The sequence below is a fragment of the Chroicocephalus ridibundus genome, chromosome 1, assembly GCF_963924245.1.
Source record: "Chroicocephalus ridibundus chromosome 1, bChrRid1.1, whole genome shotgun sequence".
Lineage (NCBI taxonomy): Eukaryota > Metazoa > Chordata > Aves > Charadriiformes > Laridae > Chroicocephalus > Chroicocephalus ridibundus.
In genome coordinates this window covers 136,525,578-136,661,569 of record NC_086284.1, presented here as the reverse complement: position 1 = coordinate 136,661,569, position 135,992 = coordinate 136,525,578, and the positions used below count along the sequence as shown (strand labels likewise).

Genomic DNA, 135,992 nt, shown 5'->3' with positions numbered 1-135,992 from the left:
CAGAAAAGAGGAGCCAGGAGTTTGCGTCTCACTATCAATTACCATATATTTCCTTATTTTGCAGCACAGGGTGGTTTTGATCTGTGCGGCATTCTCCATACTTATACCTCTGATAAAGAAAACCAACGCGCTTTCAGGTAGCTTTAGGAAGTGGTTTAACTTACCTCTGAATTTTCTGCAGAAATTTTCTACTCTAAAAGGATGGGGTCAGGTTTTAAAAAGATTTACTGAGGCTTTACAAACCAGGAGGTTCACAACACGACAGGAATTTTTTTAATTTTTTTTTTTTTTTTAAGAACTTATTAACCCCTAGGATGCAATAAAACATTACCAGCTGCTTCACTTCTATAGATGGGATTTCCTAACCGCCACCCCCTAGAAAAAGTTTTATGGCTTGGGACAGACAGATCCAAAAGGAAAAAGGTGCCAGACCTCACCCAGACTATGGAAAAGGGGTCGGCTGTATTTCCTGCAATGTCAAGCAGGTTCTAGCCACCAGTTGATAAAAGGTCCACATTTCGAATTGCACAATGAATGTAACTGCACATGGGACTGTGGAGGAAGGCTGCTTGCTTTGAGGCCAAAATTTGGACAAAAGAATTATAATCACTACAAGTATAGGCACATGAAACTGTGTGTACCTTATTTCTATGGTAAACTGAAGGTAATTTTTTTTCATTTCTTATACCCTTGTTCTGTTGTTAATAGCTGCTTTGTTGTGCTTATGTGATCTTTTAAGGTAATGACCTATATACTGGATTGCAGCTGGGTTAAAATACCTTCCACAGAAAAGCAGTGATTTCTTTAATACAGACCATATATTAAAATTTAAAAGACCTGGTTTTCAAAGCACACAAGCGCTTAAAGAGTTGCATCAGCCATAGTGATAGGAAAGCGAAGCGCCATGCAGGGATTGAAAAGACTGCTGAGGAACAGAAGAAACTCAAACTGGCTTTCAGAAGGAAACCTCTCACAGGGTATATAACCCCTCCGAATATTATGGAGCTGCTCTCTCAGACCTGGTTTGAGCCACCAGAACATCCGATCCCCTGATGAGTATGGAAAAGTCCGAGCTTGGCCAACAGCGACACTAGCTGTTTGTGTCCATATCAGATGTAGATCTATACTGCATCATGTGTGCGCACAGAGGCTTTCCACCCAGTGGCAGATTAAAAGTTTCAGTGTGAGCCAGTAAGGGATTTTTTCCCCCGTTGTTTGGTGGGATGCTGAGATTTGGACTGACCAGATTTGTTTTGATAAGAAGCATCTGGGTTCTGAGGGAATCACAGTTCTGTGTAAAAACATGAATGCCCAGTCCTCAAAATATTGAGACTGAAGTAGCAATGTTCAGTTTCCGGTACTCTACCACAACATCATTGAGACAACAGAGTTTGTGTCCTTTCCCATCATGAACCACTTCCCAATTTTGGGGGAAGGCTTGTTATTGCGAGACTGGTAGAAGGACCTCAGCTATTCTGGAAGAAGGAATATCCAGTTTCTCTCTCCCTGGGGAACCACAATGTCATTTCCAAAGAGATATATTTCAAACAAAACTCATTCAAAACCTGAATCATTGAAATCAATTATTTGAATTATTAAATTTGAAAATCTAAAGCCTTTTAAAGAAAGAAGTGATGAACTCAAGAATTGTTATAACGTGATAGATCAGAGGTCTGTCTTGCTCCATTACCCCATCTCTGGCAGCAGCCAATACTGGGTACTTGGGGCAAGCACGTAGTGATTCTTCCAAAGGACACTTTCTAATCCTCCAGCAATTCACAGCTCAGAGTTCCCGACACACAGGAAAAGTCTTTGAAGAAAATATCCCTCCATTAATTTCACTTCTGAGAATCTGCAGCCACTGTTGTAGCCTTGTGAAGTTTTAGCGTCTACAATATTCTGTAGCAAGGAACCCCGCAGCTTACCCATTGTGTGAAGAACCACCTCCTCGTTTATTTTCAGTCTAACCTCTGCTAATTATGCACCTACTAAATAAACATCATCTAATCTTTGCTTGCATATTGTCAAGTTAATGCTGAAATAAAATATGCTATCACATCTACTATCATTATCATAGTAGCTAAACAGGCCACACATAAATGAATCTCGTATGGCAATATCCCTATGAGACAGCAAAAGGTTCATCTGCACCTTAGTGCACTTCTGAAATTAATCTCCTGGTTGTACCCCACCTTCTGTGCTTTGTTTAGACTGTGGAGAGGTTGGAGAGCAACAGCTGGATTCACCCTGGATGAAACTAAATCAAGATGCGTACCAAGAGGGCTCCTAAGGTGCTCCAGCGTCATGGATGTTCGGTACTAAAGATCAGACTAGACATTTTTTGGAAAAACTCCCCTGTAGGGTTTGTGTGTTTGCAGTGTGAACATCACCTCCTTACCTTCAACCTTTTCAGTGTCCAGATCTGATCCTTTTATGCTTCACTGCTTGCTAGTGTAGACAAAGCCTATATGCTCAAGGCAGTAGAGAACATCACGGGCAGAGTGAAGATAAAGCTCAGCCATCCTGAGCTGCTTCTGACCTCTTCGAGACGTGTAACACAATTAAGTGTGCAGTTATAACCTATTGCTTCTGAACATCTCAGGCTACATATAACCTCATACCGGGATGCGCATCTGATCTCTCACCAGCTGCAGTCAGACAAGATGCTCCCCCCATTCCATGGGCCTGTCCCTCTCTGCTGGCTTGCTTTCCCACAGAAAAGTGCTTTTATTTCCATCAGTGAGCTCCACAACGACCTGGGACAATTCCACCCACCAGCTTCTGACAAACCAACTTAGACATGGGTGATGATATAACTTGACTAATAATAGGTCAGCGGTGCAAATACCGTGAGGCCAGAAATAGTATGGCATGGTGATGACAGTCTGCTGGTGCTGAAAGGCTAAGCGGGCAGTATTGCTTTTCAAATAAGATTTATTGACCGTAAACTGAAGGTGAAGTGGCTGCAAGTCATTCCATCAGTAGACTTTCTTCCACTGTTTAACAAGTGATTATTTGCTCTGCTGCGTAGGTGGTTTACCGTCAGTGGTATCTTACAGAATACCAGCATTGCTGTTCCTCAGTCTCAGTTGAAGGGCCAACACCATTGTCAATCTTATGTATATAATCTCTGGTTTAAATTTAAGGGTGGGCAGTGGGAAAGTGCCACGTGACTTTCCAGCAAGTCCACTATGTTTTATTTTCATGTTCTAGTCAGGAAAGAATGGTATTTTAAAAAAATGCCTTTCTATGAATACCTTAGCACATACTTTCTAATTTGTTATACAGCCAAATATTGAGGAGATTAAGGACTAGATTTAAAAAGCATTGACATACCTAAATATCACAGATAGCTAATCTGTCTTGACTCTTATGACAATCTCAGTAGGGATCTGCAGATCTTCAGAAATCTGACCACGTGGAAAATGGGTTTGGATCCACAGAGCCTATCAAATATTTATTGGGGACTTTTCCCCCTGCCAAGAGTTTCCGTTCTGGTAAATAAAATAAGATTCATGTGTTATAGAGGGCATAATGCATTTAGGTAGAAGAATCAAACAAAAAGAAAACAGGGGTCGGGGAGAGAGAGACAGAGAAAGAGGTTCAATGAGTAATGAAATTCTCTGGTCAAAACCAATGGCAATTGACTTCAGGAAAACAAATTCAGGCCATGAACTCTAATCCGAAGAAGAGAATAAAAGCATGTTGCCTGAACAAGACATATGTGTAGTGTAAGTTCAGAGACGGATGCTACTCAGTTATTTTGGCATGTTGCATTTATGAGCCAAAGCCTAAGCGCTCCTTATTCGAGTGCGAATTCAGGTTTATATAGCTTTTACTAGCTGCAGAGCAGAGCAGGGCTTGTTTACATTGACGCCGTAGCTTAGACGATATTCCAAAGAAATACCAAAGAGCGTGGCAGGTACTAAAGAGCCGTGGAAGGCAAGGAGGAAGGCGACTTGTGTATGCAATTAGACTTGCAGAGGAAATTAAGTAAGCAGAACATAATTGCCAGGTTGGTATTTAGCCTGTAAACAGGCTATAATATACCTGCTTTTACAAACTCCTCCTTCAAAAAAATCTGATGTAAACTCTTTAACATACTGCAAATAATTGCACTCTTGGATTTCCTTTAATCTCACATGTGTGGGACTTAAAACTTTGAGTGAGGCATCTGTGGTTTGAAGCTGATCTGTTGAACTTATCTGTATCTGATAGTCACTGACACAGCGTTGTAAATTAGTCGTGGCTAATTTTGTTATAACTATGTTTTATCTCTTTTTTTTTTTCATTATGACATCCTCCGTCTCAGAATGAGCACTATCCTCATTGCACTTACCTCATCTGTGTTTACTTTTCCAAGAGTTCATGATCTAGAGCAGAAGTGAACCCTGTTCCCTTCACCTGAGCTGTGAGCACAGAGAACCATTTAGACTTCCAGCCATTTCCCAACCACTATTAACAACGACAAGAAAACAGGTATTTTTAACTCTTCCCCCCCCCCCCCACCACCCTGTCAAATCAAGCCTGCAGCCTCCCTCCCAGTCTGGGGATCCGTCAATAGAATAACATTATTTTTTCAGAATGAAGTCCTCAAATTCCAGCCAAATGGAGCAGAATAGGGTATTTTAAAGTCTTGCATTTAGAGATCACACCAGTTTTTGCAAGGACACTTTGATATTGAAGTGAATTCAGTTCAACAGCCTTTTTAAGAGGATTCAGTTACAGACCCTTGCTGGCCCTCTGGTAAGATGCACTGGACAACAGAGATTAGAGATAGAGTTGAGATTCTTCAATGACAATTTCCTCTGACAAGACATTGATGGTCTTTATTTATTTACGGCATACAGTTTATGTGGTTTCCTATATGGTTCTATTCATTATACCTTATTTTCGTAAAATGTACCTATGTTATTTTTTATGCATATTTAAAATAATGTTATTTTAATGAAGACGTGCAGGTTAATTGAGACTAATAGAGAATGACTTAAAAGAAGATGGAGATTTGTTTAATTCCGGCTTCATCGATAAATCGTCCCGAACCATAATCTCTCTGTGCTTTCTGTGTAATGGTGGTGGGAAAATATAGTAACTTAACTCTGCTTTTTCATACATAACAGAAAAACAATAGGATTTAAACTTCCTAGCCTGCTGTTAGTAGTTCCTACTGATAGATCCACAAAGATGGATCCCACGAGACCCTCAGAGGTACTTTAGACAGAGGTCTCCCTGGGTACAGCTCTTTGCAGACCAGGAGGTCTCTCTGGTTTTTTTATGACAAGAATCAGCCAAGTGATAGCACCTCTCATTCATACACTGGAGTTTGTGGTCTATAAATAACTCGTTATCTGATTTACATACAGGTAGCTATCAAATGCTCTTCTCTCATCCGAGCAGTGCACTGATATTATCTGGCAGCCACTGAACCACTTCGATGTAAACCCACTGGGCTGAAATTACTTTAATCAGATGAAAAAGGGAAAAGTAAACCCATAGACTCCCATCTCTTCCCAGCTCCTTGTTCAATCTTTCTTTCTGCCTATGTTGTTCTTCCATTTTGGACAGTTCTTGGTTGAACATTTTCCACTTCTTTGCCCAGTCACTTCACGGTCTGCAGTTTTCATCCTCCAGCTAAGTAAGATAATACTGAAAAATCTTCCCCTCCAGATTTGCTCCATTGCTTATAGACACCTTCCTCTACTAGTAGCATATGCTTTTGCTTATCCTCTCTGAAGAGCATGGTGAGATGACGGAAAACAGATTATTATTTTTTTTTGTCTACACAATTCTGTATTCTCATGTTATCTCTGTCAGATTAAACCTCATTTTCCCTTTTACAGTGGCTTGTAAACAAATGGTTATGAAAGCCCATCAGCATGAAGCTGTGCTGGCTTTTATTCTGCTGAATTCAGTGGTGAAATTCCTGTTGACACAAACGACTGGATCCAGTCCTGCATAAGTAAAGCCAGCTCTTGCCTATTGGAGACTGAGAAGAGCACCACCAGTTTAGATGTGGCCATACCAGCTGTGCCCACCTTGTGTCTCCCCACCAGGGCAGGCCCCAGGAAGGCTCAGTGCTTTAGGATGCCCTGGACCTGGCACTGGGGGGGTTCAGGTGCTGAAATCCAGGCAGTTAGTGACAGCCTTGGTGCCCCCTGGTCTCCATCCTCTTCCAGAAGGGTGCAGGTCTCCTGGAAGTCCTCTGTCGTATCCCAAGCCACACACAGATGTCTTGGACGCTATGAGACATCTAAAAATAGCACTAGGAGCCCATGATGAAAGCAACTGAATCCCACCTGTCAGGTCTTTGCTGACAGTGGTATTTCTGACTGGACATCCACCTTCACAACATGTGGCCTTGTAGCAGGACAAATGCAAACAAGACTCTCTTGCTTACCGGTGTGCCTGGGGTCATCATGACAGAACTGGGTGGGCTAGCTGAAGGCCACAGGGGGCTAATGTACAGGGACTGGTATGTTGGGGAAGAGCCTCTGCAGCTGGGCACCATGAGTGACCAACTCACCAAATTGTCTAGAGACCCCAGACCACTCCTTACAGATTAACAGCCCTGTCTTACTTTTACTTCAGACAGTTGCATTTCAGGTAGACCTGCACCTTCATCAGTAGGTGTTTTCAGACTGAAGAGAGGTGGCTGTTCCAGGGAGCCGTTGTTTCTTTAGGAGGTGATTTGACAACATGCTCTCTGGTCTCCCAGGCTGTCGCTGCCTCTCCTCCCTCCTGCCTTCACACTCCACCAAACCAGCTCTGCTGCTTGGTAGACCTTTGCTTCACAACCTGTTCACAAGAAGAAAACTACCTCTCCCACCCCAAAAGCAGGTGTTTATGTCATTTTAAAAGCTTCAGTCAGTTCCAGGAAAGAGGGACCAAGAGCACAACACTACAGGGCATTGTGCCATTAGATGGGCTCTGCAGGATCAAACCACCCCCTCGGGACCCTTCCAGCTCAGCATGTCCCACTGCAGACCACAGGAGCCCACATCAGCCACCCATTAGCACATGTTGATGAGCACCCCTCAGCAACATGAGTGCAGAGCTGTGGTCTCTACACAGAGCTCAGAACTGCAGAAGATACTTCTCTTTTTGGCCTCCCCAATTACTGTTACCACCTTGCAGTGGTCCCAGGCAGCCTTTCCACTGTTTCTGCGAAGTTTCCGCTTATGAATTTAAAATATTTCCACAAGCTGTCTTAAGGTTCCTTTTTTTTATATATAGCTAAAGCTACATATTAAGATAAACCAATTAATAAAATTTTCTTGTTCTGTGGAGTCTCTGCCACCCAAGGGTTCAGTACCACTTGCATTTATTAAAAAGACAACGAAATGTGGATTTTTTGAGGTACCCATCTACATAGTCTCCACAGACAGAAGAAGTGGGTGAAACATGGTGCAGGACAGCGTCAAATGCTTTGCGTAAGTCCAGGTAGATGACAACAGTTGCTCTTCCCTTCTCCACCAATGCTGTAACACTGTCATAGCAGGCCACCAAATTTGTCAGGCATGATTTGCCCTTAGTGAAGCCATGTTGGCTGTCGCCAGTCATCTCCTTATTTTCCACGGGCCTCAGCATAGTTTCCAGGAGGATCTGCTCCATGATCTTGCTGGGCACAGGGGTATAGTTCCCCAGGTCTTCCTTTTTAGAAACGGGAGTTATGTTTCCCCTTTTCCAGTCAGTGTGAATTTCACTGGACTGCCACAACTTCTCAAACATGGTGAATAGTGGCTTAGCGACTTCATCCACCAGTTCCTTCAGGACCTGTGGATGAATCTCAGCAGGTCCCCTGGACTTGTGTCCAGGGTTTCCTTAGATGGTCTCAAACCTGGTCTTCTCCAACAGTGGGCAGTTTGTCATTCTCCCAGTCCCTGTCTTTGCCTTCTGTGACTTGGGTGGAGTGGCTGGAGCACTTGCCAGTGAAGACTGAGGCAAAAAATGTCATTGAGTACCCCAGCCTTCTCCATAGCCCAGGTGTCCAGGTTTCCTTACAGAGCGGGCTCACATTTTCCCTAGTCCTTCTTTTAACACCAACATACCCGTAGAAGCTATTCTTGTTGCCCTTTTTCCTCCTCCTTTCTTCAGTAGGAGTGTTTTCCCATTTCACTAGAACACAACTGACTACCATGCAAGAGAGGCTGAAGCAGGTGCTTCCCAGTCTGTCTTGCCAACCCAATGCCTCCATGTTTCAGAGGAGACGGGGGGCGAGTTTTACTGCAGAGATATTGGAGATAACCTGCTGACCAAACTGCTCTTTGGACTGCTCATTTTCCCTCCTGTATCCTTACAGAAAGGCTCCTGCAGAAGCAGCCTCTAGACCAAGCATCAAGGACAAAGCCACCAGTGAAGCGCAGATATTTGGATCCAACCTCAGTTGACGTGTTGTGCCAGTTCAGAGTCCTTCTACTGCTGCCTAGGTAAGCCCACCTCCAGCCTAGACATGGACCTCTGCTTTAGCTCCTTTCTAATGCTGTCTCAGTAAGCTGTTCATCTGCAAATCTGGGAAATCTTGTGGGTTTAGAAAAAAAAAACAAACTCATTTTGTCAGTGCCCTTCAATGAGAGCAATCTTTCAGCCACCCACGCCTATCAGCTAACTGTGCTTGGCCAGACATCAAAAACACAGTCAAGCCTGAACCACCAATGATTTCAGTCTAACCTTCGCCTTAGGAGGAGTTCAGGGAAGCCCACATGTTTTCAGACTGCATTAATACCCACTTCTTGGCTTGCTAAGATGGATGCTTTCCTGTGTCTATCTGCTGGTCTCATCCACGTAACCTTCTTCCCTGGGTCTCTGTCTGACACACAGCCAGAAGCTCTACAAACACATTGGCTTATGGGGGCAGAACATCTCGTTTCAGTTTTACCAACACAGACATTGGCAGCTGAAATACTCTTTCCATGTTCCCAGCTGTTCCACATCTGAGAAACCTAAGGAGAGGGAGGTGGAATAAGGAGGAAGGTGGGAAGCTTACTCTGGGTAGGGGTAAAAAGGAATTATAGTCATAAACATTTATAAAGAGATCAGTAGCCAAAAGTATGAATTGGAAAGAAGGGAGTTGCCTGCATGAAGAGACATCACCAAAATAAGCCTCACAAGTATAATTCAAGACAAAATGAATCTCACTGTCATTAAAGAAAGTGAAGTTTACCATGACCTGTGAACTGATGGGGTCTGATTAAAAAAAATGTATGAAATTTAGTAGCTGCAAATGAGGCCTCTAATCCATAAGAAGTGAAGCACATAAATTGAAGGCTACAAAGTCCATTTTTCCTTAGGTTTTGTGCAGTTGTTTTACACAGAACTTTGCCATCTGTCAATACCACAGATAACCTGATGCTTCCTGGTAGAGCTGGACGAATGGTCACCAGCTCAATATGTACAAATGTACAGCAATTTTTCCACTTTGGAAGGGAAAAAACATTCTTTTCTAATTTCTAAATACTAGACAGCTGGCCACAGTTAAAGCACCATCTAGTACTTTCTGGTTAGCTTACTTAAACACATATTTGTAATTTTCAAAACCTAAACTGTAGTTACGGAGTTATGATGGTATCCATTACACTGGTGCTTTTTTATCATTATTACAACTTCTGCCCAAAATGTTGGCAGTATTAAGACGATTCGGCAGCATGTAATTTAACTTACCTCGCATCCAGAGTTGAGGGTGGTCCCTCTGATCAGGTCCGAGGTCACTGATGGGGCAGGTTCAGAGAAAGTGGCTCCTGCCTTTGCCAGGGTCAGTCTGAGCAGGGGAACCCAAAAGCATTTCTCTTTCATCAGCTCTCTCCCACCACCACTGTGTGACCTGCACCGCACCTCGCTCATGTGAGAGCCATCAGCTAACGGCAAAACAAAAGAGCTAATCACCATCTCCGTCAGCAACCTGCAAAGGTCATTCTCCGAGAAGTGCCAGGCCAAGATATTTGTCACCCATGGTGTCGGACACAACCGCTTTTCTTTCTTTTTTTTTTTTTTTTTTATTAAATTTAAATGGGGTGAGGGAGTCCATTTCCATCAGAGCAGTACCAACGCCAGACTTAAGCTGTCTTAAGTCTAAAATAAAATAACAGCGTGTTGCCCTCATGGGATCCCAAACACTTTGCGTACTGTTAAAGCCCACATTGCACCTTGGTGCCACGTGAATCGTCACGTGCTGGACTGGTGACCTGCTCCTCTCACCGCAGAGCGGAGGAACTCCTCTAGCCCAGTCACCACTGATGAAGCAAAGGGGAGCGAGTTGTGACTCCTGTCTCCTTGCTCCTCGTGGTCGGTGGCCCAGTGAAGTTACGAGCTTACTTGAGCCACTAGCAGTGAAGGCATGGAGGGGCTGGATATGATATACCCAGTTACCAGAAGAGCATCAAACAGCCCAGAACCTTAATCCTCACTTTTTATCACTGCCAAACATCTCTTCAGCATGAGACGGGGCATAACTTAATGATATAATCATAAAAATTCCAAGTGGTTCATAGTTACCTCCACGACGTTAGTTAACCCAGTTCAGTGATGAAGTGCAGTTCCAGAGAAGAGCCATCCCTGTGCTTCTGGACCCCTGTCTACCCAGCGAGCGATCAGCACGGGTTGCAGGAGGGGAGGGAACGTCCCGCCTTGCTGTTGTTCAAAGTCCCAGGCCTTCTGATGGGACAAGCCAGCTCTGCCAGTTGTCTTTTAACACAGGCAGACCCTGAATGTTTTCTAAGAACCCGATCGTAGCGTGAGTTAATGGAGAGGCCATGCCATTTGGTGGCAAGTAAGAACACGCTATCAGTCGGACATGGGAATTAGTGCAGGGAACCTGTGTCGGCAAGTGGTCCAGCCTCCATGGGGTGGCTCCCCACACCCCTGACCCACTGCCTCTTGCTGCAATTCATTACTCTGGGCCCAGTCTCCTCTGTTGCCCCATGCTTCACATTGGCTCTTGCACCTTGAAGTAATGAGGTACATGGACTTAACTGTTAGAAGTAAATTTAAAAGCGGGTGGCCATTAACTGTCCCATGCAGGTGTCCACCTGGGCATAATCTAGATGTGGTACAGAGTGCCACGGTAAAACATCTTGGGTACGAAAGCACGGCGTGCCTGCCTCTGTCTGCAGTGACCCCAGGAAAGGTCTTCTTTCTGTAGCTCTTCAAGATCTCCCTTCGGGGTCTGGTGGACATGTTTAACTTCGGTTGCTCAGTTACAAGTAAACACTCAGTGCTAGAAGAAAAAGAGGAAGATGGATGCAGGGAGTGAAAATACGGAGAGGGAGAAGAGAACCCAATAAAGGGAAATGGAGAGGAAAAAAAAAGATGAAATAGGATAAGGTGAAAGCAAAAAAAAAGGCTCATTACAGAACAGATAGCGCATTCTTAGCTGCAGCAAGAATGAAAAATCTTTCATCAGATCAATGACTTTGGAGACTTGGTGGGTGTACTTTATGCCTCTCTTGTCTAGCAGCAGCAATTTCCACGCAGCCTCACACCTCCTGCGCTCACCGCAGGCAGCAGGGAACAAAAGGCGCTCAGAAAGCAGAAGTGATGTTGGGAAGGGCTCTGGCATTCCTTGCCGTTGCAGAGCCGGGAGGACGGTCCAGCATCAGACCAGACGGGTAATTTGAGGGAAGGGCGTCCTCCACAGGCACGCGGGGCCGCCCGGGGAGCCCCGGCCATGACCATGGGCAGGAGCTGAGGTGGGCAGGGGGCAAGGGAGGGTGCGGGGCTGCCGGCAGGCAGGTTCGAAACCTCAGCCAACCTCGGGACCCCGAGATATAAATCAGGTTGTGGTCCATCTCGTTCTTTCTCCTTAGGAGAAAGGGTGTTTCTTAACTCATGGCTAAGCGCATGCTGGCCAACCAGAAGTGGCTCTGGCACTTTTCTCAAAACTGTGCTCGCTTCAGACTCGGCCAAGAGAGAACAATCAAGCGCTATTTTCGAGGGTGACTGACTGCACGCCCTTGGAATGAGCATCTTTGCGAGACCTCAGCTGACATCTTTTAAAGAGCTAGCAAAAATCCCAGCTTAGGGGAAGAGAAGGATTTTTATATTATTTTTTTTCCCTTTCAGAGAGAATGGCCTTTTCCACAAATCTAAAGAAGTATGTTTAATTAGTTCTGACTGGGTGTTAAATGTACTAAAAAACAAAAGCAAAGCAGCAGCCAATGGACCCAAACTCGAACCTTGCTATGGAAAACAAATAGAGAAGACATAATATCAAGACAGTAGGTATGGCCACAGTAGAAAAAAATTGCAGAATGCTTTTATAAGCAGTTTTTGATTTTCTCAAAAAGACAAAAGAAAATAATATTAAGGAGCACATTTATTTATTTTGATTCTACTGAATTCCAACAGCTATGTCTTAAATTCTGCTTGGAACTACCTCGGATCCATTTTGAACCCCCAAAAATAAATTCCTCTGCTGTCCTTAGCATCGTTTACTTATTTTGAGATGCACTACATCGTTATACACAAAGTAGACAAAAGTACAGTTTTTCCACTGCATGAATATTTTTCCTGCCGTTCTTAAAAATAGTATCCTCAAAATTCACTAGCAAAAAAAGTTACATGAAACGGATTGGGGCAGGGTGGGGGGGGAAGGAGGCGGGGGGAGCAACTAAACAATTTCCTACATTAATTCTTACTTTTGTACTGATCTAATGCAGCACACGGATCATATACGAAAGCCGAGATAATTTTCCAGATGCTTTACAATCTCATGTAGACAAAGACACAATGCAGACAAGGCACGCGCTTGCAGCATCCCGCGGCCATTTGGCCATTTCCGTAGAGGAAGAGCGAGCCGTATTTAACATTCACAAAAGCTCCCTGAAAGAAGTCACGGGGACATGACGGCAGGGGAATTACTACTTGAGAGGATGCGGAGGAATCTGTGCTCACCTGACATGCGTGGCAAGGTGGGGCCCCGAGCCCCGGGACATACACGGGCTGTTGCGGGCCGTGGGTTGCGAGCCCTGGGGACTTCCCACAGAGGCAGCCTGCGGAGAGCTGGTCCTCCCCACCGCCTGGGCTCGGCCTTGGCGCTTCCAACAGCAGCAATACGGGGTTTTCCAGGCCAGGCTTTAATGTCTTGGATTCCGCTGGCCAGTAAATGCATCAAGCTGTCAACTAAGATTATTGTCATGTTCAAAAAAAGATAATAATCTGGCAGTATATTTAACAGGGACAGCACTAAGTGTGCCACGCTCACTTCTGATGAAAGGAATTTTTATGTAAGTGCCTCTAAGCCTGGAATGTAACAGGAAAAACTCAGAATGAGCTTCCCCCAGCTCATCTGTTAATAGCAGTTACTCCCGACTGGACACAACCTAGACTTTGCTGTAATTTCATGGGAAGTTTGGGATATACACGACATCATTAAAACGGCTCTGTATGTAACACACCTGATTGCAAAGGGAGCCGATCCTTTGTTTAACTTCCATGAAGGACTACCTACATAGCCCACAGGCAGCATCCCTGGGGTGGGTTTCTCCTCCCGGGGCGTTAGTGATCTCAGTAGTGTCAAGAACAAGAGACCTGGGAGATGAGCCGTCAAGCTCAAACAGGTAATACAAAGCCAATGTGGTCACGGCACGAACATCTTCTCCGTTCCAGCAGCTGTGAATTGCTCTTCAGGCGTCAGGATTTCTTGTTCTAAAGAGCCTATCTAGCAAGCTACACCTAATATATATACATATACGCAATTTTCCTATGCAATATGGATTAACACCACCACAAAATACAGAAAAGTCATATGTCAGCATCCCTGTAAAAGTCTGTTATGGAATACTAAATCCAAGCTGCTGAAACATTGCAAGAGAATCGCTAGAGGCTATCGTTCACAGAAAATGTTTCTAAGAACCCATGCTCTTTTTTTTTCTGCCACAGCTGGCACCTACTATTTTCTGCATCGATAAAATTTTCACAAACAGGGCAAAAATACAAATGCTCATTTAAAAAATAAAGGTAGCAAGATCACATTAACTGATGAGCAGAGCACGTTCTCTGTGTTCGGCGAAACAAACAGTGTATTTAAACATCTTCTGACACTCGCTGCTGGAAGGAGTTGTCTTCACAGCAGTACCTACGTACTACCTGCTATAAGGCAGCTGGTGTTGAATTGGTGGCCTTGTGCCACTCTTCAGAATTACATTTTAAATAATAATTGCATTCACTTCAGTTACCAGTATGCATGTTTTTAAGTGCCTTGAAATATGGGCTGTCATCCACATCCACTTGCTAATTCAACTACAGATCGTTACAAAGAGTTATTGTATTTAATCTGGCAGCTCCCTCTGTTTTAATTCCTTTACACCAGCACGGATGTAAGAACACAGCTGCATCGAACCTGCTTCCGTAAAAGGCGCAGTCTGTCATGTGTTGGTCACGCTGGCTGGTGTAACTCGCTCTGCTCCAGAAGTCACCTTGTGCCACGCTTTTCACGCCACCCGGCGTTGCACGAGGCAGGAGACTTCACCAGGGCCACGTTGGCAGCACGGATTGACTGCGTGTGTGGAGGCACCGACGCGGTCACGAACTGGATGGGCGAAGCGGAGACCATAATATTTCTCGTGGGCCAAACTCAGGCGCAGTGTGATTTTGTGGTGGAGACAAGAACACATTAATGCTGCACGAGCTCCAAATAATGGGGGTATCCACAGTGCTGAGAAGCAATTTGCCGTGTTGGAGCGCTGCAGTCAGTCAGCGGCGGCTTCCAAGAGTTACTTGGAAGTTAAGTCACTGTAGTTAGGACAGCTACCCTGGAAAGGCACACGGTATTTCTCTCCACGAAATAACTTTTGTCATCGCTGCACAAGCTTACCCAGCTATCAAATGTGGAAGGTACTGATTTGAAGACTGTTACGAAACTTGTTTGTTCTTCATTGCCATTGTCCTTGGCTGTCGTGCCCTTCTTCTGTAACAGGAGTAACTACGCTAGGATTACCTGCACTATGCTATTTTGCCTTCTCTATCTGCTGATAAATTACAGATCCATCAGGAAGCGATTTTTAAACTGAAGAGGAAGAAAGTAGATCAGTCTATCAGCAAATTTATCTGAAATATTCCTGGCGTGTTATTATTTTATTTGACTAAGGCTATGGCCCCAATTACTCAGAACCGTCTACGTACACTGAATGCTTACTCAGGCAAAACTGTGCTAATCCCACTAGAAATCACTCTTGAGGCAATTTTTCCTGCCATAAGGCTCATCCTAGCAGCAGTCCCTGTAGCATACAAGAAGTCGTGCAATCTATGGAGGATGCCTCACTCAGCAGAACAACCCGAGCCCGGCTGCTCCTCCCGTCGGGAATCTGGCTGGCACCTGTGAGCCTTCGCTCATTCAAGTGATTTTTGCCTCTCCGTACTCATCTAGTGTCAAATGAGATAGTTTATCAGGTAATTTGATCCTGTGTAGTATCCGTAATTGCCTGTTATCATTACTCATTCTTTTAATGGTGTGTGATTGTTTTTCCGAGGCACGTGACATCATTCTGTGTGTGACTGAGCAGATGACTTAAAAAAAGCAGACTAATGGGCACTCGGCAGTCTGTACTCGTTCTCGTCGTTTTCTTCTAAATGCTCATTTACTTGTGATTCTGTTTCCCCACAATTAAAATGACTTGAACTTAGATCTAATCATTCCAAAGAAAGCACAGCAAAAGCAAAGCCCGCAAAGTGAGCGGATCTCGGCGACAATTTCAGCAGCACATTCTCCCACTTGAACAGCTTTAATGATTTGCCAGTAAAAATTACAAATAGTTTTACTTTGCCCCATTTGCAACAAATGAAACTTCATTGTCACAGGTTTGGATGAGAGAAATATTTAATCTTTCCTATCATTACTGAATTATCTAGTTTTTCTATGCTGATCTATTAAAAGTTAAGACACGTCACAGTGACCATGGCATTAAGCGCTCTTTAATTTTATTATACACAAAACATAAAATCATCTACTGGATCAACGTTCTCATATGACATCAGGACTATTTAAAAAGCTGCTTGCAATTTTCGAAGATTATTTGGGACAATGTAGGAAAACAGTTTTCCAGGAAGTAGTGGTAATCCTTCTTCTGTCCTATTTTTACTCAAAAATGCAGACAGAAGAAGGGGACAGGGGTGTGTGTGTGGTGGTGTGTGGTTTCTCCTTTACAGAAAAAAAGTTTGTAAATTAGTTTGTTCATCAGTTTGATCCTAAAATTAGATTTCTGCTGTCCCAACGTTCTTTCCAGTGCAACTAAATGCCACTTACAGAGGAAATAAAAGATCAAAAATGACAGTCTAGAAAATCAGATGGAAACAGTTTTTGTATTTTTGGTACTAAGGCTAATTACTTTTCCTACACTGGCAAGGAAAAGAACTTGACGTTTAAGTAGAGTCTTCTGTCCTCCTTTTCTTGGACTTTGTTGACATAATAAAATGTTTTACTTTCCAATCTGAATCGGAGTTACATAGGCCAGTAATCCCTGAAGTCAACAGTATCTCTTGTACTTTCGAGTTTTCCAACATCTCCGTTAGTTGAATGACGAAGGTCACCTGCTATAAGTATTACCTGCTTGATAGCATTTTTCTACGCCAATATGTAAATATTTATTGAAAAGATAAAGACCATAGAGGCAGCCACTGACAACACTGAACATGTTTTAAGCTGATGGCATCCTGAAAACCTGGCTACGTACGGTGTTGGGATGCTCTGTGCGGGGGGAACAAACACCGACAAGAGGCTATCCTTTAGTCAAATTCTAGTCATGAGAATATCATAAAACTTTCATTTAAGGAGTGAGAATGCTGCAGGCAGAGAAGCTTCCCTGCCACAGAGAATGGAATGAAGACTTCTGTATGTACCCAGTAAAGTTGTTATGGTCTTTTATTTGCAAGGAGCAGAGAGGCGGATCTTTATTAGTCTTATTCAAAGATCGTTCAGGTCAATGGAAAGATTTCCTTAAGCTTCAGCGGCTTTTGTGTAAAAGGAAGCAACAAATGCCTAGCGCCAATAATGACCAACGAAACAGCAGGCTGTTTTGAGTGGGGAATGTGTGATATATCCATAGAATTAATTTGCTTGCAGGAGACGTATTTTTGTATATTATACAATTTTTCTGGTAAGCAGAAACCATAGCATGTGTTTGAGTATTTCCCATCTGACTTTCTTTATTTCCTCACATCTTAACAAACACAACAAACTGAAACATGGAGCTAGTTATTTTCCGTTCCGTAATAAAAAAGATAGGTTACTTTGATGCCCAGAAGATACATTAAAACATTCATTTATTTGTGAGAGTTTTTGTGATATTATTACATATACCTTGGTTTGGTGCATAGGAAGCGTGCAGTTTAACATGCTGATTTTATTACCCATTTTAAAAAGGTACGGAGCTTTACTCTGTTACAGAGAGGTGATACAGGTCTGAGTTTCCTGTATATCGCTGAGTAGGGATGAGACTGGAATTTAAGCAATATGCCTTATCCTTGTACGAGGTTAATTTCAATGAGAGGTATTTATTTAATTAGAATCAAACATAATCTTACAATCAAATAATAAGTACAAAAAAGGAGTATTTTCTTAATGTGTGCAATAGCTTGCTGCTCTCTTACTATTTCTAATTCCTTTTGCACTTCCTCTTGGAGCCGTAGCTGAATGGTGCTTTTTAAATACCTAGGCTAAACTTCTCAGAAATGATTAGCAATTCTGGGCGCCTATTCAGAGTTACGCTACTGGGGCCCGAAAGCAAATATTTGGCACTTTCTGACACTCTGACTCCTTCAAGGTAGTTAATATTGAGGTGAAATTACTAATTCTTACCAAACTTCTTCCATCCAAAGATACCATATATTCATCCCAATCAACTCCGACATCTACTTTGTTCCACATCCTCAGTCGCTCTGGTTATCTGGCCAAGGAGCAATAGTTAAGATCTGCCTAAACATTTAGAAAAGTTTTAAATTTCACTAGGCAGCTGAGCACTTTTACACGCTACTTATTTATACAGACAACTACTACATCAGGCTCACTTAATTTGCTCCACCCTATGTCTCTAATCAACATAATAGCTTGTTATTTGTCTTAAACTATAAACCAAATATTTAAAAATAAAACAAACAAACAAAAAAACACTATTGGGTTTTACAAACAAGTATATGACATAATAGCTTGTGGTAATGATTTAGGTTGGAGTGGCTCGCTTGCCTGGGATTTTAAACACTTTCTCAGAACCAGTACTCAGAGACAAAGATGTGAACGTTGACAATGTTACGATGAGATACCACTCCACCCATGACGTAGTTCATCTCCAGTTTCAGGATGGCATGGAAAGGTCCAACGATGGGCCTCACCTGGCGAACTACACCTGTTGGGGTAGAAATAGGTTGCTGAGACTAATAGGGGAATCAGAAGGGCTTGGATGCACTCCACCCTGCTCCACCTCAGCAAGAGAAAAATTGCCCTTCATTTTCAGTATTGCTGATGGAAAGTTATTTCATCTACTGGACCTGTAAATGGCATAAAGAAAGTTCACAGAATAAGAATAAAATAAAACTTTTGAATCAAAATATTTTGCGGAAGATCTAGAAAGAGCACTAAAATGTTGCCAATGGCAGAAAAGATATATATTCTGAAACGAGAAATTTTTTTTTTACCTTGTATTCAGAGCGATAAACTCTTCTAGGCCTGCGACATTGCTTTTTACATAGGACGTAAGGAGACTTTGCCTAGCTAAGCCAGCACACACACTGCCCTGAGGAGTACATAAGCACGCGCACCTGGGAATGCCATGCAATTTCTGGTACCGTGTTGAAAACCACTTTTCATTTGGAACAGTAGAAACTATTTGTAACAGCAATTACGATGCAGCAATAAAATCAGCACCTTCCCTATAAATATCTCGTAACACTAATTTGTAAATTGACAGTGTGTTGCATCGTGGGCGGATAACCCCACTAAAAGCAATCGGAATAAAAGCAGGCGAGTTTAACGAGGGAAGGGGGACTATCACACTGTCTGTCCCTGTGTCATTCCTCACACGGGTGGTGGCCATTCCCTCCCCACCAGCAGGGGCTGATAATGAGGAAAGAAGAGGTAAAGGCAAAGCGAGCCGTGTCTTTTAGGGCTCCGGTCCTTCAGTTTGTTTTACACAGAGGAGACCCAGTGCTGGGGCGCAGCAGGACGGGGACTGCTGGGGGCTGAGTGGTGAGGTCCTCAGGGGGGCTGCAGGGCAGGGCTTCTTCAGCCAGGGCATGTCCCACCACCCCAGCCAGGCAGCAGGGCAGGCCAGGGGACAGCCGGGTTCAAGCAAGGGTCCAGATCACTGGGCAAGTTCATGGTGATGACACAGGGATGAAGTCAAACTAGGAAGGCGGCATATGGGCCAGGTCCAGAATAAGAGGACCCACAGCTGTGATGGAGCCAGAGACCAGCTCTCTTCCAGCACAGCTCAGGCAGCGACTGCAGCTGACTGAAATGGGGCTCGTGGCCGCTGGGCAGAGTGTGGGGGAGGACCCTGGGGAAGCCCATCTGGGCCATATAGGTTTTGTCGGCACCTTGACACGATGTGGCTAAACCAAATAGTGTTACAGCTTCAGACCTACACAAAAGAAAGTCAACGGGAGCTTTGCCGCTGACTCCAAAGGCTTGGGATCAGCCCATAAATGTGTTCTCGCTTCACAGTTATTTCCTAGGCCCGGTGTAATTAGAGTAGGGGGCTACCAAATGGCTGACATCTGAAAGGATGTATCCAAAAGGTCAAAATCACGTAAACCTGGGGTCAGCCAGCAGGCATCGGGGGTCTGGCAGAGACCCCTCCTCAGACCCCTCCTTCTGACAACTGACTTATCTGGCAAGGCGTTTGATTCGGAGGGAAATACTCAGTTTAAGAAAGGATTCTTTAAGACGTATCCCTTCTGCATGCTGGGGGTTATGTTTCACAAGCAGGCAGCACACCAGCGCCTTCCCAGAGCTCCAGCCGAACTCCTACAGCAGTCCCCTACGAACACGTTGGCTTGAGATCTGATGGGAGAGATAAACGTTTGCTTATGCAGGCTGTCAGCACCTTTTTCTAGGGCAGTGATGACATTACAGTTTTGTTCTGTTTAAATACCAACTAATATCTTCAGCATGCACTAAAATTGCAAACTTTTCACCACATTCACTTTGCTTGCCATATTTGATGAATACACTTTTTAAGCATCCTTCCCCCTACAATTTATATGTACATACATACATATATATATATATATACACACACACACACATATTTTTTTTTTAGTTTTCTTGGCTACTCTCCTGCACCTTGTAAAAATGACTGGGCTTGGCAGATGATATATTGAAAAAGAAAAGCCTTGCTAAAATTGCCCTCCCTTTAGGGTAGCATTTAAAGCATTTTGGGAACAACACATCACATTATTGCAGGCAGTGCTTTAACTGACAACCACGGAAACACGCAGCATTGGAATCATTCAGTATTGGCAAGCTGTTTAACCCACCCTGTTAGCGGCTCCTGCAGCGATCACCAAGCCTCAGATGGCAAAGGTTCCTGTTTCCATTTAGCAACCTTTCACAGTGTTCTACGCTTTCTTCCTCTGCTCCAGTGGAGTCTGCTCTAGTCTAGAAGTGGGGTTGCAAATTGTGTTTTTTTCTGACGTGACGCAATTCCCCTCAAGATGGCTTATGCCACAGTATGGCGTCTAACCATACATTATTGATGTCGCATTCAAAGCAATTAGTGACTTTCTCATTCTTGTTTGGATGCATTCTGCTAATAGGCAGAAAAAATGGAACACTTACTTATTTTCAAGGTGGAACGGGCGAATACACTGCGATCCATGTGGCAGTACTTTTCCACACAGTTCTTTTGCTGCAGTTTTAAAATCAAGCCTAATAATGGTCTGAGAAGCGAAAGCTGCACACGTTAAGACAGCTACACTGAAGCAAGAAATTGCAGGAATGTGCAAAGAAACACAATACTCCCACAACATTTCTTTATCCAGTTTGTTGTGGCAATGTCCTAGATGGTCCTGAAATGACCACCAGTGCAAAAGAACTATTTCCCTTCCTCTCCTATTAAATAAACAGGATGTTGCAGCCAGATGGGTTCGCACTACAGCATGCGTATAAGGATGCAGTCATTCTAAATGGGCAGAAGAAAAAAAAAAAGAAAAAAAAGACAAAACCCTTGAAATGTTCTACTGGACAAAAGCACAGGACAGGTTTTCAGCTCTTGGCAGACATACTCATCGAGAGCTCTCCCATTTTTTTTGTGAAAAGTGCTAAAATGGAAAACCTGAGCATTTTTATCCACCAGCCTCAGGGACAAATGTTGGTGGAAACCATGCAATAGCAAAGCTGCTCAGACCCTGAAACCTGGCTACACATTTACTCACTTCCCAGTGATGCTGTTGCAGTGGTCCTAGGACTTGTCTCAGAAATGCTGTCAAAGACTACCTGCTATAACCTGTCACTGCCTTCTGACGCTACCTGTGCCTGATTCTCTAATGTCTTGTGCCTGTCATGTCAGGTACGCGGGAGGCACAGCTATTCTGTACCCAAACAAGGCCAGCAGTGCCTTGTGCCTACTCTCACAAATGGATGTCTACAGAAAAAGCTTCAGATTTGGGCCTGGCACGTGTAATTCACATACACGGCTCAACGAATCAGGCGGCATCTTGAGAGCCTTTAGCACAGGACACATTTGAAGATGCCATGTGTGATAATTCTGGATGTTTTTAAGCGACGTGGCTTTATCAGTTACTGCAACATTTGCATAAACATGTTGTTCCACTATGCCTTTTGGCAGACTGGCTGGGTCCAGATTTGTGGTCTGGCATCCTTCAGCACTTATAGATGAATATTGAGTACAAAAATGTACTTTTATAGTAACAGGAAGGTTACAATTTTTAAATGTACTTAAAAGTCAGGAAATGTAGAAATTAGGCAGCTGCTTTTTGATCTCTTTTTTACCAGTCTAAATCCAAAGTAGCTGGATGGAGCCACTCCAATTTGACACGGGGGTAAGTGAAGCCTGGGACTTGGTCCTGGATCACTGTAGCAGTACACACTGTCCTGTGAGTTACCCTCCAGAGGATGCCAGAAGAACAATGGTGTTGCTCATTAAGTGACCTGAAAACGGAGTGCTCTCCAATACCACCATCAACTGGTGCTCTCTGGGACCAAAGCTGCAGACTCTACAGTTGGTAGGTGGGGTGAGTTTATTTAAGCAAGTTCATCCAAACCCTTTTCCAACAAAATTAGATTTCAGCTAGGTTAGCACAAACAAATAAGCCAGGAGAATATTTGCCTATACTAAAACAGGGTGAATCACCGATAAAGGACATTTGCGCTGCTGCTGAATCCCATGTGCCAGGCAATCTCGAGCATCTGTGTTGTCTTGCCTACAGGCACACCTATGCAAGCGCGCGATACTACCCTCCACTCCGATGTGCTGCTGTTGCTGCTGTTTGTACTCTTCAGTTCACAATCTGTGACCCAAACACAGACTCAACCTACATAAAACCCTACATGTCACAGGCCAGGCAGACTACTTTCCATCAGCTCGCCTTTGTTTGGTTTTGCTTTGTTGTTAACTGAGCAGAGATGTTATGGCAGGTCCCAAATCTGCTTGGGTATCTTCATGGTTTGCTGACCTTCTCCTTTTAGAAAACATTTATAAGACTTCTTGCACACTTTGCCCTTATTGTAAACAGGATCTACGCCAATCCTTTCCACCTGCTGATCTGTGTAAGCAAACAGCCCTGGCTTGAGAGGCAGTAAGTTTTTGGATGTCACAGTTATTTCTGCAGTGATTGTCTGACCATGGCCCAGAACTTTTAAAGCTCTGTAATTAATACACTAAGCTGCTCCCTTGCCCTCTTTCTTCTTCTTTTGTGTTTCGTATTTCCATTTTGTCTAAGGTAAAAGTATGTCACCATGTGAAGGCATTAACCTAAATAATATAGAACGCATATTTTCAAGAATAAGAATAATGACAACAAGCAGTATTTTAGAGCCACTGTCATTGGATTACTGATGCTTTGCTTATCAAAGAAGATGGGATAAATAAGACAGCAAGGTTAATATTGTTAATCTTCCTAAGCCTTTCAGCAGAATTTCTATTATTGTAATCAGATGCCACAGGTATTCCTTGGCTTGTCTATACCTCTTTAAGATATCATTACATTTCTCTGCTTTGAAATATGTGAGACCCTCAGGCAATTCACCTCTGTGTCTGGTTTCTGCTTGTATTTTTGCATTATGCAGCTGATTTGCTAAGAAGCTCCATTTCGAACTTAGGAGAAACACTGCTGTTTTGTCAGCACGTTAACCCATTCTGGATGACAAGTCCCCATGCTATCGTGTATTAACATTTTGTCTCCAGAAATCCAGACTCCTCATTCTGACTTCTGTGCTAAGCTCACTGCCCGGTATGCCGAAAAAGCACTTGCAAAACTCTTTAAACCACTTTTTTTAAAAAAAACCCCTTCTCTTCTTTTTTTTCCACTACTAACTACAAAATCTGCAGCAATTACACTTGCAATGAATCTGGGTTATTGCGCTCCTTACACCTGTTGCTGAACACGGCATTTGCATTTTCTCTAGAGAGAGTTCCTCTAACAGAGACCTCCACAGTTTGCCAGAAAGCAGAACCAACAAAGCTTATTTTCACACTGCCATTAGAAATGGCTGGTTTGGGTTGGTGGAGACATGCATTATGTTATGTTTTCTGTTCCAGAGGTGAAGGTCGCAAGATTTTCCACAGGGATTGATTCTGGAGTCTAGACAAATGTTTAAATCTATATCATCGTAAGAACTCGGCGCAGACGTAAGTTGCACCCATGCCTCAAAAAGAGAGCCGCAGATAACCTAAACTTTTGAGGACCCCCCCAAAATCGAGCTGGGAAGTGTTAGTGGAGCAGGCAAGGAATCAGGGGCTGAAGGGAGAGGCAAGAGGGACTGCTGATTACTGGGGAGCTGTATCTGCTGACTGCTGGAAGAAGAGGGGATGTGCTGAAGTAAACCTCCTCTTGCCTTACCTGCATATGCATACGCAGGCATATGTGTTTGTGTATATATAAACAACCAAAACTACTGCCAAATCAAGAGTTGTTCTTCCAAATAACCTGTGGGCTATGCTCAGGAAAATACAATAAACACAGTTATCAAAAACGTGATCAATCCCCTCAACCGCATTTCAAGCTCTGTGTTAAGTAACAAGCAGAAGAGCTCTTTTCCTCTTACCACTTTCCCATCTTTTCCCCCGTGCACGGGGTTACAGCTGTATTGTTTTGTTCTGGTCACCACATGCCAAAGGATAGTAACAAAACTACCTTGGGGTTTTTTTTCCCCTTTGGGCTCACAGCGAGCACACTGTCTCCTTTCTGTGATTCTCCTCAGGTGGCAAGTTAACAGAGAGACATGTGGCTTTTTACTCTCAGTCGAATCCAACAGTATTGCCCCTTTTTCATTAGTGCAAGACATAACCCTTGACAATATGGGCAGGCACCAATTTAGCCCCTTTTTTCTGGGAACAAACGATTTATTTAGGAAAATTTGCTGAATTTTTTTTTTTTTTACATTGTTTAATTGTATGATCTGTGGTCAGCTCAAAACTGACCACAAACTGGCTAAACTTGGGACGGATGGTGTGGAGTTACTGGGAGAGCATGAAGTGGTAAAAAGAAGAACAATCCACTTTTCCGAATCATTAATCTATAGTAAACGTATTAATCCGGTCCTAAATAGAACAAAACACACCTTTTTATTCATTCTGAGATCTATTTTAAATTTAATACTCTGTAAAAAGTACCTAAAATAATAAGAATGGGATATACATTCGAAATACCAAAGGCAGTCAGACAAGTCTGAGCATAGCTCATTGTTTGCTTTTCCTTCAAAATATGCACACACTGCTATTAATTATTTTTCTTTCGTGTTTGCGTCCTGGTCATGCATTATTAAAATTAACTTTCACAAATCAGAAACTAACAGGACAACTGAGAATTAGTTTTCATTCACTTGACTGCAAGTGGAACTACCGACCATATAAATATATATATATATATAAAAAGAATATTTTCCACTAGCTAGAATTAACAGAAACTTGCTATAAGAAATATGATTTGAATTATTGTGTGGAATAAGGCTCCGTAAGAATGTTATTATCAGGTCCATTGGGAAATACAGTCATAGACAGCAAAAAGTCTGGGAATGAGGAGAACTTAAGAATCTCCTGGGATCTTCTTGGTAGTTCTTATGTGTGATGATGTTTCTTTGCCCCCGATGCACAGCCTGTTCCACTGGCTGCCTAGCTCTGTTGCCCCAGGCAACTTCTGATCAAGTACACGCCAGCAAGGCAGGCAGGAGAGCAGGGCCGAAAAGCTGAGGAGGGTATGAGGCTTAGCAGGTGAGAGGCAGGAATACATACTAGGGCTGAAAAATGCGGACTGTTTTCATGCAGCATGTATGACATATTGGTAGCAATACACTCATTTCTGTTCCTTATGAGATAAATAAAATCCCATGCGAGATGCGTAAGAGCGCAAGCAAATGCGTTTTCCCCCTCAGTTTCCTAATCCTCAATCTATGAGTCTAGCTGTAAGTGAAAGCTAAAATCCATCGTTAAACGTGCCCCCTTTGAAAAGGATCACAGGAAGGCTCGCCCAGAGGATGTGCTGTTACACAGTGAGAGGCAGTGCTGTCTGTTTTCACAGACAGGGAATTTTTGGGATGAGCTGCTAGTGACACCTACAAGAAAGAGATTTCAATGACATAAAACCCACCTAATAATTTTTCCTCTACCTCTTTTCCTTGTGCTCTAAATGGATACTTGGAACGTGAAATGATTAATTTGGAAAAATTCAAGTACCAGGGAATGCGATGAGAGCTGTGGAGCTGGAGCCTAAACTCAATTGAAACTCAGGTAATTCATTGGGGTTTATATTAACTTCCAAGTAATCTCAGCCTGTGTTCTGCAGTCCTACATCTGGCTCCTCCTGGATCTCTGTTCCATCACAAAACCCACTCTGGTCCCTTTTACAGCCTTGTCAGAGACGAGCAGTCCTAGCTGCCACGACGCAACAGTAACTACCCTTTTTTAAGCGGTGGATCTTTGGGAATCAGAAAAATAGCCTTTAAATAGCCTGCTAGGCTGTGCCAGGCCATGGGTATGTATGACTATGTGCAAAGGACGGACACAGGCTCTCCCCTAATGTTGGCAAACTTCTTTAATCCCATGTGCGTGCTGCAGTAGTGAAGCCGAGAGGTGATCTCGGCCTCCTGGGACCTAAAGCCATTGCATGGCTATTAAAAGGAAAGTAGCCCGAAACACCAGCACGCCAGCGGTAATGTGTGGTGAACAACTTTTTGTAGGGGAAAGGCATGTTTATGAGTTTCCCTTAAGCAATGCAAGAAGACTGATCTCCTCATGTTAATGCAAGATCCTGGACTATAATTTCAAGTTTGCTTTTCTCCTCAAGGCCTCTTGCTTTATACTGCTGGCCAAGATTTTCAAAATTAAGAGTAAACATCTCAGATGCATCGGTGTTACTTAAGAGCCTAGTCACAGTTTCAAAAGAGATGTTCAGGCAATTAGGAAGTTTAGGACTAGGGAAATGATCATTGCAGTGGCTATTTTAAAAGGCAAAGCTGATAGGATCATTCCAGAAATGAGCAAGAGAAAAAAAAAATCCAGCCATGAATAAATGCTTCCTTGGATCAAACCATAGACAATGAGTTGCAGGTTAAGCTTGAATACCAGACTATCTCAGTCTACAACATGTAAATACATATCTATAGTGTGAAGCCAAAACTATGTAGCCAAAATGTTTTTTGGCTCTGTAGACCTCAACTCAAAGAAGTCATGTTAAGATTTGTAAGAAAAAAGTTATTTCTTATTCAGGATTCATTACAAATATAAAAAGTTCATCAGTAAGGTTAAAAAATAATTCACATCCTGGTCACAAGTAGAAAACATATATTTTAGGCTATTTTATCCAATTATTTTTTTTCTGTAGAAAGCTTTGGGGCTCTGCATACGTTAAAATTTAATTACATTCCTTTCCTAAAGGCTGCTCTGTATTCCAAAACATTATGCCAAAGTAATGATTTTCGGTACTTAAATGGCTCTGCCAACATAGTTACTAGAGCACTTACTGACCGATACCATGCCAGGGGAGAAGGGAAGTGAATCAACTGTTTGGTAATTGCCTACTGTATCCCTAGCTTTGAAAATATAATGCGTCAAACATTGCACATTAGGGAGTGTCTTACTGCATTTGGTAGAGTGAAAGCAGAAAAGTTTTTCCTTTTGTGGCAATCCAGTCCCCAACATCGCCACCATCCAGAATCAGAATCACAGGAACAGTTGAGGCAGGAAGCAGCTCTGAAGACCATCTATACAACTTCTTGCTCAAAGCAGAGTCACACAGAGCATGTTGCTCTGGGCTGTGTTCAGTCTGGTTTGCATAGCAAGGTTTTGTAGTGGGGGGAGGCTACAGGGGTGGCTTCTGTGAGAAGATGCTAGAAGCTTCCCCCGTGTCCAATAGAGCCAATGCTAGACAGTTCCAAGATGGACCCACCACTGGCCAAAGCTGAGCCCATCAGCAACGGTGGTAGCACCTCTGTAATAACATATTTAAGAAGGGACGGAGAAAAAATTGCTGTGAAACAGCAGCCAGAGGAGCAGAGTGAGAAAATATGAGAGGAATAACTCTGCAGACATCAAGGTCAGTGAAGAAGTAGGGGGAGGAGGTGCTCCAGGCACTGGAACAGAGATTCCCCTGCAGCCCATGGTGGAGGCCATGGTGAGGCAGGCTGTGCCCCTGCAGCCCATGGAGGTTAACAGTGGAGCAAATATCTACCTGCAGTGCACGGAGGACCCCACGCCAGAGCAGGCGGACGCCTGAAGGAGGCTGTGACCCCCTGGAGAGCCTATGCTGGAGCAGGTTTGCTGGCAGGACTTGTGATCCCACTCCATGGAAAGGACCCATGCTGGAGCAGTTTGTGAAGAACTGCAGCCTGTGGGGAGGACTGTCTCCCATGGGAGGGACTTCATGCTGGAGCAGGGGAAGGTTGTGAGGAGGAAGGAGTGCGAGAGACAACATGTGATGAACTGACCACAAGCCCCATTCCCCATCTCCCTGTGCCACTCAGGGGGTGGAGGCAAAAAAAATCAGGAGTGAAGTTGAGCCCAGGAAGAAGGGAGGGGTGGGGGAAGGTGTTTTAAGATTTGGTTTTATTTCTCATTAGCCCACACTGATTTGATTGGTAATAAATTAAACTAATTTACCCATGTCAAGTCTGTTTTGCCCATGTCGGTAATTGGTAAGTCATCTCTCCCTGCCCTTATCTCGACCCACGAGCCTTTCATCGTATTTTTGTCCCCCTGTCCAGCTGAAGAGGGGGAATCACAGAGCGGCTTGGTGGACACGTGGTGTCCAGCCAGAGTCAACCCACCACAGAATATCTCTAAGTATGGAGACTCCACAGCTCTAGACAACCTGTTCCAGTGTTCAACCACCATTCCAATAAAGAAAAGATGTTTTTTCACATGTTTAAATGGAATGTCCTGTATTTCAATTTGTGCCCATTGTCTCTTGTCCTTTCCACACCACTGAGAAGAGTCTGTCTCTGTCGTCTTTACTCCCTCCCATTACATTGATCAGATTTCCCCTGGGCCTCCTCTTCTCCAGGCTGAACAGTCCCAACTCTCTCAGTCTCTCCTCATATGACAGATACTCCAGTGCCTTAATCATCTTCATTACCCTCTTCTGGACTCTCTCCACTATGTCCATGTCTTTCTTGTACCAGGAAGCCTAGAACTGGACATAGCACTCCAGTGGTGACCTCACCAGTGCTGAGGAGAGGGGAAGGATGACCTCCTTCAGCCTGCTGGCAGTGCTCTTCCTAATGCAGCCCATTAGCTGCTTCTGGCACAAGGAAACATCATTGGCTCATGATCAACCTGCTGTCCACCAGGAACCCTAGGTCTTTCCCTGTAGAGCTGATTTCCAGCTGGTAAGCCACCAGTGTGTACTGGCACATAGGGTTACAGCTCCCCTGGGGCTGGGATTTGCATTTCCCTTTGCTGAACTTCATGAGGTTCCTGTCAGACCATTACTCCAGCCTGTTGAGGTCCCTCTGAATGGCAGCACAACCCTCTGGTGTATCAACCACTCATCATGGTTTTGTTTCCTCTTCAAACCTGTTAAGGTGCAGTCTGTCCCATCATCTAGGTAATTAATGAAGAAATCGGACCCGGTATTGATCCTTCACGTACATCACTGGTGACTGGCTGCTAGCCGTGCTGCTGATCACAACCCTTTGAACCTGTCCATTCAGCTGTTTTTCAATCCACCTCACTGTCCACTTATCTAGTGTACATTTCCTCAGATTGCCTATGAGGATATTAAGGGAGACAGTGGTGAAAGCCTTACTAAAGTCAAGTAAGCAACATCCACTCTTCTTCTCTCAACCACTAATCCAGTCATCTCTTTGTAGAAGGCTGGCAGGTTGGTCAGACCTGATTTCCCCTTCATAAATCCTTGCTAACTACTCCCAGTCACTTTCATGTCCTTAATATGTTTGGAAATGTTTCCCTGGTGGATTTACTCCATCACCTTCCCAGGAATTGATGTGAGGCTTAACAGCCTGTAGTTCCCCAGATCCTCCTTCCTGGCCTTCTTGAAGGTTGGATTGACATCTGCCTTCTTCCAGTCCACAGGAACTTCCAATCACCACAGTCTTTCAAAGATAATTGAGAGTGGCCTCACAATGACATCAGCCAGTTCTCTCAGCACTTGTAGGGGCACCCCATCAGGTCCCATGGACTTGGGTATGTGCAGTTTGTTTAAATGTTCCCTAACCTGATCCTTTTCCACCAAGGGTGAGTATTTCTTGCTCCAGACCTTCCTATTGCTCTGAGGGCCCCGGGACTCCTGAAGACCAGTCTTACCAGTAAAGAATGACGTAAAGGAGGCACTAAGCACTTCAGCTTTCTCCATGTCTTTTGTCACCAGGTCTCCTGCCCCATTCAGAAGCAGGCCTACATTTTTCCCAGTCTTCCTTTTGCTGTTGATGCAATTCTAGAAGCCCTTCCTGTTGCCCTTCACAGCAGGGGGCTGTGCCTCCATAGGTAGCCTCACAGGCATTATGTTCTTCCAGTCCTCTCTAGTTCATGACTGTGCCTAAAGGCATAATCTAGCTGTCAAATTGCAGGCATTTCCCAGACCACCAGATGTCTGCTGACTTCAGAAAGTTAATGTACACCTTAGATTCTTCCATCTCTCAAAAGCTAAATAGTCCTTTTCATTTTCTCCTTTTTTTTTTTTTTTTGTGAAAGCTATCTATATTTCTCTCAATTATTTGTGACAATAACAATGTAGGCTCCTGCTATGTAGTGTTCTATAGTTTCTGATATAATCTGTTTTATTAATAAGTGGCTGCTCTTTGGAAAATGAAATATTTCTTGGTAATCATCACTGCAGGCATCAAATCATATACAGAAAAATAGCTCTGAAGATATCATTAATCCTTGAGCTGCCACACCTGACAAACATAAATATGGTTAAAGGATTCAGAAAACTCATTAATCAAAATACAAGTACTGAAATAGATTTCCTCTTGCTTTGAAGTGTATTGCCCTCATAACATTGTGAATTAGACCTTCATTCAAGTTTGATGGTGAACACTTCACAAAATAATAGATTTGGAGAATCAAGTTAGAGTTGGATGTTAACAAGGTTTCCATGCTGATGGAGAACTGCTTCACAGGAATGTGGCTGGCTATACATATCTTCGCTGAAGTACCTGGGGACAAGATTTTCAAAACCATGTACTTTTCAAACATGGACCTCACAGATCTTTATTCAAATTCTAAGAAAATGGCCTAATTTTCAACTGTTGAGCAACCGAGTGCTTATAAAATGCCTTAGAAGTCAAGTTTGGACACATAAAATCGCACTTTCATAAGCTACATGACACTCAGGGCAATTTCACTGTTGGTTTAAGCTGATCAAAAATAGTTGTCCTGCTATATCCTCCACCCCTTCCCTTGGATTAACACCCAAAAGAAAAACAAACAAACAAACAAACAAACAAAAAATGTAGCTTGCCACACAAGCACTAATGCTGGCAACAGGGAAAGGGCTGGAGCGTTTTTTCAGAGGTAGGCAGGAGAGGGGGATTTCCCTTTTGAGCACCAACAAAGCTCCTGATCCCTTAATACAATCCCAATGCTCCCTATTAGGGAACAGAAAGGCAACGGTGATTTAGGTACTGTAACAGTGAGTATTGCACCAGTGGCATAAACGGGACTCCCAGCGACCTGGGCCAGTTGGTGCAGTGCTGGCCCCCGTGGCACGTTACCTCAGGAAGGGGCAAAAATGCCTGCATCCCCAGAGCAATTCAATAACTGCTTCCCAACAGTGCAGCTCAGAGCGGTACTCTGTCCTTTACTGAGAGGTGTAAAAGGGGATCAGAGGTAGGGTACGACACGTCTCCGAAAAAAAGAGGGGGGCCTGCGCCTGCGACCGTAAGCAACAGCTCAGATCTCCTCCATGCTCACAATATCTGTTGCCCACAGTAATCATTTACAAATCACATAGAGACAAAGCTCTCATTTAAAGACTGTCCAAACAACTACATCTAAAAATCTCCAGCCCTTGAAGTTTTCACCTAGGGTATAAGTCTCAGTTTAAGTTTAGCTAAAACTGTTTGAATCTACTTCTTTTTTTGCCTTTCACTTCACCTCTGAAGAAAAAAGAAAAAGGAAACTACAGTACAGGAGTTACATTTCAGCATGAGAAAGGACCTTTCTGATTAGCCTTATTCAACGGATCAGAAATTTGGGATTCAATTTATTATAAATGCTGTCCTTCAACCACTCAACAAAGTTTAATTTCATTAACACTTAGGCTTCTCTAGAAAGCTTTGATTGCTGAAATGCATCAAATAAAGAGGCAATAAAGAGGCCTCATGGTATTAATACATTTTTTGGCCAGAAACAAATGGTAAATATTTTCAAAGCTATTATCTGTCATGTTGGATCATATGGAGCCTTGGTATTATTAAAGAATTAAAAACAACCTTTGATTTTACTGAGGTTTGGCTAGTTTACAAATACTATGATCTTTATTAAGGATACCAAATAACTTCAGAGAGATGTGCTCTTATCTTGGTTTGGCAAACTTGAAGTGCTTTTAGATCTCTGGTTTGCCTTCCAGCCAAACCTCGCAATGGGTTTTAATGTTGACAATGCTGCGAAATCACTCATGCCTAAAATGCAATAACTGTACTTGAAGTAGCCTCATTAAAAAATAGTTTCCACCATATATTTTTTAATCCTTCCTGTTCCACCTTTGAGAACGTGACATGCTTTATGTAGTATAAGAATCTTACATACTACAAAAACAGGTGGAAAAACTTCAAAGGCTGAATGTCCAACATGTGCAAAATCACATATATCAGCCTCCTGAGACTTTATTCCCACTATCTTATTTACAGGGGTTTAGCGTCCATCAGGGCACATCATCACTTACACGCAATCTCTCCATTTAGTGAGAGTGCTTTAGTTTACCCTACCTGTCCCACAACCACATTATTCGGTTTCAGCCAAGCTTTGATACAGTAGCATATCCATGACACCTGGGCAATTAATTATTGTGACCTTAAGCATTTCTTGGCAAAGAGCCACATTATGGCACCCAGCACGATATGGCTCTGTGATTCAATTCACCATGGAAGAAAAAGTACCTAATCCTGAGGATTTGACATGAAAGCCCTTATATAGCCGCTCAGTCATCACCTAGAGGCGACAGCTCTGCTGGTATTGTTAGCAGAACTTCTGACGAGGAAAGCTTTCTGAATTTTAATGTGCGTTAATCCCTGACCAAATTCTCAAAACAAGGCTGAAATAAGGGGTCACTTCACCACATTTGACCCCTTTAAAAAGAAAATTTAGGGTGGTTGTTTTTTAAGTGAGCCATGCATCTGTGCATCGTACTGGGAAAGATTTATGGTATGCCTTCAGTCTCTTATCTTCCGTTTCCAGTTTTATAGGGTGTGCAGGCGCTACTGCAGGAATGAGAAGCCTGCCACCAACACATAAACTCAGGAGCAGCAGCAGAAGCCGCTGAATGAGTGGCACAAATATTTCACACTTGGAGGTCCTCAGAAAAGCAGGTCTCTGACTACTCTAAACCAGGGCAAAGCACCTCAGAGGACTGAATTCAGACAGACGTCTTTCAGGGGAATTGCTACAGTATGTTTCTCAGTGTACTGCATTCCAAATCTGGCTTTATTTGCTCATTTATGTAATATCTCAGCCCACAGTTTAAAATTAATACCAGAAAATGCATACTACATAATGTGAACCAAGGACCTTCGGCGGTCCCCTTAGCTGTTCCCTGACTCATTCCATTTCTTTCCCAAGTTTAGGTTTTACACTTCACGCCACAGTTCACAAAACTTCAGCAGAGTGGCAGTGTGATTTATTTGTCTGCTGGCTTTATGGAAACTGTAACCGAAGGTGGTCTCGATGAATGTTTTAGTCACACGTTACACCTTCCCATCGAAGGGGCGAGATGAACATTGATCAAGGAGGAGCGTCTGATTAACCAGATACTTGCGATGTGCTACAGTGAAATTTGGCATGAGGAAGGTTGTTCCACTCGAGCACGAGACTCATTCTCACCAGAAAAGCACCTTCAGCATTTCTCACCTATGAAATGAAAATTCACCTCCTGCTCGAGTTGCTTGTTTGCCTCCAGAAGAGCTCTCCAGCCTGACATTTTTTTCTGGAGGGGAGGGAGGGTGTTGAGAGATTTGACTACTGAACAGCGCAGTCATCAGCACCCCGAAAGGGCAGGTTCAGGCAATAAATCCAGGATCCCGTTTACCATATGGCTTCTGGGCACCCTCGTCTCAAATGTGGAGCTACTAATTTCGACAGGGCAAGCTGGCATAGAGAAAAAACTCCCAAAATACTCTTCGCTGAGGGGCTCCTCCTGTGAAAGGGGCAAGCCTAGATGAAACCAGAACAAAGATACTGAAAGGGACTGTGCCTTTTTTAATGTAAGGCTGCAAGAGCCTGTCGAAAAACCTGCTGAATTATGTCCCTGCTCTGTGTGCTCACTGTGAATGACTGGACAGCATCGGTTTTGTATTGCCAGACACTATTGTCGTTTCATGCTAATGACATTATAGTCACGACAAAAGGTGGCTATTGTTGCTTACTTTCGAGTAAGAGCGTCCACAAGGGGAGATAACGTTTGTGCTGAAATCCTCACCCCTGTGAACAGCGGAGCTCTCCTGGATGCCTACACCTAGACTCCATTTCCCCACAGAAAAGCAAGTGTAGGTGAACTGCTACTTTCAGCATCACAGCCGTGCCAGGAAGCCCAAATCAGTCCAGGGATCTCATTATGCTAAACACCGTAACAAATGCACGGTAAGAGCCAGCCAGCCTCTGGCCCAAAGATAAAGACTCTAGAGCAACAGAGGATAAGGCAGAAGCAGAGAGGAATGTGAAGGTACTTGCCCAGCCAGGGACAAAGTTCAGAACCAAATCTTCTGCAATGCAGTGACTCTGAATTTAATGTCAGAGCACACAAACATTTGTGTAGCGGACTGTGAAAAGACTTTGGCACACTGGGAATGGCCACACTTAGGAGATGCAGAACTACTACCCCTGCACTAAGGACAGGTTTCCCAAAAAGCCAAATAAATTTCCAGTCTCCTTCTGCTGCCCCCAACCAATATGGCATCCCACAAGCACACTTTCTTACGGTATCTGTTTTTGTTAACCTTCCGACCATTTTTTAAAAGTCTCTTCCCAGCTTCTGGAACATACTAAACAATCATGATACCATAGTAGAAATTAGACTACCAATAAATCCAGTGTTGCGCTATCAGTAGTTGAGACACTTTCTGTAAAGGTGCAAAGGTAACATCATGAAGACATGTGGAAGAGGCTGGAAATTCAGGACAGAGATAGCAGTGAAATCCTTGCAAATAATAATGGACAACAGTAGTACATATCTGTAAAATTAAAAGCAACCAGCACCAGCACAACACCCCCGAGAATCTCTACAGGTCCAAGTAAAATTTTATAACTGTAATGGCTCTGGATGTTTTTGATAAGAATAGTACCATTCTGCTTAATAGGCAAGAATATATGCTCAGGTTAGTACCAAATGCAATATGGAAGATTTCAGCCTATCAAAACTACTTGTAGCTGCATTAAGAAATTTTAAAACCTTCCTGAAGTTTGCCAGACTACAAGGTGGTATTGCAGTCACCTAAGGAAATGAATGTATAGCTGAGGGGGAAAATGTTTTATAGTATCTGATAATACCTTAGGCATTGATAGGACATTTTTGTACAGGTTGAAAATGCATTCTTCATTTTTCACTGACAGCTGGTTAACGGAGGAATGCAGTGAAAAGTCTATAAAAGCTTTTAAAAAACCCCCTGGATAGGTCTGCACTTCTGTTTTTCTCCCGCCCATGCTAATAAGTGATGTGCAGTTGTTAACAGTATCTTTTGGATTCGGTGCCACCTTGGCCTGTAACCACACTAGGCAACAGAGAGTCTACAGCACTTCTTGAACCAGGAAAGAATGGGAGTTGGCATCTCTTTTTAAGACGATAGGGTAGAAAAATTGGAGGCAACTTTTTGAACAATTCTTTTTCTTCAGCTTGCACAAGCCTACACACTGCCACTCCAGCAGGCTGGCTTTTGTTCCTTCTCTTCCACTGGAAGATACTTTCTGTTGGGCAGCCTCGCTAGTTTTGGAGTCTGTTCTTATTTCTTTTGGCTCCTCCATGACTGATACTGCTGATCATTGATTCCCATTTCATATATTTTCTTTCCTTGATTTTGCAATACTGTCCTTGCCTCTTTCTTCTCCTACCTTTGTGGCTGCTTCTCCTACATCTCCTTTGAGAGACCATGTTCTTTCTTTTTCTAACATTCCCTGGGGCAGCTCTTTCCTCTGTTTCTAGTGTCTTTTACTTTCCTCACAACCTGCTCCTACACACTCTCATCTCCTCCTATGACCTCAGCTGCTATTTCTCCATCAACAAATCACAAACCAGCCTGATCAGCCACTCTCCATCCAATCCTACATATTTCTCACCTTCACCAACACCTTCTCCTTGATGTCTCAGTGTCTACTTAAAGGGATAGGGGCTAAAGCAGATGACGTGACTCTCTTCAGTCCACAATTCTCTGATAGTGTTGAAGTCCTTACTTTCCTTCTGTAACTCCATCTCTAACCGCTCCTCCCACTCTCTAAACCTTTACCAAAAGAAATCTGTACCTTTTCACTTTTTTTTAATGTCACACTTTTGAGAGCATCTTGTTCCTTTGCATTCACACAAACACAGTTTAGATGCAGGTCCCTTCTTAAGGCATCATCTCTCTTCTTGTTTGTGACAACCTAGCATAAAACTGTTTTACCACCTCCTGTAGAGGTTTTCTGTATTTTCTTTTGGAGAGAAAATTTGTCTTGTAGAGAAAATATTTTTGGTGATTTAATTTCCATCCACAGAGAAAATAGCTTTAATACTCTGATCATTTCTCCTGAAATATTACAACAGAATAAAATGTGCTTATTATTCCTTTTACCCATGCATCTATGATTTATGATCAGATTTATTATTTCCTCTACAATATAGGCAGCAAAAAAGACTTGAAAAAAGATTATACAGATTCGAGAGTCGTATGTCCATCAGTGGTCATCAAGCATGACAGTCCAGGTGTGCTTTCCCAGAAATGTATAAACTGATGATTGCAGCAGGTTGAAACATTATATTTGGAGAACGACTCCTGTATACCTGTCTGTTACTGGCCCGTATGTTGGACACTGGTTACTGGGCTAGTTGGGCATTTACTCTGCTAAAGTCCCTGTGTTACATCCCTAAAGTTCTTATGTTCCTATGACTTAATGGAATAACCAATACATCTTTCTGATGACCCACAAATCTTAAAATCACAGAATCATAGAATGGTTAAAGACCATCTAGTTCCACCCCCCTGCCATGGCCAGGGACACCTCCCACTAGACCAGGTTACTCAATGCCTCATCCAGCCTGGCCTTGAACATTTCTAGGGATGGGGCATCCACATCTTTCTAATATTGTCTATGCCCTTTGTCTTTTTCCACCCTCATACAAACTCTTCCCCTTTCTTTACAAGAGGGACTCACTTTGTGAACTCCTGTGGACTAGGATCCCATCTTATTTATTTGTGTTGAAAACTTCCCAGCACTTTTATGGGAACACCTAACATTCTGATTATTAATAACAAGAAAAATGATATTATGATGAGAGCAGCAGAACAGCTGCTGGCAGAATTATTTGCAATCCTAATTTCACGCATACAACATGCTGTCCTGAACCTCTTCCCTCCAGGTAATATCAGCTGGGGTTTTGTTTTGTTTTTCCTTTTCCAATTCTGCTGCAGGCAGTTTACTTTGCAGCTTCCATCCATTAATCTCAAAGTACTTTTACATAGAGGAATTAATTAAGACTCTTACATACAAGAATTAATTAAGACAGTAGTAGGCATGTTTTATCATCTCCATGTTGCGCATGGGGGAACTGAGGTGAAGAAAGAGCTGCCCAATTCTTTTGCAGAGCTGGAAATGTACTTAGGCATATATCATATCCTCTCAACCTGGCGTATAAGAATATCCTTTCTCTCCTAATATTGTGAGGCAGATATCCAGTTTACCAAGTAAAATACCATTGACACGCAGTCCTATTATTCAAAATGGAAATGCTTCCCTCAGGCGAATAACTTGGCCAGTCAAATTTCTAAACACATCCTTCTTTCTTATTTCAGACAGAAAGAAGAACACAGCAGGAAAAGCAAGCTACTGTAACTACTGTGGGATCTGATAACATTTATACTCTTCTAAAGAATCAACCCAATACCTGAAATCTGTAATCTTATCATCCTGCTTTAACAGACTCTCCCTCTTTCTCAGTATTCACATGTATACTTGTTTGATAAAGAAAGAAATATAAACCTAATGACTTATGATTTTTATCTACAGTTCATAGAACCTTTGCACAGCTGACGCTGTACTATCATGCTTCTGAAATGCAACAGTGCCACCTTCAGATCATGCTAAATATGACTTTTTCACAAACCATCTGTATGAAAGAAGCACAGCAGTGATTTTTCTTTTCATCCAGACAAGTCCTGCTAGAAAGCCCAGAAGCACATGTATAAACCTGAGCAGAACCTGCACATTCACATTCTGAAGCACAAATGCTCACTGGGAACAGCAGTCCTTTATTTTCATAAATAAACATTAATAAAGAGCAATCAAATACTACTTTTTAATACCTGGCATATTCATTCTCTAAGCATGAGAATCACTGCATGTTCCCCTGACACTGCACTAGCAACTCATATTGGGCAGAGCAGCACATCAGTTGGGATCTGCTCCTGCTCTGCAACCTTCACATAATTTGCCAGCTACTCCTGGGTATGCCGGGTCCCCGAGTGAGAGCCAAGCCACTGTATACGCTGGAAATGTGTACCCGTATGCATCTATGTATAGATAGTATGTGCACTATATGCATTACATACTGGATAGTCTGTGTGATATCCGCCCAAAGGGCCCTGCTCTGAAAGAAACCTACCAGAAAGTATGACCCCAGGCTGTGTTGCAGCCCCTCCCTGCTATACGAGGAGATGAAGGTCTAGTGTATAACCTGTATACACAGGTATATCTCCTTCCATGTCTCCTCCCTGCCAAGTTGAGACCATGATCCATTCTGAAGTTTCTTCTAACCCACAGCATTTGACAGATCCCTTTTACTCTCAACAGAGGTATTTATTTAAAACTGAACCAGCCTCTCGTTAAATATTGAAACAGGTAACAGTTTTAGTATATTCAGTCCTGCTTTAAAAATTTGATTATTATCCAAAAATTGGTGCAATGCTGTTTAAACAAGAAAGAACAGTTAATTAAATTTACGGTCTCTTTGCTGACATACTACATATTTCATATTTGGTTTGATTATAATGGGCAAACCTCATCATTTTAAAGCTAAGCCATTTGCATTTGTAATTAGACCTAGTTCTGAAAAAAGTTAAAATACTTCTCAAATTAAAGTTTAGGCCTCTGGTATTTTGACTAAAAAATTATTTGTGATATTAGTTCAGATTACACATGTTGGACTGGAGAATATTAAATCAATAGAGGCTTGAAAATCAAGGTGGGAATTAATTACTTGAGTTAATTTCTTTGACCTTGTTCAAAAATATTATTGAGAGAAGAAAGTACGGAGAACACTCTTACTCACCCACTGTCATACCATCCATGTAACGCTTGATGATATCAAAGGAATCTCTTAAATTTCCTTCTGTTATGTCAAATATGATATCTGCCTGGTTGGCTGGATATGTAGGTGTGATGGCACGAAGAAAAATAATCTCTGCAAACAAAGAGTATTGCAGAATGTACTGAGAAGTATTTGAAAAAATCACTGAAGAACCTGACAGAATTTGACAAAATTACTTGTCCCCAAAGCTGGTGGAGGACACCACCCCACTCCGAGTTTGTCTTTTAAAAGGGAAAGAAAGAACATTTTGGGGAAGGGAGGATTTGGATTTATTTTCTCCTCCTGCACCATCCAAGCAGCCCTGAAGCCAAACACTATTACTTTGAGAGTCCAGAAAGACCACTGTTAGAAACCAGCAGGATTTCCAGCAGGTACCTAGAGGATCACACTGAGGATCCACAGGGTGGGCAGTGGAGGGGCACCAAGCAGGTAAACCCCTGAACTCTGACTCCCTTAGGCAGATACACAAAGTATTGCTATTACAAATTACAGAGCCCTTTTGAGCATCGGAGAAGGGTTTTAGGTTAAAAAAAAAAAGAAGAAAAAAAAAAGTGAGACTATTTTTCAAGCCTCTTGTGAGGGAGGTAAGTATTATTATTCTCATTATTATCCGTGCTCTACAGATGATGAAACTAAACCATGAGGCTGTAAGAATTCACCCAAGGCCATGCGCTGAATTACAGTTTAGGAACGTCTTCTGGGCTTCAGCAGTACTCTCAGATTGCTAGGTCTCATCTCTTTTTATTAAATCATGAGGATGGACTAATGAGGGAACGGTTTGGGAAGCATCCTGGGCCAAATACTTAGCTCTGCTGCCAGTACACCTGGTGAAGCTGAAGGGGTGTGTATGGCAGCAGAAGTGGCTATGGGGCATTCTTCCGTTCCCTGTGAAGTAGGGCCAGCCAAGGCCTGAAACAGGCCTGACGCAATCTACAGCAGCTCTATGCATCTAAGTTATTGGCGTTTAAATTGTTCCTATATGAACAAGACTTGGGATGTCTCTTGCCCTACTTGTATGGCCTGGTGCAGAAGTGAAGAATCAGCTTTGGCTTTCATTTGGGACAACTTTCTGAGGTCACAAGGCTGAGACTCTGGGTGCCTCAGAAACTGGGATTTAAGATCTTCAAAAACCCCTCCAAAATGATCTTCCTTTCCTCTGTCCCCTTCTTCTCTCTCTGTGTCTGTGCCACGCAGCAAGTTGCTGAGTGGCCCATCCTTCAGCGAAGCAGGGCTGAAGGCAGCCATCCCACCTCTGGATGTGTAGGCAATCCCCAGTGAAGCTGCCAGAAAACAAGTACAAACGCCAAGGAGCAAAAATTGGCTCTTGATCAGTAAATTTATCTGTGAACTAAGGAAAGTGAGCACAATCCTTGTGAAACTGCAGGATTAAAAACTCACAGGTACTACAGAGGCTGAAGGAACTAAAGAAATGCAGGAATGCCCATGGGAGTGCAGCATCTGGGGCTGGAAAACTCAGTTTGGATGACTGGACAGCCACTCACTTGGATGCTTTTTGAAGATCTTAGCTTAAAAGCTTTCTGGACAGTCCTTGGAATGTCCCTTCCTTTATTCTATACTTTAAAAAAAACAACACTTATTGTTTTCATAGGGCAAAAAATAGGCAAACTGCAGTACTAGATGGTGTACTCAATATAATCTATTTTGTGATTAACATCTGCATGTAGATAAAGGCCATATTCTTGGAACGAGCCACCTGTCAATAGCGAACAACAGACCATAAACAGATGAGAGAAATATAATGAGCACCTACTTCCTATGGCAAAATCTGCAAAAAAGGGAAGAAAAATGTCATGTGGCACACAGCTATTATGTGGGTAAATGTGGTAAATGGGAATTCAGACTCAGTACTTCCTTAGACCAGGAAGCTGTGTAAGTTAGAGCTCAGAATGACTTTCTTTGCCCCATAAAATTAAAACTCATGGATATTGAAGGTTTTAATTAAATGAATAGTACACTATAATTTGGAACTGTGCAAACATTTTACTGCAACTGGTAGCTAGTCTGGCTTTAGGCAAGGATTTCCGGTGGAGGTTTTATATGTTGTAGTCTATTAAATGGAACAAGGAACAAACCACTTACCTTCAGGTCTTGTAAATTCTCTGAACGTGGGCAGTGAAATGACAGTGTGGGAAATTGTGTGGACTGGATCCAACACACAGTTGACATCATTTGGTCGACAAGACTTAATGCAACGGATCGTATCTGTCTTTTCGAGTCTGACACTAAGAAGAGAAACGAGAGAGAGATGCATATATATCCTGGAAGTTAATTACTTTGTGTTTTCCAATCTGGGGAGCTAGCAACTATAAGTGATGTAAGTGTTCATTCTTTGCCTCAAAAACTTAGACAAAGGCAGATCATCAGACCTGCTGAACCACTGAAAAATTTGGGTTGGCTAAAAGTTGCAGTCAAAACCCCCTCAAAGCCAGGCATGTAAAAAATAGAGAGAACTGTAGTGCATAAGATGCCATGTAAAGTCACTTTCCAAGTACAAACAGGATCAAAAGGCTGTCTGGACCAGATCCTCAGCTGCAGTGCACTGGCGTGGTCTCACCAATTTCAGTGGAGCTACGCTTATTTGCACAAGCCTTTTTGTACTCCATGTGATGATATCAGTCATATAAAGCAGAAGCAATTGTTTCCATTCTGGAAATCTGGCAGGAAATATCCTAAGGGACAACTTTCTTTCAAGAGTTTCAGTGCAGCAAGAGCCAGAAGAGCCTGTCTTAAGTCTTTTTTTTTCACACACCCCCTTTCCATCTAAACTGAGAAAACAGAGAGGAATGGAAACCAGGGGAGGAAAAAAGTTAACCACACTATTTAAAACCTCAAAGATTGAATTCTGAGTTTGGGGAAATGGTAAGGGTCATTTCATATTCCATCTCAACCAGCTGCTCATTCGTCCTTGAAAGTCTATTAAAAGTTAAATGACTTCTTCTCACCCTTGTCCACTAGAGTGAATTTAAAGTCACTTACAGTTCAAGAACTTCACACAATACCCGGTCTGTGCTCATGAGAGATGAAAGGGCTATGCTGGGACTTACAATGTGACTAAGCCCCACAAATGGTCTCAACTTTGACCTGCCCATTTCTTCATATTTCTAAGTGGGAAAAAGAAAAGACTGCAGTGTCAGAGGGGGGCAATTAAAAGATTAAAAGGAAGAAAAATTCACTGAGTAAAAGGGAAACAAAAATGGAAGCTTTACTTTGTCAGATACTTCTAGAAACAAATGGTTCTTGCTCTTTTCAAAATGTGTTACCCAAGTCCACACCTACAAGCCATCTTTTTTTAGATGTTCAAAGGGACTTTATGGCTCTATTAATAATAAATACATCAGTAACTTCTTATTATATGCTATCCACATTTGCTCATCAAAGAAAACAAAGCCAAACACGCTGATATTGTATGAAGCTAAAATAAAGATAAAAGAGAAAACATGAATCAACATTAAGGAAATCATGCTTCAACAGATGTGAACTGGCATAGTCCACGGGAAGGCAATGAAGCTGGGCTAATTTACACCAGCTGAGTCTGGCTTGTTATTCTCACTCTGTAGTTGACGTTTTGAGACTGGCCAGGAGATACAGGCCAGGAGAGCCCTTTTACTTCCCACCATTATCTGGGTACAAAATCTCGTCATTTCCTAGACATCTCACAGGGAACAGAATAGGGCTTTCTACTGAAATGCCTCATGCTGGTCATTTTAGAACAAATTAATTCTGGTTATATTTGGATATATTCTGACCTACAATAACAGATTCCATCCCCTTATTTTAAACCTCAGATGCCAAATTAAGAAAGGACTTCCAGCTAGCTGACCCTCACGTCTGTGCAACAAGGATCAGCTAAATTACGCAGTCTAGTTCCAGTGTAAAATATGCTATTTCAAAATAGATAACAAATACAATTGAAGCAAAATGCACATAGTTTGTGTTTGTTTGCTGCTCTCCTTTTTTTTCCTTATTCTGTATAGAGGAGTTTAGTAGACGTTTACATCTATGCAGCCACTAAACAAACACTACACCTTTCCTCCGGATCCTGCTGAGACAGGGTCACAACAGCCAAGTCAGGCTGGTTTTACTTCCAATGACGTGTTTACAAATTCTGAAAAAGTTCTTCAAAAGCTTTTCCTCTTTGCCTTATATAATACATAAATAATAACGATAGCATCATCTAAAGGCTTTAGGGACACCTAAAGTAGCTTGCATAACTCATTTTGGGACATTATTACAAATGAAGTACTGACAGAATACATACAGCATCCTAAATTTTCATAGCTGAATTTAGGTAATAGAATTTGCATGCAAAAAACATTGTGGTGGGAGCATCTGAAGTGTTCAATATTGGTCTGTCTTCGCCCCTTCCTTGGAAGAAAAGAGAGCTTTACTCCCGATTTCAGCTGGAACAAAATTTGGCGAATACAAACATTTCTGAAATTCTCATCCAATAAAGCCATTAATTTGTTTCAGATGCAAGTCCTAGGTAAGATTTGCATTCATAACTCTCACTTCCAATTCCGTGGAGTAAAGCATTCTGACATGAATTGGGTACCCTGCCTACAGAAACGGAGGACCACAATGATCACAGGTGATTTGTGTTAGTTCCTAACTAAAATTAGTTTCTAGATCCATCCAGCCTGCACCCATACATGTGACAGATGCATGTTTGCGTCAGCTCGGTTTCTTTGCGTCGTTTCTCTCTCCTCTTATAAATCCCACAACCTTTTATTCTTTTTGCATGTTCTATCCACTGCTAAAGTTGAGTTTGTGCTTTCATTTTACCCTGTGTAAATATTCATTTTCTGATCTCCTTTCTTTTGATATCCCTGCTAATTGCTTCAGCATATTCAAAGTGCAGCTGGTCACACTTTGTTCTCTCATTGCTTCGATGGCACATCTTTAGACATCTTCTGCAGTAATTTCTTTGACAACTAGTATCTATTTCAAATCCTGGTACTTGTTATTAATGATGTGCTCTGACCTCAAAATACTTCTTAATTTTATCCATACCATCATCTTTGCATTTGATCTTCCAATTAGCTGAGGTTTTCCTTTTTGCTCCTGTCTTCCTATAGTGCGGACTCTGACTGACAAAAGTTTCTTCCTAAGTACCGAGAACTTCCTTTATTCAAATCTTTCCTTCAAGTTTTCCTGCTCTAACAAAAATTACAGCTTTGGAGCTGGTACCTCCTCCAGGCCTTTTTCATTTAAAAGAGAAAAAAGTTAAGAAACAGCTCAGTTGCTCTAAATATTTTGCAAATAATCCTTTCCTGAATGTAATTTTTTCTTTCTTCTTGGGTCCTGGTGTCATTCCTTTTCCTATTCTCTGTTGGATTCAATTAGTAAGTTCTTTGGACCAGGAGCCATGATTTCATTTTCATTTGGAAAGAACCACGCACTTAAATGGCGCTACATAATTACATACATTGAACTTGAAAGTTCAAGCTACGCTGCAGCAATAAAGCTTCTAATAGAGGAGAATCTGAGCTCCGTGTTCTTGAATTACTTGCTGAAAATGCAATTAATATGGTAGCATTTTACAATACTGAGGGCCAAATTCTCACGCTCCCTTCTTTTCCTGCCAAACAAATATATATTAATGCTTGCAAAAATGAAGTTTATTTTTGAATCTTTATCCTACTTAATTATGGCCTCATAATGAACTGGTAGCCAGAGGGCATTTATATACAAGCATCTTCTGTGGTGGTAAGAAACCCCATTAGCTCAAGTAGCATGGGCTTGTGCTTTCAATATTTAAAGCTGGGACTCTATCCCCACTGGCAACTTCTGGCAGCTTTATAAGTATGTGTCAACAGACTTATTAAACATTGGCATTCCTCACGAGACTTGAACTCCTGTCAGCCAGCTGGGATAAACTTTGCCTTAGGGAACATGTAATACTCTGGCAGAGTGCTGCGATCATGCCACAATCTAGTCCTTGGCTGATGATGAGCCCGAGAGCCCGCAGCTTACAGCTAATAGAGTAATTCCTTATGTTCAGGTGATTAAGGCTTGTGATCTCCATTTAGAAGTTTCCCAGTTTCTAACCTTGTATCTTGCCTGTGCTGTCTGTATTTATATGGTAAAGCATGTTTTTTATACGTGCATTCACATGGATTATTCCTCATTCATCTATGGACTGATTATTCTGCCTATGTAACGGGCAGCAGAGATATCTGAGCCCAGAATGGTGTAAACATTAATTTTTAGATCATACCTCTGGGACTGAGCTTTTAATATGTATCAATACAAGGACTGAAAAGTAAGATAAATCCTGTTCCAGCTCACAAAACAAAATTATTCCAAAGAATTTCCAGTTTTATTGTCTACATTGTTCTTGACAGCATAAAAGTAAAGGAAGAAAGTCATAGAAGTAAAGGAAGAAAGATCTGGATATTGGAATTGTGGCTGACTTTTCAGGGCTGCTAGGGTTTGATTGGGGTTTTTTGGGTGGTGGTCGTGGGTAAAGTCTTTACAGTTAAAAACATATCACCTTTGATATGGAAGTTGGAGAGACAAAAATGTTATAAGACCAATTAAATATCTTTCTCAAATGTTCTTGTATACACATCTCAGGATATAGCCTGTGAAACAGAAAGGAGCTCTCTGCTACTAGCTGAATGCTGTTAGGAAGTTCATTGATGTTTTCCCATCATTAGTGGAAATTCCACTGAAAGGAAGATCAAAAGTCTCTAAAATAAATGTTCTTTAGACAAGATTCTCTTTTCTACCATCCTTAAAGGCTAGAACTGGGATCTGTACCTGGTGGAAATCAGCACAAGCTCACTGGCTACAGCAGTGCAATGACAACTAGCACAGCCTGGAAATCTGGTTCCACACTTCCAAAGTGCATTGTGTTCTGGGGCACCTCTGAGGTCCTAAGGGCCTACGTTGTGCCCTTTTAACAGATTTTCAGAAAATGCATAGTATTTGCCCCGTAAGTGATGAAACTCCCTAAAGATGCATCTGTTGAGACCACTCAAATTAGGTACCTCTTCTGTTTTGAAAATTTAGACCTAAACATATGCAACTGTGTATCATCAAATGAGACCAGCTCCACTACTGTGTGAAGTAAATTAATAGCTTTCGGTCCTCAGTATGTTCAGGTAATAAGCTCTTGGACATCAGTTTCTGCTTTTTATAATGATGCAAGGTACACATAAGGATCTCCCCAAATTGAGCCGTTCAGTGACAGGGGAAAGCAGAGAACTGTAATGATGATGGTAAATAAAATGCAAGTGCAGCGTGCAACCGATGAACTAAAACTTTATTGAAATTGGGAAAAAAAAGCTACTCTTAGAAGAGAAAGAGTAGCCAATGATGCCTGTAAGTTAGGGATCAAAGCTGTGCAGAGACAAAGATAAAAAGTTTGGCAATAAACGTGTTGACAGTTCCATGGCGGGAAAGTTGCATTTGAATTGTCAGAAGAAGGTCTCTGGGCTCTGTGATTTGCCGCTGCATGACCACAATGCCACTGTGGTTGTTCACTTTTTTTGTGGTGAAAAAACCCTCCTGGTTCCCGCTGATGATGGACAGCAGAATTTTATCCCCAGGGACAGCATTGGAAGGGCCCATGCGGAAAATGTCGGTGGGTACTTGAATGTTGGTGGGAAAAGAGAGGTGATAGTAGGTTATTCTCAGAGGCAGGCTCTGGCACTCCTTATTTTCATTACAAGGCAAGCGCTCACAGCGACTGCAAGAAAAGTGAGAACACAAGACAAGAGGAAGATTAGCGTACATTTAGCAAGCGTGATAGGAGAGCAAGGGCAGTGGGGGTGGGAAAAGATACGTTGACTTGCATACTCTATCCACTCTTCAGCCTGGCACCTCAGTCATATTGCAAAGGGACATTTATTAAATAAGGATGAATTTGTCTGTAGTTGGTGCTTTTGGAGAAGCGTTGCCGTTTTCAGAAGTGCTGCCCTTTCTTTGCACGCACAGATGGATTGAGTCTGGCACCTCACTGTGGCTGAGAGTTTATTTGCATTTAGATGAGCTAAGCTCTTCCTAGGGAGAGCCAAGTTTTATTCTTGTGTTGTTTTTATGCCCCCCAAGTGTTATTCTTTTGTTGATTGGACACATGTTAAATAAAGGAAGAGATCCTAAGTGGTTAGTGAGTTGACTGTGTCCTATATGGGATGTCTGGCTGGATTTTAAGACTGAGCAAAGTATTCTGAAAATCACAAATGTACAAGGAGCTGGTCTTTCTGAGAAAGAAGAGGCACTCTAGATACTGCACTATGTATGTTCATCATCTGACAGCATACAGAGGAATGTAAAGCTTATTTTCAATACTGCCTGTATGTTAAGGTTTATTTGCTTTGAAGACAAACCTTCTTCCTCCTCATGTGGCACAGTAGTTCCCTGTGCCACCAGGAGAATCAACCTGAGTAGGACTAACACCCATCTAGGCGAGCACTGAACACAAGATCCAATGGCCTGATGTCTCCAGCATGTGCCCTACACATTCAGTCCACTCTTACGCAGCCTTGAGCCACAGGAATGATGCTGGTAAGTTGCTCTCTGCTGTTCCCTTCCCTTATCACTAGGCACCTATTACAGCGTCAAATCCAGAGAACTAGGAAAAGATCATCCATACAGGCCAAAAGTGAACAATGAACATCAGCACTAGAAATCATGATCTGCATGGAGGAAACAAGCTCCTCCCTTTCTGTTACTGAGAGAAGTGAAGTTTGTCCAGTAAAATATGGCACAGACAGGTACGGGCATTAAAGTCACTGCTATTAAAGAATGGTGTAGTTTACCAGCACATTAATGAAGATCTGACATGTCATGATACCTGGTGGGTTTGAGAAGTGTTTAAAGAATTGCATACAAGAAAAGTTTATGTGACTTTCAGATTAAAGATATGCCCAAATCACCACATTCAATTTGGTATCCAAACATCCTCTCAGACAGGTGCAAAGAAGTGGAGGTAGACATGACGATCTCAGATGGATGTTGACTTTGCAAAATTTGGGCTTGATCAGGTTGTGCATTTAGCTCCAAACTTGCTTCATGTGCAACTAGGAATCAATTAAGTTACATACAAGAGCCTTTCCACTTAAAAGCAATATTCAGTCCACAGTCTGAGGTTTGCGAACCTAAACTATTTATTCGTTTCTTTACCAAGAAATGCTCCAGCATGAAAACACGGTTTGATTCTTACTACCTCAAGGAAACTTGAGTGCCCATCCCATTTATTTTTTTTTGGCATATAAAACTGAGCTCCTATCAGGAGTATCTGGTATCAACAGAACTCTGGCTCATAAGCAAGCCCCACGTTGTTTCCAGTGCATAGTGACCTGAATTCCAGGAACTTCTCATTATATGCAAAATAAGTATTTTCAAAAAGAGTAGTTAAAAGCACCCTCAGTTCTTCAGTTAATGTGTTCTATGTTTTCTTTTAATACCACTTGCAAACGAAAGTACAAAGCAATTCTTTGAAGACTTAAATGCGTTCTTAATTTTATTCATGTGCGTAAAGAGCACGCACAAGTCTTCACAGGATGGCCGGCTAATTAGGTGTGGATACTCTTGGAATATTTTCAGGTATAGTGAGTTCTGCATTCTTTTCTGAAATGTCATCAATAACTACTCTAAAGAGAATTACTTGGTTTTGCTGCAATCATGAGGCTACTTAGTTTTGCTGCAATCATGAAGCAAGTCAAGACAGTTAATTTCTTAGTTGGAAATGTTTTCTTCACGTAAATCTTTCTGGAAGCACATACACACTCATGAGCACTCACATGCTCAGAAAGATATCCTGATTTATTCTTTTATAAAAGATACATTTTATAATAATAGCCAGATTTTTTTAAGAGAACAAAAAGCCAAAGCTCCCAGCTTCCTAAGATTTGAAAAAGGACATTCTGCTGATTCAGAAAGTTATTTGTGGAGACAGGTGTGCCTGCGGCTAGGAGCTAGAATTATTCAAAATTCATCATCTTTTATCTTATTCTTTGGTGGTGCACACTTCACACTGCACACTTCACTACAGGTTTAGTTAATATGCACTAATTGTTCCATCAAATAACCACAAAGGAGAGATAGCAAGTATTATTGCTTTCAAGAACCAGAGTTCATTCTGGGGTCATGCACCACAAAGGCAATAAGCAATGAGCTTTTAAATCCCAGTGTACTCTCTAAACCTTCTTTAAGTGCTTCTCTTCAATGGGCAGCAGAAAATTATACAACGGGGGAATCCGACAATCTACTCCTAGTGAGTGAGCAGCCCAAGACCCCAGGTGCTGCTCCAGCTTGGTGGCATCTCAGGAGGGATGAGCTGGCCGTAGGGCTACCGCGCCCTGCCACCACGCCGTGTCGCTGTGGGAGAGAGCACGGGGGACCCGGCGGGAGAAGGGCAGCGCTGAGGAGGCAGCGAGCGGCTACCAGAGAAACCCAACCCAGAGCCCAAGTAAAACACGCACTGCTTTGCAGTGAGGCAGTTTTACAGGCATCTTTGCAAACCTCTAAAATTAGGCACATGGGCTAGAAAAATAAGCATGTACTGCTGCTAAATGCTTATTCCTGAATTTGTTCCTCAATATTTTACCTTGCTCACTACCCTGTTCTCTTAGGTTTACTTATGTGGCTGAAATACTGGTTTCAAAGAATTACTCATAGTTTGAATTTCATGCACCAAACCCTGGTTACTCATAAAGGAAACGAACACTACCAAAACTAGTGCAATTCCATTTTAGATAATGAATACAGCATTTCCTAACAGAGAAATGAGGGTAAAATATCTTCTGCCTTCCCTCCTGTTGATTTCTGAGCCTGGTTTTCACTCCATTGTGCCCAAAGGCATTGAGTGGTATACAACAATCCTCATGCGATGAAGGGAAAAGAACTTTTTATTAGCAGGATTTATGGCTTTGTAGTTTATTTCATACAGGTAAACCATCTCGATATGCTGAACAACTGACCAAGTGTTATTACCAAACTCTAAATTACACTTCTCTGAAATTTGACCCAGTAGATTTCCAGAACAATATTCCAGACCTCCTAAAATATACTCCACTACAAAGGCACTTGCTCATGCTGTCATTGGTGTGTATTTCTTTTCAGCAGGTTGCACCACACCTTGAGACCCAGATGAGCGATCAGCCGGGCTGTACCACCACATCATGGATCTCTACATTTATGTTAACAGAGCAGCTGTGTAGGAAAGGTGGTTTTTGTCTTAAACAGATGAGACTTAAAGGGAATGAAACCAACTGATGGTTTTCACAGATATTTCTTAACCAGAGTAGAATCTGGAGTCCCATTTCGGGCTCAGGTGGGAATACAGTACACAGCAGTACAGTAGACAGGATGGAGCTGGAAAGTCTCAAGGAGTTTTCAAGCTATAGAAAAGACAGACCCACCTTCATATTGCCCTCAGCACTGAGCCTGTATGTCCTGTCCTTGTCTCCTTCATCTGCCTTCCCCAACCTGGCTCCTTCTTCCTATCCCCTTTCCTTGCCTACTGCCTTTCCTCCTCAAACATTTGGCATCAGGACTGCCCACTCAGCCAGTGCCAATGCTTCTCTTCTTGCTCCATCCTCTCCTGGCTGACACTTGGTTCTCTCCGTTGCTACCTTACAGCCCTAGTCCCAAAGCATACACCCCTTCCGTCAGTATCTTTGTGCAGCCATCCCAAATTATTCCTTGCTCTGATGGTCTTCACCCAAATCTGGCATCAATCACCCTTAACCATAAGCTTCTGATGCCTGTGGTTGGTTTCCCCCTTACCTCTAAATTCTTTTAGCCAATTTTACTTCCTACCCCTCAAGCGTCTCCCATATTCATTCTCCTCACCTGCTTATACCTTCAGATCCTCCCCTTGCTACATTCAGCCTCCTTATCCCTATGTACGCCTTTCCTTCTTACCGAGTCGGCTTTTATCTCACCCATGCTAGGAACAGCTTTCTTACCCATGGCATGTGGGTAGTCCTTGAAATCACAGAAGAAACATGCTCTGGGGTTGTCAGGGCCAGCAGAACCTGGCCCAGGACAAATCAGAGCTAACATTATGGGTAAGATCGGGCTTCTTTCCTGTGGCCATATGTGAGAGTGGGGTCAAGCAGGCTGTGGAGTCGGTACCTGCACATTTCAGACTGCTTTAAAGAGCTGGAAGAAGCTCAGGTCTGCTAAATCAGAAGAGGATTTTTTGTTGCTAAAAAAGAAAGACCTCTCTACTTTCTATGAAGAATTAAATTGCACTGAGGAAGATAGTCAAACACAAAGACAGATTGACACTGAGGCTATGAAATCCTTATTCAAGGACTTGAAGCAAAAGTTAAACAACTCAGAAATACTCCAGGTAGACCTGATTCTGTTTTGGCATACAGGAGTGGATTAAGATTACCCATCAAGGTCCTAATTTCCTACAGTTTATGAAAAAAGGCAAAATACAATTTTACAAAGTTCATAATTTCAAAAGTTTCAGAGGGTTTTGGAAAGGATGACAAAAAGCGCAAAAGTAATCTAACGAATTTCAGATCTCTACTGCAAAACATGACAGACAACTGTTAAAAGAAAAAAAAAAATCATCAAAATGTCTTAAACACACACTTGGAAATGAGTAAACTGCTTTGGCTGAAATTTGCCAACACTTAAGCCTGAGTCAGACACCTGGCATGTAAAATTTCAGCCGTTGGTTATGTTTTGGCAAAATTCTAAGCAGTTAAAAACAGGTCCTTATAACGAGAAGCGACAGGCAATCTTAATAATACGCAGACATGTCTAGAATATAAAAATATTTCCCAGTCTGGCTCAGTGCAGCACACATTTCTGACACACCGCCATAACCACTTCTTTATCTTTTCTACTATTTTTCTTGGCTTAAATATTACAAATGTTTGACTTCAGTGTCGCATAAAGAGAATTTAATTGTTATGCAATTTGAAAACAAAAAGTGTTTGGCAAGGCAGTACAGCAAGTTAAGTCCTATTGTGAGCAGCAGTAGATCTTAATTATCCTTGGAAAAATACCAAGCCTATAGGCTGATCAAGTTTTAAAAAAATGCAGAATTTAAGCAAAAGAGATAAGACCTTCAATAAAATTGTTACCATTAAGGATCAGACCATGCCAGGCACTTTGCTGGTCTTTGGGGAAGGTTACACAGGCTGTTTGCTCCTGAAGCTCAGAGTATCTATACAGCGCCCTGAGCTTTCAGCCTGTAGCATGGGACGATCCTGCGATTATTTCACCTGATGACAATCACCACTGCAACAGCCACGCAAAAATCTTTCCTTCAAAGGTATTAGGTAAGGAAGCTTCTGGGTCACTGAGGGCTCTTGCTTGTACGTAAGGATTTTAAGGAAAAATAAGAATGAACAAACTTGGATTTGCAGGAATGAGGCCTATGAAATTATAGCTGTTCCAAAGAAAATATTGGAGAATAGGGTAAAAAAAATCCCATAAAGTGCCAACTTGATGAGAATGGAAAATGTGTTGTCTTTCTTATGACGTGCCAAGTTGGTGAAACTGGAACGTGTTTTGAATAAAAAGGAGAGGAAAATGGTATCTGTAATAGATACGATGTTATGAGAAGCCAACTGTTTTGATTTTAGAGTCCTGGCACAAGGTTGGGTGAAATAGTGATTTAATGTCATTATCATGCAAAAGCTAATGAAGATATGCTAGCTATCAGCTATGATGGGTTATATACACCAAAAATAAGTGATTCAAGAACGTGTAAATTAGTTTGGATATCAAAAGGCTGCTAAAGAGTTGTCTTATGGAACTGTTCCCCAATGGCCACAAGGTAACCCACTACCTAAACTCTGATACCGGCATGTTGGTATAATACTTGTATACTGGCTAAGTATGAGTACCTATCTCCCTATTGAACTAACTTGGACTTTTTGCAATAAAGACAATGAACTCATATTCTCTGTTTTATGCAAACGCATTTTCGACAATAAATTTAGTAACTGTGTCTGTAGCTGTTGAGAGGGGAAAACCTAATAAATCCAACAAGATAATAACTCAAGGAATTAAAATAATTAGAACTTCGCTGAGCAGCTGCAGGATTTGTGTCTGACTCATAGCCTAATTATAGCCCTAGCACATCAGAAGAATCTCTCCCTATGAGTCTGTTCAAGTTAGGCAGAGTAAGCCATTACAAGGCCCCAACAACCCAGACACAGAAAAACTATTCAGACATTCTACTCCTTCCCCAAAAGATCCCTTACATCTCAAATAGCCATTAATTTCAACACATGCATAGAAATATAGATAAGAAAGAATATGAAGGGGAATGCGTGTGTGCGATGCATATTTTATAAACTGAACTTTGCAACTCAGGGATGTCCATAAAAGTAGAAATCTGCTAATTCTGCTTAGTGTCCCATTGCAAATGACTTTTTTGAATTAGGATGCAAATGAACCCACAATATTACAAATAAAGAGAACATCTGCATCCCAAGGCACTGCTTGTTTATTGATGTGACAAATATAATTTGAGGTTTAATTATTATTGACACTTCTCAGAATACAAGCGTATTTTATAAATATCTGGTTTTATACCATGAACTCCCTCTACAGCATTCTCATCAAATACTTCTGCTGTGCCACTTATATGGCGTTTCACAGCTAAAGGTTTAAATGGAGACTAACTAATCCCCACAGAGTCCCTCCGATGAAGATCAGCGTTAGCTTCATTGTACGGAGGAGGCACAGAGTACTCAATTTTATCTAAAAGATGGTGGGTATATGAACACTGGCTGTGAAAAGCAATAGCAGGCTGATGACAAATGTGGACCGTACACCTACCTGGGTATGGGGTACATGGCGGGGGACCATGGAGCAGCCTTTGGAAGAATCGCGGGAGTACAGGGTGGCCATAAAGCCACAGGGCGGGAGGAAAAAGCACTCATCCGCATCAGCCATAAACTCCAGCTACGCGACTGAAATTTTGCAACAACTTCTGCACTTTTCTACCACCATTTGATGGGCATAAATGAGCTGCCAGCTGCCCCTCTCCCATACTGTATTTTCAACACCTGAATGCACAAACTTTCTCTGAGCTAGGTACATGGGCAGCAGCTAATGTATCACCCTTGCTAGGATTCCCAGCTTTTTTAACAGAGGTGGAATTGGGGAAGACATTCTAAGTAGTAAGACATTCTTGCAATGCTTTGCAACAGCACTGGTAAGACTTCAGAGAGGGAGCTAAAAATAACCCTTCCGTTGGAGTATAATAGTAAGGAAAGACTACGTGTGAAAGGAAGTGAAAGTCAGAACTTTGAAGCTGAATGTGACCCTCCTAACAGGATGCCTGCAAGGTAGCCCAAGAGAGAACGTCAGCTTATGGCTCTAGAGATCATTAGGATGCAAACCACTGACATGTGGCATTTTTTAAGGGAATACTTTTTCCTTAGACTGAAACAGGAGCATGAGAAAGGGACCAGACCTGTGTGTGCAAAATACAGGGTAGGCCTACCAACGAAGTATATGTTTGCCAGAATCCATTATGTATTCATTCGGCAGTGGCATGACATAAAGGAGATCACGCCACCAAAAACCTGTTCAACCTTGAAAAAGAAAGTACTTACGTATCTCCCGACTTGCGGTAATTTTCTGGACATTCCAAAGACAGACAGCGAAAGCCCCCCTGGATGTTGAAGCAGGTCTCATTGAAAGAGCAGTTGTGGCTTTCTGCAACACACTCATCGATATCTGCCAAATGGAAAAAGGTGAGTGGATTAAACACATGCCTTTTCTCTACTTGCAGGTGCCAGATGATGAAAGTATCATATTAGGTACTACAGAACATGGGATGCAATTAAACATTGTTACAGCATTGGAAGGGGAGGGCAGGAGAACAAAAAAGACGAAAACTAACCCAAACAGGCAAGAATAGGATAAGGAAGAGCAGCAGTGCCACTAAGTGGACAAGACCTAAATATTTGCTGAAATGTTTATAGCATGATATTTCATTTTAATGGCTAAACTAACTCATGCCATTTCGCAGTGGGAATCTTCAGAATTTGGTAGAATTCTTTAATAATGTTATAAAAAAATATTCTCCACTGCATTCTATAGATTATAAGAGAAATTTCCTGTATATTTATTATAAAATACTGGTTTCTTCAGATTTCAAGCTGATGTTTACTGCTTTACCTATATTGTTGTAGGAAAGACAGATTCTTAAACATAAAAACTTGCTAGAAATTTTTTACAAGTCCACAATCCAGTCAAGTCTCCCTACAGTTATTGAACTCACCTTGGCAGTTGCGTGCATTGGGTGCCAACCTGTAACCAGTGGAGGGACAAGTACATTGAAAGCTCCCAGGAATATTAACACATCGAAAGGAACAGATATGCCCTCCAGTAGGTAAAGCACATTCATCGATATCTGCAAGAAGAAAACACCACTGATTTACTATATGTTCATGACATTCAAACAAGTGCACACATACGGTGCTCCCACTGCGAGCTTCAAATACAATTTCATGATTCTAATTGCTGGCCAAGGAAAAGGTGCATCAGATAGGGGTGGCTCTAGTCAATAAAGGCTGCCAGGAATAAATGGAGGTGTGAAGAAAACAAAAAGCAATACAAGGGCCCAAGAGATAAAGTAAATGGATAAGAGCAAACACTTTACAGTGACATGTATCGTAGTACTTTACGAAAGGGAGAGGAATAGTTTTATCCCTGTTCTTTCAAAAAGGAAACCGAGATGAAGTGTTCTGCCTAAGGCCTTACGGTCTAGTAAGTCCTTGAAACCTAAGTCAAAATTCAAGATCTTGTCCACGAGATCACACCCACGTCCTCCTACTTACACATTAGTTCAGAACCAGCCACAAAAAGAGGATATATAAAATACTACCTAGCAATATTATATCTTACATATGTAACATATAAATGTGTTTGTATTTTCACTTGCTGAAGACTAGAAATTCTGTTAGCTCCTCAGAAAAAAAAAAAACAAACCCAAAACATTTCTGGCAAGTTACAGAAGTATGCCAAGCTACAATTCAGTGTAAACAGCAAAACTGACACCACACAAGTAGAGCTATTTCTAGCCTAGGACATGGGTGGAGACCTTCATTAAATACAGTTTCATAGTTTCACAGGAAAATACCAAAGAGACTCACATGTTAAAAGGAAACAATTACAGGTCCATGGAACTGTTCATGCATGTTACAGTGAGAATAAGAAGTGCTCACTCATCCTCCAGCTGCAAATCGATTATGCTTACCTTCACATGAAATCCCATCTATGTCACTGAGTTGAAAGCCACGGCGGCAGTAACACTGATAGGAGCCATACACGTTGGCACACTCTTGACTACAGGGGCTGCTCTCACACTCATTTAAATCTGAAACACAAAATTATACACCTGAATCCCCAATTTCTTGCTATGTTCGTCACTCCTATTACAGGAATAAGGCAAAAGTTTGGAAGACAATTTTTTTTTATTAAAAAAGGATGGTATGCATGTCACTGAGTAAGCTGGAAAATAGGGGGGCTTTGGGTGTGTTACTCTCAACAAAGTCTGGCAGTGTAGGTTAATCGGCAGTGTGCTATTATTTCCCATTGTCCTTCAAGGTGTGTGACTTGGAGGAAGTCCTTAGGACCACACTTGCATTTTTATATCTGGATACCAGCAAGGCTGGTTTTGAAGGCCTTGAACCTGATGTACCTGAATCACCCTTCAAAATACAGCAAATGCAGAACCATACACTTCTGTGTGATTCCACCAAAGGGCAATATACTGGAACTGTGGGCTACCATGGTCTTGATTAATCATAACAGCTTTCATGTAATCAGAGAGACCACACTGGGTTGATTTCTCATGCCGTTCCAGTGCAGTCTTACAAGCTAAAATCAAACAGAAATAGCTAAATAGCAACAAGCTGTATCTCACACTTTATGACCAAAGCATATGACAGACATACCTTCACACGACCTGCCATCAGTTGAAAGTTTGAATCCCATGGTACACGTGCAGTAATAGGAGCCAGGAGTATTCTCACACTTGTGAGCACAAAGGCGGCCTGGATAGCGTCTGCATTCATTGATATCTGCAATGATAAATATATACAGAGGTCTACATATTTGCTGGCTTCACTGCAGTAGTAGTCTGGACAAGAATGTGGTCATAAAAGTTTTATTTTTCAGATCTAAATTTCATACTAGAGAGGAAAGGACTTGCTCAAAATGCTCATTTAGAAGCACCCCGTGCATAATTGAATTAGATCTATAAAGAAGAAAGTTGCTTTGATCTTCCAAAGGAATGTTTTGCTGTAGGTGCATATAAAAATATCACAGAAAACAATTACACACACTCTCATAATCTTACCTTTTAACAGGATAACAGATAACACGTTGACAATACTAATACAGCTTCCTTTGAAGTACCAGCAGCTCTTTAATATGGTATTAGATTTATACAAATAACATAGTAGTCAATTTTACATTCAGATGAAAGAGGTTATGCAGAGAGCAATAACATTATTTACACAGGATCATTTTTCACAATGCCATGGCTGCATGTATTTAAGTCGATAGGTGCAACTTACCGATACAAGTTCTACTGATGACATCAAAAGAATAGCCAGATTTGCACTCACAACGGTAATTGCCTGGGGCATTTATACAAACATGTCCTTCTCCACAAGGCTGATTAGAGGATGAGCACTCATCCACATCTAAAAAAAAGGAGAGAAATGAAATGATTGAAAGTACACTTCTGAGCATGCCAGTTGAGAGAAGAGCAACATCTTAACATATTTCTATGACCCCTAGTAGTTATAAAGTGTTTTGAAACAGAAAGCAAGATTTTGATCTAGCTCTCAGCTTCCATAAGATCAGAGTCATAAATCCAAGCTGAAACAGGTTATCTTGGGTGTCCTGTTAATCTTGATGGACTTGGGAGGGAAAAGGAATCAGGAAATCAGTCTCTGGAGGAAATCAGGTGCAAAATTGTTTTATGATGCACACCCCATATTTATGGATCAGATCTTCAGCTAGGGTAAGATGCCAGAGACCCACAGTCTGTAGTGCTTTGATAAGCCATTTACAAAAATTGAAAACACGTGCAAAAATACCTCTCTTTGCAAAAGCCACCTTAGCTAAAAGCCAGCCAATGGCATATATGCCTTTCAACACTTGAATGGCTTCTGTGGAACATTATGTGGGCCTTGTGTTATACCTCTGTATTGGGGAGGTTTGAGACCACACAGTATTATTCCAATACAATAATATAGTCACAGACAATGGTATTTTTGGGGGATGATTATAATATCTCCTCTTCTTAGAATACAGGGTTTCATGAGTTATATGAAGGGCAAAGAGTGGATCCTTGTCATTCTTCACTTGTTGGGACTGCCATGAGGGAAAGAACAGGATCAGGAATTGACTGTGGGAATGAGAAAAACTTAGGCAAAGTGCAAGAAATTGGTCTACGTAAACAATAGATGTGACTTATTTTCTTCCAACTGTTTTTTAATTCCAAACTTACTTACCTACGCATCTTGTTCCATCTTCATTGAGATGATAACCTCGGCCACAGCTGGGTGAGATTCGCTGGCAGGTGTACGAGCCATCAGTGTTAATACATATCTGTCCAGCTGGGCATGGCATGTTGGTGCTCAGGCATTCATTGATATCTACAAGGGCACAAGAAGTCAGTGTAACCATCTGCTGCCTGAAGATGTTTAAGGTAAGATGCTTTCCTTGTGTAATCCTTCAGAGGATTACATCCTGACATAATCCTTCAGAGACTGAAAAGTTCTGCCCATGGGAGAATACAACTATTTGTGCCATTTAGCTTTACCGATATAAGGTGAAGGGTGTAAGGGTGAAGATCTAAGGGTGAAGATCGGGAGAGGTATGAGACGCCCAGATCCCACTGAAAAGCAGAGGAGATCGGGTATAGAACTTGCATTTGTTTAAAGCCCTTTAAAAGTCTTCCCTAAACCTACAAAGAGATGATCAACAATTCAGTTCACCAGCTCAACCAGTTATGCTGCAGTCTGACTCCATTTTTACAGAGAGATAAACTGCTTCTCACAGGTATTCGCCATGAATACCTTACCTTGTCTTTCGGTAAGTGGTCCATGTAAACACATAAGAATCTGAATTATATATTGACAAGACTATACAGCCCTCTATCATCCATGTGTCTGTTTTTTTACAAACCGGACATCATATCACTTTGTGACAAAGATATTCTTTGCCTAGTAAGAACCCGCTGTAAAATAAAATCTCAGAAAATGTAATGATGAGACGAAGCTGTATGAGCTGGTACGGTGTATCTAGCCAAGAAGGTAAGGAGCTCACTGTTATGCAAGGTTATCATGTGCTATTAGTTTGAGGGAAAGGAGCTTCAGAGTTGGGAATCGGTAGCTACTGAGGCAGCCTTGGCTACCTGGAAATGTTAATGTAACTAAAATCTGACAGTTTGCAGGAGCAGCAGGGTTTGAATGTATGGGCTTGCGTCCCATAAGCTTCAGCAAAGCCCAGCTTCACATCAGTACTTCTCTGCCTAAAATTTTCCCAACTGTTTCACTGGGATATTATCATCATTTTACACAGTGGTACTGTTAACTGTTGAAGAGTTACTGTTTTCCAGTTGGTACGGTATGGTATGGTATTAAGTAGAGCATCCAGCTTGCAAAATGTTGTCTGCCTGAAGATGGGGAAGGGAACATAGTATAACGTGAAACATTTCAGTCAGGCCTATCCCAGCTCACTAAAGTGTAAAATTTTCTACTTACAAAGACACTGGAAAGACAGGAAAGTTTTCATACTTCTTCCCCTCAACCCAAAGGGCAGCATTTTGTTCAGTGTGTAAAATCAGCCTGTGAAATTGTTTTGGTAAATATTTTGAGCAAATGCATTTTAGGGGACATAACTATTGCTGCTGCAAATTGATGGGACTTTACTAATGTCAGTGAAGACAAGCTAGCTACTAACTGCCACGGACCTGATAGTAGCTATGGCAGATAGAAGTCTTCAAAGCGTTTGTTGTGTGCAAGCGCTGCCCCCCTTCATTTTAAAAGCTGCAAATTTTTTTTTCAGTCTCAGTGTTTCCAGTGTCAGATTTCGGCACTACAGGGTATGATATGGTCAGGAGATCGAGGGGTTGACAGTGAGCCAGACTTGGCAGCTGCTGCCGCTCAGCCAGTTCCACAAGTCCAAGACACGCTATGCCGATGGGGAAATTCAAAGTTAAGTTGAGACTTGAAAACACTACTCAAGGGAATAACTGATAGATTTGTAGGTCACATTAGACAATTCCATTTAGAGTCTGCTGGAAACCAGTAATTCTAACATATTTATATAAAGGTTATAATTCTGTTTTGTAGGAGTCTTGGAAACAAGGCATTAGCCCGACAGATTGTAATCAGCCTTTAAAATAAAACTCCCCTCCACAGTGTGTTATAACTGGCCCATCATTCTCATAAATATAAGATTCTTGATAGGCTATAACTAACGGGAGACAGGTCTGGAAAGACCTACATACCTGTAAACCCACGTATACTAACAACAACAAAGCGTGTTACACAGGATGTCATAAATTACAGCTTTTTATACTAACCTTTAGCTAAAACCTTTTGGATAGAGGGAGATAAAACACATCACAAATTTTTTGCAAATTTTGTTTCCGATAAAATGCCCAAAGACTTAGGGGAAATGTTCAAATGCAGCTAAGTGCCTTAGGTAACCAAATCTCATTAAAAATAGAGATCTAGTATTTAAGTCTTTTATTTAAATGGTTTTTCATCTGTAAATCTTACCTGCAGGACCAAGCCTGCCTTTAAAGGAGCAGAAAAAACACATAGCAGAACAATGCATACATGCAAAAGGAATAACTTGAGAAGCTCAGAAATCACCCAGTGAAACTACAACTTATCTCACTTAAGCATTCACTGAGATAAGAATATGTCTTACCAATACAGTTGCCTAGCGCATCTTGTATAAACCCATTCATGCACTGTAGCTTGGGTCGGCAACGGAAAGATCCTGGAGTATTCTGACAGATAAAATCGGGGGGGCAGTTATGAGTACCAGTCTCACATTCGTCAATATCTGGTACATCACAAAAAAAAAAAAAATCATTAGCAGGAGTTTGACAGAAGCTTTTACATCACACCTAAAACATAAGACATAGTTTAAAAAGTCACACAGATTAATCCTCCGCATACCTTCATGCAATTCAATGCAGGACCCAGGATCAACCTGACTTACTACCTCAGAATCTCAGTAAAAGCAGGTAGAATAAGTTAAGGTTTTTTTATTATTTCATCATGAACATTATATATAGGGGAGAGTATGACTATTACGCTTTACAAGTTTAGCTCTCACAACTAAATGATTCCAAATTATAGAGCACTTGAAGCATCATGTTCAGCAGTGTTCAGCCTTGATTCAGCAGTGTGCTCGTACGTGGGCTCAGCTTTGAAGTCAGCAAGATTTAATTACATGTCCAAGTGCAACTTTAATCTTAGCCTTAGATCCAATGCAGACATTGTTCATTTCTTTCATAAGGGAATTAATGGGCCTTGATTCTCATCCATATTAAGGCTTGCAATATCCTTGCATTATTGTGCTTTAAAATGCACATAAATATGATTTCTGCTCATTTTAATATTCCGTTCCAGTTCAGAATAGACAATAAGTATTTGTGAATATATTATGTTTCAGATAAAGCAGACAAGGGCTAACGGAGCTTCATACATGAATGTAGCCCTGTCCACGTAAAAGCAACTAAAATTTAATGTTTGACACCTTGCGATGGGATTAAATCTCCTAAAGCTATTAAAATACAGGAACTTTCTAGCAATAGGATGCCTCAGCTTTTCCATTTATGCAGCTGACACAATAGTAGATGCAACTGCTTATCCCTTGAGCTTTGTGAGACTTAAATAATGATTGTGGAGCCCGTTTTAATTTTAGGATGGGTTAATACTGCATTGGGTTCAGCTGGGTTCTACATGTTGCACAACTCAGTCATTTTACTTGGCATTTAAAAATCATACATGAAGAGTACTCATTTTCTATTTTCATCACTATGAACATAACATTAATAATTAACATTATTAACATATCTTATCCAAATAAGAAATTTCTAACATTAACGGCATGCATAATTTACTGTCTGTACTCCTTTTTTTCCACCAGAGAAAGATTGTTAATACTTGCTGGTAAGCTATTTGTTTGTTGGCCTAAATCTGATGTCATTCAAATCAGCAGAAACTTTACTTCAAAGAAATCAAAGTTAGGCCATGATACTTTGAAAAACATTGTCTGCATGTTCTACAGGTTTTGCGTTGGAGTTGGTTTGTCAGCTTTTTCATTCAATCTGTTATTCATCACTGATCAGTTCCTACAATAAAACCTTACCCAGAATTTTGCTGAAGTTAATTTGCTCAGTGGAATGAAATCAGTCTGTTTATAAACAACTCTAAGGTCTGAGGGAACAGACTTTCTCATAGTGGAAACCAATTCCACATTCAAATGGAGTTTGATGCTAATCTCTGTCTCTGTGAAGGTAGCATGTCAGGTGAAGTTATGGATGCACATAACAGCATACTTTGAGCTAGATGCAACTTGAAATCAGTCATTGCTTTAGTAAAAAAAAAAAAAAAAAAGACTATTAACTTTGTGTTCAAACATAGTCAAGGACACTGGTTTTAATCCTTTTCCATTTTTAAATCCTTAAGAATGAAATTAATCCCTTTGTAACAAATTTAAACCTCCTGAGGATAAAGGCTTACTTTTTTAAATGATGCATCTACCTTAGCATTTTCAAATTGAATCACTTGGTCACTCCACTTGCAACACTTCATTTCACACTCCAGAATGCGCAAACTTGATTCTTTCAGGTGAAACTAAACCATTAGACATGCTCCAGGAGCAGGACTTAAACACTCTACTCACTAACAAGCGACCAATTCACAGGATCAGACTAGAGCTAGCCAGAAGTAAACACCAGGAAAATGTGTATAGCGTGAGTGCTAGGCCTTCAAAATCAGCTGCTTCAGTCCCCAGACCAGATCCTACCACACAACACAAATTGCTAGTGTAAAATAAACTTAGTTATCTCTCCTGGAAGTCTTTGTAGCAGTCCATAGACAGTCTGATCTGGTATCTGCAAGGTGACAGGTGGGAAACTACGGTCTCGGAAGAACTAGCACTGTCTGTGCGTCCCTGTGTAACTACAGCTTACACGTGTATTTACCAAAAGTAAAAGAGTATGACATGACAATGTACTTATTTTTTTTACTTAAGTCCGGAAGACTTCAGTTTCTCTGCACAAGACATACCTTTGCAACGACTGTCATCCGTTAGTTCATAACCAGTTCCACAGCTCGTGTCCCGCTGACAACGAAAGGATCCTAATGTATTGACACAGGTTTGTCCAATCCCACAGCTGTGTGTCCCAGTGATACACTCATTAATATCTAGAATATGCAAAATGATTTGGGGGGAAAAAAAAAAAAAAGAGTAAATAAGAAACATGAAATCACTGAAAAGAGATGAGGTCAAAGGCTAGCTGTGGGCACACCTCCAACCAGTCATTACTTTGAGCATCAGCATAGAATGAACAGTGTGGATTTGGCCTCACACTCACTCACCCACCCACAATGTGGCTACTCATCTCTGTTGTCAGAGCATCAACCAGTAAAGACATTTTGACCCCGTTGGTAACATGGCTTATGACTGCTGATTCACCTTACATAAGAAAGGAAGAAGTTGTGCTGAGTGACAGCAAAGGGCCAATGTCATCTGATTGAGACCAGCAGCAGATGATTATAGTGACTATATTAATGAGGGAAACTTTCAGAAATCCTTCCCTTGCTTCTGCCTCCCACCAACATATGGCTTAGGCACTCCCCAAGCCACAAGTTGCAACTTTCTACTTTACAGCTACTGATAGACATTTCTTTTGTGATTGTTTTCATTTTCTCTTTGAATGCATACGAAAATTTGGCATCCATGTGTATCAAATGTAAAAGTTCTTTCTTTTTATATTTCACACTAGGTTGGTGTTAGTCTGTCCAATCATCAATATTTAATTTATATTGTGAAGTTTGTATCCGAGATACTTACCTAGACTCCCTTTTCAGTCAACGACAGAAAAAGGCACTCCTGAAGAGTAATGTTTTTCATCCTAGAATAGCTACGCAGAACAGGCAAGATGAACTGTGCCCTGGAAGTGCTTGTTTCTCTCAGTTAACAACAAAAGGAGCCCAGGCTGACTAGCTCAAAAGCAAATATCTACATTGCACATGTCTGAAGCCAAGGGTGATGAAAAAGCAAATATCTACATTGCACATGTCTGAAGCCAAGGGTGATGAGCTCTATTCCAGACCATTTCATTTTATGTTCCTTTAGTTCTTCTTCTGGGAGAAACTTAACAGCTCTTCCCCCTTGACTCACCATATCCAAAACTTTCATGCTTTCTGTCAGTTGTCTCCTTAACAAGCTGAAGAATCTTATTCTACTTCATCTGCCTTATCAATTACTACCTACTATTATAAAAGAGAATAGGTATTTTATTTTGGTTTTATTCACAACAATAAATTCAAGAACTTCTGTCTCTTCTCCACTCTAAATCAGTCTCTTCTACTAATTCTTTCTTAACTCCATCTTCCCACAACTCTTATTCCAAGACACCATTTAAATCAACTTTTTTATTATCTCAACTCTTTCCCCAGCTGGCCTAAGCTTATTCTGATCTCTTCTGTCTCCATCTTTTTTTATCTCTTCTTGCTCTTTCAAAACAAGGATGTAGATAACCAAGGCAATGGTTTTCTTTCTTTTACCTTCACAGTTGACACCATCTGGTTGAAGCTGATACCCAACAAAGCAGGAGCAGACGTAACTGGATCCTGTGTCTCTGCACTGCTGAGAGCAGGGACCACCACCTAATTGGATATTTTAACAAGTCTTATACAATAAAGAGGCTCTTCACAGGAACTGAAACAAACCATTCATTTACAGGATGTTTACTGATTTATTTAGAAAAGCAGATAACTAAACACACACATACAGAAAAGAAGGAAAGGACTAAATACTGAAAGAAGTGTTTAGAATCACTGGATTCTTTTAGCTCTAAAAATGAATACAAGAAGGAAGTAAATTAAGGAGTCAGTCATAGCTCATCATTGTTAGAAGTTGAAGGGAAAATGCTGATGAGCTCAGACATTTTGGCTAGGAAGTTAAAACTTTGTATGGTGATTACTATAAAATAAGGAAGACAAGATGCATCACCATAAGTTAATGAAACGTTTTCACTATTAACTGCATTAGGCTTTATTTCTAGCCCATCATTGTTAGGACCATACTCCTGAATTAGCTATAGCATGTGCTCTTTTCCTACTTAGGAGGCAGGAAACACAAAAGGGAGAAGAGGGTATTGTGGGTGACAAAGGCTTCAGAGAACCTAAAGGAACCAAGACTTACTACTGGGATACTAAAGAGCTAGTGAGGTGTGTGCAGGAGTCACAAAGGATGTGAAAGAGAGCTGGGGTTAGTCTGGCAGACAGAAAGAGAGGATACTATAGGAAATTTACAAAAAATTTGGCTCATCATTAAGAAAACTTAGTTTTTCTAATCCTATTGAAAATAATATTAAAAACATTTAATATTCTCACAATAGAGAAAAAGTTATATACTTCCCACTATTTGTTGTAAGACCATTGATATTAGTACAAAAGAGTACTGATATTAGTACAAATAGAACCTGTCTTCTTCCACTTTTCAGAATGGCTGGATAGGCATTAGAAAAAAAAAGGTTTGAGATAAGCACAATCTCCAGGAAATGCAGCTGTAATACTTTTGAGTGAATTAAAATAACTTTTTGAAGTGCAACAACTTCTAATGAGGACAGAGCCATTAATACACAACAGAAAATCAGGTCTGTACACAGTACCGGGAAAGGAAATGACATTAGAAGGAACCATAGTCTTGCGGTTGAGATGAACAGCTAACACTTTCCGAACATCTACTAATACTGCGAGCTCCTGTCAGCCGCAGTGAATCCTATTGTGGAGGTGTTGGAACAACAGAATTAATTTCCCCATACACCATGAAGGTGCTCCGTAACAAACTGCTGGAAGTTCCACTGCCTAGGAAATGTAAGTTTCCCCTTGTGAAGACTGTAAAATCACAAGTAATTCTGGCATGCCAAGTTTATCAGAAAATATACTGTAGACAGAAACTCTAATTTGTAATTAGTCATACCAATCCATCTCTTGCAGGCAGCTGATTAACTGATGAATGCAACAACTGATTACATAAAGAAATAATGCTAGGAAAATATATAACACATTTTTCGATGTCATCTCTTGTAATTAGCAGCTGGAGACAAGGAGGAGAGCCAGTGTTGGCTTTGACTAGCTAATGACCTAGCAGACATTTCCATCCTCTCTAGAGTGTAATAGCTATACAACATGCAGCACAGTAAATCATCTCTCAACTGGAATATAAGTCTATTAAATTGATTTTATCCTAAATACATTACTTAGTTATGAAATGCTTGTAGAAAATAATAAATCACTGCTGTTTTAAGTTTATAGACATGTAAATCACATGTGACAAGCAATAAATCAGAACAATATTCCAGTAACACATTCTTCCCAGGAGGCAGAACAGCCTGACTAATGAGGACAATAGCCACTTTTCTTCCTTTTTTTCAGGTGATGCATCTCAAAAGGAAACAAGTTTCATTTCATATTTAATCACCCTGATCACCCCAAGAGGAGAATAAAAGAATGCACATATTTAATATAGGATCCCCATCTTCTGAAGAATCTGGAGTACTCCACGGGTTCAATGGGTAACACCTCTGAGGTATTACCCACTGGAAGTTAAATGGAAGTTAAATGTATAGTCTAAGCTTCAGCTGAGTAAGACAAACTCCTCTATAGGAGACAATACCTCCCTTGTATTTAAGAACTATTGAGGCATCATATAATGGCCCATTATTTCTTAGAAAGGATCTTCATTCTGTTATTTTTACCCATAACTAGCCTAGGCAAAAGTTTTTGGCTAATCTCTAGATCTAAGTTTGCTTCGCTTTTATTGGAGGCAATCACAAAAGAGCTGGCTAACAGGACTAGTCACCTGACTTACCTCTGCAGCCATCATGCAGATAAGGATCTTCTTGGTCTAGTTCCTCCTTTGAAATTTCAACTAAAAAGAGGAGAGATAGGCATTAGAGGAGAAAGCACTTTTCTTCTCACAGTAAAAAGCTGCCTGCTTGCAATGGGACTCAGACCAGGGTTTTGGATAAACCAGGACAAAATTAAAGAGCATTATTTACATATTTTACAGCTATTTCATGCTTAAATTTGACATTCAAATGCACATGGCCATGGGGCAATTTCCATCTGACTGATTCAATATGAAAATCACACTGTGATCATAGATTACATATGGGCTGAGATTTTCAAATGCAGGTTCTTAACATTAGGCTTTTAAACAGAGCTTAACCTCATTTTCATAAGACATGTTGTTGAGGCATGCTTGGCTTCCACTGACTTTATAGTAGCTTGGGGTACTCCTAGTTTTAATGAAAATCAGATTAACCTCAGTTATTTGTTTAGACTTCATTCCAAAAAGAACTCCACACCCAACTTTTGGGCATCTTCTTATGGCATTCTTTCAAATGTACTTCATATACCTTAACTTGCAGAGATTTGATCAGCGGTACTTCTGCTACATGCATGTGTCCTGAGAGTTCTTTCTCTCCACATGGAGGACATATAAAGGCTGAATATATACACTGCCTGAAGCCATTGCTTGCCCAAAGGACTAGCTAATGGACTTCCTCCAATCCCACCACAATCTCAAAACACTCTGGTTATTAAATAGGAAGCTTAGCCTTATTTCAGTGACCGTCCATAAGCCTATTCAACCGGTGGTCACTTACAAGCAAATAATACATCACAGATGGGAATGCAAGTTTTTGTGCAATGGCACAAGGCTGGGTTGGTGCACTGAGTTCTAGGGGTACATGTTGGTCACACAGAAGCTAATGAAATCATTTTGCCCAAGCCTGGCCTGATTTTGTAGGTCTCTGGGGTCACAGTACCAGAGATTACACTTTACGTGACTAAGAAAGCGCTACACAGGGAGTCAGCTTGCCTTACCCTCTGCAGCAGAATGCCTTGCTATTGCATAACACAAACACAGGGTGCTAGTCCAAGAAGCTGCCTCACGAAAGGGAGACTGATCTCCCCTTCACGACTAACACAGCTGTCCCTTCATGTTGCTTACCTTGCCTTTCTACAGGCAATTTTTATTGTCAATAGTGATATTTCATAGAATCATAGAATGTGTTGGGTTGGACTAGATGACATTTAAAGGTCATCTAGTCCAATCCCCCTGCAGTAAGCAGGGACATCTTCAACTAGATTAGGTTGCTCAGAGCCTCATCAAGCCTGGCCTTGAATGTCTCCAGGGATGGGGCCTCCACCACCTCTCTGGGCAACCTGTTCCAGTGTCTCACCACCCCCATTGTAAAGGACTTCTTCCTAATGCCTAATCTAAACCCACCCTGCTCTAGTTTAAAGCCATTGCCCCTCGTCCTGTCGCTTCATGCCCTTGCAAACAGCCCCTCCCCAGCTTTCTTGTAGGCCCCCTTCAGGTACTGGAAGGCTGCTATAAGGTCTCCCCGGAGCCTTCTCTTCTCCGGGCTGAACAACCCCATATATGCATAATGGTTATTATGCGTGCCACTTGCCCACAAGGGTAAGTGGGGAAATACTGTATGCTGTGCTCACAATTCTGGATTTTCAGGTGTTGCTAGATTTCTCATGCCATGCACGAGCCTGCAAATTTTGCTATTAGCAGAGTGGTCTACATACAAAATATATACCAGTCCAGTCACTTCAGCCAGTGCTAATGGAGAAGGGGAATTCCCCTGCTGAGACAGTGGTACGCGAAGAAACTGGCAGGGCATTTCTAAACATTACTTGGCTGACATAAGTTATTAGAAACAAGTCTGATAACACACTGGCTCATGCAGACCAATGCAAGCTCTTGTGGTGGGGTTTGGGTTTGAGTTTAAGTGATTCATTAGGATTAAGTCTCCCAAAGTCTGTCCATGGTGATCTGCAAGTCAGACTGCGTGTTTTCAGTGCTCAACTGCCCATGAAGGAGGCAACACTATACAGCGTGACTTTTCTGCAGTTTCAGGTCTGTCTGCTAAGTGAAAAAGTCAAAAAAATCCAACACCTGGATCTGTAAGGGTCAGCGTGTCCACACTCATCCTCTTCAGCTCCATGGACTAGGTATGGAGAAGGGTGTCAGGAGCTGCTGCAATCTAGATTCACCTCTCTTCCAAAAATGTTGAAAGAAATGCAGATACCATGTTTCCCTGAAATGTTCCCAGACGGTCCAGGCATTTCAAACGCCCCCAGTTTGTGCGCATTTGCCTCTCACACAAAAGGCAACATTTGAATTCTGCAGAGCTAGCAAAGGCCATCTGGTTTTTAAATCTAATTAAAAGAATCAGTTTTCGATTTTCTTTTTAATTAAGAATTTATCAGTGGGCAAAATGCTATGAAACATTAATAGCTTATACTCAAATTTCCAAGATCAGATCATTAGCGGCCAAAATAATCTGTCTTATAGTTAAGTTCTCACACCAGGAACTGAGTGACCACTTTCCAGCTCTTTTAGCCTTCTTTTGTGGTATACAACATATCAGCTATCACCAGCCAAAAAAAATGGGCTCCAAAACATGCATCATTATATTACTCAGAGGAGATCTCAAGTTAGAAGAATTCCAACAGAAATAATTTAAAGTACAGGCACTCCTTCTATCCCATATCATTTTGTGTCTCACTCTTTTATAACTGGCAACATAAATTACCTTGTTCCTTTTTAGGAGCATCATCGCTGATGGACACATCAATGCCTTCCTGACCCTTCACACAGCAATCTCTGAAGACAATTCCACACTGGTATCCTACCTTTGGGTTGGGTTCACAACTCTGTCCTTGAACTTGGGCAGCTTTTCCCAGCAAACAACAGTAACAACATACCTGTTAAAAAAAAAAGAAAAGAAAAAAAGAAAAAAAGGTCAAATCCTAACCCTGAACACTTCAATGCAAATTTTGTCAGTAGCGTCAATACTGTTATCTCACCTTGGCAAACTGATGAAATATTTTCTGCAAACTCCTTAAGAACTCATGTTTTTTTAAAGACATTTTAATCTGCAGTTGAGTTCAGTGAGCTCTGCATCTGACCTACATAGAGCCAAGCACAGAACCTGGATCCATTTCTCACAAATCTTGTGTATGCGTGAATGCGTGTGCAGGGTGATGTGGAGAACCAGAATGGTCCACGTATGTATATGGAGTTTCACGGCTCTCATGCTGGGCTGCCTGCATAGCCCTGTTTCAAACACCAGCGAGCAGTGGGAACTCTTAACACCTCTGCTTCCCTTTTGTGTCCAGTTCAATTAAACTGGGACACGATCAATGAAGTCCATGACTCGGTTGATAAGTAACTGCCTACTCAACTTCCCAGCAAAAAATACCCCTCTCTGAACTAACAGACAAACAAGTGAATAAACATGATTCATCCAAGGTTAGTGTTAACAGGTCATAAAGAGAAGGTATTCTGCTCTGAAAAAGAGACTATAAAGTCAATCACTATTTAAAACCATCACAGTCTGGACATGGCTTCCAGCAATGAAACATGATCCGCGTTTTCCAGACCTTCTGAACTACAGCCCCAGAATACACCACAGAAGCGAACACAGGACAAGTTAATCCCATGGAGGTTTCCTTTTAATTTCAAATTGAGGGGACACTATGATTTATTCCGTTTTCCTTTCTTGTGGTTAGAAAGCAGTGAAGATGTTTGGTTCTGTGGAGCTGGTGCCTGCCAATTGCTACTGACATGTAAAAGCAGATTTAAGCTTTTATTGTTCATTTTGCTTGAAGAAAATAGCATGCGCCATTAAACAGAGCAGATGGAATATAAAATAACTAAACATTGAACTACATTTCTGTAATTTGGTGCTTTAAACACCACACCTATTGAAAAGAAGGCAACTATTACATTTCTTTCACTACTGGGAGATGCATACCCCTGCCTATATTATAAGCTTTCCCTTATAAGGTATTCTTTATGTTTCTCTCTCCACACTGCAATGAAAGGTTCTTTTAAAACCTAGAGCAGTGTGGAAGTAAAATAATAAAATCCTTTTTCCTTGTTTCTTCAATCTCGTTTTACTTTATAGCATTTTGAAGTACGCAAGCATGATATTTTGTACTTTGTCTTTAAATACACAACTGAATCCTCTCCCTGCTGCAGAATGCTGTATGGCAGGAACTCTTCCCTCCTGGCCAGTGCTGGGGTGTTGTTTTCATGCCCACCATAATGTTAAGATACACGTTTTTCCTTATTAACTGATGTTTGGTGGGATGGTTCCTCACTACCACCTTTTTTTCCGTGGCTCTCCAACTACTTCCATACAGTGGCGGATGCTCTGATTTCATCACTAGTATGTCTGTGATATTTCCATCTTTTCTGGCTTTTCTGGATCACTTTAGAAATCTCTTCCAAGAATTGCAACATTTCTGAATATTTATTCTGTCTAACACGTCTAACATTTTCCTGAGGCATCTTTCTCAAAGCTTTTAACATCTGTCTATAATTTTGTTAGATTTCCAATTTTCACAACCATAAACTACAAGACAGAAATGAAAACTGAGCTGAAGATTCATTGTTTGACTTAAGCTTGTGTATTTTTGATAACCAGACCTTATTTAAGTTACTGAAGACAGCTGATGCCTTGCCAAATTTTGTCATTATATACTTCTGGATATCCTCACTGGCTTCTACTGTTAGGCATGTGAATTGACTCAATCTGTTTCATTGTCTTGTCACACAATGCTCAAAATGGGAGTTACAGACTTTCTCTGGATTTTTTTTTTTTTAAAGAGCGATCATCAATCTTGCTGTTCTCGAAGTGCTGAATAACCTTATGTTCTTTATTTCTTCCAGGTTCAGCCAAAACTTGAAAGACCTCTGTCTCCCGCTAATGTGAATCTTCAAGTACAGAGCTTGCTAAGTCTTGCAATGCCTGTAAGAAACTGTATCTTCATTTAACATAATTGAATGCATTGAACCATTTGTTCCAACCTGTATTTACTCTACCTGTGCATGATGCATCCTGATTTAACATCTTGATAATAATTTATGTTGCTATACCACAGCCAAAATGATCCAGAGATGGAAAGTGTCAAATGTTTTCTTAACTGATATTTATGGTAAGTGGCTTTAAGATTGACCCTGGAAGATTCTGCACTGGCAGTCCTAAAGGCTAACATTTCCTGTTCAACTAAAGAAAAAAGACGGCGAAGCTGATGAATGGCCTTGTGCTCAGAGCACACCAAGGACTCTCTAGACCTGCATACATCTCCACATACCTCACCTGTGAACTTGTAAAGTCACCTTTTCTTCCAGTTCTCCCACTGTGGAATGGTATAAGGCTAGTTTAACTCATGTTCACGGAGCACTCTGGCATTCTGAGACATAAAGCAGTATGTCATTACATCAATATCCTGGTAAGATTAATCTCAACATTTCCTTTTTCATGCTAATTTTTTCAGGGTTAGCCTATTCTGAAAGACTTTGATCCTTTAGTCTGGAGTGCAGTCTAGACTCCATATTAGTTCTTGATGTGTTTGTAGCCATTTTCCAAAGGTTGCCAGCTTCCCGGAAGCATGCTGCGATGACCATTCGCCCATTTACTAGAACCATCGCTGCCCTCATGGATGGTACAACCTAATGATTGAGTTGTTATTACACACTTTCACTGCCTGGAAACCTTTGCTTCTTAAGTGATCCCGATAATGATCTCAAACATTTTTTCCTTCGCCTCTCCCCTGTTATTAGCAAAAGCCCATGCAGCTTCAAAACCATGCCTTGATCTTTGCTTTTGGATAGAAAGTTGTGTCCTGCTTGAAGTCCTATGATCCCCTGACTACTCTTATACCGTGCCTCCTCACAGAAAGGAATAAAGATGTAAGGAATAAAGGAATAAATCATTACATGTGAGAAAGTGTTGAAGATCTATCTTTGGTGTGATTAGGAAGCACCTGAAATTCCTTTAATCAATAAGCTCTCCTAATTAGTTAGATTTTATAATAGTTCTTTATTATTTATGCCTCCGTTTAAGTTACCGGATCTGGAAGGGTGAACCGTGTATTAACATTGCTTTTGTGTATCTGTCCACAAGAGGTCTCTCACTTGCTGAAATCCAGACTAACTAGCACAAGCTAGAAAAATTGACTGAAAAAAATACAAATAGCAGAATTTTTCTGAACTTTTGAAGATCTGAATAAAAATAAAGAATATTTCAACAGTTCAAAGCAACAAAACTTTGTGCTCACCTAATATACACAACCAAAGTATTCTTGAAAAAACTGGGGAGATAAGGCCGTATCTCGATCTTTGGGAAAAAAAAGCACCTATGACAAATTTTGGGGAAAAAGTCCAAGCACCTTAAAGAAGGCCAAATTTCTAGAAGCTGCACTCCCTTCTGCAGGGCTGTTGTGGTAGAAAGTTTAATAAAACCATTTCAACGTCTCCTGTATCAGGAACAAATCTGGAAATTGATTACTGTCTTTTGACAAACATTTTAAAGATTAATGATTAATTTTGCATCCTTTTTTTCAAGGCAAGAAAATCTGTGCTTCCAAGAAAACAGAGGAGTAAAATTATGTTGATTATTACCTATGCCTATTGCCTTTAAGCGTAAAAGCTAAGGCAAGTGTTTTCAAAATATGCTCTTTTTATCTTCTTTCCAATCGCAAGTTTTGGATTCAGAAGCAAGATTAGCTGCCTCATTTGCTGCGAAGTGCTGTGATTAATCCTACTAATTGAATTACTAAATCATTCTTTCTGCTTCCTTGAAGGAGACAAAGAGGATCCAAAAGATTTCCCATGCTACCTAAGCTAAAATAAAATGAACCAACTTAGGCAAAATGAGATTCAAGCCCATGTGAAATGGGGCTGGTGTGAATGTAAAAGTTTACCACACCAGGAGAAAATTGCCAGATAAACTGTATGTCTCAAGGTCATCGGATTAAAAATGTATTCAACAAAAGAAATTATACTTGTTCACTGATATTAGATCATAAATCCTCTGTGTCCACCATGGATCAAAGAGGTTATCTACAAAGATACTCCTACAGGTACCTCAGTACAGTTATTAGGTGTAGGATATTTCTATGAGGGAGTGGAGGGGCAGAACGTGGCTCACAAAGATGAAATAACACTGACTGTGTTTATACCAGTAAATTAAACAGGGACAGAATATGCGGTCAGGCATTGTCCCGCAATCGTCTCTAATGTTTAAATATTAGCAAGCTCTAATGGCAACTAACATCCCTCAGACAATGCTGAAGCATATTTTGGGGTTAGCACAGGCCAGCGAGTGTTCCCAACTGCCCTCATGCACTGTGTTTTGCAGGGGAAAGACGTCAGTTGCGTGACATGAGCTGTGCTGAGCCATTTATTCTCAGGGCCAGAGATCAAGGCCTAGTCCACTTTGTTTAATGATACAGCTGTCACCATGAAAACCTGCCATCTTTGAAGAAATCTGGCCATTTTAAAAAACAACACCATTAACTCTTCTTCTTCCTCATACTGACAGGCGCACATAGGGAAACATTAGTCAATCGATGAGAAAGTGGGTTTCCTTGAACAGTTGCATTCTGTTTAAAAGGTGTCCCATGGCACGTGTTTAAAATAGCGCTGCTGTTATAAACCTGATGTCAGAGTACTCGCCATCTCGGTCCTTGTTCATCTGTTCACAGCCCTTCACAAAGTATTGACACAAAGGGCTAAATATTTTTTCACGCCACATCCAGATTGGGGTGGACATGCTTCTAGTGCTACAGGCTGCAGAGAGGAATCTCCATGCCAAGAGAGGGCACACCCTGGACGTGGTCGAGCGGGGAGGTATGTCCCCTCTATGGAACATGCTCCACCGTGGGACAAAATCACGCTGCACATGCAGACAAGTTTGTGACAACCCAACAACGCCAGCCTCATCATCATGTTACTTTTCTTCTACTCACAGCGAGAACGTGGATCACTTCACAGCCCTGGCATCAGCAACACCCTACTGCCAGGAACGTGATCAAGCCAGCATTTTGAAGACATATAAAACCTGTGAGTCAGACATCGTCTGCCATCTTCTATATAGTAGATAGTTTTTTAACTCAATGAACTGGAGCATTCAGCATCTTTAAGCAATGGGAAGAATTAAAATCATTGTCACCTATTTTCATCACCACTGAAAGAAATCTGTAATAGGACCAGAGCCGTTCATGCCTGGGTCATGGTCAAGGTCATGATCTTACTGGTGGAACTTTCATCCAAAAGCACTCTGTGGACTGGTATGAATATGCTCCCTTTCAAGAAATGAGAGACAAAGGCAGTAATAAAGGTGGAGGGCAGGGCACAGATTAATTAAAGATGCCAACAACAGGCATTTTTATTCTAATATCAAATGCTATTATCACGAGCTTATAGACGTCTCCATTCAATTGTAAATCAAAGCCATGTTAACTAAGGACACATACACAAGCTGGAATTATAAGTACACTGAGAGGATTAACTACAGTCCTATGTTTTTGGACCACCAATACTGAAAACCACTGAGTTTGACCTTAGGCCATGAGGGTATAATGAAAGCTAAAGTCTGAAACGCATCTGAGTTTCTCACCCATCCCTTCCTACGGCGTTGATGTCTTCTCTTCATGCCAAAGTAGTTTCCTAGCCAATTACCCGTTCAAGACTTCTTCACCCCTTTGCATTCTACCCTCTACCTCTGCTAAAATATAATGAGACAGTCTGCTTCACTCAATGAGGAACTGTTTCTCTCAAAGAAGCACAAAGTGGCGAGCCTTAACAGAGACACGAGGTGTAGGTGGGAAAAAAACTGTCTGTGTGCAACAAACTGAGTACAGCAACCTTCAGGGTCAACCCTTAACACCAATCCAGACAGTCAATACCATTTCTTAAAAGATGAACAGGAATAGCTCTGATGGCTCACCTTGAAGTGTTCAGCTTCGCAGGTGGAATTTTGACCAATATTTGAGTCACACTCCTCACGCACATTGGCAAATTCAATCCCATCTGAACAGTACTGCTTCTCCAACTGGCTGCGACAGCACTGTACCTGAGTCATGCTGACAAAAGGATGGAAGCAATAGAAGAATGTCATATGTGGGGTGAGAACAGATAATCCAAGTTTTGACAATTAGTACTTGTACTAGCGCCATGGAAAGAAGTTCCTGTGGGCACCCATTTTAGTTACACAGTAAAAAAACATTCTCTAGAAGTAGGCAGAATGTCTAGGTTTAATACAGTTTAACTACCTGTCTACCTTGTAGTCTGTCCTAACAATTTTTTTAAGCAAATGGCTAACTTCAACCACGTTTGCCACAGGGCCCAAGGTCTCCAGGACTTGCATTCTTGCATATTTTGTGACAGCTGGTGGCTGCAGAGAGGATGGCAAGAACCAAATCGGTGCTCTGACTGACGGAAGGGAGAAGCCAGTCCTGAGGCATTGTGAGAATCTGCAATCCCATGGCCAGCCTACCCTGGCAGGTACAGCATGTTGAAGGAAGCTCAGATTGTTGCTCTGTGGGACAACCAGAGATACAGGGAGAACTGAAGATACCAAGGAAAGTCACAGCGAGAAATAGAGTGTATTGCAAGCAAGAGACAAAGAAAGACAAGGGAGAGAAGAGTATTACAGGGCAGGAAGATGCAGAGAGGAGACAGGATCAAAATCTGCAGGAAACTCAGCTTTGTTAGTTCCACTGCTCATAAAATAATTCTGGTTTATCTCTGTTTCGGTGAATAAATTTAAAACTCCTTCCCATGGGAAAAAAAAAAAAAATCTGTGAAAGGAGGCTTTAAAATCCTCCATTCCTGTTGCTACTGTTGCTTGCATGCAAAGCCCACTGAAGAGGGTATCTCCCCTCTCTCCACTGTTTCTACATGCAGCTCTGCCTTGTTGGGTAGCATCGTGGGCGGAGCTTGCAGTTTACGGCTCTTCCACAACTACCACCTGTAAGAGACACTGGGAAACAGAGGGAAAAAAGTTCGAGTAACAAATCAGATTGCACATACAAGGATGTGAACATATCCATGTGTTTTGCGATAATTTCACTAGGAATAATGTTACCCAAGTTGCTAGGGCGAAAGGAAACTATCCCAAAGGCAATCCAAGCTGATAAAGTCTATTTATAGTATAACAGGCGCACCTAAAAGGCATAGACCAATATATTAGAGCCCTATGAAATGCACAGAAAAAACCCTATAAATGCGTTTTTATACCCATCACCACAGGAAATCTTACGCATCTTACACACCAATAATATTGAACACATTCTCTTTGCTCTTAAGAGTATTCACCTATGTTTTTTCCTCAACTCCAGTTCTTTGAACTGATGACTCAAATCTTTTCAAAGGTTACCTAGAAATACATAAAAATACGCAAAGATACTCAGCAAACCCATACCCTTTACTCTTAAAAATCCTTTATTTACACTGTTGGATATTTTGCAAGTATAAGGAAGAGGGGTGGGTTAGTTGCACTCCTGAGCTACAGGCGTCTCCTGCTGCCATCTGAGATAAGTGGATTCCCATGCATCACCTCCGGAGGAGCTTCCCTGCTCTCGATGACCGTAGGATGAGCTTTCAGCTCCCAGGCAGCGTGAGGGACTCCCTCAGCTTTAAGGCCAGGCCATCCAGTCCAGCCCACTAAAAGCAGGGGACACTTGGGTACCGGGCTGAGATTCTGTGCGTATTGGCGAGGCAAGGCTGTCAAGCTACACTCCTGAAGATTCTCGGTTCTTATTTACTGGATTTTGTAATGGTCTGACTGTGCAGTTTACACTTGGACAAAAACAGCCATGGGATTTCAATGCATAGGAACAAAACCCAGGTACATTCATGAACAGATTATTCAAAAATAGACTCTAAAGTCATAGCAAGAAGTTAAGCCCAGGACAGTAACTTTATTTGGCTGAATATTTGAAGTTTTTGATATTTGAGTCAGTTCCAGTTTGGAAGAATACGTAGCTTTTTTGTTGCTGAAATTTGCTCTGAAGCAGAATTTCCATTCCCTGCCCAGCTCTGGGGTGGTCTGACTGTCAGGACTTTGGAAGCCTATAAAACCTGAACTTCAAGCCCAAGTGTGTGGGAGTTGAGACTTTCCAGCTCCTTTAGCCCTCCATGTCCTGCGGAGGAGCTAGATATGTTAGCCACAGACAAACAAACAAACAACAGCAGTCTTTCAGTAAATCTGTTTGATTTCCAGTGTGGCTTTTTTTTTTTTTTTTGCAAATACAAGTCATGTCTTTGAAATCTCTGGCAAATTGGCAATTTCAACCAAAACAAAAAAGTTTCTTAAAATGTTTCTCACAGCTGTATTCATAAGTCATGTGGGCCACCCCAACTGTAATAAGGAATTAAACGTCAATTGAATACTAGATTAAAATACCATTTGTTCATTCTCAGAACAACAACAATAAAATCACACTTCATTGCCCAAATCCTACAGTGAAGTTGCACTGGTAGCAAATACCGCTTGAGCCTGTAAACACCGGTGCGGCTGTGGCAGAGGTAGAAATCCTTGAAATATGGTGGAGAAAAATGGTAGAAAAATCCACACAGTACTGGTCTTCAGCTGCAGCTTAGCCTGCCCAGCTGACCATCAAAACTTTTCCCTTTGCACACCAGCCCACATGCTGATGGTCGCTAGAACATGCCACCTCAAACTCCTCAGACTCCAAGACTTTGGAGATGAAGAGTATCTCTCCCTGCCTTTGCTAAGTTATGCGTGTCTCCCTGGCTCAGACTCCAATACATTCCCACTCTCTACTTCATAGCAGAGTAAAGGAGCCATCTCTAATGGCTCATAAGCCAGCTAGAGTTGTCTCTTCGCATAAAACCTTTCAACTCTTCCTGTGTAGCATTCCTATTAACTTCATTTCTACGGACAGCTTACAAAAGAGAGAAAGTAGAGGAGTACTTTCCTGTGGTTTTTTGTTTTGGGTTTTTTTTTTTTTTAATTACTCCTAGTAATTAAAAAGCCATATTCTTCCTTATCTGTCACATTCTGATTTTCAGTTAAAACAGTGCAACAGAAGTTTATTGAATAGGTATTTACAATTTGACTGAAATCTTACAACACTAAATACAGAATCTCTAGGAGCATAAGGCCTCATAACTGAAGTTCACTCGGATATTTTGGGTAAAATCATGCATTTTCTGGTTTCTCTGAAAGTAGTTTTATTCATGGCTCGCTAGTGAACAGAAATCACTCAGACATTTAAAAAAAAACCTTATTCTTTGTTGCACTTGCTGGTCTAAAAATGAAAGTTATTTCATTACTACGTAATTTGATTGTAAATCAAGTTAAGAAACCATGGTTTATATTCTCACTTTTACTTTCTGTTAAAATTTACCCAATGTTTTCATGGAATAAATTTCCAGCTGAAAAGCTACACGTCCATTTACCTCCACAATCCTTTCACATTTATTATTCTCCTTCCCAGACAATACACTCCTAAACCAGCACAGATTTCATAATTACCAATTTTTCATTTCTTTCCATAAAAGCATTAACATTTAACTTTGCTCTGAAAACAGTGTATTTGTTGTCAGCCTAATTTCATTACCCTCTGCCTCTCTCCTTCTGCTTATTAGCCTGTCTTCAAACTATGTCAGTGCTATTCATGAGCACAGCAGAAGACTTTTTCGCAAAAAATACTAAAATTAAAAAGTGGATGATTCCACTTCAGAATTATTTTGCAAAAAAGAAGCTGGGCCTTCCACCCTTAGTCCTTTCAGTTTGCAGTTTAACATGCAACAGAAATGAACTTAGGAAAATTAAGAGCAAGATCTGGTATTATGAGTGACACAATATGACAATATGAAAACAATAAAGCGTGCCTCAGCAATGAAAAACATGTATTTGAACGAGCATTATAAATTAGCAAGGGACTCAAGTAAAAACAATTGATTCAAACCTCAAAATTAATCAGCTGCAATCCATAAACAACTTTGTTGTTTACTTAAAAAAAAAATTTCTTGAAGGTCAAGAGTAAAATTATATTGAGATCATATATTATGTAGAGGAACAATACTGATAACATTGCGGCAGAGAAAGAACTGAGTTTGACAATATTCACAAAGCGAAGTAAGCAAGTTATCCTAAATGAGTGGCAATAAAACCCTGACAACATAGCAGACTGTTCTTCTGTCCCTCTGACTGGGAAGCCAAAAATCTTAAGTGACTGTGAGGCACACTCAGCGGGCTGCAGAGAAGAGATAATAATTAATAAAGACAACTTCTCCAAAAATAACTTCAAACAGCTTTTTCACACAGAAAACTGTCACAACTTCGATGTCCAAAATCTCAGGCTCTTCCAGACTTACAATGGCATAAATCAATAAACATCTATCAGCAGTTAAGCATCTGGTGCCTATCACTCCACACACTCTTGTCTTATTACTTCCTTGTGTTCCCTCCTGAATCTGTATCCAAGTGCTGCCACTTGTCTCTGCTTGGGAACACAGATCATCTTTTTGTTCTGTTTTTGCACAGCACCTAGCAGAGCGTTCTGTAGCTTCTTCTTTTATGCATTTTTGCAACACTAATAATAAATAATGTTATTTCCAATGCAGCTCCAGAAAGACTTTACACAGTGCTAAAGGCATGCAGTTCTCATATGGAGATACGCTGCTTCTGGCCCAGGAATTAAGTTCACTTGCTAAGAGCTCTGGGCAGGGGAAACTCTTCATTTTGAATGGAAGAAGATTTACTGGGCAGGTTGAGTTCCAAAAATAAACAGCAGCTGTTTCCAGCTGCTGTGAGTTTAACCGCATCACAAGAAAATGGATGAATGGGCAAAAAGCTGCTGTTATGACAGCCAAAGATATTATTCATTAAAATGCTACGCTTGTATTTACTGAGTCATGAAGACACAGAGAAAAATACTGTCATTGTCCTGAGTGATAATATAAAATCCCACTTATTTGTGGGACAAGCAACCACAATAAGAGATTGCAGAAGTGACTGGAGGTTGAGCCAGGAGCCTTGTTTCAACTTAAACGCAACTGAGTAACAGTAGCCAGATAGACTTTCCAAATTCATGTGAACTTCAGACAGAGGGCTGGCTCACCTGTGGAGCAGGACAAAAAAGCGAACACATCTGTAACATATTCAGCATATTTTTGCCAAGAAAGGTTGGACCAGATGATCCTTGAGGTCCCTTCCAACCTGGTATTCTATGATTCTACGACAAGTGATGCTCACGCAGATGGCAAGTCCCTCAAGAACCACAAGAGACTTGGGGGAAGGATCCCCTTTTGGGAGGGGATGTTGAAACCCATAACTGTCAGCTTGTTTCTAGGACGCACAATACATATGAGAATGTCAGTGCTTGCATGGAAGCCCTTCTTGATTACCATGAATGTGCTTTAAATGTTTGGGAAGAGGCCAAGGGGGTGCAATTCTAATTCAATAAGGCAGCTTGTTTCTCACATGAACAAAAGAAAAGCAAAAGAAACTCTCTAGCAGTGGGCTTGCTTTGAGGGAAGGACTGAATCTGAGATGCTGTTCTTGTTATTACTATTCTAAGCAGAGGATTCAACAGCAGCATGTAAATTCTTGTAAAGCGTGTTGGGTAAAGTACTCACATCCAATCTGTTCTGTGTTGCACAGTCCTTGCAATGTAACTGCACAAAATCATTTTTACTTCAGCAACTTCATCAAATCTGCTCACTTCACAATGTATTTTTCCCTTGCATCCCACTGCTAACCTTGCAAATACAAGCTGAAATACGCGGGGCAAACAGCTCCATCTGGCATGAAGTAATATGGGCTTGTACACTCAAGAGGCTATGTTTTTTTGGAGCACTCAAGTCTACACTGCCCAACACTGTGCTGCCGTGGACAGCCAAAAGATCCCAGCTGGGGTTTAAACAACCACGTAAATGATAAATATCTGTCCCCCAGCAGCTCCCACTGCATGTAGGTGTCTAAATAGGAAGCAAGTTCTCTTGAGAGTCCATCACCAATAAGGCATCCTGTGCCATATTCTCACCTGCTTAGACCTGAGCAAGTGCAAGGAACCTGGTTTTGCTCGCATCTCTCTGCAGCAGGAAAAAATGCAGAAAACCAGCGTCATTACCCTCATGTGCTTGCAAAGGGAAGCATGCTCCCTCACTATTCATTCTGGCGCCAGTTACACCAGCCGTTAGGAGTAGAGTTTGATCCTTACTTTTGTGTCTAAAACAGCATCATAAAGTGAGTTTTCTGTACCTCTCACAGATATGCCAGTTTTCAATCATAACTGGAGTAAAAGTAATATTGCCATTAAAGAAAGCAGTCAAGGGTGCCAATTTTACTTAGTCATTTTTAGAGTGAAGGCAAGCTTCAGGGGGAGCTATGTTTATATATCGTACAGTCATGAATACATGCCGCTGAACTGCATTTATCCACTTCTTTTTTTGTCAATAAGTACTCATGCCTCTCACAGAATGTGCGCCTTTACCCATTTCTTATTTACCATTACATCACTATAATTTTCTAAATTACTATCAGTTATGCACAAAAGCTAGATGAAGTATTAGTAAGCTTTTTTTCATTTCCTATGAAGTCGTAAAGACTCTCTAAAATGGCAATCTTTAAAAGGATAAATTATATTTACAGCAGAATCACAACTCACATTAATCAAATGATCATTAAATCATCAAGATTCTCACTCCCAGGTTGTTCAATAACCTTGGTTTCCTGTTTTTCCTGCCTCTGTTTTGTCTGTAACTCTTCTGAGACTCTCCAAGTATTTCCTAAATTGGGATTCAAGTTCTATCTGTCAATTCTTCTGCGTAAGAGAGTGCTTTCAATGCCAATATAAATGCCAAAGTCAGAAAACATGGACAGACTTGCCTGCAAGACACATTCTTTCCGTAATAAAGATCAATCCAACACTTCTACAATTACCAAGTTTAAATCATTTTGCAATCCATTTGAAAAGACAGAAAGGAGCAATGTAATGTATTTTAAATACAAAGTCCCGTATAAAACTGCCCCTAAACTACCAATCACAAATTGTTAGCTCCACAAATTAAATTTAACAAGTGCACTTAACAGCAAAATAACACAAATTGACATAAATCTACGAATGCCCCAACCATACAAGAGATTCAGTATAACCAAAGTATCACTGTGCAAATGATTTATCATTTAACTTCATTATTTCATTTTCTAGATTACGTAACAGACATTAGTATCCTATTAAGTGTCAGTAGAATTAAGAAATGTATTTATTAACCAAAGATTACTATTTTCTATGGTCAAATACATTTGACAGAGGTCAGATATTCTACATAACTAGGAATCTCCTTGACTTAAGCTTTAAATTCTACCCCCCAGCAATTCAACTAAGAATTGCAGGACAATTTCTGGGTGGCACCCCACAGGAGAAACAGTTTTAAAAGGCTGTCTTCCATACACACATATGTACATATTTAATCCAAAGATTATTCACGTACAGGATCTGTTCTGTTTCCTGATAAACTTTTGCCCAAGAATTTTGATCATCACTGGGCTAGATTCATAACCAGCATAAAATGAAGAAGCTTTGCTGATATCAGTGGAGCCACGCTGAGGTACACTGACTGTAGGCAGAGTCCAAGCCTTACGAGTAGAGTACAGTAGAAAAACTTCTGAGTAAGAGACAGTACATGTCAAGCAGATTAAAGCTGGGTGACTCTACACCAGACCAACAGGAAGCATTTAAAGGACTTAATGGAAGAAAAGTAGGTAGTCAGTAGGTACTCCCCAAGGCTAGATATGGATCTGAAAGACTTGGATTTAAAAGCTGGGTGCTTCACCTTCTAAATCAGCTCTCATACCTGCCATTCCTGTGGTTTTACATGAACATATAAACTCTAGTTTAATATATAATACACAACTATATACCTGCATTCTCTGGACTCAGATATTAACGGTAGAGAAGTACATATTCTGTTTTTATTTGCCCATTCAATACCCTTGTCACAGCATTCTTCCATTGAAGGATCTGCAGAAATCAGGGAAGAAAGAAAAACACAACAATATATTTAATACAACCTTAGTAAATGGTATGGCATCTGCCAGTTAAAAAAAAAAAAAAAAAAAAACCAAAACAACAAACAACAAAACAAAACAGAGTCAGTTTGTTTACCCCTCCCTAATCTACACACGGAATAGTGCACCCATCCAAAAGGCCGCCATGGCCAAATGACGCATCCGTTCGTTAGCACCTTGCAATCAGCCCACATGCTGGAGGTATTCCTTCCTCAGTGAAGCAAACTGCAGTCTCCCTTAACCTTCCACATAAAGACACAGCCTAGGGACTGATACTCCAGCAGAACACAGTTCAGATGATAGACAGTCCTGCACAATAAAGGGATCTGTCAGATTGCACTCCTTTATTATTGAAAGCGTCAGCAGCAACAAGCAACCTTTTAAAATCATGAAGAATACAGGATAAATCAAATAACTGTCTGATACGAAAACCAGATGAATCTCATTACAAGTTAATTTGCAGAACTATTTTTTCCAACATCATCCAATCAATCTGTTTTACTCAAAAGTACGTCTGCAAATGCAAAAGTATTGTACAGAGAGACAGAAAGGCATACGGTATTTTGATCACTTAACGTATGAAAGAAAAATTAATACAGATAGCAACTGATACCAACCCTGAAACTAAAGGGAAAAGCATACTGAAGGTAATCATTTGCGCAGAGTATGATTTTGGCAAAAGTCTCTAATTTAATAAAACTAAATACTGCTAATGAACTGACAAGCACTACTTGATACTCCAAGTGCAAAAGTTCACTGCACAGCAGGTGTATCAGAACTTGGAATAAAACATGAGTCACATTTTCTTATTAATTATCTCGTAGTCTGGACACTGAACAGCTCCTTGTATAACAAATATGCAATCTGTGTAAAACCCATCTGATTATCAAGGGAGACAGCTTTCTAATGTTTTCTCTTTGTTTCCTAAGTTTTTTGACTGATGGCCCTGACAGGCTGCACCCATGAGTGCTGAGGGGCTGTGAGCTGACTACTCACAATTATCTTTGAGAGGTCATGGCGAATGAGAGAAGTTCCTAAAGAATGGAAGAGAACAAATGCCCCCCCTGTCTTCAAGAAGGATAAGAGGGAAGATCTGGGAAACTACAAGGCTGGTCAACCTCTTCTGTCTGGTAAGATGACAGCGAAAATCCTCCTGGGAACAATGTCCAAACACATGAAGGACAGGAAGGTGATCAGGAGAAGTCAGACTGGATTTATGAAGGGGACATCATGCTTAACCAACCCCATAGCCTTCTACAATGAGGTGGCTAGCATGGTGGATGAGGGGAGAGCAGTGGGTGTCATTTACCTTGACTTCATTAAGGCTTTTTACACTGTCTGCTGTAACACCCTCACAGACAAGCTGACAGCGTACAGGTTAGGTACGTGGACAGCGAAAGGGACTGAAAACAGGCGGAACAGCCAGGCCCAGAGGGGTGTGATCAGTGGCACAAAGTCCAGTTGGAGGCAAATCACTAGTAGCATACCTCAGGGGGTCAAAACTGGTTCCAACGCTGTTCAGCATTTTCATTGATGACCTGGACACTGGGAAAGAGTGCATCCTCAACACGTTCACAGATACAACACTGGGAGGAGTTGCTGATGCACCACATGGTTGTGCTGCCATCCAGACAGATCTCAACAGGCTGGAGAAATGGGCAGTGAGAAACCTTGTGAAATTCAGCAAAGGGAAACGCAAAGTCCTTCATCTGGGGAGGAATAAGCCCTACACATCAGTACATACTGGGGGCTTACCAGCTAGAAAGCAGGTCTGCAGAGAAGGACCTGAGTGTCCTGGGGGACACCAAGCTAATCATAATCCAGAAATGCACCTTCGCAGCAACAAAGACCAACGCCATCTCAGGCTGCAATAGACAGCACCACATTGAACGAGGTGATCCTTCCCCTCTGCTCAGCACCAATGAAGTCCCACCTGGAGTGCTATGTCCGGTCCTGGGCTCCCCAGTTCAAGAAAGATACGGACTTACTGGAGTGAGTCCAGTGCGGGGCCACCAAGACAATTTATGTACTGGAGTATGTTTCATATGAGGAGAGACTGAGAGCTGGGACTGTTTAGCCTGCAGAAGAGAAGGCTCAGAGGGAATCTGATTGATGTTTATAAATGCCTGATGGGAGGGGATGAAAAAGAGGGAGCCAGACTCCTCTCAATACTGTCCACTGACAGGACAAGAGGCAATTGGCATAAATTAGACCATACGATGTTCCATCTGAACAGAAGAAAACACCACTTTACTGTGAGAGTGTTCAAACACTGGATGATCTCAAGAGGTCCCTTCCAACCTAAACGATTCTGTGACTGATTACTTAATCAAAAATAAGTAAGACCCTTTCAACTGTAGGTCTGTGTTGCACAGGAAAAGGCAAATCTCATTTACTTCTTTTTGATGGGGAAGCTGAAGCATAGAAGGATGAAATGACTTGCCCAATTTACAAAGCAAGCTGATGGTAGAACAGGGAGCGCATACAGTTATTCCCAGACCATCTCTCTCCACTGGATCATAAAATGCCTCACATAATTCTCATTCTTAGTTTTGCTCCAAGCACATCTAGAGGGAGCAAACTTCAATAAGCAGCAGCATTATATTCAATACTATCCATCTTCGCAAATCACTTCCTGCAGAGTCTAGTAAGGATAGGCATCTGTCTCCTCTGGCTCTACCTATACCAGTTACAACCCCATCATTCCCCAGGTGCTCCTGATGTATGAGGGTTACAGCCTCCTTCTATCTGTCCATGTATCTACCTCCTAACCTGTTCCGTTCATAATCACACTTACTTTGACATGCATCAGACAGAGTTTACAGGAGTACCTCAACTGGCAGATCTTCGTATGCGGGAAAGTAAAAAGCAGCTGAAAGCAAGTAGAGAAGACAGCCCCCCTCCTCTAACTCAGTTGTTTGCAGGGAACAACCTATATTCCTGACTAGTGATTATAACTCAAAAATTCAAAGCAAAAAGGAAAGAGTTAAAGGAGATTTTAGGATGTATCAATCATCTTAATGTAGGCACTCTTAAGGTAGTTATCAATTCTAAAGCGCTAAGCTCGGCAGTACTGAGCATAATTCTGGCTATGTCTCTTTAGGAACTATTACATCAAAATGGAAAATGCGTAAAGAAAGGCAGGGCAACCAAAGCCCTATTATATGAGGAGAAACTGGAAGAAATAGACCATTCTAAGGCTAGATAAGTAAAGCTTGTGAAAGGATGTGGTTTCTGTCAACAAATGCTACAGCAGTAAACAATAATCAAAATTATGGGATCAAGTAAGCCAAACATTTTTTAATAAGAAAATCATTACACTTATAAACGGAATGACATTAAATGTTAGTTTATAACAGAGCTTTGTACTCTATGACCCAGGTCACCCTTCTAGTCTTACTTACATACCCAAAACAATGGTCAAAATTCTGTCATTATGAAGTCAAGGCAATATTTCTCTTGAATTCCTCAGTGTGTCCAGAATTCATGCCAGTGTCTGAAAGCTAATTGTAGTTTATAATGCTACAGAGAAAATCAGTCTTGTAAATAAATATCTGTCTGTGGTGAAAGACATGAATTTGTGCCTGATCTCTTCTTTGGGAATAGGGACCCTGTCTGGTGCTCTCTGTCTGCCAGTGTACTGCTAACAAACATTATATCCATCAAATTTCATACAATGTGTTACAAATAACTATATTTTTAGTGCTGTTGTCTGCAATTAATCTTAACCGTGTTGAAAAATGATACACGTTTAACTGAAGTGCAGAGCTGGCTGCAGGTTTTTGCAGGGCTTTGTACAAATGGGTCTTTAGCCAAGTTCCTCCCCAGAAGGACAATCCCTGGCTCTGGACACCAGTTCTTCCCTCCCAGCTCTGGCAACACACCTCTACTCCAACCAAATAACTCAAGAATTCAAAGCAGGCCAAGCTAAGCAAGCTCGTCTGTAGGAGTGTATCCAGACAAAGAAGGATTTCGGATAGTTCGCTGAGGGAGAACTGTGGTCCAGGCTCATTTTTTTGGTGACATCACAATTCATATCCTCCAAAGATCCTGCCAAAAACCTCTTGAGAATAGAGGGAAGTGAAAAACAAGCAGTAAAAAAAGGACTCCACCCTCAAGGCCATTCTTCTAAAATATAACAATAAAACAGTGAAAAACATTTTCTCTAGCTTGGCTTTGCAGTTTGCTTTCAAAAATGGTCGTTCGTTGACAAACCTCTGCTCTTTCAAAATCTCAGAAAGTACACGTCTCACACTTCGGGTGTCAACTCCCGATTGCACTGGAATCAATTCTGACTATTTTGGCATCAAGAGTTGTTAACGAGTATTTAGAAGCAGGACAGACTTACCGTCTCATAACCGTATTTTTCCAGTGTTGTGGATTCAACTGTACATGTGCATATTCATGTGGTTCCCAGTTGGAAATCTTTGGGCAAGCAGTTCATGCTGAGGCCATTTGTGCCTCCTCACACCCTCCTCAGGGGACCAACAGCATGGGGGGAGGCCGTGGCCTCTCCTCAGTTTCTCATAACTAGAAGCCTGTAATGCAGGGCATCTGAAACGACGGGGTAGTGGAAAGCAGATGGTAGAAACTACTCGGATTACAACATCTTGAAGAATCTCACTTACTGGGCAGAAAGCAATCGTTCCTTTTTTCTCTGAATGTGACCATGTGCCTTTTACTGCAGTTGATGGGCTCGTAGCACCCCTCAGAGCTGAGTTCCAAAGATAATCAAATAGGAATTACAGTACTGCTCTTCTGAACCTGATGCTCCTTCAACTGTTTTGCCAAGTGCATAATGTTTCATGCAGATCAGCCAGAGAAATATCAGGCATCTGACAGACAAAACACTTTTGGGAAAGGCTGATTATATTGTCTTTGTTCAGCTGAAATGTCACTTTTTTATTTGGAGGGAGAAACGCTAGAGGAAAGCTGTAACATCAGGAATACACTGCCTGGTCCTTTTTGTAAGTTTGTGAAGCATTTGTTCAGCTTTTTGGTATCGTGAGACAGAAAAATATGAAGATAAATCTGAGATCTGTTAAGATGGTAGCGTGTTTAATTCCTTTTCACTCAGATAAAGTATTTTTGCATGCTAATTGACTAATTGAGAAAATCCAAGTCTATTTTGGATAAGATAAATGCAACTTCATCACTACTTTGTCCCTGTAAAAAAGTATGTGCAGCAGGGCATCCAAAAGAACTTGAGTCGCGTTAATATGGTAACAGCAAGGATGCCTGTCCTGATGTTAAGGTGGTATATGCGGTATTCTGAGAGTGATTTCAGAAGAGGACAGTAGAAAGACACCTAGAACTCAGAACTCTAATTTTACAAAAGCTGTCACGAAGAAGACCTATCAGATAAGATGTGATTAAAGGTCACGCAAATGAAAACATTTTTTGCACATGACGCATTCATGTGCTAGCTATGAACTATGCTTACGTAGACAAAATGTGTACGAGCATATGGTTGTTTTTAAAAAAAAAAAAAAAAAGGTAGTTTGCTAATCTTAACAGGATTGCCATACTGTGTGGGAGTTCAAAGCGAGAAATGTGGTTGAAATCTGTATAACCTTAGACTTCTATGATGTAATAATTGCTTATTCAGCTGCTACAGTGAATATTTTCTGCAAAAGAAAGATAAGCTTAAGAATGTTACCCAAAAGTATGATTCCTGGAATGAGAAACCCTGAATTGTTTCTGGGAATTGTGCAAAAAATAAGCAAAAGTAAAAAGGACTGGATAATTTTCATGGCAGTAGCATTCCAGCTAGATCAAAAAGGAACAGATTTTTTTTAAGTAACAATCTACAATGGCAGGCATTGTGTACAGCTGCTGATGATGGAAGAGCCTATGTACAATCCCGGATGAGACAGCTGTTCATTACTCAGTGCTGATCTATGGAACAGTTACAAAGCTGATGATAATACCAAACCAAAGCCACGTCGAAGCCTAGGTGGGCTTATCTAGCTAGTGCTAGTAAAGCTTTTGAGTTCTTCAGTGCAATATGTGATGTGACCATCTAATTCACCAACTTCCCAGCCCACATAACCAGCTATAGTTGGTTATGGATTTGGAAGGGAGTCCAGGTCAAGGGGTCAAAGTCACACCTCCTTATTACGATGTTTTCAATCTTTTAAGCACATTAATTCATTAAGTTTGGAAAATGTGGTGCAGGTCTTGCCCTTCACTCAATTTACTCTGTACTCAGCACTATGGAATGTGAGAAAACAGAACATGATTATCACTTCTCGGCATATGCAGATACAGGCAGCAGATAGACTCTGTGAAAGCTCAGCACTAGTCCAACACGTTTCAATAACAGTACGTCATCCAGAATTTTGGAACCCATGCTTACAACAGACATGCACTAGTTTAGGTTTCCAGTAAGGAAAATACTATCAACTATCACAGCTACCTTTCTGACGAAATCTTTCCTGTCCTGTCAAGAAAACTATCTTACTAGTGATGCTCATCCATCTAACCGTTGGCTGAAAAAAAACAACCCACCAAGTCTACATACAGAATTTGATCTTCAAAATGACAGACTGGCCATCCGTATTATTCAGAGTCATATTCTTTGTCTTCCAACCTCCCTTTCCATCCACACTCTCCTGAGACAAAACCAGAGCAACTGCATACCCCTTTGGCCAAGACTCCACCGCGCCATAGGTTCAGGGCAGATAAAGTATGCCTGGCCTGCTACGCCAAACCAACTGTTCTTGAAACAATGACACCTGGCTAATTTTAGGTGGACGAGTTAGCTGCCTTTGTAGCAGAGAAGTGGGTCAAGTGCTGGCAGCTGGGATTTGTAGTCTTGGTTTTTTGGCTGTCCTTACAACAAACTGTTGAAATGCTGTTTCCTGGCAATGCAAATACACTCTGGACAGCCAATTAAGGCATTAAACAGACCCAGAGACGCGTTTAGACAAGAGGGAAGCCAGCTGACTTCAAAGGTCCAGTGGGTAATAGACTAACGTAAGTACAGCCTTGTTGCATCTTGATCTCATGTCTCAGCCTAGGGATTAGGCACACAGAGTAGAGGAAAGGGTGAAGGACACCTGAAACTACGAGAGAGAAAGACATACAACAGAAAACCTGGCTTCATGATTCCCTGAAAAAAATACTTTGAATTGGGAGTAACGGAGGGATGCAGGAAAGCATTACATTCTCCAGCTGAGATGACGTGAGTATTTGCTGGATCTCTTCAGGCTGGAGTTGGAATGAAGATGCCCATCCTCCATTTTATATGCAAAGAAAGAAGTAAAGCGAACAGGAGCTTTTCTTTTTCTGCAGAGATGTTCTTGTTTACCTCAAGACCGTGCATCAAATATGCCAATGTACTGATGGGGTAAGATGAATAGACACAGATGAGCTGTAGCATTGGTCGCCTTTGGACAGTAAGCTGTTCTTAGTCATTCCACTAGGTCATTCTTATAGATTCCCTTAAAGAAAAGACCAGTTTGAACTTCGTAACAAATGCATGAAACTTGGAGCCAGAACGCTCTCTCTTGTCTTCCCCACAACTGCACAAGCCAGGAGGCAGTCTCCAATGCATCTGTTGCAGCCTGCAAGGCTGTGTTCATCACCAGCTGCCCCTCTCCAGTACTGCTCTAGACTACTCTTTGCCCTCAGAGAGGGCCTATGACAATGGTGCTTCTCTCTCCCACGTGTGGAGGTCATACTGGACCTTTATGGACTGACAATCACTCACAGTTCACGTGCTGCTACGAAATACAATATTCTCCCTAAACAGGCTTAAAGGGTTTGAACCTTTACCTTCAGATGAATTCTCAGCTGAGTGTGGCTATTTCAGCATAGCTGAAACCACTGAAGAAAACCAGTTAGCACTCTCACTAAAGTAGCAGCACCCTAAAGGAAATGCCTGGTATGTTACTGTGCTTTGTGGTTGGTTTTAAAACAGCCAGCATTTTACTGGAAATTTTCTTTGGTCTGGAGAACACTCATTTATGGGGAATGCGGCTCTGGTGGCACCAGCAGTGGCCATCGCACAATTAGGGGGATTTTTCAGATATGGCCAAACCTCATTTTATGAGGTGTCTGTTTGCAGTTAATAAAAGAAGCTCTTAAAAATCGTTCATGGCAATAGGTGCTGATGAGGTAGCTGCTGTGTTTGGTGATAAGGACAGGCCTAAGGGAGGCAATGGTCTGTTGCAACATGTCTTATTTTCCCTGGTGGGGAAAGCAAGTGCTTCACTGTGGGGGTTTTTATTCTGCCTAATAGAAAGAAATCTTCAAAAAAGGCAACTGGCTATTGAAAAATTAGAAAAGAAGACTCCACCTATTGCAGGAAGACTATAAGGCATCCTATATACGGGCCAAAATACCACAGAAGATAGGGATGTAGGAGCCCTCAAGAGGTTATCTTGTCCTACCCACTACTCTCAGGCAGAGTTATTCATAACGATATCAAGTGAGGCTGATTTCACAACCTCTCTAGACAATGTGCTCTTGTGCTCCAATGTCCCTAACGACAGAGAATTTTTAATAATGTATTACCTCGCTGTCTGCTCCAGAAGCCCATTTAAGCCCGTTCCTTTGTTGCTACCTTTTACACACTTCACAACCTGTATCTGAGGACTGCTACTTCACGTGAATGTCTTTCCTGTCTTTCCAAATTAACTTGAATTTTTTCATCTTTCTGGATAGGTTATTTTCCGGACTTCTATGAGGAGGCTGGAGATTGAAAGATACTAAGACTAGAAGACTGAAGACTGTCCTGATGATTTCTAGAAGACATGAAGAAATTGAGAGAAATTTAATACTGGAGTCCACTGAGTCAGCGTCATAGAAACAGCTTAGTATAAGTAAGGCTGTCCTCGACTTTGTATATTCACAAGAACATGAAAAAGCTCTGATGGACACGGGTGGTCTAAAGAACCCAGTCCCACCAAGATGACACGGGTGGACCTATAAAAAAGACTAATAATTGGAAGAAGAACGGGAACTGCTCTTTCTGACATGCACATGCTAAATTTTGTCCTTCGCTCCCCACTGTACGAAAAAATCATGCAAATAAAGAAATTACTTTACAGGGTACTGATAGCCTCCAGTGGCACATTTAAGAACAAGTTTTTGTCTTCTCTTGACTTCACATTTCAAATCTTTAAAAAAATGTGTGATTAGAAAGTTTTATATAGGGTGTTACAATTAATCTATTGTTAGTCCTGTTCATTTGTATGAAGGCTGTGATCCAAAAAGTACTGTAGTAAACAACAGTCCTTAGATAGCCCTTAAAGAGCTTTGGATCAAGTCCAAAAATATGTATGTATTTAAACTAAAGCAATCAAAATAGGAAGAATACAAGAATATGACAGAGCAGCATGTCTCATAGTATCAACCATACATACGCTCAAGCATTTCTAAACTTTCCCGTGTGAAATGGTTACAGGAAAAACATTTTCACACTAGGATTTCTCCATTTTCATCTGACCAGAAAATTAGCAAGAATAACTATGCTTTTATATACTGCTTAAGCAACGCATATCTACTGTGTAGGCATATTTATTGCTGAATTAGAAAAAAAAATATATGGACAATGACGAAAGATTCTGATACTCTACTGTAGGTTTAGACTGGACATTAGGGAAAAATTCTTCACAGAAAGAGCAGTCAGACACTGGAATAGGCTGCCCAGGGAGGTGGTGGAGTCACCATCCCCAAATGTGTTTAAGAGTCATTTAGATGTGGTGTTGGGGCATGTGGTGTAGGGGAGAACTTTGTAGAGTGGGGTTGATGGTTGGACTCGATGATCCCAAGGGTCTTTTCCAACCCAGATGATTCTATGATTCTACTGCCACATTGAAAGAACAGTCCGGAAACACTATGTATATGGGATAAAATTATAGCACAACGGGACAAGGTTCCAGTAACTAATGAACATAGAAGGAACTGCAGACTTTACAAAGCAGGGAGGAAATAAAGATCCTTTTTTTGCACATATTTATATAATAATGATTTAGGAAAGGTTTTCTTTTGGAGAAACTGTTACTAAAACTCTTCCAGGAGATTTTCCTCATTATTGAAATTGTGTATACTGAGTTGCAAATTGATATCTATCTCTTACAGATCTTCTGCCAAAGTATTCATATTAGAAGTACTCAGTACTCCGAGCTTGGAATTTAGTCAGTGATACGAACTTCAAACCTGGGAGATGGTAGTATTTCAAATGGATGTATAGCTGGTAGCTTTTGTAGAGGATATCCTTCCAGTGCTTACTAAATTCTAGTAAACAGCCTAAAAAGCTGGAATATACCAGACAAAGTATTTCTATATCCATACACATACGTCAGCATCATACAAAAGACTTTTTTAGACATTACTTTCTTTATTACTATGCTTAAGGTCTCAATCCAGATTTTGACAGTACTAGACCCAAAAGTGAACCCTTTAGCAGGGAACATCTTACATGCTTGTTCAGTGTGGGTCATTTGTGGGTGCTACCATAACCCAGAAAATAATGTACTTCCTACACTTGTGCGGCAAGCACCCAAAACTTCACCAGAGATATCATTCAGCTTTCTTTTAATGAGAATTTCAAATTAATTTGGTTAATTTGAATGAGAATGCCTGAGAATATAGAAATCCAGTTCCATTTTGCAACCCAACAGCACATATCTGAAATCCAAAGGGAAATTTCTCAAAACTTTTAAGCCTAACGTAGATTGTACTAAGTACAAAGCAAAGACAAAGTAGTCATGAGTGCTGGGGGAAAAAAAAGTGTTACTTGTTTAAAAAACGTGAAGGCAAGAAGCTTCATTAACTGTGTGAGCCAAAGATGTGCCAGTGTATTCAGGAAAGCATTAGCACTGGAGATCCTTCTTTAGAACTGCTGCATCCTGTTCATCAGAGATGACTTTTACTGGACTGTCCCAGTGGCTTGCCAGAGACAATTTCAGCAGGACAAGAATCATCTCCCAGTCTGATAGGCAGGCTACTGTCACAACTGCCACCATTTCTCCCTTACTGTACACACTCTCCCTGTCACTGCAAATTACCCAGGACATCACCTCTGTAGATACTACTTTGATTGCTCCCTCTCCGCTTTACCTGGCATTGCTCTGAGCGTTTCTAAACTGATTTTTACTCATAAAATATTACGGCCAGTAATATCGCTTCATGTGCCTTCTTCCACTGTTTTCCCTCTTGCTCTTGACAACTCCTTCATTGACTTTTTTGTGAACAATTTTTCTACTCTTTCTCACCGTGAAGCCTTCTCAATCTTCTGCCTCCACTTCTACATTTTATCTTCGAGCAATGTTGTCCACGCTCCCAGTTTAATTATATGTGATGACTTAACTATTAAAATCTTAACACGTGGCCTACTTCCTTCCATCAAATCTACACGTAAACACATATGCCTGACATTTCCTGAATGCTTTATAAAAACTTTTGCCTGTTCTGGCTAAAATGCTCTGCTTATTTCGGTCTTTCTTAACTTTGCTCATTTTCCTCATTCTGTGACTGTCAACCCTCACTTTTTACAACCTTTTTCACAAAAGCTTTTGTTCATTTATCTCTTTCATATGAAACCACTCGATGCTACCATTAACATTCTTGCCTGTGCCTTGATTCTTTTTTAATTTGTATTTCAGCTTGCTCTTTCTTGACCTTCAAAGTCTCTTCCCCTTTTATTCTCTACAGATATTTTACTACATCTAGTAAACCCATACTGTCTGTTTACTGAATTGATTTTGCAACTAACTTCTTTAGATCTATCCAGAACTCACAAAACCAAACTTAAATTCTTTTATGGTCACAGGTAACTCTATTTCTGTCAAGTCACAGATGTCTAAGGCTCATCTCTCATTTCAGAAAACGTTAACAAAAGTATTGTAGAACAAGTTGGTCTTAACACAACTATTTATTAAAAACACCTGTAAAGTTGGTATGAAACTTGTAGAATGGGCTAAAGTGCAATAATAAATAAATAACTTTAGAAAATGCATTGACCTGCTATCAGATAATGCCTGCAATGTGACAGAGCAGTATAAATATACTGCAGTAACTTGATAAGCTAGTTTATGGATTTTCATCTTGGATTTCACTAACATGTCTGCTTTCAATTACACAGATGAAAAACAAGAGTTTAACATCTTGCTCTTCCCTGATTGCAATAAAATGTCACATCTGAAAATGTACTGTTAAAAAGAAACTCAACTGAAAACCAATTTAGAGACAGCACTCGTATTTGAGAATTGTATTTTTTGGTAGTATGTGATTTTTGAGGAGATTTTATCTATGATAGTGGGCAAAAGAAAGCACAGATTTAGCCTTTTATAAGTCCTACCTCCACCCATATACTCCTTATAAATTTACTGCTATAAAAGCACATGTAAAAATCATAATCTTAAAATAAAACTCATTCCACAAAGTCAGTGGAACATTTTTTTTTATTACGAACTATAAGCTCACCCTGAAAAGACATGTTTCCAGATGTTTAGTGAGTTAAACTCTCTGTGCCTGTAGTACCAAGACATGCCAAAGACGCAGCGAGGGGATGAACTATTCATACACTCACTGGACATAATGATGTGTGTAATTCATCTTCTGCAGTAGATGGTAGTTTACATCATAAGCAAAAAAAAGTTTTTTAAAGAAGAAATGCTTACAATAAAGCCAAGCTACATTATAAAATTTAGAAGTTTTTTTTAAGACCTTTACTTTTGCAGAGAATGAAGCGCATATCTATATTCACATGGCAGTTCCAGTGGAGCCAGTCCCTTCTGTTTTTTCAGAATGCGGACTTTTAATTAATAGCTACTGATGATTTCGTGATTCATTAATAAGGAAAAGCAATTAAGAAAACTGACGGTAACAAGCTTAGGGGGTAGCTGTATTTCAGAAATATATTTCCTAGTAAGTTGGCAACTGTATCGCTAAAGCCCCTTGGGAGCTCCTCTTTGCCCCAAGCCCCTTTAGACAAGTCACACAGCGGAACACCAGCTCTGCCCCAAAGAGCCTGCACTTAAGTAACATGATCTCACAAAGTAATTACTTCATTTGCCTGCAAAACACAGATGGCCATGTGAAATAACGCACATTTCTTACAGCAATTTCTTACAGCAATTACAATTACTAGTAATTATTAATTACTAGTAATGATTTCACCTGAGCAGTCTACTCTTCAAGAGGCAGTGTCCTAAGCAAGGATCCTCATTCTGCTTTTAGACATTTAAATCTACTTTTATCCAATGTACTGTTTTCACAATTCTAGAGATGTAAAAATTCTAGGTGAAATTAAGGGTATGGATTTTTATTTATGAATAAAAATCTGATATACCTTTTATTGCCAAATTTGGCTATAGTTTGTGTTAACAAAAAGCTTTGAAAACCTGAACTTATATATCTAATTACTTACCAGTTTTCTAACAGGTAGTCCAGTAGTTAAGGTTAAATGTACACTGAGATTATAAAATGGAATTACTCAGTGTTTTATAATAATGTTGAATGCTTAAAATTACGATGTCTGTTCACTGTGATACATCAAAGCCAGAGTTTTGCTGATGTACCCTGTTGTCTGAGAGAAAGCAGGAGTTACCTTAGGATTCTGGCACTAAATGTTGCTTTCCTAACCTTCTTTATTCTGTCCCTCCTTCTTTAAAAGGAGTGGCTAACATCTCTCTATCAAAAGCAAGTATTTTAAAGGATATCTGTGACAAGTGCTTTGCTACGTGAAAATCTAAGAGCCAGAATACTGTGATAGTAACAAATAATTTACTTCAAAGGCTTTTGTCTGCCATTGTTAGGCCTAGGCCAGAGACCATAGTTTGTAAATGTTTGCCTGGAGCATGGCATAATCAAGCCTTAACTCTGAATGGCTCCCTTGGGGTTACTCTAATAGAAAAAGTCACTTACCTGTTAGCAATGATAAATTCATTACCATCACATGAAAAGTAGTTTCTTTGTCATATCTTACCAGTTATATTTGCACTGGATTACTACACTGCATTAAATCAAATTAATATCGTCTTTTTATACAGTATGAAGAGAAAAGGGGGGGGGGGGGGGGGGGGGGGAAAAGCACAGTTACGGCAAGGGAGTCATGGCCCGAATCCAGATCCCTGCTTCCAAAAGCAACCGCATCGCACAACACCATTCATAAACGTTTCACGTTTGCTCTTTAAAAAGCCTGCATGCCTTTGCTTCGCTATTCTTCCTGCTCCACTGAGATTCCAAGTTAACTGCTGATCCCGTTTCCCGTTTGTTTTTGTTTTTTTTTTTTTTGGGGGGGGGGGGGGGTAGTGTAATTTGGTCCCCAGCAGATCAGACCCGACACCGTTCCCGACCGCCGCTCTCGGGACACACCACCTCCACGCTCTGCCATTTAACCCACCCCCGGCCGCCTTTCGTCGCGGGGCTGGGGGGGGGGAAGGGGACACCGTGCGACAGCCCCAACATGTCGCAACTCCCGGGACGCCGAGCTGCAGAAACCCCGCAGCCGCCCCCGCGGGTCCGTCCGGCCCTGCCGCCAGGAGCCCGGGGGGGGGGGTGTCGGTGCCGGGAAGGGATACAGGGGCGGTGGGGGGACCACCGGACAGAAAGCGCGCTCCGACTCACCAACTTCCAGCGGCAAAGTCCGTCCCGGCGGAGCCTCATATCGACCCTCCGGGTCAGAGTTAATCTGCTCGGGTAGCAGCGGCCCCGGGGAGCGGAGTCCGGGGGGGGGACGAGATGGGAACCGGCGGTGGCAGCGGAGGCTGCAGCGGAGCCGGTGCACGCCACGCCTTTCTGCTCACTTGAACGTGGCAGCGGCGCTTTAAAGCCTGCCCGGGACGTCCAAGGGCACGGGGAAACGGGGGACACACACCCCACACACCAGGGGACCCCGGGATCCCACGCCGCCTGCCCCGGGGGTACAGCCGGTCCCGCGGGCGGCGGCGCCGGGCTGGGCTCGGCGCCTCTCCCCGCACTTACCTTGGCCCCGGAGCGAAGGCATCAGCGCCAGGAGCAAGAGCAGCCGCAGCGGCCGGGCCCCGCGGAGGTTGTCCATCGGCCGCCCGCAGCTCCCCGCCGGCGGGAGCACTCGCACCGAGCGGGGGCTTGGCTCTCCTGCGGCGTCCAGTGGGCTCCCCCCTTTTTTTTTTTTTTTTTCCCCTCGCTGCTGCTGCTTCTGATGTTATCCCAGCCGCCTAAGACCGGTTGGAAAAAAAAGAGCTTGCAGGAACCCCCCCCCCCCCCCGACTCAGTGGGCTTTACAAAGATTTAATTCACTGCCTACCCAGTTAATTACACAGCCTGCAAGTGCTTAGCAGAACTGCGGAGCCGCCGCCGCAGCTTGGAGGCAGGGACCCTGTTGCTTCTGATGCCCCTACCTCTTCTTCTCCCCGCCACCCCCACACACGCTGGAAAAGTGACTCCCTTTCGCTCGGAAAACTTTACAGATCTGCTCAGCGTGAACCTAGGGACGGCGTGACTTGATTCCTGTGAGGGAGAAATGCAGCGACTTCTCTTCGCTGCCAAGTAGGAGAAAGCCACAAACAAAGGCAAAGCAAAGGAAAACAAAACAAAAGAAACCACCTAGCAGGGAAGGAAAGGTTTAACCTCCGGAGGGGAGATTTATTTTTCAACCCCTGTTCTTGGGTCTTTCCGTGGATTTCACTCCAACACAACTTTTGTAAATAAAAAGAATTTTTCAAAGGAGAGCTATTTTAGAATCTTTCAATTAAATTCACTGGAAAAAGAATTCCCTTCTTTCCTCCCCCTCCTCTTAAAAAGTCAGGATGAGAATTTAAACCCAAATGAGGCAGTCAGCTCTGCTCTATCTCTTCCCTCCCTTCTTTTTTTTAAACTTATTTATCTTATTTAAACAGGAACACAAACACTGATAGCGGTCAAAGGAAGAGCTGGAGTTGAAAGCACCCAGTTGGCTATGCTGTTGCCAAGATGTTTAAGATAAAGCAGGGGGATAATATTTGCAGGCAAATGCGCATGGAAACAAATGGAGAGTTCATCACCCTTCTATACTTTGCCCTCGGTTTAACTCAGAAAAACAGCTGGAAGTTAGTTTGTGTTTACTCGGTAGTTGTGCCACATGGACCCTGATTGGACTATCCCTCTTGTAACTACTCGATAACTCAGTGTTTGAATATCTCTCGTCAAAATGTCCAACTGGAAAAAAGTATTTAAGGCAGTAAGAGTTGAACATGTGCATGTTTTGTTCTGCATCAGGTTACTTGCTCTTTTCTTTTCTTACACGAGAACGTAACAATGGCCATACAGCCAAGGGTCCAACTAGTCCAATAGTCTGTTTTCAGCAATGATCCTAAGTGGTCACCAAAGGAAGAGTATGAACAAGGAAAACACATGTGATAATACTCCCAGCCTCCAGCTGCTTTGAGTTTGGAGCATTTCCTCAGTGGAATGTGGTTTCTGTGCGCTTAGTAGCCCCCAATGAATTTCTGTTCCAGGTATTTATCCCGTCTCCGCATGAGTTCTTGTAAACCTTTATCATCCACAATATCGTTTGGCAACAGGTTTCACGGATCTACCACTGACTGTATGAAGGGCCATTTCCTTTTGTTCCTTTTGAACCTGGCTCCACCAACCTTGTCATGGTGCCTCCTAACTCTACTGCAGGAAGAAACATCAAAGAACTGACCCTATCCCCACTCTTAATGCCTTTATCATATCCTGCCCAGGTCACCTTTTTTTGACTGCTGTTTCTTTTTTGTTTGTTTGGGGTTGTTTTTTTTCCCTATTTTATTGGGAAGGGGCAGCTAGAAAAGGGGAAGAAGGATAGAAGGGTGACTTCATTTAGAGGTATTTCTTTCTTCCTTTTTCTACACATGCACATCTATTTCTGTCTCTTCTTTAAATGCCCTAACTCAGTTTACAAGGATCTTACATCAGTGATAGTGGGACCTTGGCAGTGTTTCATCACAGCCTCCAAGCTACTGTTTTTCACCTATCAGTCAGCTGCAGGAGGCAACTCTTAAAGATCACATCTTGTCTAAAGTTTCTACCAGCTTAACTGAACTGGTGGAAATCCCTCTATAGAAACCCCGGATTCAGTTCAATATTTCACTTATTTTGCTTTACTTTAAGCCCCCTCCTGATTGATTAAAGGCGGGTAGAAAGAAGTTCACCAGTTTGACTAAACCAGTGTAGAGTCATACACAACAGCCTGTCCACACATGGAGTTACCCTGATTAACACCATGTGTGGACATTCTTACTCCAGAGTAAGAATTCCTTGTTGCTGTTTAGTTTGCCACCACAAACTGTTTACCAGAAATGAGGCAAATTCAAGTAACAGCTTAAGAAATATTTCTAGAAACTGTCACGGCTCTGGTCATCTGCAGATCTGATAATAGGTTTTTCCTTGGTTTGGGGTGGGTTTTTTTGCATAACGTTAATACACATTTCCAGAATAAATCAGCACTCTCACCTACAATCAGATTCAGTGGCCTCGAGTACATGTGATTCTAATTACTGACCCCAAGCTTTGTAGTGAGCTAAGCCATGCACTTTGGGCTCAATTCAAAGCTCCTGGAAGTCAATGGAAAGTAAAGGCTTATGAGAGGGAACATTTTGCATAACCACATTTTTTCTTACATCTGTTTGCAAAGGCCCTGTAATCCTTTGTGTAGCTTTTAAAACAAACAAATTCTTTAATGAGGATTTTATTTTTACTTCAGAAGAAAAAAAATCATTTGCAGAAGCTCAGATTAATGAGTAATGACAGCGTAACAAATCATTGCGCAAGTAATTTCCAAGGGTCTTGTTGAGAGTAGATACACGCAAGTAGACTGACAAAGAATTTAGAATTACTCTAACAAATCCATTACCATCTATGGCAGCAGGTTCACAGTTGTCATTCGGCTACTTAGTTTTCATGGGAACAGAAATTCTTGAGATGGCCTGAATAAGCCTATGTAAGGACATCAGCCTCTGCCTAGTGAACAAAGCTGCCCCAAAGTCCCAGCTGTTGTGCCTCCCAGCTCCTCTGTTTTACTGCAGCTCCCAAATCCTGATTTATTTTTTTTTCCTCCACCCATCCATCCCAGAAGTTGAGCAAAAGAGAGGGGAAAGAAATTGCTATGTTTTCCTTGTTTTCAGGAAGGATGTTGCAAGTAAGAAAATAGATTAATCTAGAAATGAAATCTACCCATAGTTACTGAAGGGAAACTCCTTGGCCCCTATGGCAAAAAATGAAGCTACTTTTTGGCTCTTATGATGGTAATGTTCCACACTAAAGATGCATAAAAAGGCCTTTTCCTTCTTAGTGGAAAGAAGACTTCACTGACTGCTATGGACGCACAGGGATTAAGAAAAGCCTGTGTGGATCTTGCCATCTCCCACCATAAAAATAAGACCCCAAACTCTACAGTGGGTGAATCCATAGCCATTGGAGTACAAATGATCCACTCAGCTTAGCTCCAGACACTAGTATGTGCAAAGTACAATTGGCATTTGGCTTCTTTCCTGGAGAAATACTATCTGAATCTTTTATGAATTAAAAAATAATTAGAATAATAAGGAAGGCGTTTGTCAACTCTGTCCCATAATCATTTTAATATTGGAAGTTTTGAAATTTTTTGGTTTTAGCATTTTAGTGTTGGAAATGGATTTTTAAGGTTTATGGACACCATTGTGACTATCTTGCCCATCTTTCTGAATAGTATAGGCAGGTTTTCTGATTGAACTAGAACACACAAAAAAACTTGTCAGAGTTTTCAGGGATGGATGCACCATAATCCTTGGTTATTTTTTGAAACTGTTAATGGCATTACAGATAACAATTCATGGCTTATTTTGAGTCTAAATCAATCTGGTTTAGTTTTCAGTAGATCTCTGGACTTCTATTCATGTTGAAGTTACTGCCACTATGTACTCAGTGCTTTGTGCGTCATCAGTCACCATCAAAGCACCTTAGGGTAGTGTAGCTTGTGGACACTTCATAGGCACCTAACACATCCTTGTTAGGGTTTCGCTTGGAATAAAACCTACCCTTAGATAAGTCAGTTTGTCCCTCATGCCACAGGCCCATCTTCATTCTCAGATCCCAAACTACCGCCTATCCACACCAAATGGATACCAGCCTTAACGGTGCCAGGCCCTAGCTAAGCAAGGGAAGACGGGTGGATTGAGAGCCTCCTCTGTTCCCTAGTGTGTATGAAACTGTGCCTCCAAGACTAGTCAAGAAGGCTGACCTAGCCACCACCTTTATGCCATCTGGCTGATGATGGCATCTTGTAGCTAAAGTCAGGCAGAGAAGCTGGCTCAGAACTCCTTCCAGAATAATTACAGTGTCAGATTAAATGTATAACCATCCTAAATTTGGACTGCTCTTTATATAAATAATATTACTATATATATAAAAGTACTTATATAAGTAACATTACATATATGCATATATATAATTATGTGGATGCCAATAGCCCAAGCTGCTTATACCATATGGGTAGCAATACAGATACTTGTATCCAAACCAGGGAATCTACCTGGGCTCTATGTTTCAAATACTTAAGGACTCTTAGAACAGGTTTGGCTTACTTTATAGAGCTTTCCTTGTACAGACAAACCATTTCACTGCTAGATTAATCTCTGAACATTTTTTTCCTCTTTGCATGGATCAGTTAAATATTCCAGACTGGGACTCTGAGCCCTTTTCAAAATCATTGCTGCTAAGCATTTTGAGTTTTTGCCCGGTTTGGAGTTTGTATCCGTTTTGTGAGCCTTGCCTACATTTTCTTTTCTTTCCTGTCTGATTAAGAAAAATATATATAGCTATCCCGGACACTCAAAACACACACTGGTTTTCTATTAATATGTATAGGGTCTGCTTCTAAGACAAGGAGGAGTTTATTTGGGCATAAAGGAATGCTTTGATGATCCATGTAATTTCCCTTGTGGCATTACTTGTAGAATTCAGGAATAACTCAATCTGACATTCATGGGGTATTTCCTGCCTCTCCTTCTAGAGATGCATCCTCCCAGTGTTTCAGATCTCCCCCTTCCCATAAATTTCCTTTCTCCTCCTAGAGTCTCTCATGTCACTGCAGGCAGAGCTAGTCTTATGTGTGAAGAGGCAAGGTGTTTTCCAGGACCTGAGACCTTAGGAGGGCTGGGCTTCATTTGGATAAGTTGGAGGGCAGCATGAGTCATGCTCACATGGGTTGGAGGGGACAATGGTATCTGCCTTAGGCTCTGCCTGGAGCCTTCAACAACAGCAAGGATCAGTCATTATTTTAGCTGCCATCTCTCAGAGGGTGACTCTTAAATTTGTCAGTCAGCATCTGTACCAATAGTTATTTTCACTGTTCAAACAAAAATAAAATCTCATTATAAAGGGTGGGGAAGAGCCATCAATAAAGTAAATGGCTATTCTGGCAAAAAGCCATTTCCCTTCCTGACATCCCTGAAAACTCTGAGCTCCATCCCTGTCAAACGAAAATAATATCCAAATATGTGACCAAATGATCTTTGGAAAAGAGAAAATACACAAGTGAATCTAAGACATTTCAGGTTTGCATAAACAAAATTCCAGAGTTTGTTGTATCTAATAGCTTAAAATCAGGAGCACACAGTTTTCTATATTTCCTCATGGTCACTTACAATCTGCATTCATTCATTATAGTTTTATGAATTTGCTGTATTATTTACAAATGTTTTTCCATAAGCCTATTAAAGAAAGAAGCAGTCCTATCCATCTGCAAACAGTCCCAGCCTGCCAGAAAACTTTTATCTTACCAGTAGAAATTCCTATTTAAACTCAGTATAATGTAAGCAGACAGTCAGCGGAAAGAGTATGAACACTAATAAAGCTCTACAACAAATTCATGTATACTGGGTTTCATCCTTTTCCCTCAGCCTCACAGACAGCCTCTGTTTCTTTTCCTCAGTCTCAGTTTCTTTAACAGAGTTTCCCAAACTTTATTTACTCATGTACCACATCTTTTAGACTTTCCAGCCTTGGGCTGTAATATATTTGCCCCAGGAACCCAAGATCATCCTTGGTGGCCTGATTCTACAAACACATGTTAATAATATTGTACACAGGGAGTGGGGCTTGCATTTACACAATGCTTACACAATTCGGAGTGGTGGCTATGGGAGGGCACCTTAATACAAATTAATTTAAAAGTCGTAGTGTAGCAAACTGTTTGGAAGAAAAATATTATAAACTTACCATATTTGCTGGCATGACTCTGCAGAAACTGGCTGACATCTGGGATATGCGAAGTTGGTGGACTCTGGCTCTTAATTGGAAGGATGGATGGATCATAATATCTTTGGACAGCTGCAAAAAGAAAATGAAACAAATTAGCCCTATTAAATGAACCTAATGGGTTAAGTTGTTCCATGCTGCATGTGCCCTGTGGCTCCCAAGTCTCAGAGCAGACAGTTTCATTTCATTTCATTAGCCACAACCCATGCAGATGAGGAGACTGGCTCAGAGGTTTTGGAGAAGAGCTGTAGCATAATTTAAGTTTTTCATAAAAGTTGAGTTATCTGTCTGTCAGGGACTACTCTGACATTCCTTTCTTAGCTCCTGATTGAACTCTGGAAGCAGAGCTAGCAACAGAATTTAGGTTCCATCTAAAAAATCCTCAAACCAGCCAGCCCTGTACTACCCTTTTTATTCCAGAAAACCCTTTACTTCCACTCTTCCTTTCAACTGTGATCTCACAACTGTTCTTACAACTAGTCATAGAGTTTGGGACTGGGTCAGTGGGATATTCCCACTGATATGAGAGGGAAGACCAGTCCCCAGCGAAATGTATAAAAAAGAGGATGTGACATACAGACAGCAGCAACTTGCACCAAAGGGAGGCAGAGAAAACATGCTCAGTCACCTCTCAAAAATGACCTCCTGTCCCCCGCAAGTCCTAACTATTTAGAAATTAATTATCAGGGAGAAATGTGGCCTGCTAAACAGCAAGTTTGAGCAGACTTGAACAGAGGGTCTGTTTCCAGCTCTCTCTCTGGCTTATGAGATGTCTTTTGGCAAGATACTTTACCTCTCTGTACCTCATTTTATCTATGGGAATAACCTGATTTGTAAAATGTTTTGAGCTCCATAAAATTAAACAAGCTGCATAAGAGTTAGCTGTTATAAACTAGCAACCTTGAGCCATCAACTTCCCACGAATGTGGTATGAAGTAATTTAGGCCAATTTTAGCTTAACTTCTATTTCCCGTGTTTAAAAGCAGCATCCTATATAGTCGTCTATATTAGAATAATGTTAGTGTTCAGAATACCTCTTGTATTCTTTTCTCTAGACTTAGAAATGTACAGGCAGCCAAATTTCCAGATGACTAGCAGATATATACATTTGCTTTGATAGTTATTCCATAATTTGTACTTTGCTTTTGAAATGTTCCTCAAACATACAGACGAGTCATTATGAGAAGCTAACTCGTGCATGTAAGTAATAGCTTCATTGCAAGTCAGAAAACGGGATTCTTTCAAAGTTTTAGATTTCCCATTAAATAGGTGTATTCAGGAGTAATATAAATTGTGTCTTAACTCTCATAAAGCAGATAGCTAGTAAGAAAAGCATTTGCAGAATCATTAACATGAATCCAGCAAAAGAAGTTTCTTTATTTGTAGCTTTCACTTTTTCCCTCAGTTTATGCAATATACTGTATTTAATAGCTCTGCTAAAGACGAGTGAAATCTTGGCTCTACGGAAATCATTGGCAAAATTCCCACTGACTTCAGTGGGGCCAATACTGCTGTTAACTCTTCCCTACAAGGAAAATCCAGATTGCCTACAAAACTGACCTGCCTCTGTTAAGACCACAATCCAGACTGCTTACAAGTTGAACTGACCTTGTACCATTACTGAGGCTGTTATTCTTGAGAATTTGCCAAATCCTTAAGACAAAACTAGCATCATAAATTATCCCCAAACTTTTACCCTGGAGTAAAACAAACCTTCTCACTTTATAAGCGAAAGCACCTATGCAGACTTACATCTTCCAATGGTTTCACTGGCAGTTTTGCTTTCATAGAAATAAAAAAGTTCGTTCCCAGCTTCAGAAAGAAACTCATGTTCCTTAAATGAACACTGATGAAATGTTTTGCCCTCGGGACCAACATTTCATTATAAATACACTAAAATATACAAAATTTGGTGAAATATTAGTATATTATTTTGTATCTCCTGAAGCTATCAGAATTAAGGCTGATTGAAATATATGTTTACACCAGACCATTCATTACTATGCTTGGGATCTTTCAGCTTGCTTGTTCCCATCCAAATATAAAGACGACTTTGTGAACAGAAAAAAAAGCACTTAAAGGACATACATGCATAAAGTATGGAGACACACAGATAACACTTCCACACCTTCCATCGAACACTTCAAATGTGCTTCAGTAATCTACTGAAATTTCTGTAGTCATTTACTTACAATGTACCTTGCTCCTCAGATATGTTCCACATAGCAGCAGCCACACCAAAAGCCAACACTGGTTTGTTTGCTTCATATACTGAAGCCAGGGCATTAGTATCAATTATAACTGGGCTTTATACTGCATATTCTGCTACTTAGCTGTACATTACAAACATCACTGGTCCGGTCACATTATGTTTTATATGATACATTGTGTGCAACTTAATTCTGCCCATTTTCTGACCACTACAAAAGGATTGAAAGCCAGGTCCCTGAACTGTCACCAGGTAACAAGAAACTCTGCATTCAACATGTAGCAGAAAATTCAGCAACATTGTCATCGTCCGACAAAATCTCTAAAAATCCAACCATGAAGAATTCTCTGTAATAATGTACTGAGGATCTTCCATATTTAAAGTGCTTTGCTAAATGTGCTGTATGCAAATACATGCTATTGGTCATGGAATAAATCTCTGTGTTCCCTTGATAAGTCTTTCTAGACACTTAGATGCATTTTTCTTTCAAACTCTAGGAAGTTTTACAATAGATGTTAAAGTACTGTCGTTCTGTTCCTAGGTGAAAGAAATCTGACTGTGTGCACCGAACCAGCAAAGCTAAGAATAGCTTTAACTTTGCAAATAACTGCCACTGAAGTAAACGGTAATATTTCTATTGGAGGGCTGTTAAGACTTGTTCCCATGAGATGGTATGTAGTCTGATTTCAATATAGCAAAACACTTCATCATTTTTTAATAGTCTTATTAACTACAGTGGGATTACTCATACACCTTAATTTATATATGCCCTTAAATTCTTTACTGAACTGGGTTATATAAAGTATCCTCAACAGAAAAGCTCGCTCATGCTTTTTATTTTCCAAAGTACATGTTGGGAATTGTAGTCTTTCACTACTGTTTCACGAGTGCTATTTAAAAGCTAGCATTTGCCAGACCCCATCATGGGTCAAAAGAATCTTTTTTCTCATGCTACTCCTGCCTTCTTCTGTATTTTCTGACAGCTCACACAATTTGAGGTCTTTTTGACTTCATTTGTTGTTACAGTGATCTATTTCCTTTTTTAGAAAAGCCAGCCTTCCTAGAAATGTCTGTAAATTCTCTCCTGTTTTGCTGTTCTGTTTCTAGTAACAAAATCCATGCTGGAGCTCCTGAAGTTTTCATTGCTAGATTTCTATTCAGCTCAGTATTGGGGAAGAGGACATGAATAATAATGTCAGCATTGCTTTTATATGTCTAAAACTGACCTTGGGTTTTGAAAAGGTGGAACAGTCTGCTTCTCTGGTATTCTGGGTTTATTTCTTCTGTGAAGGCATCAATGACTGTTCTCCTTTTTAAAGAACTAGCTAGCTTGTCATTGAACTTCACTTTCTTGGAGAGCAGACACAAGAGTATGTTTGTATCTCAGGAGAGTGTATCCCCTATTCACTTAATCAGGAGTGAAGACACACTAGCAGGGACTTTCAGTAGACTACAGGCAAACAGACTGTCACATGACCATGGCTATTGTTCATTGTGTTTGCCAAACGTAGGCTGTTTCAGGCACAGTTACACATGGCAGAATCGCTCCTTTATTTGATTACGCAGACATTAGTTGTATGCTGCTAATGGCATCTGGCACTGTGGCATCCCATTTGCAAGACAGATCCCTAGATATTGTCTTGATATAAACAGTAACTAATAATATTAATAATGGTATATGTACTCTCAATAAAAAACAAGGGGAAACCCTTTTTGATGATAGCCTAAAGAATTCTTTTCATCTGTTCTCTCTTCCTACATTACATAGCTCCTCCTTATACAATATACTTAATATTTGCCTTAGATGCCAGTTAAAATACTTGAGCTTTAACCCATCAAACTTGCTAAGAGCTTCTCATCCGATTGAGGGCTTTTGAGATGGAAGATTACCTAGAGATCTTTCTAGCTGGAAGGACAAGTCTGCTCCTAAGAGCACAGCCAGGATGGACACGAGACTAAATTGTGTATGTGACCGTATACAGTCCTCACTTCTATGCTAGCAGGATAGCAAGGTCAAAAAGTACTTACCAGAAAGACTTTATCAGCCTTTATACTGCTTTCATCATGGGCTCTTTCAAGCTTATTGTGAGCGTTCACAGTATTTTCTAAATGTTTTCCTACTGTATTATGTCCTATATGGCCTTTACCTCCAGACATATGATGACAGGGAAACCTCAAAATACCTCTTCCTAAAATTTATTTTTTTTAACCAATATAGGTCCTAGAGAAAGCTTCTGTCATATGTATGAACAACCATCTATAAAGCTTTAATTTAAGAATACAGCCAAAGAACGACAAGTCATTTGTACTTTTCTCCATCTCAGGCTGTTGTTTTAATTATTTCATACCTGGTATTCTTTGGGTTTTTGCTATTTTTTTTTCTTTACAGTCATTTTGATGATTGCTTTGGCTGTCGTGTGCCACAGTTACTCTCTGCCTTTGTGACACACTGATTTAATAAAGTCACTTTAAAGCTCCTTTGTTCTGTTCAGAGTAATGCAAAAGGGTTTTGTTTACAATCTCTTTCTTATTAACAGACACAGTTGAGCAACACATACAACAGCCTGCAGCAATTTTGAGTTATATATTATGCCTGGAAAGGCCTTACGCTGCTTGAGAACCAGGATACGCACATAATGATTTCTGTCTATCTCTGTCTGTCCCATGTGACACTGTTCAAAATTTATACTTTTTTTTTTTAGAATATGAGTGAGTTTGTCTGCCTCACATTTTACTCAGTCTGTACCACTTTTGGCTTTGGCATTCCCATTTACCACCCAGGTTGTATTTTGTTTGAAGGCATTTTCATGGTGCTCCTCTCTTACTTTTATGTGAGTCCTCTGAAGCAAAGGAATAGCTGCTTTCCATTGTACGTAGGAGACAGTGGATTGACATTTCCTTTGCAATGTGGGATTGGAGCTGTCACTATAGTACGTATGATTACATTTATACAATGAATTGTTTAAGCACTCTTAGTTATCACAATAGCAGGATATGTATTTTCTGGGACATACACACAAAAGTACTTAAATTAACTTAAATAACCATGTTCTCGTTTGACACTAATACATATGAAAAGCACCCATAATTGTTCGTGAAACAGCACAAAAATGCTAAGTTTGAGCATGTATTTCTTTGCTTGTTTGTGTATTTATGTATATATGCATGCATTTTTATGCTGGCCTGTTTTTTGGATCAACGCATCCCCAGTTCCTGCTGAAATGCACAGGAGGTTAACATTCAGTGTCTCTGAAAATGAAGAATTCTTGTTTAAAAGACTGTTTGTACATTTCAGCAAGTTAGATGTTTTTGCCTCAGGACTCCTGCACTCCATCCATAATTTCAGGTAAAGACTGAACAGATACATAGTCTAAAAAGTCATCCATGGCATGACGAAAAACAGAAGTGATATCATAACCAAAAATGCAAAGGAAGTATAAATATATATGTGTCAAGATTCTCAAATGTGTAAATCCTCATGGCTCCACTCATTTCAACAAAACTGTGCCAATTTACAGCAGAAAAGGATTTCCAAACCTTGGGAAAAAAGGTGTAGTATCCTACATATTTCTGTATGTCTATATGTAGGATAGGAAGTTTACTAGTGTCTCTTCAAAGATATTCTAGTTCATCTCTCTATTATTAAAGAAAAAAGAAAAAGAAAAGCCTTTCAAGAGATCCTAGTTTTGAAACTTAGACTTGGAAAAATACCAGTCACTGTAAAATCAGACCTTTAACACATCATGGTATAAAGCACTACACTTAGCTGTAATACTTAAAAATATTCTGACACTCCTTGTAAAATCATATATAGGACTTGGATTTAAAGTTCTCTCTGTTATTACATTTCCCGTCTCCTTTTTTTATGTCTTTTTTTTCCAGAGTCAAAACTTCTTAAAGCCCCTGCTTCAAATAAAAGAAAATCTGGTCCCAGATGTCACTAATTGGGAACAGGTTAGCAGAGAGATTTAAACAGAGATGCCTGAAGTTACAATTCATCATGTGGGATCTGACAACTGCCTATTTCACGAGGCTCTTTCATTTAGTTTGTATCATAATAAGCTTTAACTAGTACCATGCAAAACACAGAGGATACATTTAAGCAGAAAAATTGCATTAATACAGGTCTTTTTAAATGCTGTTAGTATTTGCAATATGCAATATACTGTGTAAACATCTCCTTTCTATCCATAGGTTTGGCATATGCGCAGATCAAAAAACAAATCCATTAATCAAAGTACTTTGTTTCTCCTGTCAAGCAACCTGTTTCTTAACTTCTGACATTTAAAAAGTAAATTTAAATTGAAAGTTAAATGTCTTTCAGCAGATCATTAGTTAAAGAACATTTAAAAATTAATTTTCTGTAATAAACAAGATATTTGGAGAGGGAAGGAGAAGTAGAGGGAATTGTGGTTAGTTATGATGCAGACTTGGTTTTGCTGCTGGAATCAGCAGGAATTTTGCCATTAATTTCAAGGGTATGGTAGAAGGATCAAGCTAACTACATTACAGTTGCACTAAACAAATCAATGGAAATACTCACTGCCCACAGGGTTAAAATAAACCGTACTTAATTTGAAATCTCGTCTTTAAAAAAATAAATGCATCTAACTACAAAATCAAGACAGTTTTGTACATTTACATGCAAGCTTGGTCCAAAGACTGCTGAAGTCAACTAATGATTTTTAATACATTTCATCTAGTTGACATTGCCTGATATGGCTTACTATCTGCTAATTATTTAATTGAGTAAGATACTAGCACTTATGCTCAATTAAAAATGTTGAATTAATATTTATAATGCTTTTTCCTACAATACAATGTAATTGAACATATAAATTCTGGCATGCTCCAAGTTACAGTATTTTGTGCGCCTTATTATCCATTGTCCTGTGTCTCATGTTAGTCATTAACACTGGTGCTAATTGTGAGTAAGACGGAATAACAGTGGGGTTTTTCTTTCATTTTCTTTGCTTTGTCCCAAATGACTATATAAGCATCTGGGCAAGAGTTAGGTCCATTGAAGTCTATGGCAAAATTCTCCTTGACTTCATAGGAAATAGGATCCAATCCAAGTTATGTAAGACATTTTGTATTGTGGAGATGACTTCAGCCATACTCTGTCTTTCAAAGAAAATGAAAAGTAGCAGGCAGTTGGTATGTACACATATATTAATCAACCATATAGTTATTATTCTAGGATGTCATTATGAATGTATAAATTCTTTTTACTCCTAATTTCATGGTCTTCTGAATATTAAGATCTGCATTTGAGATACAGCTGAGTTGCAGTTGAGATACACTGGTTCTGAAAAGATGGGTTTTAAGTAGCGAGATCCCATTTTCTTTTGCAAGATCAGTCTTTATTGCTGGATCTGTAGCTTATTATAATTATTCTCATATGCAAGACTAGAAAGTCTGACTCTTTTTCCTGTTATAGTAGTCTTTGCTCTCGCTGACATACTGTGATGTATTGTGGGAAACAGACAACCACTGAATATTGAGGAAGGTGTATCCCCTTTGAAAGCCTCAGCTCAGGAAAAGGGGAGACGGAACTTAAAATTGAATTTCAACAAAAATTGAGTTTTTCATTTAAAATAAAATTGATGTAAATTTTTCACTTAGTCTAACTGGCTGCACCTGAATTCTAATATGGAGTCATCTTCCTGTTGGTTTAAAAAGATTCTGTAGTTTTCTCTATTCATTTCATCCCTGGTTTCTTTAACGGGTTCATATAAAATCTCCAAACAGCAGAGCTCAGAAGGCTTAACAATGTAGGCGAAATGTAGGAGAAAACCAAACTGCCATCTTCTTAAAACAATTGTGCAAAACAGGCAAGTAAGGCCACAAGTAAGTTTTCAGCAATTCGTCTTACGGAATATTTCAAGATCTTGAAGGAAGTGTCCAAAGTACTCTTTCAAGCTCAGAATGTCTTATCTTCAACATTTAGCGTGGAAATAAAATGGTATCCACCCTGAACAGTGGCAGAAGTGGCAACTTTGGCTTGTGGAGGCAAGAAAAGGAAGAAGATAGGAATCACCGTATGTGCCTTATATTATGTTATGTAGCCATACATCTCCACACCAGACTGGGGCAGAAGCAGGCACAGCCATAGACATTTTCAGTGCATGCAACAAGCTCGCATGAAGACCTAAAGCAGATCCTCATGAGACAAAACACTGAGGTGGCAACATCGTTACAGAGTGCAGTAATGTTTTTTCCCCCATGGACTGGAGCAGGCAAACACCAACATATGCTACTCAGCTCCCATCACGTTGTAACTATATACATGCAATGTGACCAAACACTGGAAATCCATGAAGTAATAGCCAGACGTATCCAGCATAACCAAAGGCTGATGTCTCATAACTAGTAATGCAGGTATACAAAGGGATAGGAGCAACTCACTGAAGTACTTGCTCTGCTGCACTGGAATTTGAGGCCTTCCCTTCCAGCTCTCTGACTGACTGGATCAAGTCCGTAAGGGTCTAAGAGACAGTATCAGAAGTGGAACATGATTTCATCATGGACCTTGGAGGGGTCAGAATGAAAAATGTTAGTTGGAAGCAAAAGGTACAAATGCTATTTCTGGTTTTATGACATCCAAAAGGTACAAATGCTATTTCTGGTTTTATGACATCCATAGTGTGCTCAAAGCATTACTGGTAGTTACTGTTAGTTATGAGCTGTACATTAAACTCATTATGGAAATTAAATACAAACACTGAGATTACAATGAGAATGAAAATCAACATTATAGCATTTTTACAGTTTTCTCAATCTTCTAGAAGTACTAAGAGAAGAAGAGAGAGGCTGTAACATCCCAAAATAATTTAGGAGCAAATCTTTTTGTTTGTGCCTGCTGTGTCTCCTTTCAAACAGCCAGTTCGGCTTCCTGGTGAGCAACAGGAAAAATAAATCTACTACGCTGATCAGAATTATAATTTTCAGACTACATTCAGTTCATATTAAAAGATATCCACACAGGCAGAGGTCTCAAGTCTGTCCTACAGGGCTAAAGAAAAGAAGGCAATGCAACTTCTGCAAATTATGATCTACACTGCTTCTATTTTTAGACTTGAGTCTTGGATGCACTGATGTTGGTAGCAACTTTCTCAGCGAGTTTTCCCTTCTTCATTCAAAACTTAAAAAATACTCTTATTCAAACTCAAAAATTTTAAGTTTTTTGCACTTTATTATTTACTAGATGTGCAGACCAAGAAACAGGCTGTTGTCTACTTCCTGGTATTTTATTGCACATTAATCTGACATTAAGAACTAAAGTCATGTGCTAACCTTACAGAAGACTATGATTATTGAGGGTTAATACACACTGCAAGCAACAAGTAATACAAGCAAAAGCCTTAATGTAGTAGGAAAATTCCTGATTTTATCAGAATTCTTGTACTAGATTGCTAGATACACTATATACATGTATATATATAAAATAATATATTAATTTTCTAATCAGTCAGCAGGAGTCTTCAGGTCAAATTTAGAGTCCTCCTGTGCTAACTAGAAAACTTAACTGAGAACTGAGTAAGCATATTAATGATGGAGAGCATGGTAACACCTTGATAGACAGTGAATTTTCACTGGATAGACAGTGAATAGTGATTTCACTATTATTCATTCATTAGTAGTTTTATGCTAATATAACAACATTCTTTTCAAAATCCTAGACTTGCCTAAATCTCATGAAGTTGACCAAAAAGGAGGATTAACTGCTGTTAATAGCATTAAACTGAAGTTAATAATGTAAAAGATACTTAAATCCCTGGAATTCATTAAAGAAAATGCTATGCATTGTAGCTGTGGTGGACTGAATGTTAATCTAATGCATATGCTTTGGGAATGTCCATTCATACATAAATTCTCAGATGCAATATTTGAAAGCATTAATATAATCTTGGACAGAAATATTCTTCTAGATCTTAAACTGTTTAGTTTGAGGTTTTAAGAAATATATGCATTAAGGAACCACATAATTTTTGTTGAGTCTTAGCTGAAAAAAACCAAACCCATTTGATTCTTCAGAAAAAGATGTTCCAAGGGGTTACACATTCTGGAGTGTTACAGGAGCCTCAGTGAATCAGCAAATGCAGAGAGCACTATTCTTCTTGAATGAACTACAGAATACACTTATGGAACCGTCATGTTTCCTGGAAAATCACAATTAACACCAGCTTGGTTTTGAACTCTGGTTTTTTTGTCTTTTTAGGCTTTGCGGATGAAAATTTAAAACAGAAATATGAGTTTCTACTCACCCTGCATTGACAGTCTGTATGGCATCTTAATAATCTTAAAGAATATGAGAAGAGATGGATCCCTAATTAAAGTGCAAACGTCAATACAATTTTATCCATAATCATTACTCTCTAATATTGCCTATATGTTATTTTATGTCCCAGTTTTCAAGGACAACATATACAATGAAATATCTAAACCTGTCTGCAATTCCATCAGATTTGGAAGCCAGGCTCCCTTGATGTTTTATGAAAATAACAGCTCTAAATTCTTACTTGGATATCTAAATAGCCTAATAACACAGAATACCGAATGCTCAACATTCGGTCTAACTCAAAGACTGAATGAAGACTTCAGCCTTTATTGTTTTTAAAAAAGAAACACATTATTTGCACTTATATTCTCAGCATGAGTGCTCAGCGTCTGCAGCGGAGCAAAACAAATAAGGCTCATATAAGATCAGAAATGCATCTATGGATTCAAACCAGGGGTCCATTTAGCCTAGCATCTTTTTTCTAAAAGCAGCCATAAGTGCGTGTTCAGTGAAGAGCAACAGAGAAAAAAACAGACTTTCCCTTCAATAGTCCCTCCGTCTCCAATTATATTCAGGTCATGCAATTTCCTGAGCTTAATGGAGTTTTTCTGCTTAGTAACTTTCAGTAGATTTCTTTTGTAAGCGCTTGTCCACTCTCCCCTAAAATACACATAAATATGAGCATCTACAATGCCTTTTGGCAAGCAGTTCCATGGGCCTACTGCACGTTGCATAAAGAACTACCATATTATATTTGTTTTGAAGTTGGTTTAGCCAGCTTCATTTGATGGTTCTTAATTTCTCTATGAGAAGAGACAGTGAACAGCTGATCTGCATCAACATGAAAGCCAGGATTCTGTGCATCTGTCATCAGCCCTCTAAACTACCCTTTTCCAAGTTAAAAATGCCTAGCCTGCTAACCCATCCCTTCTATAGAAACTCCACATCTTCCTTGCCTTTTTTGCCTTCTCTGAACATTTTTCAGTTTTAATATACTCCTTTCTGAGATGAAGGGATCTGAACTTGCACAGTATTCAAAACACGAACTATAAATGTACATGGTGGCATAATGGTGTGACATAATGGCGCTCCCTGTTTTGTTTTCAATCCTGAAAATGCCTAACAGATGATTTGTTTTTTTGACTGTCATTGAGCAATGAATCAATGTTTTATGAAACTAAAGATCATAACCTCAGAATCTTGCTCTTGAGTGGTAACAGCTGGTTCAATTTTACATATAACTCTAGAGTTGTTTTCACCACGTGAATCACTTCACATCGATCTGCAATCAATTTCAACTGCCATTTCATTGTGCAGTCACTCAGTTCTACAAGTTCTTCTTCACAGTCTTCTCTCCTCCTTTCCATCCTGAATAACCTAGTATCTTCCACAAACTTTTAATCTCAATGTTCACCTCTGCTTCCAGGTTATTTATGAGTACGTTGAATAGAGTAGATCCTAGTGCAGACCAGTGCATTATAAAACTCTTTAGTGGATATTTTAGTCAACTGTTTAGCTATGTAAGGACCTTCCTATTTATTCCACGGCTGACTAATTTTCTTAAAAGCTTTCAGTGAGGGACTTCAGTAAATGCATTACATGTCTACACAGACTATATTGCTTGGAACAATATTGTCCACAAATGTGTTTACCGTCTGAAAGATCACCCACAGGTCTGTAAGAAAGAACTTTCCTTTATAGAAGCCATATTGGGTCTGTTATGTAGATCGTATTTAGTTAGGTTTCCACTCATTTGAATCTTTATCATGAATTTATAGCAGAATTCTGCATGGAACAGATGACTGCACATTATAAACACTAACAAATTAGTATTTCCAAACCCAAACATGAAATGTTTTTACAAATATGGGGGCAATAAGGCAAAAAAAGAAAGGCAGTGACTTAAGGAGAGTCAGACAATGCATCCTTGCCATGGTTCCAGTGGCCCAATGTATAAAGGATGGGGTAATACCTTATTGTCCTGCTAGATTGCTGGGGAAGTAATTATGGTTCAGAAAATCAGATATTCTTGCCATCTTTGCACATCTGAGGAATACAAACTGACCTACGGGCTGCGCTAGCTGTAAATTTGCACTATCATGTGCATAGTGGCTGAGCTCAGCAAGCAGCTCACCAAAGTTATGTTTAATCCTCCTCATTTATGTTCAGGCTGCGTGGTCTGGAAGGGGAACAAAAGAGTACGTTGCACCTTTTACTTTTGCATGTTAGATCCCAAAGCTGAGAAAGATCTAGAATGGTGTTACTACTTTTAACTTCTTTGCTCAGACGTGCAGCTGAATTGTTATCTTCTAAACTTGCATCCAAGTTTGAGAATACATGAAAGAGGCCTTGTTACTCGGTGAGTGAGGTTCACAAAGTGGAATCTGTCATTCTGCGCTTCTGAAACATGCAGAGTCAGCTCAAACAGAAGACACTAACATCTTTCAGGGTGGAGAAACGGCTCTGCTATCTTCAGTCTATACTACTGTAGCCTTAGCAGTGGACATAGCCATGCTATTTCTAGTCTTTAAGCTCCTAAAATATTAGGTTTGTTTGTGTGCCAAAGCGGCAGCTGATGAAGCTGTATTGATTTACATCAACGGTAAATCAGATTGCTTGGCTTTTACTTTCATCGGAATGTACCATTCTGTAAGGTAAAATGACAGGTTTTACCAAAAATGTAAAGTCATATGAGTCATTCTTTTTCTGTAATTCATGAGAAAGAACAGAACTAAGCAATTAATTGTGAAAACCTAGAAACCAGGAAAGCTAAAGTTGTCTGGGAAGCAATCTCATATAGTTATTATTTAAACCCTTTCTAGCTAGACGAAAGGTGACTTAAAGTACCTAGGAAAATGTTCAAAGAAAAATACAGCAGTTAACTGTATTTTCCTTCCCTATGATAGCATTTGATTTAAAAATAACTGCATGAACTAAAGTTTCATTAGTTCTTTTAAGAATAGTGTGATTTTAAGTGATATCCACGGACAGCTGCAATACTCTGTAGCATCTGTATATGGCATTGGCTCATAATCCCTAGAAAGCTCTAACTTAACAGAAATATTTTCTTTTTCTACTGTCTGGAAGAAGACTAGTCTTCTAGGCCCACCCCTGAAAACTCCCTATGGTGCAAAATCAAAGATGAGTGAAAAAACGTTGTCTGGATCATAGCATTCCCACTGTAGTAGACACGTATCTAATTAGTATTTGTAAAGATATCTGTCAAGGCATTTAATTATCTGAATTCAACATGAATTAGCACCTAAACATATTTAAAACTCTACCACGCATGACAAAGTGGGAAACAGAATTCTTTTTAGAGGGCAAACAAAAGCCCATGTGTGCCAAAATGTTCCTTATTAAAATTTAGGGCGGAAAACTACAGTGAGAGGTGAGCACACAAATGGAGGACAAGCTAATAAAAGAATGGCGGTGCTCACATAAATTAGTTGTCTTGTTTGTCATAATAGCTGAGCTGCTTAGTAACCTCTTAGTGAGGATTTTCAGCTTTTTTTCTTTTATCAGTAATAAGTAAGTCATTCGTCAAAGTAACTATAAAGTAAATTCAAGAGGTGTACAAAGACAAACAGCGCTAATAGAGCAGCCACAAATTAGTGTCCTGTGTGTGGTCAGCAGCTTAACATATATAGAACAATGGATTTCAGTTTCTCCTGTTTTAATGAAGACTAGTTTATTACAGATCTTTTGCAAAAATGAACTGATGGAAGGAGTAAAGAACATGAGTTTCTGAAGAAGTGTTGTTCGTGTCTGTTGGTAATAGCCAGAGTCTGGTCAGCACTGAAGTGTGGAAACCATATGGTAAGCTTCACAAACACTCTGAAAATACTGCTGTGAAAACTGCTTAAGACAGCAAGGAGCATGTTACAATTACAGCATTCTTACCGTAAGCTTCGTCAGCATGGATGAAAGAGGCAGCTATAGCAACAAGATGAAAATTAGAATATTTTAGGGTCAATTGCAGGGTCCTTTGGCAATAGAGGCTGTGCACGTGAGTGAAGAACTTTTTGGCCTTTAGTGGTTATAATAATAATAGTTACAATTAAACACTATTGCATACAAAAAAAGTGTGGGCTTGTTTGGGTTTTTTGAACTTACAATGTACTGTAATCATTTGAGACTGTAATGAGTTGAAGGCTTGGTTTGTTTGTAGGGCATCTCAAACAAAAAACATCTTAAAAATACATTTTCTTTTCTCTACAATAGTAGCAAATCCCAACATCAATTCCACTTCATTCAAATAATTCAAATAGCCAGGGCAATGTCTGTTCCCCACACAATCTGATGTAGAGCAAGTAGACATTCAGTACCCCATAACCTTTTTATACCTAGATTTAAGAACTGTGTGGTGGAAAGGAAATCATTTGCTTTTAACACCCTCGTGAGCACAAAACCTAAACTACAATTCTGCACCTATAGTTATCCTTCTAGCAAAACAGAACTGTTAGGAATACTTAGCTGTCTCTAATAAGGGAGGCTTATCTCCAATGCAAGTTTGAAATTTAATTTACCTGCCTCTTCAGTGCACCATATAATGTGAGATTCAAGAATTTTCCAAAAAAGAAGAATCTCCTTAAGAGGAAACTTCTTAACAGTGAAGAATCCCATTAGAAATCCCTCCTTTCTCTATCCAAACACTGTAACTCGAAGTACATATACTGCACCACAGCATCAGATAAAGACTATTCTCTACACAATAGAAACCCCATAGGTAAATGATCATGTCTTGCCTTACCAATGAATGGCAAATACTTCCCACTGCGAACTGCTCCTTCCCTGGGTACACTTAGGTTGTGTCACATCTTAGGGAGTTAATGTAAGGGGACAAGGTATCAGACCAGTCTATTCAGCACACTGGCAAATTTGCAAAACAGTTCTTACCTCAGCATGTTAAAATTTCCTGCCTGCAGCTGATTCTTCCTCTGTTTTACTCCAACTGCATTACTGTGATTTCCTTTTACATTTAGCTCTCCTGCGTGATATCTAGCTGAGCTACTATAACCTTTGTAGATAAAAAGTCTTCTAGGGCAAACATTAAAGGCTAAAAAAAATAAAGAAACAGAGGCAAAAAGCAGGTTAGATTGTCTAAAATACTTTTTAAAAACTAAATTAAATTGCTTTTTTGTTTTTCTAGTGCATTCATGCTTCCATCTCTTGTACATTATTTTCACAGCCTGGGCCAAATTCTATAGATAATAAACTTTCACACATTTATGTAACTTCCAATAAGGCTTGTGACAACATGTACTTGGATAAAGAATGACCTTATGTGATGCCAGCTCACTACTTAATTAGATGCCAAGAATTAATACATGAGAGGTAGCAGGTGAGAGAAAGAACACACAAATTTCTCAACCTTGGCAAAGTTAAATTAGCAGCTAGAACTTCCTAGACTCCAAATTTGAGACACAAATACATATGAAGCAAGCATCATTAGTTGTTATTTTGGACATACTTTTACAAAAAATATTAGTGATAAATTAGTAACTGGCATAGCAAGCTGCAAAATGATCATACGCGGTTGCCTCAGAGATTCTCAGAAATAGAAGAAATAATCCAGACAGAATCACTGAATTTCAGGTTTATATGAGGAAGATTGCATTACAGATGATAAAGAGATTTTTGTATCATGCAGTAGGAAAGCTTATTAATTCCTAATGACTGGAAGTGGGCCTGTGAACTGGAATGTGATGTTGGCAAATATACATTTTTGTATGGAATAGGCCTACTATAAAAACTAAAAATAAGCAACCATATCTTGGATTCTGTCACTAAGTAAGAAAAAACATGTGATTTGAAAAGGTAGAAGAAAGACGCATTTTTTTCTTTCACAATTTTAAATGGTGAGTTGTGTGGCATCTACACAACTCCATGGCTGCCTCAAATTGTAAGTGATATGGTTGCCATATTCCTGAGAATGCAAGAATCCACTGAGTCATAGATTTGCTCTTCATATTCCAAAATAACCTGGAATATTGTACTTCAACAGGGAGAGAGCAATGTCTCACAGCAGCAGAGGACAAAGAACCACCTTCCCTGTCTCCCAAACATTTCTTTCTCTGTCCCATAGGAATGTGTCAATTGCAGTCTATTGGTACTATTTCTGCACCTTGGGCTGCTTTTTCTTATTTAAATGACAGAAAAATATGGGTTCTGCTTCCCTGCAACTATCAAGAATGTGCAATTTGTGAGTCTTTGCAAAACCTACACTTCATATATATATGGGTGGATTCATTATAAACGTAGAACGATTAACTCTGTCCACAAAAACACTACCAAATAAATTTTGAAAACACTACTGAGTAAGTTTTGGAACCCTAAACTCTTCCCAGAAGGGATTAAAACTTCCTGGTTTTGCATAGAAGAATTTTACTACATCGGAGTTTTTTGTTCTCAATGGATAGCTGTTACTTATATTACGGTATTCGTTTAACCTTTGTTTTTTCCTTTTTCTTTCATTTTACTTCCTTTTTTTCTTCCTCCTTTTTTGTTATTTTATGTTTTTCCTTTCTCTTTTCTCTTTCCAAGACCTCTTGAGACTAATTTAATAACATGGAAGGAAAAATGAAAGCAATGAGAAACTAACAATCTATTTTGCTTGTACATTACTTCAGAAATGGCTTACAATGTCTCACTTGCCATTCTAATTATACATTTTCCAAATGGTCCGGAGGTTGCGCTTTACAATGGTATGGTATGTAGCTGACATACAGATGTTCCTTTTTAGTTCCACTGACTGTCACAGTGATATTGAGATGAAAAGATGTTTAGATACATAGATGAACATTTTAAATGAAGAAAAAAAAAAAATCTACTTCATATAGCTCCCATTTCTTTTCTTTTCTCCTCTTCCTTTCTTGTTTTCTTCTCATTTTTCCTGGACATTAGGTAAATATTAAGACAAGTCACACTAAAATATCAATACTAACACTTAGTTCCTGACAGTATTTTTCCTGTCATTATTTGAAACAGATGTTTAAAAAGATACAAACTCCAGTTGAAGTGTTTCCTGTGGCTGAAGAAATTAACATTTTTTTTCTCCCATGCAGTTTTTTTGGCAAAGCTGCAGGCTTTTCTTCAACTAGACCTATAATGAATCCTTCTCTGTTACCTATATTCAGACTCATGGGAACTTCTCGCTGAGACCTTTCCCTTTTGGTGAAATGTGATTGAAATTGGCTAAGGAATGCCAATTTATTAGGGGAGCCATACAGATAAAATGACACACAGAACAGTCATATACACTTTTCCCCAAAAGGAGACCTGTAAATTATTTTCTCTATTCTTCTTATTCTCACTTGCAAAATCTTTGCCTGGCTAGAATATCCTACTGTCTATTTGGTTGCACTCACCAATTAGAAGAAGTAAGGCTGTTCCTCTGTTCTTTCACTCAGTCCTTATCAGGTCCCAACTATAGACACATCGAGTACAGTAGAGTCATTTGCCTCCTCCCCCCCGAACAACTAATAGGTAGAGAAGAACTGAAGGACAATGAAGAAAATTGAGAACCATATTAACTTTTCTACATTGGAAACTTTAAAAGCTTTTTGCTGTCACATGCTGAGTACCTTCACAAAGATAGCTCTGAATGCTACTATAAACAAAATTCTTCATCTACACACCAACACGTATATTCCCTTCTTTTTGTAGAGGCAAAAAATGAAATCACAGAATCACAGAATGATTAGGGTCTGAAGGGACCTCTGGAGACCATCTGGAGACTCCCTAATTGAAGCATGGACACCTACAGCTTGTTGCCCAGGACCATGTCCAGACAGCTTTTGAATGTCTCCAAGGATATACTCAACAACTGCTCTGGGCAACCTGTTCCAGTTGTTTGTCATCTTCATGGGAATGACTTCCATCCCAAGTACAAATGGGCATGCCCATGCAAAAATGGCACTATATGCTGTTTTATAATGAAATGTAAATGTTTAGATAAAACCAGAAAAGCTAAAACTGAACATTCGTGTTGGCAGTCAAGTAAATCATCACAAGAATACACTGCTTATTCAACTTTATATCTATTTGTATATTCGTATCTACTATTAGGGATACTATTCTCAAATAAAAAGTTTCAGTCCTTGGTTATTCACTCTAAAATGAATATGAAGATTATACATTCACACTCGGTACCATCATATCCTTTGATAAAATTATAAGAACTCATCAGAAAATAGAGGATACCAAAAGCACTGAGATCCCACTATTGAATTTACTGATTTTGGATGTGGACATTAACCACTTTGAACCAAAACTCACAATGTCTCTTCAAAGTACATCTTTTTCAAGATTGCAGAAAAGAAAGACATCAGTTTAATCAGATTAGTAACCTTGTATGTTGATGCAGCATAATGATTATTGTATGTATTATACATATATTTTCTCTAGACATTCAAGAAAACACGTCTAAAACTTAGAAACACAGATATACTTTCCATGGAAAGTATTAATCAAAAAAGACTTCTATGGTATCTAATTTGTGCACAACTTACTCAGGGCCTCAGGCTTCAGCATTCAAATCTTCTCTTTCTCTTGCACAAAGTCCTAATTCAGATCACAGTATGATGGTGCTATTTAGTCAGATGATCAGATTTTAACTATTCTGTACATCTAGGACCTCGCGTTTTAGCATATTAAAACTATTAACATGGCTCCATTCTAAAGATAAACAATGGTTTCTAGACACAACAACAGCTTTTGTTTGCATAAATGCTTTTTACTGAATCTGAGCAGCATTTAAAAACCATACATTCTTTGTTTAATGTTACTTGCCAAGAATGAGAGCAGGATTTGGGCTACAAGCTTAGTGACATCATTGCTGAAGAATGAAATGATTTTCCCATCTACTTAAAAAACCTGGATGCTATATAATGTTTAAAAAAGGTAATCTCCGTTATCTGTTCCTAGTATGTACATTTCTAATAATTTACATTTTCTAGTGGGTACTCCTCTTCTATTTTTAGAGAGGTCAGATAGGTCATGCAGAAGACAAGGCTCATAATTCTTTTTTTCCACTATGCATCACAGAAGGAGGAAAACAAAAACAACCCTAGCATTAAAAAATTGCTTGTTACAGGAAAATAAGAACATGAACTAACTATTGGATCAGACCATCTATCAGTCTCTCTGTCCTAAGATCCTGCCTTTGGCAGTAACCTATACTATTTGTTTTAGGGGAAAGTAAAAGAAAGACATAACAGGCACCTTTAAAAGAACGTGCCCATAGTTGTATTATCTTTCTAACAATGAACTACTAGCTCCTGAGCCAGTAAAGCACTGAAGTGCACACCATCTCTAAGCATGAATGCCATTGCCTCAAATTAAACCATACATGTTCTTAACATGCTTTAGTGATTTATCAAGTGGTGGTCTCAATAATTGGCTTAAGCCCTGAAACATGACTGTTTACACAACAATTTTCATACCCCAGAGTAGTTCAATAGATTCTCATTACCATATAAACAAATTATTTTAGATTTTATTAAACTGTCTCAAAGAATGTATTTCCTTACATTATGTGTTGCTTTCAGACATTTCCTTCTACAATTTTAAGCATATTGCCTTCCAGTTTCATTGTCCTTTGTTATCAGAAAATAAATAAAGTGGCCCATTCACTTTGTCTATGTCCTGAGCTAGCCCAAACCAGGACTGATTTAAATGGCAGTTCTACATGAATGCAACTGCTCTACTTTCAAGGTTGGCTGCATTTCAGAAGCAGTTCGTGTCACCACATGGCATAGAAGTCAGGTAAATAAGTCTCTTATTTAAGAGCTTTATTATAAGCAAACCTGAGAAGATGCCCACAAGAACTACAAAACTAGTAAGTCCAAGAATACGAGACCTGTAATTGACTGGATGTATTAGCTGAGACATTCAGGCCTACCAGTTGACCACTACAACTTGAAGTCCATTGTACCTATCAAATTATTTTATGTAGTGACATAAAATCTTAAGTATATTTATCTTGTTTTATTCAGTTTTCCCATTTTAGCTATCTTTATAATTTGATGCAATTATGTAATCTTACAATTTGACAGAAAGTGCTGTGAAATAGTCTCTTCAAATTTCAAGTGAGCATAGGAAGTAGAAGTAGATCCAATCTAAGTATTTGTTTATATTATTTTCTACATAATTATTCTCATTTTGCAGACTGGAAACTAAAGTGGAGAAAGCTTAAAGAATGCTCTTGTGGTCAGACATGAAATGTGTGGCGGACCAAGGATACACGATCATCGTCTCCCACTGTTCTAAACTATTGCAGAAACTAGCTTTTTTTCTGAGATTCAAACTTTTTTTTTTTTTCCCTTTCTCATCTCCAAAATGCCCTTCTCTCTACTTTAGGATTTTTTGACAGAGGACAATCAGAGCCAAGCATAAGGTATTGGATCATTGTCATGGTTTAACTCAAGCTGGCAACTAAGCACCACACAGCCGCTCATTCACTCTCCTCCTGCTGGGATGGGGGAGAGACTCAGAAGAGTAAACTTATGGGCTGAGATAAAGACAGTTTAATAGGTAGAGCAAAAGCCACGCACACAAGCAAAGCAAAACAAGGAATTCTTTCACTGCTTCCCATCAGCAGGCAGGTGTTCAGCCATCTCCAGGAAAGCAGGGCTCCGTCACACACAATGGTTACTTGGGAAGACAAACACCATCACTCTGAGCGTCACTCCCTTCCTCCTTCCTCCCCCAGCTATATATGCTGAGCGTGACGTCATATGCTATGGGATATCGCTTTGGTCAGTTGGGGTCAGCTGTCCTGGCTGTATCCCCTCCCAACTTCTTGTGCACCCCCAGCCTACTTGCTTATGGGGCGGTGTGAGCAACAGTGTCCATAATCATGACCAGAACCTTAGTGACCTCTGCTCTATTTTGTTCATAAATTACTTCTCAAGAGGCTCAAAAGTGCAAAAATTAGAAGTATCAATTGTTACTTTCATAATTTACTCAGATTTTCATACAGCTATAGTTTGCTGTTTCTGTTTTTTTCATTAATTATTATTTACTTAATTCTTTTTCTATTTTTTTTCCACTCTGTTTCTTGGTTAGATAGCTGAAAACACAGATGATTTGGTTAACTAAGACAAACCTTGCTGCTAACCCTTGTATGAGTGAAATTCTATCCCACCTTCTTGCAGAAAACTATAGTTATATTCTATACGAGATGCTAACAATGGCTTATCATCCTAGTACTGGGTGGCAAGCAGGAATGAGAATAACCCTGTTATTTCATTAACTCCACAGCGTACGTTAGTATTTTTCAGGAAACGCAAGTCCTTTATGTATACTTTTCATGTCTGCACACAATTTTGCTAACTAAAAATGTGCAGTAAGCAAACACTTTTTAAATGAGAATGAAGTGTTCTTGAGCTTTTAAAATTAAAGTACACATTATGTAACAGAAACCTCTTACTACTAACAATATTAGTGCTCATGTTAATTTGGTGGCATTTTGAAAGCTTTAGAGATTTTTCATTTACTTTTCATTTCAAATCTGCTACAAGACATCCTTGCATTTTTACTGTACTGCCATTTATTGATTGTTTAGATCTGTTTCCTATTCTTTCCAGATCTTAGAATGTCACATAGGTCTGGAAAGAAAAGACTTTACAACCTTCTCCCTCTGTGCGTGTCTTTAACTCTTTATGTTTTCTTCCATCATTTGATATGGACAGTCTTATAAATGAGGTTCTAGTAATGTCATCTCCTCCTTTTTATTTATATAAAACATATTACCGAAGGCCTTACCTAGAGCATATTGGGGGGGGGGGGGGGGGGGCAGAAACAAAACAAAAAATAACAGGGAGATACTGGATGAAATTTTGGTTCCACTCAGGGGTTAGGTTTTCAGATATTATATACCTTTTAAACATACACAGGTATACACCGCCAGAGCTCACGTGTTTGAACCATACATGATTAATGCTCTCAGTTTTGCAAGAACTGTTATATGTCCTTCTAAGGTCTCAACAACAGAAAAGCTAAGAGCCTTTAGACCCTGCCTTAATGGAGTTTAGTGAAGAAACAAGGTATTTCTCAGCTCTACACCAGCTGTATAACACTTGGCTATCCTTGGCAGAATCTCTCATTCTTCAGTCATTTAAGCTTTCAATGAAAAACATTTTCTTTCTAGAAAAAAAGCTTATGATCTCTGTTGGAATGAACTCTGTTGCTGGCCATCCTTCCAGGAGCCCAGGTTTTTTTACTTTTTTTTTTGTTGTTGTTGTTGTTAAACTCAGCAGGAGCTAAACAGATGGCTTTGAAAATTGCACTTTCATTTATGTATATACATCTACGCTTACACATTACATGCTCATATATGCAGTGGTACGCTAAAAAATTGATCCACTGCAATTTCAGTTATCCTGAGCCCGGACTTAGTACTCAGATCTCTGAGCTAGACTCAGGTAACTACAGATACAGGGAGACCTGAATCTCCCAGGAATTCACAACTCAGACTTTTAATTGCCGCAGACCGACTATTGGCCCAGCAGGAGCATGAACCTGGGAAATGACAGTGGATACTTCTGCATGTGATCAGAAAGACAGCATTTTCCAGCTAGAGGATTTGCTGGAGACTGCTGAGTAGCAAATGTGTAAAATAATACAACTCCAATGACTACGTGTCTGCACGGTTTCTTTTAACTGAGTTTTCTCATGTACTACAGCATTAAACTATTCACCAGTTTTACTCTTTTCTCATCTATCTTGTCACTAATTTCCTCACCCATCCTGATTCCAGAGCAGTGTCATTGGTTTCAAGTATTTTAACCAATTTTTGTGATATCTATGTTTTAATCTCACCACTTCATTGCCAGTGACAACATTAAAACAACAACTAATATTTTAATACCACCAATTAAATCTTTTGCTTTAAAAAATGGTAGTATCTTTATGTAGTTGTCTCTTTCTTTTGGTCATTTTTCCTGTATATGCAGTATTTTCCAATCCTCCCTTCCTTTCTCGCATTTTCAATTAAGGAAGTAGTATGAATTAACTCTTTAATTGTATTGATGGAAAAAGGTCATAGAAAATTTAATAAAGCTCAAAGCTAAATAATTTTCATTTGTACATGCTGTGTCATAGATAGATAGTACTTACAGTACTCTTTCTTTTTAACTTTTCAAACACCACCGCTGTAATAGCAAATATTCTGTTAAGAAAACCAGAGCACATATTAGTGTGCTGTTTTGTTTCAAGCTAGTGTGATGATGATGTATCTACATGCTCAGTATTTCCACTCTCTTGTATTGTTGCAAAATGGCATAATTAGATTAGATCATGTATTATTACAAAAGAATTACTTGCCCTTATCCATCTTTTCTAAGGATAGAAAGAAGGGGCCTATTAGTTTCTGGAGCTTAGCATGAGTGTTTTTGCTGTGTTAACTGCAGTTGTGCAATTTCTGCTATGACGTCTAGTGGCTGCTGTTTGTTTTCTGTGGTTTCTTCTACAGACAAGATTTTTGTGGTTTCTTCTGTGAAGAATTAGGATTGCTAATAAGAAGCCACAGGAATTAGATTTCTCAGGGTCAGAGTTCATTATAGTTTTGCTAAGCAGCACTACATTTGCGAGTTAGAGGATCAATAGCAAGAAAAATTCTAACAGCAACGTCCTCCTCTCCTGACTGGCAAATACTTCATCAGCAAAGTAACTAGTGCACATTTCTCTAGACCTGGGACAAATATACATTCATATGGCACTCACTTTTCATGTCTAGTCTGCTGCGTATATTTTGATCAATTCTCCTGGCTTGTAGTTAGTCAAGAACAACTATGGCTTTGAACTGCAGTAAGGAGTATCTTTCTGAAGCTGACTGCATAAAACGCAGGTAGTACATACTATCAGGAAGGTGTCTGGCTGTGTAATGCAGTCCCATTTACTAAATCTTGTAATAAATCTAGAAAAGAGGAGGACGATATATTTGAAGATGTATTTAAACCAACAAAAAGTATGCTAAAAACCTAAAAAAATATTTAAAGATTCATGCAAAAACAGGCACACATATGTATCTGTAGCAACAGAAACTTACAGAACAGTAGCGATAATCTATTTAATAAAGTTAACTAAAAACCAATAAGCTAAACCAACCCTTAAATAAATTCATGTTTAGATAAAACTCTGCTTCCAAATAGCAATATCTGTCCTGATTAAATGATCACCTCATACTCCTAATACATCATCAGCCTTTAATTGAGTAGAACGTCTGCTAGATATTCAGTTTTTCGTGGTTCCGTGTGCTGTCATCTGAAAAGGATTTCACTCCATTAATAACTGCAACATGGTATGGCAGAAATCACACATACGATTTACTGGAACAGACTTAACACCAAGTATCTCCCTCATTTATAGAGAATATTTCCTTGCTTCAAGAATTTGAAGTACAGCTTTCTTATATTACAGGGCTGGGAATAAACACAGTATCCTCAGGAAATAAGGGTGGAGGTATATAAGAATCAGATAAAGAACAGTAAAATTACAGTAGGAAAATCAGAACTGACCTGGCTTCCCTCATTAAATGCTTTTATTTGTGTATTAGCATTACTAAAGCAACATTAGATAAGAAGAAAATACTAATAACATGTCACTAAAAGCTGCAAATAGAACTTAACTTTGCACTTGCACACAGGAAACCCAGGAAATTTTAGTAACATGTATTTATCTGTTCAGAAATTGATTTTTTTCTCCCCATTCAGAGACTATTTTTTTTCCAGTTTTAAAACCTATATGCTCTTTGTCAATGAATAGTTTACCTTGTTGATTTGTAAACTAAATTTGTGATTATGTAACATATCTGTCTACGCTACCAAGTTTTGAGGTTAATGTCCTCTGAATTGGATACTAAACACTATCTTCCATTTAAAACAAGTAGCTAAAAACCAGCTCTGAGCAAGTGTTCTAAAAATAATTATTTGAAAAGAGAAATATCAAGATCCTCACAGAAATATGAAACAGAATAAAGAGAATTATTCCTTTTTCTCATTCAATAATAAAATTTCAGTATTTGAAATGGCTAAGTTTACACGAGCAGAAATCACTTCAATATCAGTAACTTGAGTCTCCACTACTTGCTCATGCAGCTTGCCAAAATAACAGCAGCAATTTACTGTGAACTCCTTCAAATCCATATATAGCGTACCAATTTTACAAGGATTTGCACTCTTCCAGTAGGCATTTCTTCCACTTGTGTAGAATTTAATGACTTGTGATGATATAAATAGAATGCCATTTACCCATCCACATACAAAATTTAGTGATATAATAGGCTCAATTCTGATTAGTTCAATTCAGAGGTTAATTTTACTCAAAAGGTGAAAAATTTAATGAAGGATCAAACTTGAGCTAGAATAACACTAAGAAATTATTTTATAAGGTCTTTTTACTCCTTTTGTATTTATGATGTTCTCTTGGGTTTAACTGAAAAATTGCTTTGTTTCTCAGCATGTTTTGATTAAGTTGGATGCACACTTTAAACACCGTTCTTGTTCCGTGCAAATATCCTAAACTTAACAGAAGTACTGCATTTTACTTCAAAGCTGTCTTTCACTAGGTACTGTGATGTTTAATTGCAGTAATTTCTGATTTTTGAACACAAAAGAGCTGAACCTTACCTACTCACTTCTGATCCAAAGCTCACTAATATCTGCAAAACTCTTACTAGGCTTTTCTGAGTTTTAGAAGTTTGAGAAAGAAATGGCATTACGTTATCACAATTTAGTAACTCAGACATTCCTTCTTGTAAAATAGCAAATAAAACAGCAGGCTTTCTTTTCTTTGAGCTTTTAATTAACTGATAAACCCAGAAAATTCATATGTTCTTGGAAGAAAATAAACTGCCCATTGGCATGAGAATGAGGGGGTTTTGTTTGTTTGTTTCATTTATTTTGTCTCTCTCACCTATATAGTAAAATAAAACCAATGGAAATATTTTTTAACAACATGATCTTTTAAAATAATTTGCTAGAGGTTTTGAAAATACCTAGTTAAGAAAAGAACTATTAAAAAAGAAACGTAAGTAAAATTAAAATTACCAAGACTTTAGAGAGAACAAAACTTCCCCAAGTATCATTAGGCAACAAAGTAAACTTTTTCAAGGATGCCGTCTTACCTCCAATGGTTGGTGTCGGAAGCAGTGGAAGCAAAAAAAAAAATCCCACAAACCAAAACGAACTCTGGCAAGTTAAATGTAAAACTTAACAACACAGACCAAAAAAAGTTTAAGGATCTCTAAAGTAAAGACATAAAATTTGTATTCACTTCTGCACACCTGAACAGCAGCTAGTCTGAAAAAGAAGCCTGTAAGAAATGAAATTTCTAAGAGCAGCAGTCAGAAGAAATCAGGTCATTGCAAACAGATTTAAAAAGTTTTCTTTGTGTTCACGGTGGAGGAGAGTAAGGATGTTTCCAAACCAGAATTCTTTATTATGTGGAACATAATAATAAATGTCTCAAGCCCTTATGTTGATTATAGAGATTACAGAACAGCATAACAAAATGGACAGTAACAAGTTGCCAAGAATGAATGGTCCGCTTTGAAGGGAAATAAATAATGACGTCCCACAAGCCCTCGCCCTAGGTAAAATGCTATTCAACATACTGAAAAAGGAGGTAAATATTGTGATCATATACTTTACTGATCATATTAACTTACCTGTGTAGTAAAAAGATGGTGAGAAGAGCTGCACGAGAACTTAGTGATAACTGAGTGATGGGGGGACAAAATGGTAGGTTAAATTTGGTACAAAAAACCCCAAAACAACACATACAAAAAAACCTCTACAAACCCCACAGCCCTAATTTTAGATATATTTTAGTGGCCCTGAACTAGCTGATACCACTGAAGAAAAAGATCTCGAGTTATAGTATAGAGTTCTATGAAAATGCATCTCAGTGCTCATCAATGGCCAAGAAAACAAAACAGATGGTGGGAATATATGGAAATATACATATATACACTATGGAAAATATGGAATAACACAAAAAATGTCATTATTACATAATCTTCTGACCCCCTCATCTCAAAAGGGTTACATAGTAAAATTTTTAAAAGTACAGAAATGGGTAACAAGGACTGAGAAATCTATGTGACATTTTTTTAATGAGGAATAACTGAATCAATTAAGGATTCTTCAGCCTAGAAAAGGGGAAGATTAAACAGTGATGTGACAGAGGTGTAAAAACTGTGAAGAATATATGGAACAGCTGTTCACCTTTTAAAAATATTTTCATAAAAAGATTAACAAGCACCAAAAGAAGCTTAAAGATGTCAGGTTCAAAACCAAACAAACAAGTATGGAGTCTGCAACAATACATCCTGGATGCTAAATTTATGTGGATTCAAAAAGTTTAAGACTTTTCTATGACAGTTACTAAATGTAATAACACCCACCTATATCTCTGGAAGTCCCTGAGACAGTTTGCTGGAAACTAATACTCCTCCATCAAAGAGAGGACGATGACTTAGTTGGATGCTTATTCTGTCACATTTCTTAGTCCCTCTTTAGGGAAAAGAATGGAAGAAGGGTAACCATATACAGAATTTCAAACTCATTCTCTCACACCAATTACTATAATTTCAAAGACTTAACTATGCACTTTGCACTACGTCACAAATAGACTGAAAAATTGTATCTCATTTACGCATATAATAAGCTAGTTCATGTTCCAATGAAACACAAAAAGATTTATACCAATCCAGTTTAAACATTAAAGAACTACAAACATATGCAATACCACTGATTGCCATAAGAATCTTTTACGCTAAGAATTTCCTTGGGTCAGATGTTTGCTCCAGATTTAGGATGGAGAAATTCCTCACAGCAGTGAGCAAGGTCACTTAACATTCGTTGATCACTTCTACAACAGCTAGAGTAATTTTGTAATTTCTTTTCCTGAATGTAATCACCATTATCCTGCTCAACATCATCATGGACTTGCATTTTTCTAAGGTGCGTGTGAATTCTATCAATACCACTTTCACCCTTTCCCTGCCAGTTTACGTTAATCTGTAGATCCAATTTTCTTTTTTGCAACATGTAAGCCAGCTTACAGCAAAACTAAAAGCAAATACAATTATATGAGTGAAATTTTATTATGAGGTATAGACAGTGACCTGCTCATGAAGGTTAATATTTGCCTTTTCGCTGTAGAAATAATACCTTTGATGTTTAATACATGATGTTTAATATGCAATGGTATAGAAGTAGAAACTTTGAAAATTAAAAGCAAATAGATACTGTTAAAAGGATGTCCCAGATGTAATTCAGGAAGTATACAGCAACATTAGATTAAAGCAGATGACAGAATGAATAGACTAGGCAGGGAATAACCATTAGACTTGGGACTATAAACTAGGCAAATTTTGCTGTCATTAACATCCATGGATTTAATAGTATTAGAAACTATTTTTTTAATGTCTCTATAAAAAGATCAATCTCATGCTAGCCTGTCTTCAGAGGAGGAAATAGAAGTTCAGCTGTAACATAATATACAATATTCAAAGCAATATAGCTTAGTATGAAAATGCCTCTAATATGAAATTACTTACCTTCAGTAGTCCTTCTAGTACTAAGTGAAAAGCTTTTGGGCATACACTGTATGAAATTATTAAAAATATGAGGAAAAAATCCCCAGAAAAAGTAGAATACCGGACTCAGTTCAACCACTATAACTTCTTTTTTAAACTGAAAATACATAACTTTTCTCAGATTATTAATCCAAGGTAAGTATCAGTAGCGCAGAAAACTATGATACAAGCAAAATTTAAAACAAAAATTTAAACATAATAGGTACTGATCATCATTTTCCTCCCTGAAATCGGATCCTAGCACGTACATTTTACCCAAATTACTTCAGTGATGCTCCATGAAGACCATTTAACACATTGACAATTTTGCAGTACCTGCATCTAATTAATTAGGTTAATTGTAGGGACAGTAAAAGGAACTGATCAGCATTAGGAATTTTTTATGCAGTACTCACAGTTTTTGATAAAGTTATTTTTAAAAATAAGTGGAAAAGAAACACTTTTTTTTTAATAAAGAGATAGTTGCTAGCCCTCTACTCACAACAGCTGTAATTTGTACTTATTCCAATTAGCTGTCCATATCCTCACATGGAAGATACTGTCTTTTTCACTGCCGTATGTAATTATCTACAAATACCACAAAGAAAATATGACCTCAGTAATGGAAACCAACAAAGATTTTAATACAGCATGTACAATCAGTTAATGCTCTTTTAATACAACTTGACTACTTATTTCAATATTCAGCAGTAAAATCTGAGAGTGTGACATTTCAAAAGCTGGAGATACCAGTCCACATCTTGTTATAGAGCCATACAGGTTTAAGAAGTTCCTGCATCTCAACACTTTATTATCACCTACGCAATTGAGATATACCTACTGAAAACGTGGTTTGTTTCAGTGCAAAATAAAAGAAGTTGGTATAAAATATCAACAACAATTAATCAGATCTTTTTCACATTACATTAAGGATGTTCCCTACAATTTGGTTGTGCTTCTTTTTTAACACGTAAATAAGTTTCAGTTTTTGTATTCTGAAACAACAGCTAGAATGTAGCATGGCTGATTTTGCAATTATGATTGATGATGCAGAAAATTTTCCAGGGAATTTAGTGATGCCTGATCCTACCCAATTATTGAACTGTCAGAGTCTTCTTATTTGAATTTTTATCTAAAGGCTTATTCGTAGTATAACTGAGAAACCTATCCTTTTTGTAACTTCATACAGAAAGTTTTCCAGCAAGTGAATAGGTATATACAAAAAGGCTTTAGTCACATAGTC

General features: G+C 40.1%; 1 protein-coding gene across 2 annotated transcripts; it reads right to left on the bottom strand.

Annotated features, from left to right (window-relative positions):
• Nucleotides 1-17,233: 17,233 nt before the first annotated feature.
• On the bottom strand, nt 17,234-99,660 carry FBLN1 (fibulin 1). 2 transcript variants are annotated; one of them, XM_063355051.1, is made up of 17 exons: nt 99,419-99,657; nt 84,335-84,434; nt 76,385-76,520; nt 70,178-70,349; nt 67,432-67,491; nt 65,121-65,222; nt 63,618-63,755; nt 61,243-61,380; nt 58,812-58,955; nt 57,867-57,995; nt 57,243-57,368; nt 56,543-56,662; nt 55,565-55,696; nt 54,894-55,017; nt 41,428-41,570; nt 39,289-39,420; nt 17,234-18,329 (listed from the first exon to the last, which is right to left on the bottom strand). In XM_063355051.1, exons 1-17 carry the CDS (start codon nt 99,492-99,494, stop codon nt 18,190-18,192), a joined length of 2,112 nt encoding a protein of 703 aa, XP_063211121.1. In that variant the 5' UTR covers nt 99,495-99,657; the 3' UTR covers nt 17,234-18,189. The 2 variants fall into 2 exon arrangements, with proteins under 2 accessions (XP_063211121.1, XP_063211131.1); XM_063355061.1 differs by lacking the exons at nt 17,234-18,329; nt 39,289-39,420; nt 41,428-41,570 and adding an exon at nt 46,614-47,041 and having other exon boundaries at nt 99,419-99,660.
• Nucleotides 99,661-135,992: the final 36,332 nt, after the last annotated feature.

Coding starts and splice junctions, on each gene's coding strand:
- FBLN1 (XM_063355051.1), bottom strand. CDS start 99,494: ATGGACAACCTCCGCGGGGCCCGGCCGCTGCGGCTGCTCTTGCTCCTG. Junction 61,381..63,617: donor GGATGACAGTCGTTGCAAAG/GTATGTCTTGTG, acceptor GTGATGTACCAG/ATATTGACGAATGTGAGACT. Junction 55,018..55,564: donor CAATGCACGCAACTGCCAAG/GTGAGTTCAATA, acceptor TCCATTTGGCAG/ATATCGATGAGTGTGTTGCA.